General features: G+C 37.7%; 8 protein-coding genes, 4 non-coding genes and 1 pseudogene across 12 annotated transcripts; 6 read left to right on the top strand and 7 right to left on the bottom strand.

Annotated features, from left to right (window-relative positions):
- Positions 1 to 34,118: 34,118 nt before the first annotated feature.
- LOC137712278 (secreted RxLR effector protein 161-like) lies at positions 34,119 to 34,529 on the bottom strand. The gene has a single exon (XM_068451382.1). The coding sequence runs from the start codon at positions 34,527 to 34,529 to the stop codon at positions 34,119 to 34,121; it is 411 nt and encodes a 136-aa protein (XP_068307483.1).
- A 15,747-nt stretch (positions 34,530 to 50,276) lies between these two features.
- LOC137714036 (small nucleolar RNA R71) lies at positions 50,277 to 50,383 on the top strand. The gene has a single exon (XR_011065378.1). It is a non-coding gene; the product is annotated as a small nucleolar RNA R71 (small nucleolar RNA).
- Positions 50,384 to 62,258: 11,875 nt separating this feature from the next.
- On the bottom strand, positions 62,259 to 65,931 carry LOC137713555 (3-oxoacyl-[acyl-carrier-protein] synthase I, chloroplastic-like). Its single transcript, XM_068452866.1, has 8 exons — positions 65,347 to 65,931; positions 64,322 to 64,680; positions 63,791 to 64,222; positions 63,510 to 63,683; positions 63,285 to 63,398; positions 63,015 to 63,116; positions 62,840 to 62,906; positions 62,259 to 62,730 (listed from the first exon to the last, which is right to left on the bottom strand). The coding sequence occupies exons 1-8, from the start codon at positions 65,510 to 65,512 to the stop codon at positions 62,663 to 62,665; spliced, it is 1,482 nt and encodes a 493-aa protein (XP_068308967.1). The 5' UTR covers positions 65,513 to 65,931; the 3' UTR covers positions 62,259 to 62,662.
- Positions 65,932 to 70,412: 4,481 nt separating this feature from the next.
- On the top strand, positions 70,413 to 70,486 carry TRNAV-AAC (transfer RNA valine (anticodon AAC)). Its single transcript has one exon. It is a non-coding gene; the product is annotated as a tRNA-Val (tRNA).
- A 6,113-nt stretch (positions 70,487 to 76,599) lies between these two features.
- Positions 76,600 to 78,647, top strand: LOC137712630 (DCD domain-containing protein NRP-B-like). Its single transcript, XM_068451743.1, has 4 exons — positions 76,600 to 77,553; positions 77,697 to 77,797; positions 78,011 to 78,205; positions 78,387 to 78,647. The coding sequence occupies exons 1-4, from the start codon at positions 76,734 to 76,736 to the stop codon at positions 78,426 to 78,428; spliced, it is 1,158 nt and encodes a 385-aa protein (XP_068307844.1). The 5' UTR covers positions 76,600 to 76,733; the 3' UTR covers positions 78,429 to 78,647.
- A 1,814-nt stretch (positions 78,648 to 80,461) lies between these two features.
- TRNAC-GCA (transfer RNA cysteine (anticodon GCA)) lies at positions 80,462 to 80,533 on the top strand. Its single transcript has one exon. It is a non-coding gene; the product is annotated as a tRNA-Cys (tRNA).
- Positions 80,534 to 85,505: 4,972 nt separating this feature from the next.
- LOC137712277 (uncharacterized) lies at positions 85,506 to 86,249 on the top strand. The gene has a single exon (XM_068451381.1). It carries the CDS (start codon positions 85,506 to 85,508, stop codon positions 86,247 to 86,249), a length of 744 nt encoding a protein of 247 aa, XP_068307482.1.
- A 423-nt stretch (positions 86,250 to 86,672) lies between these two features.
- Positions 86,673 to 88,026, bottom strand: LOC137713092 (RNA polymerase II transcriptional coactivator KELP-like). Its single transcript, XM_068452347.1, has 3 exons — positions 87,625 to 88,026; positions 87,391 to 87,496; positions 86,673 to 86,894 (listed from the first exon to the last, which is right to left on the bottom strand). The coding sequence occupies exons 1-3, from the start codon at positions 87,910 to 87,912 to the stop codon at positions 86,803 to 86,805; spliced, it is 486 nt and encodes a 161-aa protein (XP_068308448.1). The 5' UTR covers positions 87,913 to 88,026; the 3' UTR covers positions 86,673 to 86,802.
- A 5,066-nt stretch (positions 88,027 to 93,092) lies between these two features.
- LOC137712276 (CBS domain-containing protein CBSCBSPB3-like) lies at positions 93,093 to 95,263 on the top strand (annotated as a pseudogene).
- Positions 95,264 to 100,902: 5,639 nt separating this feature from the next.
- TRNAQ-CUG (transfer RNA glutamine (anticodon CUG)) lies at positions 100,903 to 100,974 on the bottom strand. The gene has a single exon. It is a non-coding gene; the product is annotated as a tRNA-Gln (tRNA).
- A 799-nt stretch (positions 100,975 to 101,773) lies between these two features.
- Positions 101,774 to 104,092, bottom strand: LOC137713519 (F-box protein SKIP8-like). The gene is made up of 3 exons (XM_068452825.1): positions 103,400 to 104,092; positions 102,558 to 102,754; positions 101,774 to 102,322 (listed from the first exon to the last, which is right to left on the bottom strand). The coding sequence occupies exons 1-3, from the start codon at positions 103,865 to 103,867 to the stop codon at positions 102,070 to 102,072; spliced, it is 918 nt and encodes a 305-aa protein (XP_068308926.1). The 5' UTR covers positions 103,868 to 104,092; the 3' UTR covers positions 101,774 to 102,069.
- Positions 104,093 to 114,033: 9,941 nt separating this feature from the next.
- Positions 114,034 to 117,326, bottom strand: LOC137713962 (SUN domain-containing protein 5-like). Its single transcript, XM_068453322.1, has 4 exons — positions 116,965 to 117,326; positions 114,791 to 116,130; positions 114,595 to 114,680; positions 114,034 to 114,474 (listed from the first exon to the last, which is right to left on the bottom strand). The coding sequence occupies exons 1-4, from the start codon at positions 117,206 to 117,208 to the stop codon at positions 114,219 to 114,221; spliced, it is 1,926 nt and encodes a 641-aa protein (XP_068309423.1). The 5' UTR covers positions 117,209 to 117,326; the 3' UTR covers positions 114,034 to 114,218.
- A 606-nt stretch (positions 117,327 to 117,932) lies between these two features.
- LOC137713613 (probable inactive ATP-dependent zinc metalloprotease FTSHI 1, chloroplastic) lies at positions 117,933 to 123,779 on the bottom strand. Its single transcript, XM_068452934.1, has 15 exons — positions 122,970 to 123,779; positions 122,792 to 122,876; positions 121,883 to 122,317; positions 121,743 to 121,796; positions 121,580 to 121,645; positions 121,346 to 121,441; positions 121,087 to 121,215; positions 120,669 to 120,721; positions 120,323 to 120,518; positions 119,908 to 120,022; positions 119,562 to 119,836; positions 119,140 to 119,223; positions 118,947 to 119,059; positions 118,603 to 118,852; positions 117,933 to 118,463 (listed from the first exon to the last, which is right to left on the bottom strand). The coding sequence occupies exons 1-15, from the start codon at positions 123,662 to 123,664 to the stop codon at positions 118,251 to 118,253; spliced, it is 2,859 nt and encodes a 952-aa protein (XP_068309035.1). The 5' UTR covers positions 123,665 to 123,779; the 3' UTR covers positions 117,933 to 118,250.
- Positions 123,780 to 135,610: the final 11,831 nt, after the last annotated feature.

Below are 135,610 nucleotides of genomic sequence, written 5' to 3'. Positions count from 1 at the left end.
AATATCGGTAAATTGTAATACTAAATAAAATAAGAATTAAGTACTATAAACCCATACCTTTCAGTGTTATTCTAAATTGGTCTCAACATTTTTAAACATTACAAACAAGTACACAACCTATTGAAAATTTCACATTCGTTAAGCCCCAATTAAATTTCTGTTAAATTAAGTAGGGTTTACATTGTCTCCTACATAAATACAAGGTCAAGGAGAATGAGTTCTACTAAATAACGGTCACCATCTTCATTTTTATTTTCCATTTTATTGTGAAATTTGTTTATTTTATTTTTTAACTTTTCATCTTCATATTTTTTTAAGTTATTATTATTATCTTAGTGTTCAAGTAAGCAAATAAGTGTGACCTATTCTTGCCACATGTACATTTAATGAAAAAATTAATTGGATGTTTGAAATGTTTAAAAATGTTGAGACAAAGTTGAAATGACACTAATAAGTTTGGGGATTTTTTTAAACAATGATATTATCTACACTATGGGAAAGAGGGTGGGCTTTGCCTCACAATGGGCTAACAATAATATGGTTCAAATTCGTCTTTGACGAGAATCGAACCTAACCTCTCACTTACAATTGAAGAGGAATATCATTAGACCGTAGTACTAAGTAGCAAAAAAATTTGGGGATTTAGGTACTTAATAAATAGTGAATTTTCATTATCAATGATTCATGTGATGTGAAGGGCGCTTCGCGATGCGTGTGGTTTGGGATATTGGAGAGATGTTAAGTCGGGTGTGTCATTCCATTTGTCGTCATCCCTTTTGTTGTCTGCTCTGAAGCAGGCAACAGGGTTGGCTCGAGTTAACCCGTGGAGCTAAATTTTTATTTATTTAATTTATTTTTCGTTAATTTAATTTTTGGCTTGATAATTACATTACATGCCACTAGGTAATGAGGGTGGGACCCCCGAAACACGTGGTGACTGTTTGGGTCTTGATTGGGTTTTAATCATCTTTTCTTTTTCCCCAGACAATATGTGAGCGCTTTAGGGTTCCATGGCGACATGTAATTTACCCTTCTTATTTTAACTCCCACTTAATCTTTTTCCTGTCTGACTATGATGATGTGGCAACATTTTCATTTAGGCCTAATTGGATTGTTAGTTCATGTGGTGATAAGATAGTTGCAAGATAGCTCATGTGGTTACAAAATTAGGATTTAAGCTTTTGTGGTGAAGTCTGTTAGGATTTAAGCCCAAAATTGAAAATTTCATCAACTCTCCGTTAATTATTAGCACATAAGGTTCACATGTGAGACTAAAAAGATAAAGTTAGTCTCACATGTAAGCCCCACGTGCTAACAATTAATGGAGAGTTTCGTTTTAGCTTAATATATATGGCTCACGTGCTAATAATTAACAGAGAGTTGACGGAATTTTTAATTTAGGAATAAATCCTAACAAACTTCACCATGGGGGCATAAATCCTATTTTTTTATCACATGGACTATCTTCCAACTACCCTATCACCACGGGACTATTAATCCAATTAAACCTTTCGTTTACAATTTTGAATGCAAAACTACATTTCAATTGATCAAATAAAAAAAACTACTACATTTTACCGTGAAGTTAAAATTGGAATATACAACAGGTTGCATTAGGATGACAATTCTACGAGTTAAACTTCATAACCGTGAATAGCCATTCGAATGGGGTGAATTTGGGATGAAATTCGACTATTTTTCGGACATGAGAAAAAAACTTGAATGTTATTTGATTAGGGTTTCATATATGGTTATAGAAGTCCCCCTATTCGTATCCGTCCCTAAATATGCCCCCGATATACAATATATTAAAATATAATATGTATTTGTATTCACAATTATTGAAATTATTTGATAATTTGTTTCATCTTTCTCCCATGGTGGCTATTGTATTTGCTTTTGTCATCTCTTTTATTCTTTCATTGGACCAATTTGTTTTAATTTGCTATCATATTTGACTTATCATAAACACCTCCAGAATGTATTGTTATGTTTTGATGATTTGGGTGTGGATATTAATGACGAAATTAGTATTTAATAAATTATAATGTATCAGTTGAACGAATAATTTTTTTGCATTGACGAAAATGGATATAACCGTTAATCGATGAAGAATCTGGTACTCAGTGGGTATGATTATAGATAATCTCCAATGGTTAATTTGCGGTTATGAATTGGTTAGTTTTCGTAGTTATTGGGATAGATATGACATTTCCGTCTCAAACCAAACCGTTATCATCCCTAGATTTCACATTTGAACTTGAGAAAATTTATGTGGAGGGATCAATGTGACGACCCATCCCTAAATTTCTAGGTAATTTCTCCCCGAGTGTATAAATTGACATTTCTGCCCTGGTTGGCAATGTGACGTGGATGTAGCATTCAGCGTTTATTTTATTTTCCTAGTAGCGTAATTAAATAGTGTCCATCGTATGAACGTGTGTGCGCGAGTTAGACTCAAATCGGAGTTATAACGAAAAAATTACGCTCAGTCAAAGTACATTAACAGCGGGTAGAATTATACACGCGTGCGTGTTAATTTTTCAATGCTAGAAACATTGTTTTTGATAAGGGGATAGATTTCATAATCTGAAAGATGTACAAACCTTATCATTTTCTTCTTTTAAAAATTGTCCTGTGTGCCCTCAAATCCCTCACATTCACTCATTTTTCCCTAAAACCCTCACAACCAATCAGAACCTCTCCTTACACCTCTCCCTCAATTAGAAACTACTCTATCACTCTCTCTTTTCTCCTTCTCTCTCTCTCCCACACCCGTGACTCTCTCCCTTCTGCAATACACACACACCATCATCAAAACTTACAGATTGAACTCAAAAACACCATTATTGTACTCATCTCAAACCCGCAAACCCAGCCGTACCAGCCAATGGTGAAATGCTCAAGTCTCAGGCTGAGTTACAAGGTTTTAAGACGTAAGGAAGCTTCTACATAACTCCCTAGGGTCCCTAGACTAGGTTTCGAGTCGAGTTGACATCGAAACAAGCAAGTTCAAGGAGTTGAGTTTTAGGCCGAGACTTTCAAGGCATTTTCAGGCCATTTCCTATCCATTTTTTGGACTTTTGAAAGGTACAATCTTGTTCTACTCTTCATAAGCTTCATTTCCTTATAAAGTACATCAAAAATGGTTCAGAAATGAAGAAGATATGAAGTTTTGAAAATTTTCCCAATTTCCAGCGAAAATTTCCAGTTTCCTCCGAAACCAGACGGCGGTGGACGGCAGCGACCTGCGAAAGCTCACCGAAGAAGACGAAGAATTCTATCAAAGTTGACGGAATATTCTAACGGCATTAAGTAACTCCGTTACTATTTAATCGAATATTCCGTCAATTTTGACGGAATATTTCTAACGTCCGTCAGTTTCTGTCAGGTGTGTGGCCTGCGCGTGGGACTACGTGTAGCTTTGGGCTAGGAGGCACGTGAAGGCATGTCCGGCCTCTGGCCGATGAGTGCTTGACATATACGGGTCCATGATTTCGTGTAGATCATTTTCGATATTCAAACCTTCTGTTTGAGCGAAGTATGAAAAATTTACCTAGCCCTTTTGAATATATCCTATTTACTTTATTAGTTTAGTTATTTCACATATAGGTGAAAATTATCCCAAAGACGTACAAGTCAAGCGAGGCTAGGTTACGATCCGACCACGTACCAGTGAGTGGGCATTTTCTTTTCATATATATATATATATAAACCTTATAGTTTCCACAAATGCTTTTGAATTGATTTATGCATATCATGCCATTATTGTTTTTGGATTGATATTACGCCTATTATGCCATCATTAAAGACGTTATAAGAAATGTTATAATGCTATGGAACGCTAAAACAATCCTACGGGATGCACAGGTAAGTTTGCATTGTTGACTAGAATTATTGAATAGGTATGGCATGTTTATATTTATGTAGTCTGCTCATCTTTGCTGCACCTCGGTGTTAATGCTCACCCGGGGCCAGTGCTAGTCTTTCACGTGTATGTTCACCTCTGCACAACACGCTCGCCTTAGATCCAAGTAGGTGTCAGTCATGTCGTACAGGTTGCATTAGGCAACTCCGACTCGTAGGTGACCGCGATTATCGCTAGTCTTCACATGATTGTAGCACTAGAGCGTACTTATACATTACACCACATTCATGTTCATGTCAGAAACTATCTACATGAATTCATGTGCTAGCATAGATTGATAAGCAACCTGTTTTCATTATGCTATTGTTGAGATATTGTAGTTTGGCATATTTCTAGCATCATTGTTATTTACAGTTGTTTTCATACTTATACGTAGTATGATTTTCTAGAAACTATCATGATATACAGCGAGGGGTTAGTATGTTCAAAAAATAAATGTGTTTTATAAACCTTTGTTTTTCTGCCCACTTACCCTTCTGTTCTTCGCCCTCTGGGTCTTAGACATCCAAATTCTCTATGGCATACAAGGAAACTCCGGCAGGTTCTGACATATCTAAATAAATGTAGGGAGCCTTTCTTGGTTGTGTATTAAGCACTACATTTAGTTCTGATTGCACTCTTTTGTTACCTGTGCTCTGAATATTTGTATTTTATGGGTTTTACCCACTATTGCGCACTCACTTTATTAGCTAAATAAGTTCTAGCTTTGGTTTTAAATTATTCACATTCTTTCATCACTTATAGTTTTGATTACGTCACCCTCGAGTGACGGCCAGCATGCCTCAACTTTGGTCAGGGTGTGTCAATCAATGTCAGGAGAAAAATACCAATAAAGCAGTATAAGCACGTGGTTAGTTATCCCACTCTTGTAGGGATGGCAATTCAAACCATTAAACTCGATAACCATGGATAACCCATTAAACTCGATAATCATGGATAACCACCCGAATGAAATGGATTTGGGGATGAAAATTCAGTTTTATTTCGGATATGGTGAAAACCTGAAAATATCATTCGGTTATGGTTATAGGAGTCTCTGATTTGTATCCGTCCGCAAAACCGCTCCGAATAATACATATTATATATATGTATATATACAATATTTTACATATAATAAATATATTATTGTACAATACATATGTATATTCACCAAACCCATTACTTCGAGAATTACAAAAGTTGCATTTTGTGAGAAAGTTCAAAAGTTTTGAATCAAAACCAATAAGAATCCAATGATGCTTATGGGAGAGATCAAACATAAGCCAACATCATCAATGTATCTATTATATTAAATGGACAAAATTAGTATCTATTATATTATAATACCTCAATTGAACTAATATATTTTTAGTATTGACGAAGATGAATATAACCGTTAACCGATGGAGAATTCATTACCCGGTGGGTATGGTTATGGATAATCTCTTATGGTTAATTTGTGGTTATGGATATAGTTAATTTTCGGGATTATGTGGGATGGATACAACATTTCCGTCCCCTAACCGAACCGTTGCCATCTCTACACTCTTCCAATAGATGAGCTATTTTGTTTGAAAACATTTAATTGGATTAACAAATTAATTAGATAATACTAGAGACACCAAATTCATGCATCAAATTGATACACTAAATAATATGATACATTCCATACTTTACAAATTTTTAGTACAATTATTATCAACTTCCAATTTGAACTAAAGCATAAATTTAATTAGTATCACGTTATTTGGTGTGCGTATGATTATTGATTTATCTTAATTATGACGGGACAACAATTTGGTTTTTAATTTTAAAAGGGGCTACATCTAAGTTAGTATCATTTCGCTCAAGAAAAGCTTGATGGTGTGCCCCATATAATGTTTAGTAAGTGTTGTTCAGTTAAAACATGTCAGGTTTTAAAAAAATTAAATTATAAATAAAAATTTGTTATTACGTGTTATGTTTTAATAGGATAGTACATGTGACTCAATATTTCATATGTATATATATTATAGCGAACGTGCACTACATGTCACCCAATGTAACAAGAGTGATTCCCACCAAAAATAATTTTTCCTTTTTATTTTAACGATCTTATTAGGGAGAAGATAATAAGAATCAAAGTTTGACAATCAAATGACTTGTATCCTCCTTTGAGTTGGTGGAATGAAATCATGTTTTTAGAGAAACAAATTTTACAGCAAATGATATTTGCTTCTTTAAGGCATAATATTAGTAGCATGTGTGTTTGGGATGGCTTATTCCCTCCAAGCCAAAAACACTCTTCAGTTTGATTCCAGAGATCTTGGATATTTCCGAGGCTTATTTTTAATTTAATTCCTTTTCTTGCTTCAAAAAAGATTAATAATCATAGTAAACTGTAAAAAGGATGATGAGAAAGCATGCATGTTACGTCAGATTAGGGTTTGGTTTTCCTCTCCCCTCTCTATGAAGAACAACGAAATGGAAGAAAAAATGCCCACCTTTGACTTATTTAAACAAGTTAATTACTAGTCTTAAGTAGTCTTCCTCTCCCTACTTTGCATCTTTTAACAACTTAAGCAACTCTCCGTCCCCCTTACCAGAATATATCTTATCATATATGAATATTTTGAATTATGATTTTAATCAAATTAATATCCAAGATGCCTTTTACACACACTTTATATGCTCTCTCTTAATCATCAATTAGTTTATTAATCCAATCTTTTTGAACGTCATACATAATCTTCTTTCTTCTTTGTGGGTAAGATTTGTTATTGATCATACCATATATAAGTATTACGTGCATTTTGTCAAATAAAAAAGGAAAAAAGTATTATGTACATGGGCACAAACTTATTGTATAACATGTCATCATTTTATGGTCAAATATGCGCCTAGGATGTCATTACAACATATATGACCATCAGATAATGATAGTATTATACATTTATAAGTATCTTAATCAAATCCAAAACTATAACCATAAGTTGATTGATATGTATATAATGATTGATTGTAAATGTTTTTCTTTTCCTTTCAAATTTTGGGTCCTTGACTTGTTGCAATTACTACCATCAATTTATCTTCATACATCTTGTCACTTTGAGCGGGTTCTTCAATGTACACCAAGCCTCGGGGTCACCATGACTATCCATTAGCAGTGTGGAAAACGCAGTTATTAATAATATTCTGTAGTAAATCAGATATGTTATTTATTTTACTTCATACATTTGAAACAAAGAAATGAAAATGAAAATACTCATCCTTTTCCTCCCACTCCTCCATAGGCCAAGTTAGTTTTTAGTGTGATCGCATTACAGTGTAATCTTATAATTTTACTCGAATTATAACGTGTATCTATTTTTTAATACCACAACCACTCTTCATAACATATCAACAATATTGTCCTTTTGTATAATAAATTTGAATTAGAAAGGCGTCACCACTCACAAATTTATCTCATCGGCCACCATGCATAGCCCCCTTCTCAGTGTTTCGCCGTGGCCTTGTGCCGTTGCTTGGCCTGCAAGATTTGGATATATCATTGTCAAATCGATCGATAAGGGTCATCTACGTACTCAATTAAATAAAAGGAAAAACAAAAGTTATTTCAAGTTTGAAGTTAAACATGTGTGGGCGACTGAAAGTTAAATGTAGCAATAAGGAAGTGGGTGCGTAATCGTGTCATTGTGCGCATATCCGACAGAGAGATTAAGAAATCCCTACAAATAATGGGGTTTCTAAGTGCGAGAGAAAATAATTAATTACACTATACTCTTTTTGGCAAAGGTCACATATTAAAAAAGGATTATATATATATATATATATATATATATATCTCAATCAAACAGTGTAAGAAGAAAAGAGACCAACGTTGTGCTTCACTCTTGTATTAAACAACCCTAACCATGATCATTGTTAACGTGAATTGCTTTGGTGAATAGAGTATTATTTATTAGGGCAAATGATTGTTTACTACTCTTATATTTCGTGGTTTTTAATATTTAGTACATCAAGTTTTTTTCGTCCCAGAGTCATACCTAAAGTGTAAATTTTGAGACAGTCTCATACATTCGTTAGTCAAACTGTTAAATCTCCCGTTAACTGTGACTTGGTGCCCATATGGACAATGACTGGACGCCACATGCCATCCACGTGGAAATTAAAAATGAATTATTTTATAAAATAAAATAAAATATGTATATAATAATAAAATAAAAAATAAAAAAACCTTCATCTTCCCCAAATCCCACCCGTGCCCACCCTCCCATCACCCACCTCTTCGACTTCCCTAAATCCCACCCTCATTCGCACTTAGCGAGCCTCAATCAAACCCCCTAAAATGTCCAATCTGCAACTAAAGACTTCATTCACCCTCCCTGCCACCCTCACTTCCCAACCCCCTCCCTCATTCTCTTCCCTGCACCTACCTCCCCGCCGAAGTCCCAACAGAGCAGCACCTCCAGGTCCCACTCCGCTAACTCCTCTTGCCAGAAACCGACCTCGACCCACGTCGCCGCCGCTTCTTCGCGCTAGCTCCTTCACTATGCTTTTGGAACTTCCACCGACCCATACTTCTCCACCTATCGCCAGAACCCGACCCCCCAACCCATAGTCATTTTTATCCCTCCTTATAGTGTTTTGCTTTGCTTTTTGGGTTTTGGACTTTCAAAACCATCAAATACCCAAAAAACGACCAAATTTTGAATACAACACGCAAATTCAATCCTAGCTTATCCTCAAATCAAAACCCACCAAATTCTTCAAGATTTCGACCAAACGAGTTGCGCGCCCAGCACAATGACGCTACCACCTCTCTGAGCACCCCCACATTGTCGAAATCTGCGGTCACCATTTGGTTTGGATTTCAGCCGCCACGGCGAGAAATCGAAGTCGAAGCCGAATAGGTCGAAAATATTTTAGGGATTAGGGTTTTTCATGCTGGGTTTGCTTAATTTTTCTAAAAATTGAAATTTTTTGGGGATTAGGGTTTTTGAAAAGGTCGGAATAGTGGGGAAAGAGAAAAGAGGGGAGGTGAAGAAGGTGGAGATGGAGTAGGTTGGGTACAGAGGGATCAGGGGAAGGAGATGTGTCGAGAAAGTCGAAAATCAGTAGTGGAAAGGAGCACTGGAGAAATATTTTAGCCGTGGGTTATGGTTTTGGCCGTGGGTTATCGTTTCAGGAGTGAGCTTAGATCTGAGGGAAGAAGGAAAGAAGGGTGCGGGTTGGGGGAGATTGGTTTTGGTGGTGAAGGAAGGTTGGGGGAGAAGGTACGGGAAGTAGGAAGGTTGGGGGAGACTGGTTTTGGTGGTTGGAGTGAGCTTGGGGGAGGTTTTGGGGGAGGTGCGGGTTACAGAGGGAAGAAGGAAGGGAGGGGGTTAGGGGAGGTAAAAGATAGGTGGGTGATGGGAGGTGGGCACGGGTGGGATTTGGGGAAGATGAAGGTTTTTTTTAATTTTATTAATATTATTATTATTAATATTATTTTTTTTTATATAAAATAATTTTTTTAAATTTCCACGTGGATGACACGTGGCACCCAATGATTGTCCACATGGGCGCCACGTCACATTTAACGGGAGACTTAACAGTTTGACTAATGGATGTATGAGACTTTCCCAAAATTTACAGTTTAGGTATGACTCTGGGATGAAAAAAAATTGATATACTAAATGTTGAAAACCACAAAACTTCAGGGTAGTAAACATAGTTTAACCCTATTTTCACACTCTATTCATCTACTCGCTGCACATCATGTTCAAACCGTTTTTGTCTTAAATGCTATTTAGAATAATAATATCGATTTTAATAAAAAAAAAATTAAATTATTTGTCGTTTTATACCTTTGGTGTTAGCTGCATGTCAATGCTTGACAACATTTTGGTGAAAGCAAAGTGAATTCTGGTGAGCATTTTGGTTTTGTTTAATACTAATAAAACAACGATTTGGATAAGCATAGGAGCAATGTGAATTAGGGTCTAATTACTTTTGTTAATAATTTTTAATTGGAGAAGGTGGATGAGAGTAAGGACAAACCAATCAGAGTTTGGTTATGTGTGTGTTTGGCTGTACCTATTCAATTCTCTAATCTATGGCTTTGCATAATTAGGCCCTAAACACTTGGATTTTCTTATACATAACTTTATCGTCCGACACCTGTCCTTTTATGATGATAATTGTACTTTCTTTGTTCTAATACAGAAAGAAGGCCTTCAGGAAAACTGTATAATGCTAGCATAAAAATTGAATTGACAAAATAGATTTTAAAGAGAATAATAAAAGTAATTTCTTGGGTGGTCTAACAAAAAACCAACTCTTGTTGTAGGTCTAAAAGGAAGCTTTACTGATAAAAACAGAACAATGAAGTCAAGAACAAATACATCTATACACAGTGACCTGCTTTAATCACACTTAAAATACTTTAGGAGTATTCTGCCGTCTTTGAATTTAACAAAGTTAGATTAATGATCAAAGCCACGCGTCCAAAGGGGGGGTTTGGTCAATAAACCTCTAATGCCTAAGTCAAAAACTCTGTAGAAAGAGTGAGTGGTATAGGGTTGAATTGCATAGAATTAACTTACCAAAGAATGAAATGGTGATCAGATATTTATAAAAGCTAGGGCCGGCCGCATTGGGGGGGGGGGGGAACTCATGCCATGTGTTGGTGTCTAATTGGTCAGATTGCGTCATCCGTAGGATGAAGTAGGAAAGTATCTTTAAGATGTTGAGATATCTTAAAGATGCTTGAGAATAATCTTTACATATATAATTAAACAATAATAATATCTAAGAATTATCTTTGGAGAATGCTTGATTGAATTTAATTGGGTTTCCTTGAATAAAGCAATATGCCTTCAACTAGGAAAGCTTAAAGGTAAGACTTAGCTATTAACTCTACCATTAATTTTCTTGCCTTATCTCCTTGCCATGGGCAAAAGAGCTTGGAGAGAAATTATAGTCAGTAGCTCAGGTGTTCTTCGTTTGTTGAATTGTGTGTGGAACAAATGTGGGTCTCCCTAATTTAATGATGGCATTCTCATCAACAGTGAATAAAAGTCTACGTGTCAGCTCTAGGATATTCTGAATTATCTTTTGCTCCATAAATGCCTCCACACCTGATGTACTGGGCGTAGAAGGTGCATAAGGTGTAGAAATCTCAAGTTGAGTAGGCTTGCCAAAAATAGATTTCTTGACTACCTTGAATTCAGAGCCTTGACTTATGGAGAAAATTTTCTGGGGATAGAGTCCAATTGCCTGAAGAATTTATTTTACTCTATTGTAGATACAGGATTAAATAAACTTGGTGAGCAATTCTTTTCCAACACAAGAAAGAGAGAAAGATAGTGAAAATTGTTCTTCATCCCCCAATTTTCTTATTTTGCCCCGTGAAGAGTTGTTTGTTGTCTGTGTCGTTGTTGTCACACCTCCAGAGTAAGAAATTCTTCTTTTTCTGCTTCTTCTTCTTTTCTTTTATTATGTCGTGGCTAAAAGTCATGGGATGGAGTTGGCGACGCAGCGGGTGGAAGCCCTAATCTGAATGCTGCTTTAGCTATTATACCGTCACATCGGACAATCTTAGTCTTCTCCACCGTGAACCTTTTGAAATAGTTGTGAATTGACTCCTTCAAGTCCTTCTTGATGTTGAAGAGGTGGTCAAACTTCTAAGGAAAGTTCGTTGAAGTTCAAGATTGATCATGGTGCTAAGGTGTGAAACTAGCATCACACATTACTTTGCAGAATTGTAACAAAAATCTTGCACATAAGTGCATCAATGTTCTCGTAAAGGATCATAACGTTGCAACAATGATTGAGATGTCTCTTCGGATCCTCATTTCCTTTCAATGGAGTAAAGTGAGGCATGGTGAACTTGTGAGGTGGATCCGTCTGCTTAATCTCATCAGTGAATAGTGACCTACTCACGTTGGTCACATCTCCTCAAAGTACTTCATCCTCAGCCTCAATGCGCTAGAAATCACGCAGTCGCTCAATTAATGACCTTTTGTACTTTCTCCTGGATTTGCCTTTATTGGGCCAATGGTGGCTTAGGCTACCATGTGATGGTCTACATGTTTGTGTTACTCTTCCTAGCAGTCTGCTCATTCGTGTCACATCTACAGAACACGTTGTTCATCTCTAGCTATGAGCAAGTTGCTCGTGTTTGCATTTGGTGTTAAGTGCTGTCAATTAAGTTTAACCCTGAGTTTTCTCAGGCTTTTCCATGTTCCCTATGATGTCTGCTCCAATGTGAGAAAGGAAAAGCTCCTTGTGAGCCAAATCGCAAGTAGACACTGCACACTGGGCTTAAATCTTAAATGTCCTTCAAAGCGTGGATCTAACCATGAATGTACACATGTTTCTAGGCCAAGTTGGGAATAAACACTTCTCTGCATGCCAAGGCAGAAAAGAATGTTTTCACGAGGGCCAAAGTAAGAGTTCACGTTGGTTGAACACTCGGTTCAAGGTTGGTAGAATGGCTGCTTGCTGGGATGCCTATGGAAAAATATATCATCATTAGCTTTTGTCCTACTTCAAAATACCTCGCCAAAAGCGAGCTTTGTTCCGATGTGTTCAAGTTGCTAACCAAATTGTTTTCCCACGTGAGTGTGCTTGTCAAGTCTACGACTTGCCAGATAGTTTGGATTGCCATTCAGAGTGTATGAACTAGGATGATAGGCAACTACGTGAATGGTTAAAGTGGAGTGGACAACAGACACAAAATTTGAGCCAGGCTGGGTCAAATTTGCCGAAAAAATTAGCCAAAAAAATCCTGATTCAATCACCAGTTTGTGGGTCAAGCTGGTTAGTCTAGTCCAAACCAAACCCAGTCGGAAGACCAACACTTTTTTCGGTTATAACAATTATGGGACTAGTATACTAGAGTATAACCAAATCGAACGCGCGAGCGTGAACTCCGAAGCGAATCTACCAACGTGGACTGCAAGCTGAGGAGCTTTAGCTTGCTAGGATTGCGCAACCTGGGCCTGTGCACACTGGGCTGGAGATGCTGCAGTTGGTGATGCTGCAGTGGTCTGAGCCCACACGGCTTGGGCTCCCTGATGCGAGATTTATACGCACACAAATTAAACCCTCTTTTTTTGTCAAATTGTAGTGAAGTGTATAAGTAGGGATCGTTCTGGACCGGGGATTAGGAGGGATTGTTAATCACTTGGATTTGACTTAAAAACGTAAAAACACAATATAAAACACTATTTAATGCTCGAAGAAAGCAAAACTAAAAATAAGAAAGATTAAGACTAAGACTTCAACGAAATAGGGGGGAATTGGATTTGGACGAATTTAAACTAAAATGGATACTTGGAAACAAAACAAATTGTAAATATGGATTTGACGGAAATGAATGGATGGGAAGCTAGCTAAGGGGTTCATCTCTATACATGTTATACTTGCATACAAAACGATTTCTAATTGCTTTTCAATAAACCATGAATTTTCAACGCCCCGGGTTAATTAGGTCCGCTTAAATTAACCGTCAAGTTTTCCTTAAGTTAATGAATTGGATGATTGCATACGACAATCCAAAGCATTCCTCACAAGTTCCCTACATGAATTGCATAATAGAGATACAAGCAAGAATCATTAAGCAACATGAAAACTATAAGTGTTGACGAGGCATTCGTTACTATGATTGCATGAAACTTATGCCAAGAATTTGTTTAACGCGATTGTTTATAAGCAACCTCCACTACTTGTGAATATAAGTTCATAACTATTACGTGAAACTCACTTATATTCTAGCGTCATATTCATGCATGAAAATTAAGCGTTCATTCTTAATAAACATACATAAATAGGATATCAATCAAATAGTTAAACAAATTGAATTCACAACTTATGAAACGTAATTAAAAGTAATCAAATCATAATGCAAGCATAAACATTTATTTCGAATCACCCCCTAGCTAAAGGGGGTTTTAGTTCCTCATTACGTTGAAATCAAAGAAACACCTAAACATTCCAACAACTCAAACTTGAATTGTATGAACGTTTAGGCATTCTTCTCTTCCATTCCTCATACGTACAAAACAAAGAGAATTGAATTTAAACTTTGAAATCAAAGAAACACCTAAACATTCCAACAACTCAAACTTGAATTGTATGAACGTTTAGGCCCTCTTATCTTCCTCGTTGTTGTAGCACAAGGTCTAAGGTGAGGTTTGGGGAATTATGGAAATGGATGAGGAATGGTGGAAGGGGGACTCACGGTTTTGGATTCTAAGGGGAAGTGTTTGTGTTAGTTGTGGTGTGAGAAATGGAGAGATGGATTGGGGAGTGAATGCAAGGGTATTTATAGGAGTAATGGAGGGAACATGACAGCTAGGAGGTGGGTGGAAATGTGGCTGCAAGTTTGGTGAATGATTATGAGTGAATGCATGTGAATGTGGCTAGGTTGGAAAGCTGGAAATCTGAAAATGCAAATGGGAATGCTGAAATGCAAAGGTGGCCACGGTTTTGAGTGTGTTTTGTGTTGGAAATGCATGTGAATGCATGTGAATGTTGTTTGTGTGAAGTGTGTGTGGGTTAAAGAGTGAATGGTGGTGTAATGATGAAGTGTGATGGCTGAAAATGTCAAGGGAAATGCATGTGATTGCAAGGCAAAGAATTTCAGGATGCATGTGTGTTGGTGTGTTGTGTGATTTGTTTTGTGGTTAATGGGAATGTGGTTGAATGATTAAATGGACATGTGGGTGAATGTGAAGGGAATGCATGTGTTGATTGATTTGTGGTGCAATGATGAAAGGCAAAGTGGAAGAATGTGGCTGAAATGGTTGAGGAATTATGCACGGCAATGGGTTGATTTTTTTGATGATTTAAAATGTTGATGCATGATGAAGAGTTAATAAATAATGCATGTAGGGTTAGCTAGGTTGTGTGATGATGAGTGTATGTGACATTGTTTTGTGACAAAGAATGGATAGGGTGAATGATTATGTGGCTACATGTTTGAATAATTAAAGTGCATGTGGGTTGATTGAATGAATGCAAAGTGAATGATTAATGAAATGGGAAAGCATGACCAAGGTGGAAATGCATGTGAAATGTTGGAAAGGGATTGGGAATGCACGGCTTTGGGGAAAGAATGAATGGATGTGCAAATGTGTCTTAATTAATGAAAGTGTTTGGAGAATGAATGCAATGATGAAGAGTGAATAAAGAATGCATGTAGGGTTAGCTAGGTTGGCTTTGTTTGGGTGCATGTGTGTTAATGGTGGTTTTGCATGTGAATTGATGGATTGGTTTTGATGGAATGGATGGTTCTTTGCATGGCTATAAGGGAGAGAATAAGAGAGAATGGGCTAGGCCCTTTGTTTTATGTCCAAAGTGAATACAAGGCCTTCAAATTCGTCCATCCTTTTGGCTCTATGGATAAGCTATCCAATCCATGCCCAAAAATGCTCCAAATGGCCTCAAAATGCACTTTCTTGCTCCCTAGGCCCTTAGAACCTGAAAACACACAAAAGAAGCATAAAGGACTAAAATAACTAGAGAAACATAACGTAAATGCACGAGAACAAGCCATTTAAGTCGCATGAATATGCTCCTATCAAATACCCCCACACTTATCTTTTGCTAGTCCTCGAGCAAAACAGAAAGAAAAACAAAACAAAACCAAACGAAACAAAACAAGTAAAACACAACCTAAACCTTCCAACAACTGTCTTAGGGATTTCCAATGCACATGACACGTTAAAAATCATCATTCCCACAGATTTTAGTCATCTTTACACTTAAGTACATTCTTAATCATAGTCACCATATACTAGTTCACAATTAAGCATTTAAAACCATGTTTTGAATGTAGTAACATGCCTTAGAGAATTTGCTCAATTCCTTACAAGATATGCACTCGATTTTCACTCAGATTTTCTAACTACACACCCTAATCTAGTCATATGTGAGAAGATTGATGTAAACATGTAGACAAACACTCACATAAGTTATAACAAGGAAAGCATTTTCTGGATTTACGATAATGACATGAATATGATCTCATGAATGGAATGCTACTACTTAGAATGAGAACCAGTGATTCCATAAGCTCATATCAATTCCAAACTCCACAAATTGAAACACATAACACTCAAGAGAGAAGCATAAGGGTTGAAACGGAGCTAAAGGTGTTTGGCTAACAAAGAAGGGATATGGAAAACAAAGGTTCTTAAAGAAATAGCGAGCAAAGCATTTGAATTAACGTAGAATTCACTTTTGAATGAAAACTCAACTTTTGAACAAGGGGGAACAAGCTCTTTTTCCTTTCTTTCTTTTCTTTTCTGTTTTTCTTTTTCATATGTTTTTCACAAATTTTTTTTTTTTTTTTTTTTTTCTTTTCTTTTGACTTCTCAAAGCATACATAAACACTTAAAAACAAAACATTCTCTCCCCCACACTTATTTTCTTTCATAATGTAACTCAAAAGGAATTCAATTAAGTCATGCTCACTATCTATTAAGAACAAGGGTGGGGATTGTCCTAAACTAGGCTAGGTGAGGAAAATGTGGGTAAACAAAGAATAAAGGCTAAACAAGGCTCAACGGGGTTAAGACTTACAACATATACGAAGTATGGGAAGTAAGGCTATTTGGCTATGGTGGTGGTCACTACACAACTTCTTCTTGAATATGTGTTATGCAAATCAATAACATGCTTTGGATATAAGTTCTAGCATTTAGTTCTATCATGATACAATTGCATTCTAAGTAGCAACCAAGCAAGGAATAATGAGATCATGCAACAACTTTAGAAAACAAAGAATCACAGAAAATAACTCTCCAAAGAAGGTAATGGCTCGAGTCTCACAGGGATGTAGCGTTATTATGAGTTCCTTCCTTCAAGCATGTTACAAAAACGAATTTTTCTTTTATGATTGCATGTGAAGTCATACATTATAACCATAACTAAACATATACCAAGAGTAAATCAAACTTTCATTCATGTTTATAACTCTTTTTAACAGTCATGCAATTACAAACCAAATCCTCATCATAACGTTGGAAGGTTTCCTAAGACACAAAAACAACTCAAAACACTCTTTTTAGGCTTTTCAAAAAAATGTTTTTCAAATTTTTATGTGATTTTCGGAGTTATAAAACAAAACACGCTAAAACAGTTTAAAAACACCTTAAAAATATTTAAAACAGCAAGGAACAACACTTGAAGTTATGGGTGATAAAATTCAACGAATTTGCATCAACATACTTAGCTACCCCCCCACACTTAAATCAAACATTGTCCTCAATGTTTTAAGCATAGATTCACACAAAGCATAAGTAAATACACAAAAAGCACTTAAACATACTAAACATGGCAGAATGTAATTAACAAAGAGAAGAGTTTAGAGACGCAAATCTGGTTATAGAGTGTAAATTCCATCTTCTCCTTGGTAATTGCATTGAGGCTTTTGATCTTTGTGATTCCACAGGCTTACTCTTGAACTGGTTTCTGCCCATCGTTGATTTTCCTTTGTGCTACTTCTTGAACTGGGCAGCATGATGGTTCATTTGGTCTCCCCCGAAGGTCTGAGCTTATCCCTTTTATCTGTTTCTTTGTTCAATCTTTCCAATTCGTATTGAAAAGGGTTGGAGGATAACTCAGCCTATGTTTGTCTCCACATGCTTCAATGTATCATTTTCACTTGCCTTACTCGCTCCCCTTTGCAGAAGTGGTCCCTTCTCCGGAAGTGTATCAACCGTTGAAGATGACTACTCGAGAGCAACGCTAGGTAAGCAATCAGGAATAGATTCCAGGCAGTTGGCTCCAGATCGGAAGATTGACTCCAAGTGCCGACTGATTGCTTCTTTTACTTTGCCATGCGAGTAAGAACAAGGACAAAGAAAAAGACAGGGAAAGAGCATGATATGAGATACTTTTGCTTTTGACCTTGATGATATGAGATACCTTTGCTTTTGAAGAAGCGGTGAATGAATCAGCACATGTATTTGTTGTGCTGTTTCCTCCTGGGTCATCTGGTATCATCTTTGGGGAAGAAGAAAGAATTGAGTATTTCGAAAGGATTTTCTGGGAGTGCGCCCTCAGAGGTGAGGGAGAGGTGGGCATTTTCTTCAGGTTTGCCCTGCCATAAAAGACGAAGGTCGACATATATAGAGATAATATCAAGTGGTGGTACTTTTTACCCTTGTCGACAAACGTTTTGATCCCGCAATTCCGGCTTTTTGAGATAGTGGCGCCTCTTCGATCTTTGAATACGCCTCTTCGATTTCCGAGCAGGCGCCCCTTCGATTTCTGAACGACGCCCCTTCGCTTTCTGAATGACACGTGGTAGTGCAGATGTGGCTCCTTTTGACAAAGCTGCACGCGTTTTCTGAAAAGCAGAGAAAGCGTCGCCGAACTTTGCGCTTGTCGGCTAAAGAGGTGTAGTTGCGATGATGGCCTCCACGTGCGTCTTCTGAAAAGCCGAGAAAACGTCGCCCAAATTACGCCGGAAAATCCGGCTCTTTGAATCGGTGGACGCGTTGCCTTGGCTTTTTATAGAGCTATCAATCACCCCAACACACACACTCTGAAGATTTCCCATTCTTGAAAATCGACTCCGGCCCTTCGAAATTTAACTCCATCCACCCCTTCTCTTTGAACACTTTTGAAAGAAAATGGCAAACTCATCGAACCTTAGCTTAGATTTGAGTCTCAGCAGCGATCCGGTTGCGCCCCGTCAAGGTAATGTATGGCGCCCTTCTTTTTTATCTTCTAACGGTCCTCTTTCAGGTGAAGACTCTGTGATGCAGGACGCCACAACAGCTACAATAGTAGCTAAGAACCTCCTCACTCCAAAGGATAGTAGGCTGCTGTCAGGACGGTCCGATGAGTTGGCCGTTCAAGAGTCCCTCGCACTTAGTGTTCAGTGTGCGAGCTCTGTGTCCAACATGGGCCTACGCCTGCTTGCTCGGTCCCGCCAAGTGGAATCGTTGATGGCAGAGGTGGAAAGACTTAAGCAAGAGATCCAGCAGCTTAAGTACGAGAATAGAAGTTTGCATGTGCTTGCAAATAACTATTCGTCGGGGATGAAGAGGAAGCTTGATGAGCTGCAAGAATCTGAGGGTCGAATTCACAATGACCGTCAAAGGCTTGCGTCTTATCTCCAGAGGCACCTTTTTCCTGGGTCATCCAGCGCTTGGCCAAGTATTGAGGCCTGGAATGCTCTAGCTCCGATGCCTCCCGCTCCGATGGCTTCCGCTCCGATGCCTCCCGCTTCTATGCCTCCCGCTTCTGCGCCTTCCGCTTCTGCGCCTCGTAGTGGGGCTTCACGCAAACAACCTTTGTGAAGCTCCACCTTTCTCCATGTTTAGTATCTTTCTTTTTTTTTTTTTTTTTTTTTACATAAATAAAATCAAACGGCATGGAATTTATCTTTGAATGGGCGGTGATACTTGAAATGATCCGGTAATAGTTTAAATTCCAGATTGGGTGCCTGAATCATTAACCACATGTTAGTATAAAAGAAAATTGAAATTCGGGGAGGCGGCTTACCTGTGTGCTCCAAAATGAACTCCAGAATAAACACCCCTTCGAAAGTTATGACTTGTCCCGTGTCATAAAATCCAACTTCCTTGGGAATTGTGGTTTCAAATATGTCCTCTTTGATGCCTTCTACATCTTCTCCAGCCACTACCTTTTCTTGAATCATTCTTCTTGGTGTACAAAGTCCTTTGAAGAATTCAACACCATCTAAAACTTGCTGTGTTGCACCAAGAATTTGAATAGCATTTTGCACTTTTGGGAAGGCTTCCACGATGTCCTTTTTACTCTCTTCTTGGTTGGGAATCAAAAACCTGCTAGGAAAAGGGACATTGGGTGGAATAACATCAGAATAACATGGAATTGGGACGTCCTTACTGGTGGTGGGTGGTTTAGAGGGCTTAGGGGGCTGCGGCAAGGGTTGTTCTACCCTTGCCGTGTGCATGTCTTCTTCCTCCTCCTCAATTAGCAGCTCTTCATCCACTTCTAGGCTATGTTTGGACATTTTTAGGTCAGCTCCAACCTCCATAGCACTTCCCAAAGTGATAGCATTATGGATTTCAAAATCTTCCTTCGAGTTTTCAATAGTTGAGTTGGAAAGTTCACTTTGCTCTTGAATTTGTTTCATGAACTCCATAATCTGCCCAAATTGCTCGTCCAATTTACCCAACTTCCTGTCTTGATTTTGTTCGTCCTGCGTCAAAGAGGTTAGTAATTGAAAATTTTTATCATTATCCATGGACATACTTGAACTTGATTGGAATTGTTGTGGGGGAGGTTGTGGTGGCTGCATAGGTGTTGTATTGAACTCCTCATATGGTTGCCAATATGCTTCTTGTTGAGCCTCCTTGGCTTGATTTTGTGACCCCTGCGCCAAAGAATTTATTTCATTAAGAATTTGAATATAATCTATTGGCGAACTTGAATTTAATTGAGCATATTGCATATGAAGTTGTGGTGGCTGCATAGGTCTTGAATAGAACTCCTCATATGGTTGCCAATATGCTTCACGTTGAACTTGTTGATCTTCCCACCATATAGAGTTTGAATGATCCCTCCAATCTCTTTGTGGACATTGATTGGCTTGAAATCCTTGCCTATATGAAGCACCAAATGTAGGGACACTCTGCATTGTGGTCCTTTCGGCATACGGCGACAATTTAGAAGTAAGATTTGCCAATTGAGCTTGAATGCTAGCAAAATCCATATCTTACTTCTCTAGTACCTAAAATCAAAGAAAGAGAACTAAATCAAATATCAAAAGTAACAACAAACAAAGAAAACAACACTAAGTTTAGAAACTAAAACGAAAACAACTAAACAAAAAAAAAAGAAAAGAACCAAGGGATTAGCAAAGTTGCTAATCCCCGGCAACGGCGCCAAAATTTGATGCGAGATTTATACGCACACAAATTAAACCCTCTTTTTTTGTCAAATTGTAGTGAAGTGTATAAGTAGGGATCGTTCTGGACCGGGGATTAGGAGGGATTGTTAATCACTTGGATTTGACTTAAAAACGTAAAAACACAATATAAAACACTATTTAATGCTCGAAGAAAGCAAAACTAAAAATAAGAAAGATTAAGACTAAGACTTCAACGAAATAGGGGGGAATTGGATTTGGACGAATTTAAACTAAAATGGATACTTGGAAACAAAACAAATTGTAAATATGGATTTGACGGAAATGAATGGATGGGAAGCTAGCTAAGGGGTTCATCTCTATACATGTTATACTTGCATACAAAACGATTTCTAATTGCTTTTCAATAAACCATGAATTTTCAACGCCCCGGGTTAATTAGGTCCGCTTAAATTAACCGTCAAGTTTTCCTTAAGTTAATGAATTGGATGATTGCATACGACAATCCAAAGCATTCCTCACAAGTTCCCTACATGAATTGCATAATAGAGATACAAGCAAGAATCATTAAGCAACATGAAAACTATAAGTGTTGACGAGGCATTCGTTACTATGATTGCATGAAACTTATGCCAAGAATTTGTTTAACGCGATTGTTTATAAGCAACCTCCACTACTTGTGAATATAAGTTCATAACTATTACGTGAAACTCACTTATATTCTAGCGTCATATTCATGCATGAAAATTAAGCGTTCATTCTTAATAAACATACATAAATAGGATATCAATCAAATAGTTAAACAAATTGAATTCACAACTTATGAAACGTAATTAAAAGTAATCAAATCATAATGCAAGCATAAACATTTATTTCGAATCACCCCCTAGCTAAAGGGGGTTTTAGTTCCTCATTACGTTGAAATCAAAGAAACACCTAAACATTCCAACAACTCAAACTTGAATTGTATGAACGTTTAGGCATTCTTCTCTTCCATTCCTCATACGTACAAAACAAAGAGAATTGAATTTAAACTTTGAAATCAAAGAAACACCTAAACATTCCAACAACTCAAACTTGAATTGTATGAACGTTTAGGCCCTCTTATCTTCCTCGTTGTTGTAGCACAAGGTCTAAGGTGAGGTTTGGGGAATTATGGAAATGGATGAGGAATGGTGGAAGGGGGACTCACGGTTTTGGATTCTAAGGGGAAGTGTTTGTGTTAGTTGTGGTGTGAGAAATGGAGAGATGGATTGGGGAGTGAATGCAAGGGTATTTATAGGAGTAATGGAGGGAACATGACAGCTAGGAGGTGGGTGGAAATGTGGCTGCAAGTTTGGTGAATGATTATGAGTGAATGCATGTGAATGTGGCTAGGTTGGAAAGCTGGAAATCTGAAAATGCAAATGGGAATGCTGAAATGCAAAGGTGGCCACGGTTTTGAGTGTGTTTTGTGTTGGAAATGCATGTGAATGTTGTTTGTGTGAAGTGTGTGTGGGTTAAAGAGTGAATGGTGGTGTAATGATGAAGTGTGATGGCTGAAAATGTCAAGGGAAATGCATGTGATTGCAAGGCAAAGAATTTCAGGATGCATGTGTGTTGGTGTGTTGTGTGATTTGTTTTGTGGTTAATGGGAATGTGGTTGAATGATTAAATGGACATGTGGGTGAATGTGAAGGGAATGCATGTGTTGATTGATTTGTGGTGCAATGATGAAAGGCAAAGTGGAAGAATGTGGCTGAAATGGTTGAGGAATTATGCACGGCAATGGGTTGATTTTTTTGATGATTTAAAATGTTGATGCATGATGAAGAGTTAATAAATAATGCATGTAGGGTTAGCTAGGTTGTGTGATGATGAGTGTATGTGACATTGTTTTGTGACAAAGAATGGATAGGGTGAATGATTATGTGGCTACATGTTTGAATAATTAAAGTGCATGTGGGTTGATTGAATGAATGCAAAGTGAATGATTAATGAAATGGGAAAGCATGACCAAGGTGGAAATGCATGTGAAATGTTGGAAAGGGATTGGGAATGCACGGCTTTGGGGAAAGAATGAATGGATGTGCAAATGTGTCTTAATTAATGAAAGTGTTTGGAGAATGAATGCAATGATGAAGAGTGAATAAAGAATGCATGTAGGGTTAGCTAGGTTGGCTTTGTTTGGGTGCATGTGTGTTAATGGTGGTTTTGCATGTGAATTGATGGATTGGTTTTGATGGAATGGATGGTTCTTTGCATGGCTATAAGGGAGAGAATAAGAGAGAATGGGCTAGGCCCTTTGTTTTATGTCCAAAGTGAATACAAGGCCTTCAAATTCGTCCATCCTTTTGGCTCCATGGATAAGCTATCCAATCCATGCCCAAAAATGCTCCAAATGGCCTCAAAATGCACTTTCTTGCTCCCTAGGCCCTTAGAACCTGAAAACACACAAAAGAAGCATAAAGGACTAAAATAACTAGAGAAACATAACGTAAATGCACGAGAACAAGCCATTTAAGTCGCATGAATATGCTCCTATCACTCCCTGGGTTTGGTTCTAAGTTGTTGCCGTTACTTATGGCCAAGGTTGCTTTGCTCCGTGCTCAGTTGTGAGAACAAGCAGCGCAAGGCCAGGGTTGGGGCCATGCTGTGGTTTCCGTCGATGGATCAAACCCAAGCATGCAGGTAGTGTCATTCGTTGTGGTTTCAGAAATTCCAACCATGTTTCCATCTTCTAGGGCATATGAATCAAATTAAAATTCTGAAGATTTAGTGCACAATAAAAATTTAAAAAGGTAGAAACAGCTTATTTGAGGTTTGAATCAAGCTCTCAATGAAAGCACCAATTTATGGTAGCAAAATTTTGTTGTGTTCAAATTTGACGAAATTGTACCTACAAAACAAAAAGACACTTTAGGTTAATGACCAAAGACACACACGTAGAAGGGGAACTCTGTAGAAAGAATTAGTGGTTTAGAGTTGAATTGAGTAGAATCAACTTACCATAGAATGAACTAGTGATGGGGTATTTATAGATGCTAAGGCCGGCCACATATGTAGGGGATCACATGCCATGTGTCAGCGTCCGATTAGCCAGATTGTGTCATCCGTTGAATGTAGTAGGAAAGTATCTTTAAAAGATATTAAGATATCTTAAAGATGTTTGAGAATAATCCTTAGATATATTATTAAATAAATAATAATATCTAAGAATTATTTTTGGAGAATCCTTGATTGGATTTGATGGCGTTTTCTTGAATAATGGAATATGTCTTCAACTGGGAACCTTAAACATAGGAATTAGTTATTAATTCTACCTTTAATTCCCTTGCTTTATATCCTTGGCACGGGCAAAGCAGTTTGGAGAAATTGTAGTAAGCCACTCAGGTTTTCTTCATTGGTTGAAATGCGCCTGGAACGAATGTGGGCAAACCAATAGAGCAAGGGTTAGCTCTGTAGTTGGTCCACAGATAAGTAGGTCCATTACCGGATAAGGCATTCTCATCAATAGTGGATAAAAACCGACGTGTCAACTCTAAACTTTTCTAAATTATTTTTTTCTCCACAATTATCATTCTGCGTATAACTAAATCATCCAACATGATTAGTATTCCATGCCAACTTTATCATGGCTTGGATAAAATCTGAGAGCTCTTCCATCCAATCCTGACGACGTCCTCAGAGAAGTTGCTGCATGCTGATCCACTGTTAGGGTTTTGAAAGGAACATGCTGTGTATTTGCCCCACCACAACCCTTCAAACTGGAATGCTCTTACTACTAAAGACTACAGACAAGAATTCTTTAAAAGAAAAGAAAGAAAATAACTCGATATTAAATTAAATGTGCTTCAAACGAGAGAAAAATACATTTTTCTATATTTTACTTTTCTAAAATTTTGTCCACAAGAAAGGGAAAGTAGCAAGTTGGTGGGGTTTGTGGTATCGTATATGCACACCCCAAGTGGAGACCAATTTGGTTGGTGTTCCTTGGCTGCACTCACAGCTGCCCAAAAAAAAAAAAAAATTAATGACTTTGGTTCTGAAAAAAAAAAAAGTTAAATAAAAAAATAACAAGAAAGGAGAGAGAGAATTGAAGTGGGTTTGGATTAGGGATACCTTGTATAGAAATGTTAAGGGGTTTTTCTGAAAAATAGGACTCTTGATAGATTCTATGTCGCCTCATGTTTGTAGCACAATATTTCATAATATTGAAACAAAAACTAACGTTAAACAGAGAGTCTACACAAAATCCGATTTTTGAGAGTTCCCGTTAAACATTTCCCTACCTGAGTGTAAACTTGTTTTGGGATTGGAATCCATGTGAAGCCAATCATGGGGCAAATTGCAAGATTTTGAGTTTGTGGGTGGAGAGCAAACCCTGGAATTGCCTCCACGTAAGCTATCTTTTCTTCGAACAAAGAGTGACAGGGAAAGGTGAATAAGATTTTTGGTCCCCACAACCACAGGTTTTGAGTTTAACCTTCTAACTTTGGACCTTATTTTAGGCTAGAAACGATGTGGACCTTTTAGTCCAACATGATAAACTTGGATAAAGCGCTAAATCATGTCATTTGTTGGACACTTATCACAAAATTACAAAAAATAAAATTAAAAATAAAATCACCTTGGTGCTAGGCTAGAAGATCGATCCTGTATGGGGCACGTCGAAACTACTTCATTGAATGTGTATTCATTGTATGGAGTCATACCAATATCTACCTATCGACTCTGTACTTGCTGCCCTCTCTTTCGTGGCATGGGTCATTCCAAAGGATTTTTTGATATAGATGCCTTCATTTTGAATTTTTTAGATCAAATATTTATATCTTTTAGTGATTTGATTAAACATTTTTTGTCATAATTTTGGTGCTATATACACATTGTATTGTAACAAATTTCCTATAATCTAACATTTTGATTACACTCTCCTCCGTTAGAGATAATTGTAAAAAAAAAAAAAAAAAAAAAAGTTGGTTAGATTCAATTTATTTTCACAATAATGCTACAATTTAACAATAATTATCTATGATTGAAGATACCAAAATAGTTTAAAATATTTTTAAATCCCCCAAAATCAAACGTACCGAAATGAGTTTTTCTTTTAGTATGTTAAGAGAAAATAGGATTGAGAATAGTATAAATGTACCAATACACAATGTGTACAAAATAAAACGTACCAAAATAAAAATAATGTACCGCTATTAGCAATATGTATCAAATCAAACGTACCAAAATTGCAAATAAACGGACCAATTAATGATTTTTGTAAATTTAAACTTACCCATAGATAATATATACATAACATATTGTACCTAATAATAATTTGTCAACAACTATACTTAAAAAAACAGCTAAAAAAATTTCACAAAAAAATTGAAAAAAATTACACGGAGCTTTTATGTTGATCACCAACTATTTGAAAAAGAAAAAACTATTTGGGAAAAGAAATAATATTAAATGTTTGCATAAAAAAAAACATATTTGGAAGAAGAGAAAATATAGTTTAACTACTAAAATCTCTACTAAATAAGGAAAAGTGCATCCTGCAGATAAAAGGATAAATTCAAATTTTATTTTAATTTAAAAAAATAGAGGTGACTATTGGTCAAAGCACTTTAACCAAATTTTAAAAAGATATAGATGTTTAATCTAAATGATATAGAAAAAAAATGTAGGAGATTCTAATTTTCCCTTCCATCAAATTGTTAAACAAAATATAACTTAGAAGCTATAACGAGGTAAACGAGTGTGTATTTTCACTTGACCCTATGTTGAGTCTAATATAAGAGTTGCCTAATCAAGTAATCCTGCTGCAATTTATCTCTAATTCAAAAAGCTTGAAATTTACTGAACATTTTTATGAAGTGTTTCTTCTTTTTGGTTTTTCCTTTTCTTGGAATTTACCATTTGACACTTACAACACAGATTTGGGGACCTCACCACCCCATGAATGTGTCTCTATCAAGCAATAATCAATATTATTTAGAGATTCATGCTCTTCCCCTCGCTCTGCCTTATCTAATAGGGGATTTCTTATAACTAACATATGTCTTTTGATGCAGGTTTGAAAAACTTTTTAGATAGAAATGTTCGTTGCCGAAGGAAAAACTAATTGAGGGAAAATTTAACTTTTTAAATGCTTAAGGCAAGGAAGTCAAGGCAGGTAAGCGAGGGCAATTTGAATAGGCTAAGTTATCTAGTGAGATTTAACTTGAAGGGTAAATTATACAAAACTACCTCAATTATAGGTTGAACGATATTATCATACCACATATTTTTAAAATGACAATGTCATACATTATTTTACGAATTTGTGATAATGTTAAACCTCCGTCAGTTTTTCTGTTAATTTCTCTGTTAAATGCTGATGTGGCTAGAGACGGGGCCCATTCACTAATCCAATTGGATTAAAAAATAATTATATACATTTTTAATAATTAAATATTAAAATTTTAAAAAAAATTAAGAATAAAAAAAATAAAAAAAAAAATGGCCTAGGGGGTGCGGGCCTTCCTTTTCCTCCACCCGCACCAACCCTTTTTCTTCTTCTCTTCAACAACCACCAAACCCTTCCCCATCCCCCCAACCTTCCTCCACCAACTTCTCTCCTCTCTCTCTGTCTCTCTCTCTCTCTCTCTAGGAGTCGAAGAGGTTGCGCCAGTACTTGTCGTCGTAATTTTTTAGGACAGCCATGTCGTGCTGGACGTCGAGGAGGCCGCTGGAGTTGGATCAATAGACAGTCTTGTCAAGGGAGTAGGACTCGGTGGCGGCAAAGAGGGAGGAGGGGTCGGAGTTGAAGATGATGTAGCGAGCAAAAAAGTGGTAGGAGTGGGTGGTGTTGTGACGGTGAGCCTCGTCACGAAATTGTGGGACCCACCCCTATCCCTTACCTTTTCAAAGATCTTCGACCTAAACCCTAACCCTAATTCCCCCCAAACCCAATCCTCTAAACTCACCCAAGAATCAAAATACATAAATATACATACACAGAGAGAGAGCATACAAAGAGAAAGCAAAGAAGAGCATGAACAGATAAAGGGAAAAAGTAGGATTCAGAGGACCCAATAAAGGCGGTGGTCCATGGCGGTGTCTGGGTGGCAAAGTCGTCGTTGGTGAGCTTGGAGAAGGGGTTAATGGTGAAGAGAGAAAGAAGGGTGAAAATGCAAGAGAATAGTGAGATGAAGAAGCCGTTTGTGTTCGAGGCTGCGTCAGCGGTGGTAGCAGAAGAGGTGGTGATAACGGTAGAGGTGTGATGGTCGATGATTTCTGGGTAGCCATTGTTGCGGAGCCATGACTCGAAGAAAGGGTCAGGTATGCTGAGAGATAAGGGGTTGAAGGTGAATACCATGGTAATTCCCTCTCGAGTCCAACCTGCAACTTTTTGGTTTGGCTTTGGATTTTGGGATTTTTGTGATGATGATGTTATGTTGGTTTGTTGCATTAAGAAGATAAAAAGGGAGTGAGGAAGAGAGTGAATGAGTGAGTGTTGTTGGGGGCTGCGGGGGAGAATAACAAAGGAAAAAAAGGGAGGGGGTTCTGGAACAAAAAGAGGGACAAGGTAGGGGACGGGAAAAGGTGGGGGATGGGGGGTGGCTCCCACGATTTCTTAATATTTTTTTTAAATGATTTTCTATATTTATCAGTTTTTTATTTTTGTTGAAATATATTTATTAGTATTTAATTAATTTTTTTATTTAGTTGGTTACGGATGTGGGTCCTACGTGTGCTAGCTCATAATTTAACAGTGAAACTTAACAGAAAAACTGACGGAGGTATGACATTGAAACGAATTCGTAAGATGAGGTATGACATTGTTATTTTTCAAACATGAGGTATGAGATTGTCGTTCGACCCATAGTTGAGGTAGTTTTTTGTAATTTACCCTAACTTGAATGTCTAATACATTATTAGATGCTATTTTAGATTATTCCATTACTTAATTGGTTTTCAAAATTAAATTTCTCAAAATGTAGCAAGAGATTTGTAGTTCAGTTTGCTATATTAAATCTCTCAAAATGTGTTACAGTATAAACTTTGAAAGATTAAAATAACTCTATAACTTTAATTAATTAGAATGCAATGTCATTTTCGTTCGTGCCTAAGACAAACGTATATTTATTCATACCGAATCCAATCCATTTTCCATCAATCTCTATTTATTTTTTTCATGCACCAAAGAGACTCTAAAGTCACTTATCTTACTATTATTATTTTATCAAACTAAAATTAATCACTTCTTATTAATTTGGTTCCAAAATAAAAATGATATACAACATATGAAATGTCCTTCCCACATTAAAAAGCACAGACACGCACGCGTGTATAAAGTAGACACACCATAATTTCGTTTATGTTTAAACTAAGACATGTACTTGTTTAACTAACCACACAAGATTCCTCCTAATTTAACCGCTTCGATTATTTATCACTAAACAAGTCATACTTAGTTCTATGAGATTGGTTAACCATGATTATTTATCACTAATAAAGTCAAATTCCATGTTACTTAGATCTGATTGGTTAATCACAAGCCTATAAGCAATCAATTAAGTGCTTAAATTAGGACCCATGGACACCTACATTGCACAATATGATTAGATTAATTTAGATAAGCTTCCTAGCATTTTCCAATCCAGATAGAAGCATTTCCTTCAATTATACAATTTAAAAATCAAGCCATCCTTTTAGCATAGTCCCAAAGGGGAAAATAATTTAAAGGTTCATATCAAAATTAATCGTGTAGAAGTGTGTAGAACTCAAGCACTAATTAACTATAATGGCCTACCATGTTACAAATAAATTGTATCACACCATTCTTTTTTTCTTCTACTTTTAGTGCCATGACCAACAGAAGAAATGTCTTGGATTATGACATTTTGGATCAAATACAAAGTTGAGATCTTATGGAGATCTAGCATTAGTTTCATGATGTTAACTTAGGATCTCATAAGCATGCACATGAAGAATATTGAGAAGTGGTTTTCAGTTTTTCACACATATTTTTGTCTCACTACACATTCATGTTTATTTATGATCGTTGAATTGAATAAATGAAAGAAAAATCAAGAGACAGAAATAAATAAAGGTGTACATAACGAGAAAAAGAGAATGTGAAAAGCTTTTTGTGTTAAACGAGTTTTCTTTATACAACCGATGTTGTGAGAAGGAAAAATCAAAACAAAGCCTCAGAAACAAAGATAAAAAATTTTAACCTCTTGAGCTACAAATTGCTAGTGTAAAAAGTGAGTTATGAAAACAAAGAACTTGAGTGTAAAGTAATTAAGGCGCTAATTATAGTTTTTGTCACCTAAACATGTCCATTTGTGGCTTTGCTCTTGGAGGAAATAAGGTTAATTTTTGTTGCATATTATATTAAGGTCGAAGAATTTAATGTTAAATGTTAGCTTACTGTTTGGGCCCAAAATAATATTGTTGGGCTGAGCATACGGTTGGGCTCGGCCCAAAGCTATGTTAACTACTATGAGCTGCTTGATAGATTCTGGGCCAGTTAGCAGGGTTGGTCGAGTCCGATCCTAAGTAGGAATAATTCAAAGATCGAGGAAGTCCTGGTGCAACCAGGATTCCCGGTCAGCAAAGAATAAAGCCTCGGAAGAGGGGAAAGTTCAAAATCCTAATGGGAGTGGGTTTGTTCAAAGTAAAGTTGGAACGGGACAAGGACTCCCAATCCAGATAAGGGTGCAATTCGGTTTCAAGGAACGGGTGCTATAAATACAAGAAATCATGCAACAAAAAAGGACCTTCAATTCAGCATACAATTGCCCTGCGCAAAACCTCTCAAATACCTTGAGATTTTTTCCTTTTCTTTTTCTGCCGACACACCTTCAGTTTGGATAAACAGCACTGTGGAGGCACCCGGCGAACACCTTCAGTTTGGATAAACAGCACTGTTGCCGCAGAATCAGCCGACTGAGAAGCACCTTCAGTTTGGATAAACAGCACTGCGTCGAGGCCGACCGGTTACCTATCTAAGTCTCAGCCGAGAAGGGTTTTCGAACCCCTGTTGGTAGAGGTCACCTTGCTAGCCCTATCGGCGTAGTCAGGTGTTACGAATTGCGTTATTCGGCGTACTGGACGCCGAGTGATTTTATGATTGGATACTCACAAGCGAGTTTCAGAGTTCGGCATTCCGACGGCCGAACTACATTCACCATCAAGACATACATCATATTTGAGTACCTGTGTCCATATAGTTTGGTCTCGATTCGACGTGCTTATACTCTTACGAATATAATCACAGTGACCGAATCGGGCTCCGACGATTTGTGAACTTTGCAGAATTAGTAGCCTTGTCTTCAAGCTCTAGAACCCAGAGACCGAGAGTGTTCCTTCCTCGGTCGCAGTCGCAAGATAAAGAAGTCAACAACGCGCTCAACGCGACATCAATGAATTTTACTCCTCGGCCGAGCTCGGCCGACGAGTTGGCACGCCCCGCATTCGACCGAAGGACGTAGTTAGCTTATTAGTTACTCGGCCTGCACGCCACATAGGTTTTGTAATTTTTAGAGTCAACACTTACCTACCAACAAGTCGGTATGATCGAAGATGAAACATAATTAGTCGTTGAACCATGTGATTTAATTGTGCTGTATTTGACTAAATCCTGGTCAAAGTAAAGATTGATGACAAACATAGAACAAAGCCAACTGCTCAGTAAATAAAACACTCTGCAGGCTAATATATACATTTTTCTAAATTTTTATTCAGTGGGGTTGCTTTTTTAATTTTTATAATACCATCCATGTTTTATGTTTATGTCCCTTCATTGTTTTGTCAAGGTGAATTGTTACCCATTTATTGGAAGGATTGGAAGGGAGAGTTCCACTAATCTTTGCATTAATTTTCGTATTTGGATTCACTTATTCAAATGACACTTGTCGTTTTAGTACACAAAAAACAAAATTTTGGCTAGGAATTAATAAATAAATATAAAAAAATATATAATTTCAAAGGCATTAAAGTTCTTATTTTTTATGTAAAATATGACACATCTCATTTGAAGAAGTGAAAATATTCAAATGCAAAAGCTGATAGCGTTTCTCTTATTGAAAGCAGAGTTGTCATACTAACCTGAGGTTTAGGATGTGCTTAATTAGTTAGACTTTCTATAAGAATGATGAATTATTCACCTACTTTGACTTATCTTTCATGCAATCAAACACTTTAATGTCCTACTTAATTAGTTCTTACGCTGTTACATTCAGCGTTTATATTATTTCTTTGTTTAAAGAAGAAACTATAAAAAATAAAAATTGGTTCTCTTTATGTCTGGTTTTGTAAATTGGTTTTTGGCAGCATTTCAGATTGTGGGAAATGACTAATGGGCACATTTTCTGGGTCGTTTTATTGAATTAAAATATACAAAGGTCATCAAATAAAATTCCTTTGCCGTCAACAATGAGGTTCGTAGGGTCATCTGGCCTTACCCAGTTGGTCCTCTTCCTCCACTGTTACTATCTTAATTAGTATCATGCGCGTTTGAGCAAAAACAAAATCAAGAAAGGTCCCATGCATATTGTTTTGAATATTATTTAATATGCGACTGTGTAAATTTTAATTAGATTTAGGCTCTAAATAATTCATTATTCTAGTAATTTTTTCCTATTAGACTTTATATTACTTAGAGGATAATTTACATTTTTTTTTAATTTACTATAAATAAAGGCGCTGACATAGGAAAAATCACACAATCCCTAAGCATTCTACAATTTCTCTCCACTCTCTCTATTGCCGCACCGTCTCTCTCCCTTCCCTTTAGTAAAACAGGCCACATCAAACATATAAATTAGGATAAATTAGGTTTTCATCTCTCTTTTTGCTACTCCATTGATTAAAATCCTATTCATTTTCAATTTTTCATCAAGATCCTTAGGTACTAATAAACGTCATTAATTATTTCAATAATAAAATCATTTTTATTTCTAAATATATTCATTTAGCGTTAGAAATGTTACATTTGGTATATTTATATTTATGGCTAAATTTTTTTATCATATATTTTTATATTTAGTTTGTATCCATTTTTAATTTGCAACCCTTTTTTAATTTGTACCAATTTCCCTTTCACTTTTAATTTGTACCCATATATTAATTTCTTTTTGTGTCCATATTTTTTAAAGTTTTATTTGTATTTGTACCCATGTTTTTTAATTTATTTGTAACCATTTTTAATTTTGCTAAATGTACCCATGCTAATTATATGTATTTATTTTATGTTTTAAAATATATCAGTAGTTATTTTTTAAAAATATGTTAATAATTATGTGGGTGTTGTAGGCCTATTTGATTGAATGATCTAGGGTTTAGAGAGAGAGAGGTTCGGCAATATTGAGAGAGAAGAGAGATTGATTTAATTGTGACGTGTATTTGATTCACCCCATTGTGCCTTTATTTATAGTAGTAGGATAGGTAAAAACCTTTCCCTTTAGGATTACAACATTGAATAGGTAATCTACTCCTAATAGAAATATAAGATACAATCCCAGATTCCCTAGGATTTACACAATCACATTCCTATTCTAAATATGACTGCAACACTCCCCTTGAGTGTGTAAATACTCAACAAACCATCGCATCAGATCTTCATCAGATAAGGTAGAATAGTTGATGAAGCCATCGGCACAACGGGTGATCGCGAGTCTTAAATTTAAGTGAAGTATGCATTTGTAGTAAAACTCACAAAACCTCGCTATGGTAAAATCCAAGGCATGGGGAAAACCCATAGACTAAGGAGAAAAGTGAGAAGTATGCATAATGTCTTTAAACAAACATCAAATTGGATGAAGGTAGAGAACTCAACGGAGTATGATCATCCCAGGATAGGTGCCTCATTAAAACCTCGTTAGGTAGCAAAAACCCAGTGAGAAAAATGCTCCTAATCGTAGGAAAAATAGTACATTAAGATCATGTGAGTATGCTTCTAGATACTCTCCCTGAGTTAGACATAACTTCTAAATAAGAGAACTACAAGCGATTCAACTCAGATAATTTACGTATACCGATTCCTTGGACGAGCTTCTAAAATGTAGACTTGGGCAATGACTTAGTGAAGAGATCGGCCAAGTTATCCTGGGAACGGATTTGCTTGACTTCAATGTTCTGATGCTGCTGTTGCTAGTGTGAGTAAAAGAACTTCGGTGTTATGTGTTTGGTGTTGTCTCCCTTCATGTATCCCTTCTTCAAATGCTCAATACATGCTGCATTGTCTTCAAAGATCGTCATAGGAAGGTCAACGACTGATGTAAGACCACTAGTGCTTTGAATATGTTCCATAATTTCTCTTAGCCAAAAGCACTAACACGATGCTTCATGCAGGGCGAGAATCTCAGCATGGTTAGACGAAGTTGCAACTAGCGTTTGCTTGGTAGACCTCTAAGATATAGCGGTGTCTCTAATAGTAAAGACATAGCCCGTTTGAGAACGTGCTCTATGTGGGTCAGACAGACATTCAACATCTGCATAACTAACAAGGCGAGAATCAATCTGAAGGTAATAGGGGGCGACAACACTTGGAGATTCACGGGTATAAAACAAGCCCAAATCCGTAGTACCTTTAAGGTAGCAGAAAATGTCTTTAACACCATTCCAGTGTTTGCATGTGGGCACATTGATATATCTTGCCAAAAAATTCACAACGAAGGAGATGTCGGGTCTAGCGCACTGAGCCAAGTACAATAAAACCCCAATTGCACTTAGGTAAGGAACTTCCGGTTCCAAAATCTCTTCCTCATCCTTCTTTGGACGGAAGGGATCTCGTTTAGCATTTAGAGGCCGAACAACCATGGGTGTACTCGAAGGCTTCGCTTTATCCTCATTAAAACAATGCAACACTTTTTGGGTGTAGTCTGATTGATGTACTAGGATTCCATCCGAACAATGCTCGATCTCCAGGCTAAGACAATATTAAGTTTTCCCAAGATCCTTCATCTCAAATTCCAATTTCAAGTGTGCAGCAATTTCCTCAAGCTCTGCGGGAGTCCCAATGAGATTCATGTCATCAACATAAACTGCAACGATTGCAAATCTGGAATGTGACTTCTTTATGAACACGCATGGGCATAGTTCGTTGTTCACATAACCCTGACTTGTCAAATATTCACTCAGACAATTATACCACATCCGCCCGGATTGTTTTAACCCGTAGAGTGACATCCTCAACCTAATTGAAAGAGTGTTCCATGGTCTAGAACTATTTGAACCAGTCAATGGAAGTCCTTCTGGAACTTTCATGTAAATTTCCGCATCTATCCTTGCAGGTGTGTTTGCAGCGGGTATATGTGATCTTGTCACCTTAGCTAGATCATTAAAAGCATCCGGCATGCTTTGAGCAATGCTCTAAAGATCTATAATTCGACGCACCTCAGTTTCAGACTGGGCAGTGCGAGGATCTAAATAAGACTTAGTGGAAGCATACCACGACAATTCGCGGCGTTCTACGGGAATGTTAGCATGCTTATTTCCCTCTAACGATAGGAAGATTGTCTCATCAAAGTGAAAATCCACAAGACGTGTGGTAAAAAGATCTCCGGTCAAGGGTTCTAAGTAGTGAACAATTGATGGCGAATCATAATCGACATAGATTCCCAATTTTCTTTGAGGACCCATTTTGGTACGTAGCGGCAGCGCTATTAGCACATATATGGCGCACCTAAACACCCGTAAATGCGAGACTTCAGGCTCGTATCCAGTGACCAACTATAACGGTGAATGTGGTTGAGTAGTGGTGGGCCTCAGGAGGACCAACATAGCTGCATGCAATATTGCATAGCCCCAGGTAGATACCGGCAGTTTGGTTCGCATAACCAAAGTCCGACCTATCATTTGAAAGCGCTTTATGAAAGCTTCTACCAGGCCATTTTGGATGTGAACATGGGGCACAAGATGTTCCACATCAATCCTTACTGACATGCAATAATCGTTAAAAGTTTGTGACGTAAACTCTCCAGCGTTATCCAGTCGAATTAATCTAATTGGATAATCAGGGTGGTGAGCCCTTACATTAATGATTTGAGCTAGGAGTTTAGCAAACGTGGCGTTGCGTGTGGACAACAAGAAAACATGCGACCATCTTATCGATGCATCAACCAACACCATAAAATATTTAATTGGTCCGCAGGTTGGTTGGATTGGTCCACAAATGTCCCCTTGAATCCTATGAAGAAATTTAGGGGGGTCGTGAATAATCTTTGTATATGGGAGGGTTGAGTATTCAACTTCCCTAAACAACCCATTTTGCATGGCGGAACTCCAACATAGGGATGTAACTTATGCCCATGAGAAGATTTGAGGATACGACGCATCATGTCACGTCCAGGATGTCCCAAACAGTCATGCCAAAGCAACAAAGTGTCCTGGAACTCAGGCATAGGGCCGACCACACTGTGGGCTTCTATGCCGCGAATGGTTGTAATGTACAACCCACTCAGCAGTCGTTCCAACTTCTCATGAATATGCTTCTGGCCATATTCGTATAAAGTGATACAAAGAAATTCAAAACCATGATCTTTAGTGGTTTCAAAATGATATTTATTATCTCAAATATCTCTAAAACTCATCAACATTCTTCTAGAACGTGGAGAATAGAGTGCCTCCTTAATGGTCAAGATTGTACCATTAGACAACATGATACGTGTCTTTCCGTATCCTTCAATCAGGTTGGATGGGCCTGAGAGAGTTGTCAAATGCTCTTTCTTGGGTATTAAGTTAGTAAAATAGTGTCGTTCATGCAAGATGGTGTGCGAGGTTGCACTATCTGCCAGACAACTAACTTCCCCACTAGACATACCTAGAAATAAATTGATTGAATTGGTCACATGCATAGATATAAGTCCATTCATTCAATTAAGCAATTCGAGAAAATAATATCCATTCAAATAACAATCCATAATTCAAAACAAACCAAAACCAAACAAATTATTCCACATACATAGAAAAATTGTTCAAAATTAAACCATAAACCTAGCAAAATAAGGGGGTAGGGCTGGCCACTCCTAGTGGGTTCGGCCACTCCTAGTGGATTCGGCCACTAACGGTAAACATCCTAAAAAAGCATGTCTAATTTATTCATCCACAGGCGCTGACCCTTCCTGAAAATCCGATATCTCCATTGATGTAGTTGTATCTTCTGGATGATCCACATATGCAAAGTTAGACTCACGACGGGAATGATACTTGGTAATAGCCTCAGGGGAAGCTCGGGACACGCGTGACCAATGATCCCTTGATCCACAGCGATAGCACATGTCTAGTTCAGAAGAAGTAGCCTGAATGGGAGCTTTGCCCGTGTTCTTGAAGTTTGGGACCTTAGGGGTGAGTGGTGTAATTGAGGTTTTCATTCTTCGTGCTAGAATATGTTTAGTATAATGGCACAAGTAAGGGTGTCGAATCCACAGGGACTAATTGGACCTATATAATCACTTGTTTTGCAAGAACTTTTTACTAGAGAAATAAAACTAATCAATGTAGGCAGATTTGTTGTTGTAACTTGAAAGCATAAGGAAATGAAGTAAACACAAATAAATGAATCAACAACTAATAAAATGAGATAGTACCAATGGAGATGAAGCTAGGGATTCGATTTTACCATTGCTAACCCAAGGCCATGTTTGTTAAATCAGTTTATACTCAGTCATCTACCTATTTCTTGAGTTTGTTTCACTTAGATATGATCAACCATATGATGTGTGGATTTGATCAAATGTCTCTAATCATGAGCCTAATTGTGATGTGCAACTTTGGTTCCTAATCAAGAATATGTAGTGCACAAGAAACTTTCACAAAACCAAAGGGAACACTCAGCAGGATGTTTGCAAAACATTCCCTTCATTCATTCACATATCCACCAAGATTATGCATGATGTGTGCTTTAATCTTGGCTAAACAACCTGTGGTTAATTCAAATGATGATCAAGCATTAAAATCAACACACTAAGTCACAATTAAATCGGAGAATGAAACAAGAAATAGATAAATTAAATGAGAATTCTGAATTAACTACATGGCAATCTTGCAAGGCTACATCGAATCCCTAGTGAGAGATTAGTTACACTTCATGTTTACAAAAGGTTTGACATAAAAATATATAACATGAGTGAACATAGGATTAAGAAGAAAGAACCCTTGAAGCAAAACTGATGTTGAAATCCCTTAAGAGTTGCCTTCGGTGTTGGTGCTCCAAGTGTGTTGTAAATGAAGGTGGAGCGGCTAAGGTTGAATGGTTTCTGCAAATGGGAGAGTGTATGGAATGGAATGAAACCGAGAAGAGATTGTGTAGAAATGGAATGGGAGCTTGCGGCAAAGGGGAAGATTGGATGTGTTTGTGGTGTCTTGTGTATGAAAATGAGATGTGATTTTTGTGTATGAATGCATGGGTTTTTATAGGGGGAATGGGAGAATATGTGGGTGATTGTTTAAGAGTGAATGTGGTTGTTATGATTGAGAGTGCATGTGGATGAAATAATGATGGAAAAAGAGCTAGGTTGTTGGTGTGTGAATGCATGTGTTGAATTTGTGATGCAATGATGAAAGAGTAAATGCATGTGTGTGTGAATGGTGGTGCAATGATGAAAGAGTAAGTGCATGTGTGTGTGAATGGTGGTGCAATGATGAAATGATGAAGTAGGAAGGTGGAAATGCATGTGTTGAATTGGTGGTGCAATGATGAAAGAGTAAGTGCATGTGTGTGTGAATGGTGGTGCAATGATGAAATAGTAAGTGCATGTGTGTGTGAATGGTGGTGCAAGTGCATGTGTGTGTGAATGGTGGTGCAATGATGAAATGATGAAGTAGGAAGGTGGAAATGCATGTGGCTAAGGGTTGTTGATTGGGCTAGAGGTTTTGCATGGCTCAAAGGATTGTTTGATTGGGCTAGGCCCTTTGTTTTATGTCCAAAGTGCATACAAGGCTTTCAAATTCGTCCAACACTTTGGCTCCAAGCATATGCTATCCATTCCAAGCCCAATTTTGCTCCAAAATGCTCCAAAATGCATCTTTTTGCTTCCTTAGCCATATGAACCTAAAAACACACGAAAATGGCTTAAACTACTAAAACAACTATGAATTAACAACATAGATGCACGAAAACAAGCTAAGTAAGTCGCCTAAATATGCTCCTATCAAATTCCCCCATACTTAGCTTTTGCTAGTCCTCGAGCAAAACAAAATAATAACAAATAAACAAAACGACACTAAACAAGTAAAACACAACCTAAACCTTCCAACAACCGTCTTAGGGATTTCCAATGCACATGACAAGTTAAAAATCATTATTCTCACAGATTTTAGCCATCTTTACACTTAAGTACATTCTTAATCATAGTCACCACATACTAGTTCACAATTAAGCAATTAAAACACATTTCAAATGTAGTAACATGCTTTAGAGAATTTACTCAATTCCTTACTAGAATGCACTCTATTTTCACACAGATTTTCTGATTACACACCCTACACTAGTTATATGTGAGAGATTGATGTAAACATGAAAGACTAGTATCTCACATATGTTATAACAAAGAAAGCATTTTCTGGATTTACAATAATGACATGAATATGATCTCATGAATGGAATGCTACTACTTAGAATGAGAACCAGTGATTCCATAAGCTCATATCAAATCCAAACTCCACATTATTGAACACATAACGATCAAGATAGAAGTCAAAGGGGTGTAACGGGGCTAGGGTATTGGTTAACAATGAAAGGTGAAGGATAAACAAACATTCTTAAAGCAATAGTGAGCAAAGTATTGAATTAGGCACTTAGAATTCCCTTTAGAGCGCGGAAAACAACTTTTAGACTAATAGGGGAAATTCAAACAACTCTTATTTTTCTTTTCTTTTTCATTTTTTTTTTTTTCAATTTTTTTTTTTTTTTTTTTTTTTAGCCGTGCCTATGGCACAACAACTCTCATCAATAATCCTTCCCCCACACTTATTTTCTGCAACATATTAATCAAAAAGGAATTCATTTTCCATCATGCTTACTATGCTTTAAGAACAAAGGCATGGATGGTCCTATTCTAGGCTAGGTAAGGATAACATGGGTTAACAAAGAACATAGGCTAAACAAGGCTCAAAGGGGTTAAAACTTACAACAAATACGAAATATGGGAAGTAAGGCTATTTGGCTATGGTGGCAACTACACAACTTTATCTTGATATATGTTATGCAATTCAATGCTTTGAATGAAATGGATATAAGTTCTAGCATTTAGTTCTAGCATGATTCAATTGCATTCTAAGTAGCAACCAAGCAAGGAATAATGAGATCATGCAACAACTTTAGAAAACAAAGAATCACAGAAAATAACTCTCCAAAGAATGTTTAGGCTCAAGTCTCACAAGGTTGTAGCGTTTGTTTGAGATCCTTCCTTCAAGCATGTTACAAAAACGAATTTTTCTTTTATGATTTCATGTGAAGTCATACATTATAACCATAACCAAGCATATACCAAGAGTAAATCAAACTTTCATCCATGTTTATAACTCTTTTTAACCGTCATGCAATTACAAACCAAATCCTTATCATTGTGTTGGAAGGTACCCTAAGACACAAACACACAAAAACGACTCAAAACACTCTTTTTAGGCTTTTCAAAACATTTTTTTCAAATTTTTATGTGATTTTCGGAGTTATAAAACAAAACACACTAAAACACTCTAAATCAATTTAAAAACACCTTAAAACAGCAAGGAACAACATTTGAAGTTATGGGTGATAAAATCCCACGAATTTGCATTAACAACATTAGTTACCCCCCCCACACTTAAATCAAACATCGTCCTCAATGTTTTAAGCATAGATTCACACAAAACATAAGTAAACACACAAAAAGCACTTAAACATACTAAACATGGCAAAATGTAATTAACAAAGAGAAGAGTTTAGGGACGCAAATCTGGTTATGGAGTGTAAATTCCCTCTTCTCCTTGGTGATTGCATTGAGGCATTGATCTTGGTGATTCCACAGGCTTTCTCTTGAACTGGTTTCCGCCCATCGTTGATTTTCCTTTGTGCTACATAATCTTGAACTGGGCAGCAGGATTCTTTTGGTCTTCCCCGAAGGTCTGAGCTTACCCCTTTTATCTGTTTCTTTGTTCAATCTTTGCAGGAGTGGTCCCTTCTCTGGAAGTGTATCAACCGTTGAAGATGACTACTCGAGAGCAATGCTAGGTAAGCAATCAGGAATAGATTCCAGGCAGTTGGCTCCAGAACAGAAGACTGACTCCAAGTGCTGGCTGATTGCTTCTTTCACTTTGCCATGCGAGTAAGAACAAGGACAAAGAAAAAGACAGGGAAAGAGCATGATATGAGATACTTTTGTTTTTGACCTTGATGATATGAGATACCTTTGCTTTTGAAGAAGCGGTGAATGAATCAGCACACTTCAATCCGCCGTTTCCTCCTGGGTCATCTGTACTCCAGGCATCCGGTATCATCTTTGGGGAAGAAGAAAGAATTGAGTATTTCGAAAGGCTTTGCTGGGAGTGCGCCCTCAGAGGTGAGGGAGAGTTGGGCATTTTCTTCAGGTTTTCCTTGCCATAAAAGATGAAGGTCGACATATATAGAGATAATAACAAGTGGTGGTACCATTCTTTTACCCTTGTCGACAGACGTTTTGATCCCGCAAATCCGACTTTTTGAAATATTGGCGCCTCTTCGATTTCTGAGCAGGCGCCCCTTCGATTTCTGAACGACGCCCCTTCGCTTTCTGAATGACACGTGGTAGTGCAGATGCGGCTCCTTTTGACAAAGCTGCACGCGTCTTCTGAAAAGCAGAGAAAGCGTCGCCGGACTTTGCGCCTGTCGGCTAAAGATGTGTAGTTGTGATGATGGCCTCCACGTGTTTTCTGAAAAGAAGAAATCTTTTGACAAAGTTGAACACGTCTTCTGAAAAGCCGAGAAAACGTCGCCAAAATTACGCCGGAAATTCCGGCTTTTTGAATCGGTGGACGCGTCGCCTTGGCTTTTTATAGAGGTATCGATCACCGCCAACAAACACACACTGAAGATTTCCCATTCTTGAAAATCGACTCCGGCCCTTTGAAATTTAACTCCATCCCTTCTCTTTGAACACTTTTGAAAATGGCAAACCCATCGAACCTTAGCTTGGAATTGAGCCTTAGCAGTGATACGGGCGCGCCGCGTCAAGGTAACGTATGGCGCCCTTATTTCTTATCTTCTAACGGTCTTCTTACAGGTGAAGACTCCGTGATGCAGGACGCCACAACAGCTACAATAGTAGCTAGGAACCTCCTCACTCCAAAAGATAGTAGGCTGCTGTCAGGACGGTCCGATGAGTTGGCCGTTCAAGAGTCCCTCGCACTTAGTGTTCAGTGTGCGAGTTCTGTGTCCAACATGGGCCAACGCCTGCTTGCCCGCTCCCGTCAGGTGGAATCATTGATGGCAGAGGTGGAAAGTCTTAAACAAGAGATCCAGCAGCTTAAGTACGAGAATAGAAGTTTGCATGTGCTTGCAAATAACTATTCGTCGGGCATGAAGAGGAAGCTTGATGAGCTGCAAGAATCTGAGGGTCGAATTCACAGTGACCGTCAAAGGCTTACGGCTTATCTCCAGAGGCACCTTTTTCCTGGGTCATCCAGCGCTTGGCCAAGTATTGAGGCCTGGAATGCTCTAGCTCCGATGCCTTCCGCTCCGATGGCTTCCGCTCCGATGCCTCCCGCTTCTATGCCTCCCGCTTCTATGCCTTCCGCTCCGACGCCTCGTAGTGGGGCTTCACGTAAACAACCTTTGTGAAGCTCCATCTTTCTCCATGTTTATTTTTATTCTTTTTTTTTTTTTTTTTTTTTTTTTTTTAATCAAATCAAACGACATGGAATTGATCTTTGAATGGAGGGTGATACTTTAAATGATCCGGTAATGGTTTAAATTCTAGAATGGATGCCTGAATCATTAACAACATATTAGTATAAAAGAAAATTGAAATTCGGGGAGGCGGCTTACCTTTGTGCTCCGACATGAACTTACAAATAAACACCCCCTCGAAAGTTATGACATGTCCCGTGTCATAAAACCCTTTTTCAAAGCAACCCAATAGTTTGTCTACAAACATAGCCCTCATATACATTCGTGTAAGCAAAAACACACTTAACCACAACTAACACAAGGCAAGTAGGCAAAGAATATGGAATGGTGACAACATAAACACAAAATGAGGAAAGAACACAAACCACACTAGGTTGCCTCCTAGTAAGCGCTTTATTTAATGTCTAGGCAAGACATGGTAGCTTGTTCACGGTGTTGTAAACTCAAGAAAATCTACAACTTGATAAACTTGCTCTTCCTCCACTTTCTCCAAATATGGTTTCAATCGCTGCCCATTGACTTTAAAAGAGGTGCCATTCTTCATGTTCTCTATCTCCACAACTCCGTGGGGAAATGTTTGCAGCACCTTAAATGGTCCCACCCACCTAGACTTCAATTTACCTGGAAAAAGTCTCAAACGTGAGTCATACAACAGTACTTTCATACCTTGGTGAAACTCCTTCCGTAGGATGGCCTTGTCATGATAGAGCTTAGTTCGTTCCTTGTAGATTTTGGCATTCTCATATGCTTCATTTCTGAGTTCTTCCAACTCATTAAGTTGGAGCTTCTTTGCTATTCCAGCATCCTTGTAATCAAAGTTGAACTTCTTGATGGCCCAATATGCACGGTGTTCAAGCTCCATTGGCAAATGACAAGCTTTCCCAAACACAAGGCGATAAGGACTCATGCCAATGGGGGTCTTATATGCTGTTCTATATGCCCATAGTGCATCATTCAACCTCAGTGACCAATCCTTCCTTGTAGGGCTTACGGTCTTCATCAAAATGTTCTTGATCTCCCTATTGCTAATCTCCACTTGTCCTGAGGTTTGAGGATGGTACGGGGTTGCCACTTTGTGGTTGATGTTGTACTTCTTCATCAAGGATTCAAAGGGTTTGTTGCAGAAATGGCTGCCACCATCACTAATAATAGCTCTTGGGGTTCCAAACCTACAAAAAATCACATCTTTAAGAAAATTCAAAACAACCTTATGATCATTAGTTATTGTAGCAATGGCTTCAACCCATTTGGATACATAATCTACTGCCACTAATATGTATAAGTAACCAAAAGAGGATGGAAATGGTCCCATGAAATCGATTCCCCAAACATCAAAGAGCTCCACCACCAAAATGTTGTTCAATGGCATCTCATTTCTTCGGCTAATGTTCCCCATTTTCTGGCACCTATCACACTTAGAACAAAAATCAAAAGCATCTTTGAATAAAGTAGGCCAAAAGAAACCAGATTGTAAAACCTTTAGAGATGTCTTTTTGGCACCAAAATGTCCTCCACATGCCAATGTATGGCTGAACATTAGAATGCTTTGTTGCTCACTCTCTGGGACACACCTCCTAATGATTTGGTCAGGGCAATATTTAAACAAATATGGTTCGTCCCAAACGTAGTGCTTTACCATGGCAAGGAACTTCTTTCTTTCCTGAAAAGAAAGGTCATTTCTAATTATACCACAAACAAGATAATTAACAAAATCAGCATACCATGGTTCTTTTTCTTGAATAACAAGGAGTTGTTCATCTGGAAATGATTCATTTAGAGGCAAAGGTTGTCCAACTCCATGGTTTTCATTGAGCCGTGACAAATGGTCAGCCACAACATTATCACTTCCCTTCTTATCTCGAATTTCCAAGTCAAACTCTTGTAGTAAGAGTATCCATCTAATTAAGCGTGGCTTAGCATCATTTTTTGTCATCAAGTACCTAAGGGCTGCATGATCAGAAAACACAATAACTTTAGATCCAACAAGATATGACCGAAACTTCTCTAAGGCAAAAACAATAGCAAGCAACTCCTTTTCAGTTGTGGAATAGTTAAGTTGAGCATCATTTAGAGTCCGGCTTGCATAGTAGATCACGTGTGGGAGCTTGTTCACCCTTTGCCCTAAAACTGCACCAATAGCATAATCAGAGGCATCACACATTAGTTCAAAAGGTAAAGACCAATCTGGTGCCATAATAATAGGGGCCGAGGTTAATTCATGTTTCAAAGTATTGAATGCATCCATACAAGCTTTATCAAAATGAAATACAACATCTTTAGCTAACAGATTGCATAATGGACGAGTGATCATTGAAAAGTTCTTAATGAAACGACGATAAAAACCCGCATGTCCCAAAAAACTTCTTACTCCCTTCACGGTTGTGGGAGCTGCCATATTGGTGATGATGTCAATTTTGGCTTTGTCCACCTCCATTCCTTGGCTAGAGATTACATGCCCCAACACAATTCCTTGTTTCACCATAAATTGGCACTTTTCCCAATTGAGAACCAAATTTGTTTCCTGACATCTTTGAAGTACTAAAGAGAGATGGTTAAGACATTCATCAAAAGAGGAACCAAACACTGAAAAGTCATCCATAAATACCTCAATGAATCTTTCTACCATGTCAGAAAAGATTGCCAACATGCATCTTTGGAATGTTGCTGGAGCATTGCAAAGTCCAAAAGGCATTCTTCTATATGCAAATGTGCCAAACGGGCAAGTAAAGGTAGTTTTCTCTTGATCCTCCGGAGCAATTGCAATTTGATTGTAACCTGAGTAACCATCAAGAAAACAATAGTGTGAGTAACCTGCCAATCTCTCAAGCATTTGATCTATGAAAGGCATAGGAAAGTAATCTTTTCTAGTGCTAGAATTCAACTTCCTGTAATCGGTGCAAACACGCCAACTAGCCGTGGGTTTTGTGGGCACAAGCTCTTTGTTTTCATTCTTCATCACCGTGATTCCCACCTTCTTAGGTACCACCTGAATAGCACTCACCCATTTGCTATCAGAAATGGGATATATGATCCCCACATCTAACAACTTCAACACTTCATTCCTCACAACTTCCTTCATGTGTGGATTGAGCCTCCTTTGTGGTTCACGGGTTGACTTTGCTCCTTCTTCCAAAAGAATCCTATGCATGCACATAGTAGGGCTTATTCCCTTGATATCTGCAATAGACCAACCAATAACTGATTTGAACTCTTTTAACACCCTAATTAGTTTATCTTCTTCATTTGGGGTGAGGTCAGAAGTTATGATAACTGGAAGAGTTTCAAATTCAGCTAGATATGCATACTTTAGATGTGGTGGAAGTGGTTTAAGTTCAAGTTTTGGTGCCTTAACAGTGGAAGGGGTTAAATGTGACCTCGATGGTTCTAAAGGCTCTAAAAGAGGCAAAATATTCAAAGGATACGGTGCCAATGCTTCCAAGGCAGCTACCTCTTCCATGAGTGCATCTTCTTCATCAAACTCATCTTGAGATTGACTCAAAATAGTTTGTAATGGTTCATTAGATTGTGCCTGCAAGAACTTAGAGAAAACAAGCGAATCAAGCACATCAATGGCATAACAATCAAGAGATGAAAAAGGATGTGAAAGAGACTCAAACACTTTGAATTGAACGGTCTCTCCTAGCACTGTCATAGTGAGGAGTCCATTTTGCACATCAATGATGGTCTTGGCCGTGGCCATAAACGGTCTCCCAAGCAAAATAGGCAATTCTCGGTCATGTATAGGAGCTTCTTCCATGTCCAACACTACAAAATCCGCAGGCAAGATTAGTTTATCAATTTGAACTAGAATATCCTCTACTATACCTCTTGGATATTTCACAGATCTGTCCGCAAGTTGTAATGAGATAGTGGTGGCTTTCAATTCCCCCAAACCTAGTTGAAGGTATACGGAATAAGGCATTAAGTTGATGCTAGCACCTAAGTCAAGCATCGCCTTCTCTACCTTCTTGTCTCCTATGGTGATGTTGATAGAAAAACTTCCTGGATCCTTGAGCTTTGGTGGAAGTTTTCTTTGCAACACGGCACTTACATTCTCGGACACCACTACCTTCTCATGTGGTCCATACTTCCTTTTGTAGTTTAACTCTTTGAAGAACTTCCCATAAGCTGGCATGTTCCTAATGACATCAAGCAAAGGTAAGTTAACATTCACCTTACTTAGAATATCAAAAATCTCCTTAAATGACTTATCCTGCTTGCTCTTGGCAAGTCTTCCAGGGAATGGTATTGGTGGAGTGTAAGGTTTCTCGGCCTTGTGAAGATTTGGTGCTTCAAACGAGGGAGTAGCATGGCTTGGTGATAGGAGCTTATTTAGGCGACTTACTTTGCTTATTCTCGTGCATTTACGTTGTGTTTCTTTAGTTATTTTAGTCCTTTATGCTTCTTTTGTGTGTTTTCAGGATAATAAGACGTGTTTGACGAATTGATGCATTGTGGAGTGTTTTGGAGCACTATTGGGCTAAGGATGGATAGCTTATACTTGGAGCCCAAGTGTTGGATGAAATTGAAGGCCTTGTATGCACTTGAAGACACAAAACAATGGCCCTAACCCAATCACATAACACCTTGCCATGGGCTTAACACAAACACCATTCCTTGCCATGCAAGGAGGAGCAATTTGGGTCCATTTCATGTACTTAAACTCTAGCCCAATCCACAATCACTTCAAAGCCATGCAAAACCTTTCAACACCCTTTAATCATCCCCCTTTAAGTTATGATTTTATTTCCTAACCCTACATGCATTATTTATTAGCATCTTCACATGCATACACACATGCACATCATTCATTCTTCTTCCTAGCCGTGCATCCCCTTAGCCATTTCCAACCACATTCTTCCACTTCCCACTTCATCATTACACCACCTAATCCACATGCACTCCCATCCATTTCATCATTGCATTCATCACCAAAGAACCAACAACAAAACCGTGCATTACTCATCAATTCCAGCCACATTCCACATGTTTTCACAACCTAATTCACATGCACATTCAGCCACCTTTCTCCCAAAAACAGTGCACATGCATTCATTATTCATTCACTTTGCATTCCCTTTGCAATTACACCCCACATGTCCATTTAATCATTCAACCACATTCCCATCAACCACAAAACAAATCACACAACACACCAACACACATGCATCCTGAAATTCTTTGCCGTGCAATCACATGCATTTCCCTTGACATTTTCAGCCATCACACTTCATCATTACACCACCATTCACTCTTTAACCCACACACACTTCACACAAACAACATTCACATGCATTCACATGCATTTCCAACACAAAACACACTCAAAACCGTGGCCACCTTTGCATTTCAGCATTCCCATTTGCATTTTCAGATTTCCAGCTTTCCAACCTAGCCACATTCACATGCATTCACTCATAATCATTCACCAAACTTGCAGCCACATTTCCACCCACCTCCTAGCTGTCATGTTCCCTCCATTACTCCTATAAATACCCTTGCATTCATTCATTCAAGAATCATCTCATTTGATACACTTCACACAACACAAACACAACCCTTGTGCCGCAAATCCCCTTCCATTTCTGTGCAGTTTTTCTCCTCCATTGCAGCCACTATCCAACCACTTCCCATCCCTCCAAAACACTTCACATAATCCCCAAAGCTCACTTAGACCTTGTGCTACAACAACGAGGAAGAAAAGAGTGCCTAAACGTTCATACAATTCAAGTTTGAGTTGTTGGAATTTTTAGGTGTTTCTTTGATTTCAAAGTTTAAATTTAATTCTCTTTGTTTTGTACGTATGAGAATGGAAGAGAAGAGTGCCTAAACGTTCATACAATTCAAGTTTGAGTTGTTGGAATGTTTAGGGGTTTCTTTGATTTCAAAGTTATGAGGAACTAAACCCCCTTTAGCTAGGGAGTGATTCGAAACTATGTTTATATTTGCAATATGAATTGATTACTTTTGGTTGGAATTTCATAAGTTGTGGATTCAATTCGTTTAACTGTTTGATTGATAACTTATTTATGTATGTTCATTGAGATTGCAAGCTTAATTTTCATGCATGAATATGACGCTAGAATATAAGTGAGCTTCATCTAAACGTTACGAACTTATATTCACAAGTAGTGGAGGTTGCTTATAAACAATCGCGTTAAACGAATTCTTGGCATAAGTTTCATGCGTATTCCATAGTAACGAATGCCTCGTCAACACTTATAATTTTCATTGAACTTAATGATCTTTGTTGAATGTCTCTATCATGCGTATTCCATAGTTAGGGACTTTGATTAAGAATAATTTGGTTGTAATGCGTATTCCATTCAATCCAACGAATTTAGGGAAATCTGAAAGTTAATCTAAGCGGATCTAATTAACTTGGAGCATTGAGTTTCACAACTTATCGAAAGACCAACTGAGAATCAATTTTGTATGCAAGTGTAACATGTGTGGAGAAGAACCCCTTGGCTATTCCATCATCCATATTTTTATCACATTCATCTTTACTATCTGTTTTAAATTATAATCTGTCCGTTTAATTTAATATCGTCCAAACACAATTCCCCCCTCTATTTTGTTAAGTCTTAATCATTTGATTTGTCTTATTTTATGTTTTTAAGTATTTGGAGTCTTTTGAACTTGTTTTGAGTCTTTTAGTTTGTCTTAGTGTTTTAAAAGTTAGTTTTAAAGCCATTCTGAGTCATAGTAGTCTTGTTAAGAGTATTTTAATTTAGTTTTTATGTTTTTAAGTCAATTTAGAAGGTTTTAGCAAGCCTTCCTAATCCCCGGTCTAGAACGATCCCTCACTTATCCATTCTACTACAATTGTCAAACGAGGGTTTAATTTGAGTGTCAAGTAAAATCTCGCATCACTTGGTTCCTCATTTGGTTTCTCATTTTCTCCTTGAGTAACCCCTGCATTCACATGATCAGATTCATTAGTAACTTCATTGCCAACTCTATTATTGATAACCTTACCACTTTTAAGTGTAGTGATTGCTTTGGCTTGCTCTTGGTTCCTTTAGAGTATCACAGGTTGGCTTGGAAACTTTCCAACCTCTCTTTGGCTCAAGGCATCTGCAATCTGCCCCAATTGTGTCTCCATTTTGGTTAGAGCCGCCGAATGTTGTTGGAGAGTGCTATTGGTGGTTTGTTGGAATTGCAAGGTATTTTGGGCTAACAATTTAACCGTATCCTCAAGAGTAGGTTTTGGTTGGAAGTTTTGGAATTGATTGTTGTTCTTCCACGAAAGATTGGGATGATCTCTCCAACTTGGGTTATATGTATTGGAATACACATCATTCCTTGGCCTTTGATTGTAAGAATTCATGAGGTTCACTTGCTCTTGGACATACTCGGGGTAAGCCTCCCTAGATGGACATTGATGAGTAAGGTGGCTTGGTATGTTGCAAATGGCACACACTTCACTTGCTTTTGGCACCATGTTGAGCACGGATTCAAGCTTCTTTTCTAGGTTAGCTACGTGCAAAGAAAGATCATGATTAGAGCTTGTTTCATATACTCCAACTCTCTTACCCCTTACATCTTTGTGTTGAGCATTAGATCCCAACATCTCATAAATGTTATATGACTCTTGAGCATTCTTTTTCTTCAAAGCTCCACCTGCTGCATTATCAACAGTTGATTGACATGTTTGGGTTAGTCCATCGTAGAAAATTTGCATTTGTAAGTGAAGAGGTAACTCATGGTGTGGACATTGCAACAAAAGGCCTTTAAAGCGCTCCCAACACTCATTGAAAGGTTCTCCATCATCTTGTTTGAAGTTGAAGATTTGTCCCCTTAATGTGGCTGTCTTTTGAGTGGAAAAGAACTTTTCCAAAAACTTCTTAGCCACGGCATCCTATGTGGTGAGTGAACCAGGTACTAGAGTCATTAACCAACCCTTGGCCCTATCTTTCAAGGTGTAAGGGAACACTCTCATCCTCAGATTTGCTTCACTTACTCCCTGTAAAGGTAAACCACTCACAACATTGTAAAATTCTTTAATATGAGCTAAAGGATCTTCATTAGGTAAGCCATAAAAATAAGGAAACATATGGAAATGTGAAGATTTAAGATCATAGTTTCTAGCTTCTGTGGGTAGCAAGATGCATGAAGGTGAATTTGGTATGATTGGTTGAGCAAAATCCTCCAAAGCTCGAAGATCATCTTGGTCGCCCGCCATCTCTTCTTCTCTTTCCCAATTAAAGTGCTCCGATCCTTCACTTGTTGGACTAGACGGTTTCCCTTCCTCTTCTTCACGGACAATGGAGGAACTTGTTGGCACAAAGCTTTCCAAAGTGTTGCCCTTTAACCGTTCAATTCTTTGGCCTAATTCAGCAAGTCTATTTGACATATACTACCTGAAACAAGATAAAACAAGTTTGAATAAAAATCAGAAATCTACTTAAAATGAAAAGAACAAGGTTTAATATCAAAACAAGCAATTATAAGGGACTGAAATCAGTCCCCGGCAACGGCGCCATTTTAATTGAGGTTTTCCTTCTTCGTGCTAGAATATGTTTAGTATAATGGCACAAGTAAGGGTGTCGAATCCACAAGGACTAATTGGACCTATATAATCACTTGTTTTGCAAGAACTTTTTACTAGAGAAATAAAACTAATCAATGTAGGCAGATTTGTTGTTGTAACTTGAAAGCATAAGGAAATGAAGTAAACACAAATAAATGAATCAACAACTAATAAAATGAGATAGTACCAATGGAGATGAAGCTAGGGATTCGATTTTACCATTGCTAACCCAAGGCCATGTTTGTTAAATCAGTTTATACTCAGTCATCTACCTATTTCTTGAGTTTGTTTCACTTAGATATGATCAACCATATGATGTGTGGATTTGATCAAATGTCTCTAATCATGAGCCTAATTGTGATGTGCAACTTTGGTTCCTAATCAAGAATATGTAGTGCACAAGAAACTTTCACAAAACCAAAGGGAACACTCAGCAGGATGTTTGCAAAACATTCCCTTCATTCATTCACATATCCACCAAGATTATGCATGATGTGTGCTTTAATCTTGGCTAAACAACCTGTGGTTAATTCAAATGATGATCAAGCATTAAAATCAACACACTAAGTCACAATTAAATCGGAGAATGAAACAAGAAATAGATAAATTAAATGAGAATTCTGAATTAACTACATGGCAATCTTGCAAGGCTACATCGAATCCCTAGTGAGAGATTAGTTACACTTCATGTTTACAAAAGGTTTGACATAAAAATATATAACATGAGTGAACATAGGATTAAGAAGAAAGAACCCTTGAAGCAAAACTGATGTTGAAATCCCTTAAGAGTTGCCTTCGGTGTTGGTGCTCCAAGTGTGTTGTAAATGAAGGTGGAGCGGCTAAGGTTGAATGGTTTCTGCAAATGGGAGAGTGTATGGAATGGAATGAAACCGAGAAGAGATTGTGTAGAAATGGAATGGGAGCTTGCGGCAAAGGGGAAGATTGGATGTGTTTGTGGTGTCTTGTGTATGAAAATGAGATGTGATTTTTGTGTATGAATGCATGGGTTTTTATAGGGGGAATGGGAGAATATGTGGGTGATTGTTTAAGAGTGAATGTGGTTGTTATGATTGAGAGTGCATGTGGATGAAATAATGATGGAAAAAGAGCTAGGTTGTTGGTGTGTGAATGCATGTGTTGAATTTGTGATGCAATGATGAAAGAGTAAATGCATGTGTGTGTGAATGGTGGTGCAATGATGAAAGAGTAAGTGCATGTGTGTGTGAATGGTGGTGCAATGATGAAATGATGAAGTAGGAAGGTGGAAATGCATGTGGCTAAGGGTTGTTGATTGGGCTAGAGGTTTTGCATGGCTCAAAGGATTGTTTGATTGGGCTAGGCCCTTTGTTTTATGTCCAAAGTGCATACAAGGCTTTCAAATTCGTCCAACACTTTGGCTCCAAGCATATGTTATCCATTCCAAGCCCAATTTTGCTCCAAAATGCATCTTTTTGCTTCCTTAGCCATATGAACCTAAAAACACACGAAAATGGCTTAAACTACTAAAACAACTATGAATTAACAACATAGATGCACGAAAACAAGCTAAGTAAGTCGCCTAAATATGCTCCTATCATGGTGGACGCTGCTGGGTCACAATTCTTCCTTTAGGTGTGGCACTCTATTGACCTTAGGCCTGTAGTTAGGCTTGCCGCCCATTGCCACGGCCACGACGGTTCTTTCGTCACTTATGGCTACTAAAATAGGTCGCCTGTGCTTCAGGCGCGGCGTTCGAGCCAGTGGGTCGAACTTGATGATTCTTCATCAGAAGCTGGTTATGCTTTTCAGCAAGAAGTAAAACAGAGATCAAATCCAAAAACTTGGTGAATTTATGTGCCCTATATTGTTGCTGCAGGACAATATAATGGCATGGAAGGTCGAATAGGTCTTCTCCAGGAGATCTGATTCGGTTAGTTCCACTTTGCAGAATTTCAACAAAGAACGGATTCTACAAACTTCAGAGTTGTATTCATTCACGAACTTAAAGTCTTGGAAGTGAAGATTCTACCAGTCGTGTCTTGCTTCAGGCAAGTATATGTCTTTTTGGTGATCGAAACGATCGGCCAGAGCAAGCCAGAAGGTGCGTGGGTCCTTCTCAGCGAGATACTCTATCTACAGTGCATCATGGATGTGTCTTCGAATGAAGATCATTGCAGTAGCCTTCTGAGCTTCGCTAATAGTTTTGTTGGCAATAGGTGCCTCGATGGTGGCTCAAATGCCCTTTGCAGTTAAATGAAGCTTCACGTCTTGTACCCACTTCAGATAGTTTCTTCCAGAGACTTCTAGAGCAGAGAAATCGAGCTTATTCAAGTTTGACATGTCCCTAAAACGGAGGGAGAAAACGTGATTAGTCATATGGTAAGCCATAGACATATATCGTAGAACATACAAGTTCTATAGACATGTAGTGGTTTAATTTATGCATGAAAACTACGAGTTTCATGTGATATGTTTTGAATGAAAACTTCAGGTTTCAAAGGCACTAAATTTGAAACTACAGGTTCAATTTAATTTTTATGAACAATTAGTTCATAATGAGAGGTTCCTGCAAGAAACACAAAATGCAATATACTAATTTGGATGTAGTGGAGTTGAGGTTCTTCGGGAACTCAAGTGTGAGAGCTTTGTTACTACGAAAGTATGTGACGATTCAAAGTATAAAAATAAATTATTGAATCATTAATGTCCAAAAGTGATCTTCAGGTCAATAATTTTGGATTCATGATCAAATTAATGGATTGCATGTCACTTTTAATTAATTCAATAAATCGGACCATACGGGGTCGATTGTAGAAGCAAAATAATATTAAAATAATATTATTGGTTGAAAATATAGCCCCAAAATAATTTAGGCTTAGTGCCGTGGGTAATATGGCACGGGTTTGGGTGCCTTAAGCATAAGGCAAAGCCCAAAGGACCTCGAGTGATGGCTGCAGGCCACGAGTGAGGAAGGGAAACCCCACCCGCAGCTAGGTTTCGAAGTTGGACCGAGGGAGGGGGGCACGGGAGCAAGCTCAAAAGCTTGCGGGTTTGGCGTGTGAAGCCCAACCGCGAGGGCTGGTTGCATGGAATGCGGGCTGTGGGAAAATCCCAACTAACTGGGCTGGATTAGATGCAGGTCGGGGCAGGCAGTGAGCCCAGCAACCATAAAGGCTGCGACATGCAAGAGTGGACCCAGCCAATCTGGGCTGGCAATGTTTCGAGCTTGGTGCTTCAGGCTTTGCCAAGTTGAAATCCAGGCCGTGGCCTGGTGCTGTGTCCATAGTGATGGTGAGGTGGTATGCTGCACCATATCCCATTCCCATATAGTTTAAAAAATCCCTTAAGGTTTAGGAAACCCTAAATATGCTTCTAATTTATTTTATATATTTTGACTCACAAATTCCATATAACAATTTAATTGTACGATGCATGAAACAAATATATACATATATATATTGACAAATATATGAACATATACAATATATATATATATCAAAAGGAAAATATAAACATAGAAGGGTTCATGCATCATGGGGAATGTTTTCATGCTTCGTGGACGTTTCAAATATCTTCCTTTATTTTAAGCATACTTGATTAGCAGAAAACGAATAAGCCTTTGAATGTGGTGGATGATAGCCTCCTCCTACGATGCGTCAATTCCTCAGCTTCTGGCAAAAGCATGCTGATAACCTGTTGTAGGCCTATTTGATTGAATGATCTAGGGTTTAGAGAGAGAGGGGTTCAGCAATATTGAGAGAGGAGGAGAGATTGATTTAATTGTGAGGTGTATTTGATGCCTTTATTTACAGTAGTAGGATAGCTAAAAACCTTTCCCTTTAGGATTACAACATTGAATAGGTAATCTACTCCTAATAGAAATATAAGATACATTCTCAAATTCCCTAGGATTTACACAATCACATTCCTATTTTAAATATAACTACAACAGTGGGTACATTATTTTCTTGCTATGATTTTGTGAAGAACAATATTATTCTAATATTTATTTTTAAGTATTTATTATATTTTAAAGATATTATTTGAATTTTGTTTAAATTTCATAATTTGTGGGACATTAAATGCACAAATACATGAGTTAAATATCTTAAATGATGTGAAGATTTACCCTCAAATTCAAACATGTGGGCAATGCTATCTTGCTCTATTGTTCTAACAATTAAGTTGATTAGGGATCGTGTGACATCCCACATCGCCCAGGGGAGTGATCCTTAAATGTAAATTCCCATCCCTACCTAGCACGAGGCCTTTTGGGAGCTCACTGGCTTCGGGTTCCGTAGGAACTCCGAAGTTAAGCGAGAAGGGGGCTAGAGCAATCCCAAGATGGATGACCCACTGGGAAGTTGCTCGTGAGTTCCCAAAAACAAAACTGTGAGGGAATGGTAAGCCCAAAGCGGATAATATCGTGCTACGGTGGTGGAGCGGGCCCGGGAAGTGATCCACCCCAGGCCGGGATGTGACAAATTGGTATCAGAGCCAATCCCTGGCCGGAAATGTGCCGACGAGGACGTCGGGCCCCTAAGGGGGGTGGATTGTGACATCCCACATCGCCCAGGGGAGTGATCCTTAAATGTAAATTCCCATCCCTACCTAGCACGAGGTCTTTTGGGAGCTCACTGGCTTTGGGTTCCGTAGGAACTCCGAAGTTAAGCGAGAAGGGGGCTAGAGCAATCCCAAGATGGGTGACCCACTGGGAAGTTGCTCGTGAGTTCCCAAAAACAAAACCGTGAGGGAATGGTAAGCCCAAAGCAGACAATATCGTGCTACGGTGGTGGAGCGGGCCCGGGAAGTGATCCGTCCCGGGTCGGGATGTGACAGATCGGAACCAAAATGATCCTATAAATTATGAGAATTTATTTTATGGAAAAATACATATCAACAAATTGTATTAGAATATTTTTGATAAAATCCACAAATTTTGACGAATTCGATACTAAATTAGGTTGCCCATTGTGCGGCTTAACCGAACTTCGTCTCCCCTTAGTGTAAAAATATCGATGTACTAAAAAAAATAAAAAATAAAAAGTCCACAAATCATTTTACTATCTTTTCATGTTAAAAAACTTACCAAAGTGAGATGATGAGGTTAATTAATAGCTAAGGTTCTCATTTGTCATTTCTTTTCGGAAAATTTTATGTGAACCTATTTAACTCCTATCAATACCCAACTTAAAATTAAAACGTTAAATGTCTTTTTTACCGTATTGCACAATTACCATAAAATATAAGATGAAATTAACTATAAAAGTAACATTTACCAATAAACCGATCCTCAATAATCAAACCCTACCATCACACAATCTTTATCCTACGTTTATTCTGGCTAAACCCCTCAGACAGTCTCATAGAGAAAACAAGCTCTTTTTTGACAAATTGTATTAGAATATTTTTGATAAAATCCACAAATTTTGACGAATTCGATACTAAATTAGGTTGCCCATTGTGCGGCTTAACCGAACTTCGTCTTCCCTTAGTGTAAAAATATCGATGTACTAAAAAAAATAAAAAATAAAAAGTCCACAAATCATTTTACTATCTTTTCATGTTAAAAAACTTACCAAAGTGAGATGATGAGGTTAATTAATAGCTAAGGTTCTCATTTGTCATTTCTTTTCGGAAAATTTTATGTGAACCTATTTAACTCCTATCAATACCCAACTTAAAATTAAAACGTTAAATGTTTTTTTTACCGTATTACACAATTACCATAAAATATAAGATGAAATTAACTATAAAAGTAACATTTACCAATAAACCGATCCTCAATAATCAAACCCTACCATCACACAATCTTTATCCTACGTTTATTCTGGCTAAACCCCTTAGACAGTCTCATAGAGAAAACAAGCTCTTTTTTGACTGATGGATATTGATTTTGAAGTTTTGAATCCTCCAACAAATCGATTTATGCAAGTTTTTTTTCGTTTGATTTCAATTTTTTTAGAATTTATATGTGAATTGTCTACAAAAAGGGACTTTGTTAATCTAAGTATGTGTGCGAGACAAAAGAAAGAAAAAAATGATTTATGCCAATCAAGTTTTATTCGTTTGATTTCGAGTTTTTACAGGGTTAAGGAGTGTAAGTTGTAGCCATATGCGATTTTCCATGGACTGTGCAAATGTGCTTTTTGTAAGGTAGCCATGCGATTTTCCATGGTTGCGGTCGTGCGTTTTCGTACATGCATAATTTGTTTTCCCGATAAAATTTTAATTTTTGTTGTAAAGATGATTTCTTTTGTTTTTCCCGATAATAAGCACTTAGTACATGATTTTTTATTTTTTGAATGGGTGTAAAGGTAATTTACATATTGAATTGGTTTGTGAGAGTAGTTTAAATAGTAAATTAGGTTTAAAGAGTATTGATAATTTAAAAAAAAAAAAAAAAAAAAACTTTAACGAAAAACTTCTCGTACTGTTCACTTTAACGAAAAATCATATTTTTATACTAAAAAGTCAATCCTGATACTATTCACTTTTCCCTTTATTTTGTCTTTATCCTTAAAACTCAAAGTTTTCAAGCCATTTTCATTAGTTTTTCTTAAATAAAAAAAAAATTAAAAAAAAAAAAAAAAGTAACATGGTGGAGAGGGAAATTATGTGAGTTCAAATAAAATTTTCCTTTCTTCATGGCTATTTATCCTCTACAATTTACTATTTTTGTCAACCATAATTTTTTCAATTTCATATAATTTATGTGAAACAAATTAATTTTTAGCGTATAATTTATTATATTTGAGTCTTATATAGTGGTAATGTGGATGTGTTTAATACTGAATGTTTAGATAATGTTGATGAGTTTGATATCGAATGTATATGTAATGTGGATATATAGGTTTCGTTACCTTGGAGAGGTGATGTAGATAGGATTTGTTTACATATTGATAAGGTTTCAATTGACTATGCTCTAAGTATCCATATTTTGATGGCATTGAGTTTTTTTAATACATTCTATATTATTTATATCATGGAGTGAGAGAGTGGGTTAAATTTCACAATGAGCTTGTCATAATAATTTAGTTTGAATTCGTCTTTGACGAGAATGAATCTAAAACCTTTCACTTATGAGTGGAGAGAAATATCACTTCATCGTAGTACTAAGTTGTTTTTTATTTTTAAAATAGACATTCAATTCTCCCTCAACAATAGGATTTAGGACTAACAAATTGTTTCTTATGGTGACAATGCAAGCTTTCAAAATCCAAAAGGTATAATTTGACCAAATAATGCATTTAATAAAGATTTTAAAATTGTTTTTATATTCATCTAAAATGACAAATTCGTGAGAAACAAGCAATCGAATAGACATTAGTTACCAAAACAATTAATTTGGGATTTCCTTGGTGAGTTGAGTGGGTCTAAATCAAAATACCCCTTTATATATTATTATTTTTTTAACAAATAATATTATCCATTAAGGGGGTGTCTTACAATGGGTTAGTAATAATGTAGTTCAAATTAGCTTTTGACGAGAATCCAACCTAAGACCTCTCATTTACAAGTTAAGAGAAACACCACTAGATCATAGTACTAAGTGGCAAATGCCTATTTATTTTAAATATAGTGTTTTGAAGCAAATGTAGCAAAGTAGTGTACTGGAAGCAGCCTCTTTTCTGCTTCAAAACTCTGGCTTTTTTTTTTCTTTGCCATTTCTAAGCTCTTGGGACGTTTCGATAGAGAATTTTCAAGTATCAAGAGATTTAGGTTAAAATGGTTATAAATGTAATACAAAATATTTTAGGGAGATATTTGAAATGACTGCTCTTTTGCAAGTAGTTATTACAAATCTCTCTTGTGTTTCTAAGTCATTTCCTATCAAATGTTTTCTGGTTTCCCGATCTTCGAAACCTCAGATTTATACAAGTTCGTATATAATACGTACCTATTTGACGGAAATACTGTTTCATGTATAATTCACATCTGGTGTATGGGGAAAAGGAGACAACTTAAACAAAAATATGCAAATATACGTATATAAACACATTCCCCATACACATGTATATTTATATATATATATATGTGGCCATAAAGATTGAAAGTTAAATGAGATATATGATAGCACAGAATTGTTGAAAAAAAATGAGGATCTATTAAAGGCATATTCCTATTGTTTGTTGTTATTAAACAAAGGATTATATACTCAATTATACTAAAGCTTATGATGCTTCAGCATCAAGGGACTTTAAAAATAAAAAATAAAAAATTAAATAATTCTCTGCCTAATAACAACTAACAAGCCCTAGCTAAATATAATTATTACCAACAACCAAGTGGGTTTACTAGTTATAACTTTAATGTCGGCCTACAACATGGTTAATTAAATTAATTAATTTGGGTGCTAATATGATCCACACATTGGGCTTCAGAAGCACCTTCATCACCTGGAGAGAATTTATTTAGAGTGAATGATTAACAAGAGGTCTTAGTCTCTAGCAAGTTGCAGCAGCTAGTGGTTGGAATGACAAAAACTAAAAAGACCCAATTAATTGAAGTATCTTGGAAGGTATCTATCTCTTTCTGTTTCTAATATGAACTTCCTTTGTCTGCTTAATTATAATTAAACATTAGTTAGAGAGTGACATTCCATCTGCATAGAAAAGGCTGCAGCACATGATTAATCAATTGATTAATGATGGCTATGCACGGGAGCCGGGGGTTTTGTAGAAATGAATTTGAATGAATATATATATCAGATTGCTTAAGGGGAGGGATCCCTATTTTTTCCAAAAAAAATAGGGACACCCTCTCCACCGTTAAATTAGTTTTAATGAAATTGTGTTGTTGAGATTAAAACACAGGCCACACAATCTCAATCACACAATTTCATTAAAGTTAAATTTAACGGTGGGGAGTGTGTCCCTATTTTTTTAGAAAAATGGAGATCCCTTCCCTTAAGCAATATATATATCTTTGCTAAAATAAAGGGAAGATTCTAGGATTACATTATTCATAAAATCCTTCTACACTGACTCTTGCCTATGATTCTGGGGTCAACGATAATTCCGCTTGATCTCTTCTCTCTCTATGCTTCTCATATCTTCTAAACATCTTAGATCCTCCGGTTGTGTCTCTTTCTCTCAAACTCGGATCTGTGAGAGGCGGTTTCGTGAAATGAAGTGGTGATTTTTGTCTCTTTTATCACGTTCATGTTTGAATATGTGCATATTGTAGGAGAATTTGGGCCAGATATTTGAGTTCAAATTGGCCTAGAAAAGTTTAATTGGAAGTGGTTTGGATGTCTTAGTTTATATACAATTGAAACTAGGAATTGATCCTAAATTACTCACTTATATTAAAACTGGGAGACAATGTTGGTTTCCTACAAGGGGTTATAATTAGAGATTCATATGGATTGTTTGTCTATATAAATAGTGGTAGCTGCTCTTACCGAAGAACACGCATATTATTGGACTTAATCCTATTGTAAGTTGAGTATATTATTTCTGCAAGAGAGGGAGAAGCTTACTATTGAAATCGGCTATGACTTCGTCATCTTTGTTTGTTATAGGTTTGATTTATTTGTAAATTTCAAGCTTGTGCTTGTATACAAATGCAAAACCTAGAAGAGCTTATATAATTGATTGCTGTAGTCTTGAGGTTCCAATCCACATTAACTAATTTAGAAAGAAAAAAAAGGCAGTAGACCGTTTCAATGAACCCTTATGTATTAGAACTGCAACTGAAAAACTCCTTTAAATTTTGAGGATCCTTCTGATATTATAGTTGAGTTTATTCAACTAAAATTATCGTTTCCATTCAGCCAAAATAAAATCTAATTTTGTAATGATTTAAAATAAGATGAATCTAATTAAAAACCTTGTTTGGTGCATTTAATCAAACAAGGAATGGGAAATATATGCCTTCTTGAGATGGCTTTCTCAGTCATTAGGCCCCTCCAAGTGGACTTGCTTACACTCACTAATCACTATGCATTTTGGCCCATTTGGTAAACGTGCTGCAAGATCTGGTAGGTTTTGCGTTAGCAGAGGATGTTGAATAATTGCCAAAACCCTAGTTCTTCTCAGCAGCCAAAGCCGAAAGCTTAGGTCAGCCAAATCACGATCAGTTTGTTTGTGATTGATGGATCCCCGTCTTATTCCCTTGCATGTCACGTCATAGCATCATACTGAAATTAGGGCATAACACATGACATTACTTACAGTACGTTAATGATCTGATTAGTCTGATATGAATATGATAGCTGGACGTCAGATTTAATTTCCTTCTGGGATACATGACGACGTCATATCCTGCTCCCACGGACATTCCATTCCAGAGTCCCTTCAGCATTACACCACTTCTAAGGCGATGATCAAATTTCATTTTTGTGTGGTATAATGCATATATGCGTGTCCTATGCTGGGGTATACAACAACTGAGGTGATAAAATTGACAACCCTGATTCTTCGACAGCTAGCTATTACCCTAGCTTGATATACATTGTTAGATCATTTCTCTAATATATACCTTAAACTTTTGAGGCAATGATTTTCTAAATGGTATTAGAGCCCCCATCCCCCACATATTTTCAACTACTTACCTTGGGGTGCTACACTTGTTCCACTGTGCTACAATGCACGTGTCCGATTGTCTCTCCATCTACATCATGGTGGCTGCATAAGAGGGAGAGTGCTAATTTAATACTTTGTTGACACATTTCCTTATAGGGTTAAGCTTTTGGGCAGTTCTCTAATATATTATCTATGTTCTTTTTTTAAGATAAATGGAGCTCCTTATCAGCCTGCGGCTCAGTGCTCCCTTTCCTCAACAGCAGCCTGCTCAAGTTTCTGCTGCTACTACGACTCCGGTGGGCGGTGGCTGGGCCAAATAAGAAGATGGTTACTCCAGCTGATCCCACAACAATTCCAGTTATTTAATCCTCATTGTTTGAGTTAATCCTAAATCTGCTACATACTTTGATGAATGATGACCATTCTTATTCTTGATTTCTTAAGGAAAATTGTCCAGAAAACAATTTCTTGAGGAAAAGCTACAATATCATCGTTTGGTTTAGTTGCCTAATTGTTTCTAATATCAAATTATATGACTAATGGTCATATTTAATTTCTGGAGCTTAGCAGAATGTTAGTTCCTAATACATATTAGTTTTCTTCAAATTGGATAAACAATGGCAATTAACTTGGACAAAGAATAAGGTGAAAGAAATTTCATTCAAGTCCTTTAGTGGGCGAATTATGTTTTGAACTCCTCCATACAAAATTCACTTAAATTACAAACAGAAAAAATCGGCAAACAAGACACTGTGGGGCAAGAACAGCAAAAATAAAAAGTTGATTTCATGTTTTATTCAATGGAAAAAAAAATGTAGAAACCCTAAATCCGCTTCATGCGCGTGAAGACTCTTGACAATGCACTTCATTCTCACACTAAATCCGATCATTTGCACACGGAAAAGGGCTACATGAGCTTGAGGTGCACTTGATGCTCATACTCATCTTGTATGCTTCAGAGAAATGGAAACATCACCGAATCAATGGTTCTAAGTAGCAAAATATTAGTGTAAGATATTTCTTTTCTTCATGGCTTGAATGTTATTTAGGGACTGAAAGGGGCAAAGACAACCACGGAGTTGTGTCCGCCAAAGCCGAATGAATTTGAAATAGCTGCTAGTGGGAGATCTTTGATTAGCCAAAGGAAACTACGTATCTTGTAATACAAGGAACTTAGAAACTATATTTTGGCATATTTATGAGAGTGTGTAAAAGCACTTACCAACGTTAACCTCATGTTGCTTCTTCACATTCGGGACAGTGTCAATTGTAACAGTAGGCTCCAAGTCCTACGAACCACAAGTATTAGTAAGTGTTGAATTAAAACAGCATAATTTGATATGAAAAAAATGAAGCAAAAGCAGGGGAAAGTGAATGTAGTGGGGAAAAAGCAATACATCTTGATTAATTGTAGGATGGAGCCAGCCAGTGTTGATTGCTTTAATGGTTGCAATGGCTTCCAATCCCCCAGCAGCTCCAAGACCGTGTCCGATCATTGACTGAAACACAAAAAAAAGAAAAAGATAATTAGAATGACCTGTTTTCGTGTGATAAGTTTAGTGTAAAAATAATCCGTCTTGCCGGATTTTAGTTGGAAATAGTATGCACACTGAGTTACTAAATCATTTCTTTGAGAGTAAATATGTAAATGGAATTCGGGTTCTTGCCTTGGTCCCGTTGATCTTCATCGTGGACGTGTCCTTAAAGACCTTTTTGATTGCATTAAACTCAGCCAAATCCCCTGCTAATGTAGATGTTGCATGAGCATTCACATAGTTCACCTGTGAATCATAGTTTGTCCACACAAAAAAATCAGAATCTCGAATGGCCATAGATACATTAATTGGCGAATAAAAATTTCCTTAGTTTTGGAGAACAACAAATGCTCTTACCTCTTCAGGGGAAACTCCAGCATCTTCTAAACTCTTGGTTATGCAAGACGATACACCAAGACCATCTGACCTAGGATCAGTCATGTGATGAGCATCGCACGTCACAGCACCTCCTAAGTACTCTGCAATTATCGGTGCTCCTCTTTTCAATGCACTCTCCAAGCTCTCCATAACCTTTGCACAACGAAAAAACAAATATTCAGTAAGATCCAGGATCCATACACAATGTAATCATATGTAAAGTCACACTACAGAAGAACGATATATGATTTTTTAATTACCAGTACACCAGCACCTTCTCCCATAACGAAACCATCACGATTTTTGTCCCATGGTCTGGAAGCTCTGTGGGGTTCATCGTTTCTCTGAGACAAAGCCCGGCAAGCAATAAACCCACCAACACCAGTGGGCATGACTGCAGCCTCAGTTCCACCAACTACCATAATATCTGCTTCACCTCTTCTAATGTGATTCGCAGCCGCGTAAAAGCAGTAATTTGCGGTGGCACAAGCAGTGGAGATGGAGTAGTTGGGTCCCATTAAGCCAGTGTCAATTGCTAACAAAGCCGACCCCATGTTGGTAATGGAGTAAGGAATGAAAAATGGACTAATCTTTTTGTATCCCTTTTGAATAAGAGATTCAACTCCAGCGCTGAAAGCTGTTAAGCCTCCCATGCCAGTCCCCACAATCACTCCGATCCTTGTTCTATCCATCTGTTAAAACAAAAAATCAATGTATCAGATAAGTGTTCAACGCTATAACGGGCGAGAAAACCTGAAATGCATTTTTCAGATGGTAAGAATGTGACTGACAGTTTGGAGAACTTCAGGTCCAAGGTTGGCATCTTCAAGGGCCTTTTTGCCAGCAACAATACCGTATCTCCAGCAATCATCTAGACGGCGATCATTCTTCCCATCAATGTAGCCTTTGGAAGAGAAAGTACGTATCTGTCCAGCGAACCGAACTGAGAAGGTTGAAGCGTCAAACCTATCTATTAGAGTGATCCCACTCTCTCCCTCCAGGAGTTTGTTGTAGAATGTATCAATGTCACTTCCGAAAACTGAGACTAGACCCATTCCTGTTATTACGGTTCGTTTCTTGGGATCAGTTTCTCTTTTGGGAGCAGAAACAGTTGAAGACGCCATGGCCTTGATTATCCTGCATTTTGGTGCTGAGAATGGAGAACTAGATTAGAACTGGACACCCAATTGAGAAAAATCACTTCTCTGATCCTTAACCAAAGCACCAAACCAATACAAATGCCCCACAATAAGAAGAGGACATTCGAATTAATTAGATGAGTTGATAAGGTAAGTTCTTTTGCAATATATCTCTCGTGTTAGGTTGTAGATTGGAGCATAGGCCTCAAACTCGAACAAAAATAAACTTGATAAATAGTTCAGAACTTCAGATTGACCAGACTGAATTTCTCAAGATAAAACTTAATAGTAGTAGCAAAGGCACAAAACAGAAGAATTACAAGAAGGATGGACCAATTTAGCATATTTATAAAGTAACAAGCTTTTCAATATTGTAAATTGAGAATCAATTTAGGAACAAACTAAACTAATATCCAACCATGCTTGCATCTCAAGCCTCACTACAGCTAGGAAAGGTGTCATAGACACTGCATTTGGAAGGAATATCCTTAGCCCTTCCCTTGAAAATAGTCGTTCCTACTTAATTACCTGCTAATTGATTTTATAGTGGAACCTCACTTCCTTTAATATCATTTTTAATCTCTATCACTTATAGTAACTATAATGCCATTGCATCATAAAAACAGAAGGTAAAAAAAAAAAGGAAAATTGACAATAACAGAAGAGAGTTTATTTACCTGAGGTAAAACCCAAGCCATTTGACTTGTTACCATTTACAGGCATATGCATGGTCTCCACTTGCCTAAGCCCATCAAACTGTGCCATGGAAGCTCCATTAATGCCCCCAGCTTCTCTTGATCTAAACAGCACACCAGAAGAACAAGGACCAGCAATACCAGCCATGATTTCTTCTCTCTTCCTCTCTCTCCTCTTCCTCTTCCTCTCTCTCTCTCTCTCTCTCTCTCTCTCTCTCTCTCTCTCTAACTATTTTTCCAAAACAAGAAGAGGGTTTAATAGATAAAAGGAAACTCAGAAGGAGAGAGAGAGATATTTGGAGGAGGTAACAAAGAGAGGGTTTTGTTTTGTTTTGGCTTTAAATAATTTGGTTGGAAAATCCGCCACCTATCTAATTCGTTTAGAGAACAAAGTTTGAGGGCGATGATAGCAAAAGAATCCTTCGATTGCTTTTGGTTTTGGTTTCATGTTTTTTTTCTTTGCAGCCGCTTAACCACCACAAACAACCACTTGGGGTTCAACTTATTCAATGCAAATACCTAAAAAAATGAAGAATTCAAATATTCTACAAGAAGAATTCACGTATTCAATGAAGGAAGGACATTATTATTGTTGTGGTTCTGGGTGCCTTGCCCTTCAATGCTTACCTGTTCCTGCGGTACTTTATTACAATGTTGCCTGCCTACCTAAATGCTATGCACATCGTCTATTTGTCAATTGTTTCCACAGTATCTTTCTCCAGATAACATCACTTTCTCCTAGACCTGGTATTAGTGTCGCTTTTTCGTGTTCATGTCGTTTTCATGACATATATGATATCTTAACAGGTGGTATCGTATAATACCCGTTAAAATGAACAGATAATATGATCCGACCAAAATTGACCCGTAATATTAACAGGTAATATGACCCGACTCGTTAAAGAAGATATATTTTAATCAATAAATAATTAAATAAAAATATAATACTAAAAACATAAATGAGATCAAAGAATTCAACGGTAAGAGTTTAATCTCACATAAGTGAGATTAAATCCTATGGCTAGTGTTGTAGTAAGGTTTTCAAATAGTTTTTTTAATAATGTAGAAGTGAGAAAAAAAAATATACAATTAATAGTTCAACCAATCTACCTTTTGTAATGAAAAAATAATTGAGGTTTTACCCTGATAAAATCAATTGACAAATTGGAGGAGTAGTCAACTCTCTATAAGCACATGAAATGTCTTCTTATTTTTTGCCGATGCACTATTATTAAGAAGTTGAACTACTTTTCATTTACCATAAGAGCAGTGTGAATTTCACTTTATTTTGAATAAATGCTCAATACTTATCATACTGCTTGGAATGATTTCTATAATTCCTTGCATACTCATGTTTATTATTTTTAGTATTTAGACAAATCAAAGGAGAATAAACATAGTTAAATAGGAATGTACTTTTGATGAGTCAATATTTTGATATATATTTTACCCTAATCTTAGTATTAATTTATTAATTATTTTGTGTGAATTTTGATAATTTGAATCATATTTATAATGTAGAACATTCGACTTGCTCTTGAGCATAAAGTAATTAAACAGACTAATTTTGGAGTGATTCCGATTGGAGGATGTTCGTGAGTCTATCAAGATGATTGTGTCAAAGTTTCAGATTTTCTACCAAGTCGTTTGACCATGGCAAAGAAAAGAAGTCTCAACGCACAACTTTCCTAAATTGATGTTTTTGGACATTTTGGATATTTTGGAGGTCAAGATGGCATAATTTGAGGAAGATTCCTTCTAAGGATTCATAGGGACGTCTTCAGCTATGACAGCTCACATCGCCCAGGGGAGTGATCCTTATATGTATATTCTCATCCCTACCTAGCACGAGGCCTTTTGGGAGCTCACTGGCTTCGGGTTCCGTAGGAACTCCGAAGTTAAGCGAGAAGGGGGCTAGAGCAATCCCATGATGGGTGACCCACTGGGAAGTTGCTCGTGAGTTCCAAAAAACAAAACCGTGAGGGAATGGTAAGCCCAAAGCGGACAATATCATGCTACGGTGGTGGAGCGGGCCCGGGAAGTGATCCGCCCCGGGCCGGGATGTGACAATTTGGTATCAGAGCCTAACCCTGGTCGTGGTGTGCCAACGAGGACGTTGGGCCCCTAAGGGGGGTGGATTGTGACATCCCACATCGCCCAGGGGAGTGATCCTTATATGTATATTCTCATCCCTACCTAGCACGAGGCCTTTTGGGAGCTCACTGGCTTCGGGTTCCGTAGGAACTCCGAAGTTAAGCGAGAAAGGGGCTAGAGCAATCCTATGATGGGTGACCCACTGGGAAGTTGCTCGTGAGTTCCCAAAAACAAAACTGTGAGGGAATGGTAAGCCCAAAGCGGACAATATCGTGCTACGGTGGTGGAGCGGGCTCGAGAAGTGATCTGCCCTGGGCCGGGATGTGACATCAGCTTTCAAAAGAGACCTTTTGGGACCAAATCGGAGTTGATTTGGTCGGTCAAAGGTCTGATTTTTTTTTTAGAAGTCCGAATTTCAGTTCAAATAAGAAACATTTTATTTGCTAGTTTATTATTTTATTATGTTTCCTAGTTTTATTGTAAGACCTTTTAGGGTTTTATTTTGTAGTAGTATAAATAAGGATATTTAGCCATTAGGGTTAAGAAGGGAGACACACTACTTTAGAGAATTTCAGACTTTTTACCTACAAGGTGTTTTCTTTCCATGTTCTTAATAATATTTTATTTTATGATTGTTCGTAACTAGTTTCTTTTGTTAGGGCGAGGCCACGAGCCTTAGCAAAAATATGTAGTTTCTTTTCATTTTGCTTATGATATTATGCATGCATGTTTTAAATTATTAATCACCGGTGTAAATTATCTAATTGTCTTAGTGTTCGTGACCATTAGAATATTTAGAAAAGTAATTTGATGCAATTTTGGTCGGAAGGTTCCCTGAAATTGGCGCTGGCTTCTTGTGGTTAATAATTGTAATTTCACTTAAGATGAACACCACGTCTTAAGGGTTGCATGGTTTTTCAAAGGATTTTCACAAAGCTTAGTGAGACTTTCATGTTCATATTTAAACCAAAGGTCTAGACGGGTTACATGTTAGATATACGTTCTATGTTGGAGGTTCCACATAGGACATACTTTAGGAAAACCTAACCTTCAAAATATGCATAGGTAATTCATAAGTAATTGGAAGAACTATGTTAGGTGATGGCAAAACCCTAGTGTCTCTTTAAATTGATTTTCATTAAATTGTTTTCTAGTTGATTTATTTAATTGTTTTTATTAATTTCGTTTTTAATATTTTAAGTCACAAATCAACATTTTCCAAACTTTGTTTTAAATAGTTAATCAAGAATTAGTTTAAATACAAATTAGTCATTCAATCCCTGTGGAAACATCTTGCTTGTGCCGTTTATACTACAACTACCTTATTCTCTTAGAAGTATTTTTATGTGTTTTTATCCCTACTTTTGCAGGTAGTAAAAATCCTATCAACAAGCTCTACAACTTTTGTGAAGAGGTAAACTCCGAAATTGCCACCATAATCCCATAAACCATATATTTAAATTTAATCGTCATTGTCGTTTATGTTTACACTCTATTATTCTCACCAAATTTCGTTTTTCAGATTTTCTTTTTTGAAAACATGATCTTTTAGCGAATGCAGATAGATGAACAGTTCGGCTCGTTGACATCATGTTTAGATTTTTACGGTTGGTGAAAATATTGCTCTGAGTTTATAAAGTCTCTAGGAACTATATAACATTGACTCATATTTCAATTAACTGTGAACTTCAGAACATGACATCAAGGATCCAAACCGTTCATTTTTATGCATCCGCTAACACATCATATTTTCAAAAAGAAAATCTGAAAAACGAAATCCGGTGAGAAGAGTAGAGCATAAATGACACTCTACTGTTGAATGTAAATCTAGGGTTTATGGATTACGGTGTCAAATTTTGGAGTTAACCCCTTCACGAAAGGTGTAAAGTTTGTCATTATGAGTGATTGTATATGTTTCATTTTATATTTTTCACACTTCTACATTAATGTTAGGAATTTTGTTAATTTTTCATCCAAACAATGAACACTATCATGAGGATTTGGAAGGTTTTAAAAACCAAAATGACGATGCAGCCATAGTCTAAATGTAGAGGATGCAACCATGAGTGCTTGTATATTATTTTCACACTTTTACATGAATAATTATGAATTTTTATTTATTTTGAACTCCTCTAAGAACACTACTCACAAGGGTTTGTAGTTTTAAAAATTCGGACGATGTACCAATCGTCAAAGCGTAAAGGATGCAATCACGAGCGTTTGCATATTTTTTCACGGTTGTAAATTAATTTTATAAATTTTTTAATGTGCTTTGGAATTTTTTAATCTCACTTATGTGAGAGTAAATACTATGGCCATAATACTAAGTTTTTTAGTGATTTAAAATTATCAAACTAACTTTTTTCTTATTCGAATGAAACGGGTTACCTGTGAGTAAACTTGATTAACGGGTTCTTAGCGTGTGTCCCGATAACAACCTGATTAATTAATATGTTGATCCGACATCCTTTATTTTTGTATTATTTTAAGTCGGATTAATAAGTCGTGTAATAAATAGTTATATCTACTTTCTCTATACGTTTATTTGGGAAGAAGGGGGAAATGATACTAAAAATGTTTATGCATGAGATAAAACATATTTTGTGCCCAAAGCACATGCCATAAAAAAGCCCCGATCGACAAGAATACTAGTTAGGCACACGCAGGCTTGGCTTCGCATTACATGCAAGAGGCGTGGCCTCGGTAACTTCGCTCAGTAGATGAGACACCGCATTCGGTTACGGGCCACTTAACTAAGCATTAGGAAGAAGTCCAGCATGATATCCAATGTGACGCATTAATGTTGGTTGCATTAATTTTCCATAGGTACTGCAAGCGCTTTTGGGTGAAATCCTAACAGCCCAAGTCGCCAACTGTCTTAGGCCCAGCCCAGGGACAGGCCTCTCTACTGCCCATTTATATTATATAAAACTATTTGGCCACTGGTTAACAATGGTTTCGTGGTGTAGTTGGTTATCACGTCAGTCTAACACACTGAAGGTCTCCGGTTCGAACCCGGGCGAAGCCACATCCTATTTTGCGCTTAATCCTTCTTTTTTTTCTTCCTGTCTAGCGTATTGACTCGACTTCACCGAGCGGGGCCGGTCAAATGTAGATCCAATTCAAAATCTCAGTGGACCCTTCTTATTTCCACCTATGTAGATTTAAGGGTTTGAATGTTGTTGGCAGTTGGATCGGCTAATATTTCAATACTTTTGTTTTCAATTGCCGACTTTCTTAGTGTACAATCTTGCAACATCAACACATCGACGGACACATCATTAGATACAATCCTACTGGTGGGTTTATAGTGTAGGTCTGCATTTTTATATGTTTTGACTAAGGTTTTAAAATGTAAGGACCATCTCCAAACTCATAATTTTGAACCTAACCCTCGTATTAAGGGCTTTAAAGCTAGTTGCAGAGAATGAATTAATGAAATGAATTCATTGTTATGTGATGTCACTGACTCAATAATGTATTGCTCCATTTAAGTTTATACTCATATGACAATGCCTTTTTGGATCGAGACATCATTGTAGCAACAAACCCATTCTATAAAAGTTGCTCTCATAATTATGACCAACTCTTATGAGTAGAGTAATATTTTTTCACCTTATAATGCTTGAACCAAAATTTTCCTTTGATTTTTTCTTATTGGCTTTTATGCACGCTCGTTCGCGCTCACAAAAGGCCTTTTTTAATCACAAGAGCTAAGTGTGACTTACAGATATCCTCACAACATTTGTTCACCAGTGGTCGCCGCATAACATAAGACAAGATCAGGGTCATTTAAGACCCATTTACTCGGCAAGTAGATGCCAGAGCCAACCACCACTTGACTCACGACATTAAAGCGATCTTACGCATGAAGTGCCCTATAAAAGCCTCTACACAGAAGAAGCTTGCCCTTAAGGTGAAGGGCGCGAGGTGACAAAGATCTCAGTAGGTGCGGTTTTTTTAATTTATTATTTTTATTAATTTTTCTTTTTTATTTTTTTTTTGGTCTATTTGAGGTCAACTTTGAGATCGATATGGAAGAGTCAAGTATGTCCGAATACATAACGAGGGTGTGGACTAATCAGTTTAAGGAGTGAAAATGTGAGCTGCATAAGTACTACAAGACTTGTGCATCTGCAACTGAAGCTCTGATCGACCCACTTCAAAGTTTGTAGAAATGATGAACGGCTGACAATGACTCAATGTTCATTCCCAGAGTTAGGAATTTATGGTAAGTTTTTTCAAGTTTCATTTCATTATTTATTTATTTTTTTATTGGGATCTTTTGATATAGGCGCCTCAATTTTAAATTTTTTAGATCAAACATCCATGCCCTTTAGTGATTTTATTAAACTTTTTTTGTCATAATTTTGGTCCTATATGCACATTATATTGTAACAAATTTCCTATAATTTAGCCTTTTGATTACACTCTCATCCGTTAGAGATAATTGTCAAAAAAAAAAAAAAAAACAAAGTTGGTTAGATTCAATTTATTTTCACAATAATGCTATAATTTAGCAATATTTATCTACGATTTAAGATATTTTCTTTCCAAAATAGTTTAAAATATTTTTAAATCCCCAAAAATCAAACGTACCGAAATAAGTTTTTCTTTTACTACGTTAAGAGAAAATAGGGTTGAGAATAATATAAACGTACAAATACAAAATGTGTACAAAATAAAATGTACCAAAATAAAAACAATGTACCAATATTAATAATATGTATCAAATCAAATGTACCAAAAATTACAAATAAGCGTACCAATTAATGATTTTTGTAAATTCAAATGTATCCGCATATAATATATATGTAATGTATTGTACATAATAATAATTCATCAACAACTATACTTAAAAAAATAATAATAATTTCCCAAACAAATTAAAAAAATTACACGAAGCTTTTATGTTGATCACCAACTATTTGAAAAAAAAAAAAAAAAAACCATTTGGAAAAAGAAATAATATTAAATGTTTGCATAAAAAAATTGTGATAAAAAAAAAACATATTTGGAAGAAGAGAAAATATAGTTTAATTAATAATATCTCCACTAAATAAAGAAAATTTGTGACATCCCGAACCCAGCTCCACTTCGCCGTAGCACGATATTGTTCACTTTGGGCCTCGACCACGCCCTCACGGTTTTGTTTCTGGAAACTCACACGAGAACTTCCTAGTGGGTCACCCATCCTGGATTGCTGTCGCGCGAACTCGCTTAACTTCAGAGTTCCAATGGAATCCGAAGCCAGTGAGTTCCCAAAAGGCCTTGTACTATAGGAGGTGAGCATGTACATATAAGGCATAGAGGATCCACTCCCCTAAGTGATGTGGGATGTTACAATCCATCCATCTTAGGGGCCTGACGTCCTCGTCGGCACACCTTTGGCCAGGGATTGGCATTGATACCAAATTGTCACATCCCGGACCCGGCTCCACTCCGCCGTAGCACGATATTGTTCGATTTGGACCCCAATCACGCCCTCACGGTTTTGTTTCTGGGAACTCACACGAGAACTTTCCAGTGGGTCACCCATCTTGGGATTGCTCTCACGCAAACTCGCTTAACTTCGAAGTTCTAATGGAACCCGAAGCCAGTGAGTTCCCAAAATGCCTCATGCTATAGGAGGTGAACATGTACATACAAAACATAGATGATCCACTCTCCTGTGCGATGTGGGATGTTACAAAAATGCATCATACAGAAAAAAGGATAAATTCAAAAATTATTTTAATTTTAAACAATAGAGGTGACTATTGATCAAAACACTTTAATTAAATTTTAAAAAGGCATAGATGTTTAATCTAAATGATATAGAAAAACTGGAGGAGATTCTAAGTTTCCCTTTTTTATTTACATTGGAAATCAAGGGCAAATATGACTAACCGGTAAGCTTATGGTTGGGTGATTTTCCTCATCTAGCTCTCAGCATGCAAGGGGGACGTCTTCTAGAGAACAATGGTTGGAGATGAAGTACTTAGAGACCGTGTTCCAGCAATAATAATTTTTTTATTTAGGTTCAATATAATTGTACGAATATTTCAGTTTTAATATAATTTAAATAATTTTTATATGTGATTTCTTTTGAGATTAATATAATTAAAACTAATTAATTAAAAATTTTACCCGACCACTATCTTCGTCGAGCATGTGTTTGTATTTTTTATTTATTTTTCTTTAAATTCCTTGCCCACGACTGCTTTGTCGAGTAATTTTTTTTTTATTTCCCTAAAAATACGACTTTGCCAGACTAAATAGTGGAAAAAATTGTTGGACAAATTGTACAATTTTCGTTATTTATGATACTATTCTAGCTTACCAATGAGTTTTAGTGACCAAATGCTATCATTAGGCGTTTATATTTGTCAGGTCAAGTTGGTCATTGTACTTGGCTCGACGAAATTATCATCGGGCAAACAGTATTTGTCTGACAGGGTTTTAATATTCATCGGGTAGACATTTAGCGACGATTTTGTTCTAAAATTGACAGACGAATTTCTGTCAGGTAAAACATTAGGCGACAAAACTTTAATCCGCCCAAACTCTTTTGTCTGAGGGGTATTTTATTTAGCGCTAGATTGTCTAATCTTATTGCGGAAACCAAAAACTCAAAAATAAAATAGAGCGGGCCCTTAAATGGTACAAAACAATGGTGAAAATATTTTGCTAATTAATTGATATTTGAAAGAAAGGTACATAAAAATGGTTCAATGCATTCCACAAAACATGGAAGAGAAACAAAAGAGAAATGGACTGGAATACTACTAAATGCTCGTTTAGAAGTGCTTTTAAAATGATTGAAATATTTTAAAGAAAATATTTTTGAGTTCAAAAGTACTTTAATTGATACTTAAAATATTTTTGAGTTTAAAATGATTGAAAGATTTTAGATAAAATATTTTTGAGTTTAAAAGTACTCTAAGTGCTTTCTGCAATAAGTAACATTTATGTGATTCTTGTATGAAGCACTTCAAGTGCTCTTTCAAGATTCATTTACATTTTTATTAAAGATTGATTCAAAAAATATTTTCACAAAAACGTTTTTAACCATTTTAAAAGTACTTATAAACGAGTCATGTTACTTTTTTAACTCGCTATTTTAATTGATCTTTGTCTGAATGTTAGAAATGAAATAAAATAATAACGCAAGAAAATTCGGTTGCTACATAAAGGTTCGTGTGAAGTGACGAGGATCATTACAATTAGTTGGCCCATCAAACTTTTAATCTCATGTTTTTTTTTTTTTTTTCAAACCTTAGTGTTATGTAAATCAAACATAATTATAAGAAAAATACTAACCGTAGACAGGAGTAAATTCACTTTCGTTCTAATGTTAATGAACAATAATGTTATTCATTAGTAAAAATATAAATAAATAAAAACTCTAGTGATCCGAAGTAGGAGATATTTCGGACTTCCAAAACTGTCAAATCTTTATTTTTATATTTTTTTTACTAAAAATTGAATCGCTAAAAGCGTTAAAAAAAAATATTATACTCCAAAATATCATAAATTTTTAAAGATGTATAATGCACATAGTAACCATATGGTAAGATGACAACTAGAGCGATTCTATTAATGGATCTAGGTGGTCCTAGGACCACCTAGAAGTCCAAAGAAGCATCTGTGAGGACCTCCGAGGACCACCCAACAATTTGGGCAGGTGGTGGAAAAAGGAAGATCACAATGAAGTGTAACAGAAGTTTTGAACCAAGAAGAAAGATCTAATTTTAGACGAAGAGGAACATAGAGAAGACCACCATGACTTTGTTGTTCTTGGACCTTGGTTCCAATGAAGGACTTTCTCTTTCATTTCCCACATGACCAACTCCCTATTTTTCTTTTTCTTTTTCTTTTTCAATTGTTATCCAATCATGTTATACCACAAATAGCATTTTAATTAATAAAGGTATAGTTTGTTACTCAACCAATACTTTTATATTATATGTTTGACACTTTTTTTTTTGTCGAACACCTTTATTTTTTTTAATTACTATAAATTCATACATCTGAAAAATATTTCGTAAGATTGATATTTTTTTTTTTGTCGAACACCTTTATTTTTTTTTTTAAATTACTATAAATTCATACATCTGAAAAATATTTCATAAGATATTGCGGACTAATGGCCACTTAAGCTTTCATCTCATGTCATCAAATTCACTAAAGTACTAAAGCAAAAATTCTAATATTTTTGTATGTTACATGTAACGGTAAACCAATTATAATAACAAATTCTCAATACAAATATAGTTTTTTTAAGGCAAATAGGCACTCATTTATATGTCATAATAAATTTACTTAAACCTGTCTAGTCTGTTAGCCCTACCTAAATCATGTCTAGAGTCTAGACGCATAAGCCCTAGACAGCTAGACCTCAGTTTGATACTCGACAAGCATTTAGAGTACCTCGATTAAAACCATTCGATATTAGAATTCTCAATCCATCATCAATTCTCAATCCGTCACCAGATGACAATCCACCATATCTTAGCTCCAAATGAAGCCCTTCACGTGTAGAGTCTTGATTTAGACGTGTAAACCCCCCATGGCCAAGTCATACATTTGATGTATACGCACACTATTACGCGTCCTCCTTGTCTATTTTCCATTTTGTACAAGTCTTAGCTCCCAAGCAATGAATACAACTTCACTAGTATGAACTCTCCCAATTTCCACCGGACCTCCTACACCTTCTAGAAACCGCAACAAAATCCAACCCCACTCCGCTCTCAATTCTCAAACACTGCCCCTCTCTCTCTCTCTTCTCTCTCTCACTCCTCACTTTCTCTCTCCTCCTCTCCATCTGCCACATTAGCCCCCACTTCTCAACGCGTTTATGCTGTCATCACCTAACATCATCACCCCTACTTTTTAGTTCAAACTCAATAATCTCACGAAAATAAAAATTTCTTTTGTGATTTTCTTCCAATTTCGTTTCGAAAAAGTTAATTAAAAAATATTTGTATATGTCTGCCTTTGACAAATCAACACGCAATCTTCAAACCCCTTTAACTCTCAGAAATTTCCTCCTCGCACGATCCCAATAGTAAATAAATTATGCCCTTTATTTAGCAATCCACTCCACACTTCTCCCCTCACATTTTCTCACCTCCCCTGTTTTTCTCTCTGCTTTTCTATCTACTCAGTCTTCTCAATCTCCGTGCATACTGCATAAAATTCTAATCTTTCAATTACCCAGATCGATTTTTTCAGTTTTCTAAAAAACCCAGATCGCGATTTGTAGTTTTTAATCGAATTTTGATACAAAAATGGAGAACAACCAACAGTCGTTTTGGCAGTTCAGCGATCAGCTTCGAGTCCAAGCCTCCAATTTCGCAAATCTGAACATCAATGATTCGATTTGGAGCAATTCGTACAGCAAGAGGCCTGATGAGAGGAGAAATTTCGATATAAAGGTCGGCGGAGAAGTGAGTCCGATAGTTAATTTGACTCCGAAAGGGTCCGATTTTAACGGGTTCAACGACTCGTGGGTCGACAATCTGAAGCCGAAAGCGGCGTTTTCCGACGCGAACGGCAGTTCCAACGACGGATGGAACAGCTTCAAGCCGAAAGCTTCGGAGTTGAACAACGGATTCAACGACAACAGATGGAATAGCTTCAACCCAAAGGCTTCGGACTTCAGCGACAACAGATGGAACAGCTTCAATCCAAAAGCTTCGGACTTCAATAACGCTTTCAACGACGGGTGGAAACTCCGCGGCGCTGCCGGGTCGCAGAATAGTGCCGTTGGTCTCAATGGCGGTTTCAACAAGGGGATTTACTCCAAGCCTGCAATTCACAACAACGTTATGAATTTGAAGCCGTACAAGAACAAGGCCCACGAGGAAGATCAGATTCATGGCGGGAAAACTGGGAAGAAGAATAACAACAACAGCAATCCCGGTAAGAAGAAATCCGGCGCCGGCGCCGGCGGCGATGACAATAACAAGGATGGCAAGAGTGGCGTGGATAAGAGGTTTAAGACGCTTCCGCCGGCCGAGTCTCTGCCTAGAAATGAGACCATTGGTGGGTACATCTTTGTCTGCAACAATGATACCATGCAAGAGAATCTCAAGAGGGAGCTTTTTGGTATGCCATTCCCCTATAATTTTTATTAATTTTTTTCCCATCATATTTTTGCTCAGTTTATTTTTATTTTTCTAAATTAATATTAGGTAGGGTTTGGATCTATAAATTAGGGTTTGGATCTAAAAATTATTGTGAATTTGCAGGATTGCCTCCACGTTATCGTGATTCAGTGAGGGCGATAACTCCGGGGTTGCCCCTGTTCCTCTACAACTACTCCACCCACCAACTCCATGGTATTTTTGAGGTTTGTATTCCTCTGCAGCTGACATCTGTCCATTAGACTTTTATTTTATTTTATTTTTGAAGTAGTTAGAGTGGAATTTACTTGTTCTATTCAACTTTTGGCCATACTTCTAGACGGAAGTTTTTGTTCTTTGTTTGGAAGAAACGTCCCAACTACTAGTTTTACCTAATATTTGCTAAAACCTAACAACCTTTCTTGCGTGTTAATGTTTAGGCTGCGAGTTTTGGAGGGACCAACTTTGATCCGTCGGCCTGGGAGGACAAGAAGTGTCCCGGCGAGTCACGCTTTCCAGCTCAGGTTCGAGTTTTTACTCGGAAAGTTTGTGAGCCACTCGAAGAGGACTCGTTCAGGCCAATTCTTCACCACTACGACGGCCCTAAATTCCGACTTGAACTTAGCGTACCCGAGGTAATGCCCACATAACCAAAGCTCACTACTTGGCACATTTGTGTGATGATAACACTCTTGTTGCTAATCCTATGTGTTTGGATTAGTAACACCACGTCTCACCATATAATGTTGCACATTGATTGTCATCGGATCATATAGCGAGTTGCATGTATTAATGTATGTTTGTACAATTCTGCAGGCACTGTCTCTGTTGGATATATTTGCAGACCAAAACCCTTGAACAACAACAAAATACAAAGGCCGCACATAAAATACAAGATATGAAGTTAGTGAAGAAGAGAGAGAATAGTGAACCGTAGGGCTTACATGGCACCAAATATGGATATAGTGCGTTGAGAATCTGCGAAGAGTTTTAGAAGAATCAATCAATCAGAAGACAGTGAATATATACATATAAAAATAGTGTGTATAATAATATAGTTGTATTATCCTTTGCAAAAGAACCCATATATAATTATGCTTTTGTCCTTTTTGTTTTTCTCTTGCAATGTATAAGCAAGTCCAGATGATGAGAACCGAATCCTTATGATGGAATATGAGGTGTATATGGGGGATGGAAAGAACTTGGATTATCGAAATACTACCTCTGTTACTGCATTTTTTACTTAGCATGATCATGTTGCTTTTAATAAATTTGAATGTAATGATTTTAATCTAGACCGTCCATTACAAATGGCTTATAAGCCTCAACATTCAAACTAAGAACACTTTGCTTCAATCCGAGCTGCACTATGATGCACTTCAATCCCCTTGATCTTTATCACCAACATCCTTATGCTGGGACAGAACAATGACTACTCGTTAGTTTCGCGAGATGAGGCACCTAAAGCTTGTAGACTCATAGACACATATTATAAGCTCATAGACGCATATTAAACAAATTCGTCACTTGCCTGAGCTGCAACTTGCAACCAGTCCGAACTAGTGGCGAAGTCTGCAGTCTGCTGCAAAGCTGACAGCCTAGAAATTTTTGGAAGAAAAATGTAGCGCGGCATTACAATTCTATCTCTTGTCTTGAAATGTGCATATTCAATACACGACTTTCCGTTTGCGTTTAAGTGTATGTAATAACAAGCATTGCGGGAATATGCTAAAATAATAAGTCAGTTTACTCTATTGTGTGGTTAGTTCGCTGTATATGTTTAGGTATGGTTGTTATCGGCGACCTAGTCCTCCCTAGTTTGAGCAACATTCCGAACTTAGTATTTGTGAGTGAGTTTTTACCTTAATAATATGTTAATTAGTTTCTTTAGTTGCGTTATGATTGAAGGTATGTAATGTCATATCTTACTTAAGAAATAATAAAGGTCTTGTACCTTATCATTTTATTATTAGTTGCTTTTACAAACTATGACATGTTCATACTTGTGTTATATCTGCTCATCATGAATGTCTATAAATAAATGTTGGTCTGTCTTTAGATTACGTTAGATGATTAAAACTTGTGAAGAATTTTCAAACTTAACATGTAAACAACACAAATGAGGTGGCATGGATCATGTGTGACCATTAAACTTCATATGTAGGCCAACTTGCTTTGCTACCATGAAGGAAGTTGAAATGTGAAGAATTGCTCAACTTCTTATAAGCACTTGCATAGTTTGATCATTCACCGACATGAAACTTTTTCCTAGTATTCTCACACTCTCCCCATCTTATCCCATTTTCTTTCTCTATTCTTGAATCCTTGTTATTTCTTTAGTCGGTAACGTTAACGTTACTATGATAACGTAATTTATGAAGTATTTTGACTGGCTCTCGAGTCTAACAAAAATATTGACTCCAAAATGTGACAAAAACGGTTGAATAGGCTTGGTTATATTTATAATTGATAATCCAGATTCTAAAGTCTAAAAGGGTGCGCTACCTTGTAGATGAACGTTCAGAATGTTGATTGTTTCGCACGGGCCAGTCAATCTTTTTTTATTAAATAAAATGTTTTATCAAACATTATATTACACGAATCGGTCATTGTGTGTCATCTTATAACCCGTTAATTATCTTCCAATCATACGAATTAGTGTTGGTAAATTTTAGCATATTGAATTCGTAGGCACAACTTCATGTTTAAGACTTTAAATTTTGTCATGGATTTTTGGAACAGATTGCTACAAATTGGAAGGCTGTCCATTTCTTCGGTGTTCATGGTCGCACGCGTCACTCTCCTCTCTCTTTTTCCTCTAGTCGGAACCAACAATAGGTCAATTCGTGATTTTGGGTAAATAGAGTTAATTGGAACAGATAGATCAACAAGGGTCCATAGCTCAGTGGTAGAGCATTTGACTGCAGATCAAGAGGTCACCGGTTCGAACCCGGTTGGGCCCTCCCTTGGTTTATACCTTTTTTTTTGGTATTTAGTTTTCCTACTCTGAACTTTCTACGTACAAATCATCATCTTTCTTTAGCTGTTTTTGCCATAATTTACAAATCAATTTTACGAGAAATTGTATATTTATTAACTTCAATGCAAAACCTAAGACAACGTTAGGAGAAAAAGATAGTTTAAACTCCAACATACACAACACTATGTAGACAAGAAATTACAACGAATGTCATCATGGTTATATCTCATGCAATCACGCGTTACGCCAATAAAACTAGAAATATCAAATTGTATATAATTGACCACAACAAGAATTCCCATCGTGAGTATGCATTTCTCGTGTCAAACCATGTTAAGAATTGGAATAAGAGGACCGTCAAGCCACGTAGTGGACCAACCCATCCTCGTTACACTTGGGGGCACCTCTCCCTCTTATCTCCAGAGTAGGATTCTCTCCCATTCCTTTCCCTCCTATTTAAACGGTTTCGATTAAGCCATGTCAACATCTTGTTTTGAATTTTTTATCAAGAGAAAAACACAAAAAGGAAAGTGTGAGAACAAGAGAGGGAAGGGGAGAGAATTAGGAGGGGAGAGAATTAGGAGGGGAGAGAATCCTACTCCCTTATCCCCAACCACCACCCTATAACTCTCGCCACACTCTATACATGGCACAAACCTGGACCCACCACACCCATCACACGCTTTCCACCCCACCCTCTCTCCACACGTGACAACTTCATCATCCTCTCAAATGTGCCCGACTCATTCAACAAAACCAAAGTTAATGAATAGCCCCTATACACAACCTATCATAAACACTTCATAACCCCACATCACACCCAAATTTTCTAAAAATTCCACTTATCTCCCCAAATTTCAACTAATTTCATCAACGGACATGCATAATTAACCCTAAACACTTAACTAATTAATCAAGTTCAATGGAAGTAGCAATGTTTATTTCTAGGGTATCAAATTTCCAACTCACCAAATTTCAAATTGAGTTTGAGGAAAAAGTATGACGTCGAGTATTGTGCAAGGACTCTGAATGTGACTTGAAGGAAGCAAGCACCATGTCCTTTCAGTCAAACCGATTGGAAAAAAGTTCGAACAAACTTCGCTTGAGTTTCAACCGCATGGTGATGAAGTTGACTAAGTTTTGAACGCCGCGCTAGAGATGACAAGCACTAGACAAATTCGATTAAGTTTCGAACAGGGAGGAAGTCGACTGAAATTTTTTTGGAATCATTTTCGAGAGAGTTTTGGGCGAGGGGGACAACAACTTTAAGAATGGTAACTGCTGCTAGGGAGAGGAAGAGTTTAAGTTGAAAAAAAAAAAAAAAAAAAATTGTTGTCAGGTCCTTTTTTGGACTTAATGGTTGGTCATGTATAACCCTGTTTCACCCTAAGCTTGTTGTGATTGATTTATTTTCGGCCATTCATATTAGATTCAATGGACCAAATTTGGTTCGCACATAAGATCCGTACTTTAGAAGAGCGTGTATTTCAAAGACCTGTGGACCCGTAGGAACTAGCCCGTTTGGGTTAAGTCCGGTCCTATTTTTAAAAGGGCTGCGCTATCCACACACCCCATTTTACTTCTCACACACTCTTGATAATTTATGTCCGTTGATCTTCTTCAATTCATCTGATCGAACGGTCGAAATTTAAAAAGGTGTGTGAGAAGTAAAATGAGATGTGTGGATATCACACCCTTTTTAAAATAATACGATCCGTTCTGCCCCGCCTTGTTTTTATTTTTTTATTTTTTTTATTCCAAATGAGTCTGGTACAGTGTCTCTAAATTTGGGGCCTGCCCGTACCCACCCCTAATTGAATGCCTTCAGGTCATTGTGTTGTCGCTCCATTTACTTGGGGGGACCTCAAACTCTTTAACTCTTGTGTGCTCAAAACTCCTATAACAAATCTTATCTCTGTGCAAAAGTACTTGAAATTGAATTGGTTATTATATTAGCATTCACTTTTACATAAGTTTCAAATTTGATTCCCCATTTTAGTTAATCAAAACTCAGATCAAAACTGCACGTTAAATTATCGAAACTTCTCACTATTTTCCCTGTGATACTGATACATTGAACATATTCGTCAAATTGAAGAGCCAAACAGATGCCTATAATTTATACGGACTAAAAACCAAACACCTAACATTTGTAGGCAAATACAAATCCACGAGTCAAACTCTTATTCTATTCCTTTGCCTTGGATCAACTAAAATTTGAGCCTAAAATAAATAATTGGTCCCAATGTCCAACATTTCACATGCAACCGTTTACATATCCTGCATTGTGCTGAACAAAACTGTGGCATCCTTATTAAAGCCCTTGTAAAGTTCCGTGAAATTGCAACGGATTTTAGTTTCAACTGCCTGAACTAAATTAGGACTGATCCCAAAAGGCTTGAGGCGAAAAACTTGCATGGAAGAGCTTCATCATCCCCTTTGAGAACCATTTGTTGCCGGAAATCGTAAATGTGTTTGACATGGTCAGTCATGCCTTCAAACAGTTTGAACTTTGGTTGAGTGAATTTGCTAGGTTTTTTAGCTTTCAGAATGTCATCAATAAATGACGACTTACAAATCCCTGTCAGTGCTTCCACCGCAAGCCCGGCATGGGTCTGTGACTTATACAGTTCACTATCTTTTCGATTTGCTTCCGTAGTTCGACTTTCTTTGCATTCTTCAGTCCTTTCTCTCGGTTATCATTCTCATCCCGATCCTTCGTCGCTTTATTACGGCCATTGGAAGGTGCGTTGCTTAGCTCGGTTCACCGGTTTTTATGACATCCCCATCTAAAAGTTTATCTTGAATAATTAGGTGGCTCTTCGATATTATTTTAGGGTATTCGTTGCATATACTCAACAGGATCTACTCGCAGTAGAGGTCCTTAATTAGGATGTCCTTCAGAAACTCATCATAACTATGTCATTGAAACAAGGATGAACTATATGACATAAAACCAAATCTAAACCAATATTGTTTTATCAAAAACCCACAAGAATGTGTGTGCTCTCACAGGTAAAAAGAAAAAGAAAACAAGATTGAGATTTAAGAGAAATTATTCGGTATCATGCACCAATTAATACAAATCTAAGGTTGTGTGGTGCAAAAATTGATGTAGCATGTTCACATATACTGTCACATACAGTGGTGTGGTGCAAAAATGTGATATTCTTATCATTATCTTAAACATATCCGTTCAAAGATGTTACTACGAATTTCAAAATAAATTTTTACTTGTTTACCTAATCTGTCTGTTAATATGTAAACTTTAAGTGGCTTCCTTATATACATAAAGGGATTAAAATTACATATTGTCAAGACAGTGAGACCTGTATAAAGGTGTCCCTGGGCTCCTGGATTGGCACACAAACTGTTTGAAAATTATAGTACACCGTCAAATATTGACTTTTAAGTTCGAAATTTATCAAAATAAAGTTGAATGGCGTCGCCCATACAAGCTCAGTGCTGTGGTGATTATGATGATAATCTCTCTCTTAAGCACCAGACCTACACTAGTAGTGGACGGAAAATGTCTCGAAAGATGTCTTCGAGATTGCGGTTTGCCTCTCACTGCAGAATGCGTTGAAGAAAAGTTACAACATGAGTGGAACGGCTGAGGCCGCAACCGTTGTGGATCAGACTTTCACTTCTGCAAACTTGGTTGTTCACTTCACCACTGTGCCAAAGACAGCCCTGGTACGTATTACTATTCTCTTTGCATGCTTTACTCGTTTTTATTTTAAAACTTAAAAGGTTCCTCTCGATTCTCGTCAAAAATGAATTTGAACCACATTATTGCTAATTCATTTTACGCTATGCCCATCCACTCTCCCTTAATGTAGATAATATCATTTGTTAAAAAAAAAAAATTCCAAAACTCGAAAACATGAGCTATATATCTTTAACCTAAATTTGTCTATTTATTGTTTTACCTCTTCAGCTCCACCATATAGATGAATATGCTTATGTTCTTTCATGGTATGCAGATAAACAAAAGGAGCAATGTTTGGCTACTCAAGGATGAGTAGGAACTTCTACTCAAAATTTTTCGTGTCTGATTTACAGAACTTTGTGCTTATAATCGAAGCTGTTCATATTACTTTGTAAATATCATCTCTGCAAACAATGAATTAAAACTAAGGTTGTTAATTCAACCAACTGTAACAAATAGATAAACAATTCGTATTGTTTTTACCATTTCCATCCATTGTTTCTTATACAATTGGATGATCACTAAATGACTTTAGTTTTAATTGATTTTTTGCAGACAAGATCTTTAGAGAGTAATTTATAATATAAACTACTCTTATCATAAACACGGAGGTTTATGAATAAAAAATGAAAAGTTTTGAGTAAGATTTTCTACTCATTCTTTGAGTAGTCAAGTATTATTCAAACAAATGAAAAAGTGTGTGAATCACTACTCAAACTAATTTAATGAAAATTTAGAGCTTCTTTCGGAGATGCTAAATAGATGCACCCTTCTATTCAACCCGTGATGCTGATACATTGAACATATTTGCAAAATTGACAACCTAATTTCAAGAGATGCTATATATATTATATGTGTGTGTGTGTGTGTGTGTTTTTGTGTGTATGTACCATCAATCACCTAAAGTTTACAGGCAAATACAAATCCCCTACCGACGCAAATTTTGAATCTAGTCTCTACGAACTGTCGTATTTCCCACTATTATTTTAACTCACGACTCTACCTGTTATTCTGTTCCTTTGCCTTGGATCAACTCAAAATTTGACCCTAAAATAATTGTCCCAACGGTCCAAAATTTCACATGCATCCATTTACATATTTTGAACAAAAACACAATCTGTATCTCTTCTGACAACCCTCCAATCCAATGTTTGTCCACTAATATCTTGCCAAAAGATTCCAAAACCTTAAATATATACAGGCACTGAAATTGTGGCCCTAGGTGGGAAAAATAATTTCACAAATGGGGAATTGTTCTTCTCTCAAAGGAACCACTGGGGAGTGTCCTAAATCTATTAGGATTCTTACAGATTCTGGGGGTGTCCTAGAATTTAGAGGCCCTATACTAGCTGCTGAAATTCTCACTGGTTTTCCACGCTATGGCATTTTCCAACAAGGCAAGGCCTACTTGCCAATGTCTGACCAAGAAACCCTTACTAGTGGCCAGTACTACCTTCTTCCACTGAAGGCAGACCAGCCCATTTGTCAAAATCGGGTTGCTGAGAAACCGGTGGCTGCAGAAGCTGAGCCTGTGGAGAAGTCATTTGGTGCAGAACCTGACTTCACGGAGAATTTGGTGAACGGGTTATCAGGTGTTGGAGTTGAAGTCCTGGAGAAGGCTGCAGAAGGTGAGCCTGTGAAGATGTCATGTGGTGCAGGATCAGAAGTTGGAGTCATGGAGGCCGCTGAAGCTGAGCCAGTGAAGAAGTCATTTTGTGCAGGATCAGATTTCGTGGAGAATTTGGCAAAAGGGTCATCGGCTCTTGAGGTGCTGCCGTCTGGTGGAGACGGGGTTTGGAGGGTGAAGCTGGTGATCGAGACTAAGCAATTGGAGGAGTTATTTTCTGAAAATGGCGATGCAGGGGCGTTGATTGAGACGATGAGGATGGCTGCAGGTGGAGGCTGGGCAAGCACTCCAAAGAAGACAAAGAGCCTTTGGGGAGGAGGTGGTGGTTGGAGGAAGTCTAACTTCTCCAACTTGCTTTAAGGTGCCTCCCTGGTCCTGGAAAGTACAAAGGCTGGGTCATATGAAACATCATATTTCTCTGTCCCAGTGTATTAGTATTTTGTACATATGACGAAGGCAAGGGATTTATGAACGGTTCGATGTGTATGAGTATCGCCGTCTGTTCTTTTTTTGTTTCAAAGAACTCCTTAATCCTCGAAAAAGACAGAAAAAAGCATCCTCCATTCATGCTTTACTTATCTCCTCCTAGTTGTTCTTCTTTGTTGGAATGCTTGAATTAAACAGGGGAGATAACATATAACAATTCAACACCACCCTTTCATATTAGCTAGGAAATTCTATTTAGGGTTTCAGAGATAAACTACGAACTTTCAGTAGATAACAGAGAACACAACAGGTTGTTTTTGTAACATGAAGGGCTAATTAGAAACATGACAGCAGTACTCAAGTTCCAAACAAAATATTCTGTCATCAAGTGACCAATACGAAGCCCCAAAGCCGAAGCCAATTCATTTCACAACAAACAACGTAATATAAGGATAGACATTCGAAATTTTCAGATGATATATTCTCACTAGATTCTTGACTCCATCTTACTAATGGCTTTCTCTATTGCAGGTACATTCTTCTTGAAGACCGACCATTGCTCCTCTGTCAAGCTTATTCCTGCAGACAGATGTTTACATAAATACCACGGTAAATAAACTAAAGACCGTCACCCAGTATCCATACATCCAATGCATAAGTAAAAGAAAATCAAGAAACAAGCAAAGTAGAGCAATTAGCTTGGTAGTTTACTATGACCAGTTTGATACTCGGCCTTTTTCTTCATATTCCCTCACCGATTCTTTGCTACCAAGACAACGAGCTAACCCATAACTTAAATGTACACGAAGGAACATATTCACGAGTCAGATTGTACAAAAAGAAGCCCGAGAATGCATTCGAAGGTAATGTAAACATGAAACAAAAGCTAATCACAACCCGATTGCTCAATATGTTGCGAAATGATGGCATTGCATCATCCATCAACAAGTCCATACAAATGAAAAGTAATTAAGCTGTATAATCAGAACTTGCAGCTACAAATTGAAATCATTTCCTGATATAAATACACAGAATTAGAAGCTGGTAATAATCGGATTAAAGTTAAGTAAATCACCTTTGGCAGTAGGAAGCTCTTTCCCATCTTTAGAGTAAAACTCCCTAATCGACACCAAATTCTTCCCTCTGAATTCCTGAAGCGTCACCTTCCTCTTCGCCGAGAGCTGCATATCACAACCATAACCCAAAACCCACAAAACCCCATCAAACAAAAACACAAAAAAATCAAAACCCGACAACAGAAAATCCACTCCATTCAAATTTTCTCGGGAAACAGACAGAAAAAACTGACCCTGCAAATCACGAGATCGCCGTTATCATCGTACTCCCGTTCCTGGGCACCATCGGCTTCCGGGTTTTGATCCTTCTGCGCCGCGTCTTGTTCCTTCTGATTCTGCTCCTCGAGGAAGGACTGGACGACCTGCTTGACGAACGCCTTGTATGGGGGCTTGGAGAGGTCGAGCTCCAGCTCTTCGGACGCCTGCTTCCGAATCTTGAACTCCGTCATCTCGTCCATGTCCGATTCCTCCAGGATTCTCCGCACCGTTTCCTCGATTTTCTGCTCGGTTTCGGCTTCCATTTTTAATTTTATTTTCGATCGTGGCGCAGAAAAATCTATGAGTTTTCTTCTTTTTTGCTTAATTGGGGAGGCTCTCTGTCACCGTGCACTTATGTGTTCTTGTGTATGGAGGGATTTTTGAGTGTGACCGGCCATGTGTTATTATATAATGGTGGAATATGTATGTCAAAGTGTTAATAGCTTAAAAAATAAAAAAATTTATCACTTCTATTAAAACACGTGATGTAGCACTTGTGTTTCCGTTATAATTAAAAATTTCTCGTGTATTTGGGGGTGCCGTTTTATCCTGTGCGCAATGGAGCACAATGACTCATCCACGTTTCACTATTTTACTAGCCCGATGTGTAAAAGCATTTTACGACTTTTTGGACCATCTCTAAAAGGGAATGTCAAATTTTGAACATAAAATTTAAATTTTGACAGTTTATGTGGTACTTTAATATCTTTTAAAGTTTTGTTCTTCAACTGATATGTCAAATTAAATTATTATTTTATAATTTTATAAAATAACTTATTAAACTAATTAAAATTTAATAGAGGACATTTAAAGTTTAATCAGTAATCTGTTCACATTTCTTAATTAAAAAGAAGAAAAAAGTATGATAATTGCATCGGTCAACTCAACATTAATTCTAATAAATGATTAAACTAATTAAAAATTAATAAAGTACACTTAATAATTAATAAAAAAACATTTGAAGCTGCTGTCAAATTTGACAGCAACCTCTATTGCTGCCAATCCATATCATCACCACATAAGATTTGGCACTTCAGTTGGAGAATATTAGTTTGGTCTTTTTTTTACTGTTATAACTTATATGTACATTTTGACATCTTTTTTGAAAATGCTCTTACGCTAGAGAAAAACTTGAGTAGGGACAATTCTTCGGGTCATCAGTAACACACCCATTACAAAAACATGAAATTAGACTTTCTCCTTGTAGACATCAAAATTTCGGTGAAATGAATGTTGACCAATAATTAAAATTTCAACGCTCACGTGTCACATAAATTTTACATGTAGCGTGTGACTCAACAAAAAATCGAAATAAATTGGAAAGGTCATCAAATAGGACACGTGTCAATACCTGGCAGAAATGATTTATTTCATCTGATTATTTAAATCCAAAAATCAAGTTTTGGAATTCTATAAATAGGAAGCCAAGGCATTCATTTCAAAAGGAGAAAGAAAGGAAGAAAGAAAGAAAGAAGGGAATTTACATCACACCAAAACCTTGAAGCCTCGAAACTCTAAAGCTCTCAAGCAAATCCCGAAGGATCAAGAAAACACTCTTCGTTCTTCGTAAAATCCTCCTTCAAGGCCAAGCCCCAACGGCCCTTGAAGAACTTCAACTGACTCAAGATCAAGCCCCGACGGCCCCTTGAAGAAAGTGTTCATCATCCGTTCATCCTAAGATCAAGCCCCAACGGCCATTTGGATCAACAACCTCAACAAACCCATACACTCATTCTTCAAGATCAAGCCTAACGCCCCTTGAAGATCCGTTCATCAACTGTTCATCCTTAGACCAAGCCCTGACGGCCCTTTGGATCAACAACTCATCCACAAACCTACACCCTACGAAGATAGAATCAGAGGATCAAATTACAAAGAGATTGTAACCCCAAAATCATTAATACAAAATATATTTTGTACACGGTTTCTTGTTTCTTGTTTCAGGAACTTTTCGTGTTTACAAACTTGGCACGCTCGGTGGGACTATCTCTACCTCTCATCTCTGTCTCCGTTCAAGATATTCAAGCACACTCCATGGCTTCAAACAAAGAACAAGTCATGACCATCGACACTACCTCCATTGAAAAACAGCTGGTTCAGATGAAGGAAACAATTGCAAGGCTGATAAAGACTGCAGAGGAGAAAAACTTGCAAACCGCCGAACTCATCAACCGTCTGGAGGCGCAACATGGTGTCATAGTGAAACCAAGCTCTCTTCCAACTAAGAGAACCGAAGAAGGTTTCAACCCAAATGCCTACGAATTCATGTCAAAGGCTAGGCATGACTTTGCTTCCTCTTCAAATCTTGGAAAGAAGGTTTCAAACACCGTTAACGACAAAGATCGCGACCTCACCGAGACTCAAAAGAAGTTGAAGGAGCATGATTATGGAGTTGACAACAACAAAGCTGGACTTGGCTTCACACCAAATGCACCCGTGAAGATTTCAAGCAAAGTGAAGAAAGCTAGCGCTCAACACATCAGCGTGAGCATTGAACAAGACCAAGAAGAGCCTAAACCCTCCCCTCGGACGTCGGTCTTCGATAGGATGAGCCATTCAAGCTCCAGAACTTCAGTGCTTAATCGCATTGGTGGTCAAGACCGAACCTCTGTCTTCAAGAGGCTTAACGCGCCGACATCCCAAAGCTCTGTTTTTGAAAGGTTGTTAAAGCCTAAGAAACAAAGCAACACAGCTATCTCTCCTCTGCAACGATCAACTTCAGAAAGATTTGAAGATAATGGTAAGCCTTTTGGAAAGAGGAAGACAACACCAAAGGAAGAAAAGCTCGATGGGTTAGGAGAAAAAGACGACGCTCGAAGCTTGATTCCTTCAAGGATGGAGCGCCAAGCAATCCTAGAGGTCGACACAAAAGGACCACTGAAGGTAAGGAGGCGCATCATCGTCCACACTGGCAAATCTTCATGCCAACAAACCCAAGAGAACGGCACTGAAGAGGAGATCCAAGATGTTTTTTACATCACGGTTCAAGAAGGTAAAGAAGACGAAAGCCCGAGGAAATACTCAGAGTCCCTACTCTCCGACCCTGATCCAAGTGGCAGTACAACCATGCAAGTCATGACCACTGGAGCAACTTCAATCGAGGAGCAGCTAGCTCAGATGAATGAAGCAATCGCAAAGCTCACACGGACTGTGGAAGAGAAGGACTTGCAGATTGCCGCACTTGTCAACCAACTAGATGCGCTGCCCGACGTGAAAGTCGACCCAAATATTGGCCTATTAAAGAAAGAAGACGACGAAGAAGAGGAGCCACCAGTGGAGAAAGTTGAAGAGAAGCCGAAGCTAGACCAAGCAACGGCATTCATGGGATCTCTCTCTATCCAGCAGCTACAGGAGATGATCGCAAGCACTGTCAGGACATAGTACGAAGGAAGCTCGCATGACTCCGCACTGTACTCAAAGCCTTACTCCAAGAAGATTGATGCTTTGAAGATGCCAAGGGGTTATCAGCCCCCAAAATTCATGCAGTTCGATGGAAAAGGCAACCCGAAGCAACATGTCGCCCATTTCGTTGAAACTTGCAACAATGCTGGGACAGAGGGAGACTACCTCGTCAAACAGTTCGTGCGTTCGCTGAAAAGTAACGCTGTTGACTGGTACACTGACCTCGAACCTGAGTATATCAACAGTTGGGACCAGCTAGAAAGGGAATTCCTCAACTGTTTTTACAGCACTCGTCGTACTATAAGCATGCTAGAGCTGACCAATACGAAACAGTGGAGAGATGAACCTGTCGTCGACTACATAAATAGATGGCGTTCATTAAGCCTGGATTGCAAAGATCGGCTTTCTGAAACCTCTGCCATTGAGATGTGCGTTCAAGGCATGCAGTGGGGACTACACTACATCCTTCAAGGCATCAAACCACGAACATTTGAGGAGTTAGCCACCCGCGCCCATGATATGGAGTTAAGCATCACCCGTCATGGGAAGAAAGAACAGATCGCCAACTACAAGAATGACAAAGTTTTGGGGCCAAAGGTGGATAAGGCTACGTGGAAACCCACCAAGGAAGCAATGACGGTCAACACAACTCCAGTCAAAATCCATACACGAGGCAAGGCGATTCAAACCGAAGCTTTTTGTGATCAAGAGATACGTAAACGCACTTTGAAGGAGCTTAAGGAGAAGACTTATCCATTCCCCGACTCTGACGTGGTTGCCATGTTGAAAGACTTGCTGGACAAAAAGGTGATCGACCTACCTGAGTGCAAACGGCCAGAAGATATGAACCGTATTGACAGTCCAAGGTACTGTAAATTCCACCGCTTCATTAGTCATCCGACGGAAAAGTGCTTTGTGCTAAAAGATCTCATCATGAAGTTGGCTCAGAAAGGGATCATCGAGCTAGATCTTAATGATGTGGTGAAGTCAAACTATACCACCGTCACTTCTGGCTCTTTGAACTCAAAATCTTCACCTCAACCGCTGGGGGCATGCTCTAAAACCATGTCAGTCAGGTCAAGTGAAGTTGAAGGATGGACTTATGTCACTCCAAAGAAAATGCACAAGAAACATAGGTCTTCTCCACAAGTTCACCAATCGGAAAGGGGGCAAAGCAGCTACCGTCAACCTTCAAAGCTACATGAAAGTGTTGAGGATGATGAAGTTATGACACAAAGATCGTCCGTTGCCATTACGATGCGCGATTTCTTCCCCAAAGACTTCTTCAATCACTCAGTCAAGACTCCTTGCTATGAAGATTGCAAGGAATGCCTCTCTAAGATCGTTTGACAAATTCAAAAACGCTCCTCGTTCGCACGAGCCTAAACGGCGACAACCAAAGCTCCTTGTCCGCACGAGCATAAAAGGCGACAACAAACGCTCCTTGCCTGCATGAGCTGAAACTGCAAATGGCACCAAAAGCTCACTGTCCGCACGAGCGTAAAAGGTGACAACAAAATGCTCCTAGCCCGCAAGAGCATAAATTGTGTACGGCACCAACAAAAAAAAATATATGTATTTGAACTACATTATGACTTGATCTTTTCTTTGGAGGGGTACGTAGGCAACTCAAACATTCAATTTTCGAGTCCAGTCATATCAAAATAAAAAATTAAAGGTTTCATTAAATGCTTGACTAATAAAAGTCAATTTTATTACAGGGGAAGATACTACTTTTTATAAAATTGTTACAGTTTCTTTAAAAAAAAATATATATATATATATATATAATTTAAAAAAAAACAAAAAAAAAAAACAAAAAAAAAAAAACAAAAAAAAAACAAAAAAAACAATAAAAAAAAAACAAAAACAAAAAAATAAAGAAAGGAATTGGGTTGCTCCTTCTTCTCCACCGAAAAAAAGAGGAGCCCAAAAGCCAGGCCTCCCTCCAATTTACAGGCCCAAAAGCCTAAAGACCGGCTAATGCCATAGGCCGCGCAAGAGGCCCACTCTGCTCCTTCTTCTCCCATGTCTCTCAACCATGGCAAAGCAGACTTACATTGTGCACATGAACCAATCCTGCCAACGCCGGCGCCGACACCACCTCCACCCAAGCCCTCGGCGAATACTCCGACTCTACCACCACCATATCCCCGATGAATTCTCACTTCCCGGCCTTGACTTGCCGCGACACCTTCCGCCTCATCTTCGAGAAGCTCTTCGATTCCCGACCTCGCTCGCTCCAGCTGCGTCTGCCGAGTCTGGAACTCCGTCGCCTCCGATCAGGAGATCGTCAATAAAGCCTTCAAGTCCCCTTGGAATCTGAAGGAGGTGCTTGGAAAGCCCTCGTCTTTAAGCTTCTGGAGGGACAATTTGATCGGAAAATTCGCCATCTCCCACCGGAATGCCCGAGATCCCGACCGAGTGGCGCGGCCAGTGCGAATCTGCCCCTGATTTTGCCGCTACTATCTGCAACAAGAAGTTAATCGGAGCTCGGAGCTTCTCCAAAGGTTATCAAATGGCCTCCGGCGGAAGCAACTTGAGAAAGCTGAGCGAAGTCGTGTCTCCTCGCGACATAGACGGTCACGGCACCCACACCTCCAGCACCGCCCGCCAACGGAGGTCCGATTTGCGCGGTGGAACAACGCCAACGCCGAGAAATTCAACCAGCGCCGGAGGGCCCAGCAAGGAATCGAGGATGATATTCGCCGGGAGCGCCGATTCGAGTCTGCCAGCAGCTCCTCGGCCCAAGTCACCATCTTCTTCTCTCCTTCTGCTTTACTCTCTTCTCCATCTCCCCCTCCCGAGAATGGAACCTCTAATGGCACCACCAACAAACCCTTCTCTCCTCCTCCCCTTTCGTCTGGTGGTGGGGAGAGGACGGTGAAGAAGCTACGGTTGTCGAAAGCCCTAACTATTCCCGAGGGGACGACAGTATCCGATGCATGTCGGAGAATGGCGGCTCGCCGTGTGGATGCTGTGCTCTTAACTGATTCAAATGCGTTGCTTTCCGGAATTGTGACAGACAATGACATTTCCGCTAGAGTCATCGCCGAGGGGTTGAGACCAGAGCAGACAATTGTGTCAAAGATCATGACGCGAAATCCTATTGTTTGATAATTCTGATTCATCTGCTCTCGAAGCTCTTCAGAAGATGATCCAAGATTGGAGAAGGCAGCGGAGCAGGGGAGTGTCATTGCTGCTGCAGTTGAAAGAGTTGAACGCCAGATGGGAGGCAATTTTTCTGCTCCATATGCTTTTCTAGAAATCTTGAGGGACCAAATGTTCAAGCCTTCCTTGTCAACCATCATTGGTGAAAATACGAAGGTTACTGTTGTTTCTCCATCGGATCCTGTCTATGTTGCAGCAAAAAGGATGCAGGAGTTTCGGGTTAATTCAGTCATAATTATAACGGGCAACAAGATTCAGGGAATACTAACTTCCAAGGATATCCTTATGCGAGTTGCGGCGCAAAATGTCTCTCCTGAGTTGACTCTGGTGGAAAAGACAGAGATGGATGCATTGCTGCTTGCTTGGATGTTCTGCAGATAACTCATGCAGCAGTTTCTATGGTTGAAAGTAGCTCAGGAACGGTTAATGATATGGCAAACACAATGATGCAAAAATTCTGGGATTCAGCACTTGTTTTGGAGCCACCTGATGATTGTGATACTCAAAGTGAATTGTCTACAGTGATGGCTTCTGATGGGGCTGATGGAAAGTTTTCTTATCCTTCTCTTGGTCTTGGAGATTCATTTGCCTTCAAATTTGAAGATCTTAGGGGTCGAGTGCATCGAATTAATTGTGGCATGGAAAATTTAGATGAGCTGGTATCTGCTATCATGAAAAGAATCTGTGTGGCTAATGATCATGATCATCCTCACAGATTGTTTGAAGATGAAGATGGTGATAGTGTTCTACTTGCAACTGATGATGATCTTATTAGCGCAGTCAGCCATGCTCGAGGAATGGGACTGAAGGTTCTAAGGTTGCATCTGGACTTCTCTGATTCTAGCCACCGAAGTGTATCAGTGTCAGGAACAACGACGACCCAAAGAATGGGGTGGACGTCTTTGCACACTGGAGTTCTGGCAAGTGCTGCTGTGTTAACAGGCATTGGGGTGCTGTTCTATTTAAAGTGCACTAACCTGTAATGTTTGTCCCGATTGTGTAAAGAAAACATACTAGGATCGATTATAAAGGTACACAAGAGCCCGCTTCGCCTCGAACCCAAAGAGCGCGGAGATTGAATTCGCAAAGGATAACTTCAGCGTCTCGCCAGGCTCATCGTTCATGTCGTCGGCGATCACAGGAGATGGCAGCGTTTCGAACGGGAAGCTGGGATCGTCGATCTTCTTGTCTCCCGCTCCGGCCGTGTCCGGCACGAAGCCTCCTCTCCCAACGGCGCCGTTTAAGAAGAGGTGTCATGAGCACGACCACTCCGACGACACGTCGTGCAAGTTTTCCACCTCAAGATGGGCACACTCCCTCTTACGGAATTCAGGGTGATTCAGCTCAAGCACCTCCAGCACAAAAGCCTCCTGCAAATCTTGCAGTTTATGGGCAAACCGCTCAGTCACCTAGCACTCCAGGAGGCTATAGTCAGTCAGCACCTGTGCAGCCAGGATACCCGCATTCTCAGCCTCCGGCTTCTGCACTTCCGCCATGGCTGCTGCCTGTGAATATGATTAACAAAAACAAAGTTGATCAACTCACATCTGCTTGCCTCTGTCGTTGCCTTTGAATGTGATTGACAAAACCAAAGTTTGGCAACTCACACCCAAAGACTTTCTCCGTCTCTTACCTCCTACTACTCCAAGCTCCTCTGCATTTCCTCCCTGCACCATGTGGGGAATATATATATATAAAAAATATATCTATCTTGGTGGATCAGCACCACCGAAAGCAAAGAAAAAAAAAATATAATAAAAAAAAAAGGGATCTATCTTGGTGGATCAGCACCACCGAAAGCAAAGAAAAAAAATATATATATAAAAAAAAAACAAAAAAAAAGGGATCTATCTTGGTGGATCAGCACCACCGAAAGCAAAGAAAAAATAATAATAATAATAAAAAAAAAGGGATCTTGGTGCACCGGCACCATGTGAAAATATATATATATATATGCGCTCTATTTAGCACATTACGCTAAATAAAATAAAGTTTATTTATTGATATCTCTGATAAATTACAGATATGTGATTACATATGAAAAAAAAAAAAAAAGAAATACAAGATTGGAGCTTTCACAAAGGATGTTCACGTGAAGCCCCATTACTTGGCAAAACTCTAGGAGCGGGAGGCATCGAAGATAGATCATTCGAGGCCTCAATACTTGGTGGAACGCTGGATGACCCAGGAAAAAGTTGCCTCTGGAGATAAGCCGCAAACCTTTGACGGTCACTTTGAATCCGACCTTCAGATTCTTGCAGCTCATCAAGCTTCCTCTTCATGCCCGTCGAATAGTTATTTGCAAGCACGTGCAAACTTCTATTCTCGTACTTAAGCTGTTTGATCTCCTGCTTAAGATTTTCCACCTCTGCCATCAATGATTCAACCTGACGGGAGCGAGCAAGTAGGCGTTGGCCCATGTTGGACACAGAGCCCGCACACTGAACACTGAGAGCCAGAGACTCTTGAACGGCTAACTCATCGGACCGTCCTAAAAGCAACCTGCTATCTTTAGGAGTGAGGAGGTTCCTAGCTACTATCGTAGCTGTTGTTGCATCCGTCATCATGGAGTCTTCACCTGTAAGAGGACCATTAGAAGATAAGAAAGACGGGCACCATACCTTAGCCTGACGTGGCGTAACCGGATCACTGCTGAGACTCAAATCTAAGCAAATGTTCGATGGGTTAGCCATTTTCAAAGGCGTTAAAAGAGAAGGATGGATGGAGTTAAATCTCAAAGGGCCGGAGACGATTTTCACAAATGGGCAGTCTTCAAAGTGTGCATGTTAGAGGTGATCGATACCTCTATAAAAAAGCCAAGGCGATACGACCACCGATTCAAAAAAGCCAGAATTTCCTGCGTAAATTTCGGCGACGCTCTCTCGGCTTTTCAGAAAACGCGTTCAACTTTGTCAAAAGATATCTGACAAAGTTGAAAACACGTGGAGGCCATCATCGCAACTACACATCTTTTGCCGACAAGCGCAAAGTTCGGCGACGCTTTCTCTGCTTTTCAGAAAAACGCGTGCAACTTTGTCAAAAGTGGCGCTCGTTCAGAAATCAAAGAGGTGTCGTTCAGAAATCAAAGAGGCGTCGTTCAGATATCGAAGAGACGTTTGTCGACAAGGGTAAAAGAACAGTACCACCACTTGCTATTGGGAAATCCCTATATATGTCGACCTTCATCTTTTATGGCAAGGCAAACCAGCAAAAAAATGCCCAATTCTTCCTCACCTCTGAGGGCGCACTCCCAGCAAAGCCTCTCGAAATACTCAATTTTTTCTTCTTCCCCAAAGAAGATACCAGATGCCTGGAGTACAGATGAGGCAGGAGGAGATGGTAGATCGAAGCATGTGGAGACAAACACAACAAATATATATGCTGATTCATTCGCTGCTTCTTCAAAAGCAAAAGTATCTCATATCATCAAGGGCGAAAGCAAAGGTATCTCATATCATGCTTTTTCCCTGTCTTTTCCTTTGCCCTTGTTCTCACCTGCCAAGACAAGGACAGAGAAAGCAATATGTCGGAACCTCCACTCAAACTTGCGCTGCCGCCAAGAAGTGATGGTCCATTCAAATGCAAGGTTTGCATTCAACTCCTGCATCAGAGGACAAATACTACAAGAGAAGATGCCAAACCTGCATAAGGAAATACCACTTTTGCAAAGGGAGCAAGTAAGGCAAGTGAAAATGATACATCGAAGCATGTGGAGACAAGCACAACAAATATATGTGCTGATTCATTCGCTGCTTCTTTGAAAGCAAAGGTATCTCATATCATGCTTTTTCCTTGTCTTTTCCTTTGTCCTTGTTCTTACTCGCATGGCAAAGTGAAAGAAGTAATCAGCCGGCACTTGGAGTCAGTCTTCCGATCTAGAACTGACTGCCTGGAATCTATTCCCTGGTTGCTTACCTAGCGTTGCTCTCGAGTAGTCATCTTCAACAGTTGATACACTTCCAGAGAAAGGACCACTTCTGCAAAGGGGAGCAAGTAAGGCAAGTGAAAATGATACATTGAGGCATGTGGAGACAAGCAACAACTGCATATGCTGAGCTATCCTCTAACCCTCTTCAATACGAATTGGAGAGATTGAACAAAGAAACAGATAAAAGGAGTAAGCTCAGACCTTCGGGGAAGACCAAAAGAATCCTGCTGCCCAGTTCAAGAGTAGCACAAAGGAAAATCAACGATTGGAGGAAACCAGAAAATCTTCCATTCGAACTCAAGATCAAGCCTCGATGGCCCTTGAAGAAATCTCCAGCCCAGTTCAAGATTAAGCTTGTGGAAAATCAACGATTGGAGGAAACCAGAAAATCTTCCAGTCGAATTCAAGATCAAGCTTCGATGGCCCTTGAAGAAATTTCCAGTCGAACTCAAGATCAAGCCTCGACGGCCCTTGGGTTGACATCTACATTAAGGGACTTCAAAACGCATCTTCTACACGTGACAAGCACATGTCTACGACGCGCCTTGAAGTGGGGGCATTTGTAGACATCAAAATTTCGGTGAAATGAATGTTGACCAATAATTAAAATTTCAACGCTCACGTGTCACATAAATTTTACATGTAGCGTGTGACTCAACAAAAAATCGAAATAAATTGGAAAGGTCATCAAATAAGACACGTGTCAATACCTGGCAGAAATGATTTATTTCATCTGATTATTTAAATCCAAAAATCAAGTTTTGGAATTCTATAAATAGGAAGTCAAGGCATTCATTTCAAGAGGAGAAAGAAAGGAAGAAAGAAAGAAAGAAGGGAATTTACATCACACCAAAACCTTGAAGCCTCGAAACTCTAAAGCTCTCAAGCAAATCCCGAAGGATCAAGAAAACACTCTTCGTTCTTCGTAAAATCCTCCTTCAAGGCCAAGCCCCAACGACCCTTGAAGAACTTCAACTGACTCAAGATCAAGCCCCGACGGCCCCTTGAAGAAAGTGTTCATCATCCGTTCATCCTAAGATCAAGCCCCAACGGCCCTTTGGATCAACAACCTCAACAAACCCATACACCCATTCTTCAAGATCAAGCCCAACGCCCCTTGAAGATCCGTTCATCAACTGTTCATCCTTAGACCAAGCCCCGACGGCCCTTTGGATCAACAACTTATCCACAAACCTACACCCTACGAAGATAGAATCAGAGGATCAAATTACAAAGAGATTGTAACCCCAAAATCATTAATACAAAATATATTTTGTACACGGTTTCTTGTTTCTTGTTTCAGGAACTTTTCGTGTTTACACTCCTTTTTCACAGATGAATAGATTTCAAAGGTTCTTATAGTTACATTGGAAGGAGTTGAAATATTAACCTATCTCGTCTTCGTCACCACACAGTTACATTACAAGATTTCACACATCACGTACTGCCTGTACAAAATTTAACAATTTATACTATCACGATTCCCGTCACGAGTTTACATCATTTTTGTATGGAAATCATGCACTTTTTTCCCACAAAGTGTTAGGTATAAGCATTGGCCAGTGTTGGTTTCAGGGAATAGATAATTTGGGCCTGGGAAACATTTCAACTCGTTGTTCATAGTACCAAAACTGAGAAGTAGATACGAGTATAATACGCGAATTTACTCACTCGGTAGACAATTTATACTTGACTTGGGTACCAATCGGTTCCATTGGTTGTCATCCAAGATGCAGTTATCTCTTCATTGTCCACAGACCTTGCCTTTTCTAGCTGCACATATGACTCGAAATGATGCAAAATAAGCACAAGAATCTAACCAAGAATATGACACAGCCAATAAATCCGGCAGAACATGTCAGGCAATCGACATAACAGTAAAAACATCGGAGTTGTTATCTGGAAGAAGAATTACACATTGATAAGCAACGATCAGCGGATTACATAGGAGACCGGTAAGTTATTTGTAGCCAACTACTTTCACCAAATATTACACACGTTTTGTAATTCACAGAAAGCTCTCTCTAGTCCTCATCTTTCCTTACTGCTAAACTTTGTTTTTCTTATTTCATACCATGTTTCGTGGAGGTTACACTTTAGCGCAAACCAGATCACAAGTTCAGAATCGAAAGAAACTTCTTTTTGCACACATTTATTTGTGAAATCTATGATATGTTTCATAACACGTGCATACCAAAGTTCACAACATTTTCATAGAAAAACGTAAGGGACGTTTGATAACCATTTCGTACTAAAAACTAAAAACCTTAATGACTTTCAACCTGACCCTTAATTTGGCTCCTAAAAAAAGTATACAATCAGCAAAAAGATACATAATTTAGGAAGGAATGAAAGCTAAAATTGGTGGGTTTGTGATAAAATGAGGTGAAAGATTTGGAGTACCTGAGGGGCAGCTGTTGAGTGGGGGGTCGTGGTTGGGCAGCTATAGGGAATCATCATCTTCTGCAACTGAGGAAGGTGAACACAGAAGGATGGATGATTTAAATATGGGGAGGAGGTTTGGATGAGAGTTGTTGCTGTGGAGGGATGGAATTGCAGCCATGTCTTCGTGGTGGTGGTGTGAGGGAAGTGAGAGAGTGGGATGGGAGTGAGAGAAGGGATGTTCCCATTGTTTTCCCAGTAGAATGGGAGGAGTGAGAGGGCTGGATAATTTCCTTCCCACTCTTTCATTTTTTGTTTTCGGGCCAAAAATATATGATATTAGAGAGAGTGGGGAAAAAAAAAAGAAGGGAGGTTCCACCGAGATTTGAACTCGGGTTACTAGATTCAGAGTCTAATGTCCTAACCGCTAGACCATGGAACCTCAGATGCTTCTTTACTTCACCTTATTATATTTATTCATTTACTCTGACAACCCCTTTTGGCTTCTATTTACTCACTTTCAGAACCATGGTTAAATTCACCTAGACCTAACAAAATCACGCACAACAATACAACATGGTAACTCAACACAAGCACACATAAAAAATAATGTTTCGATCGAGCTTTAATTTATCATCCTCGTTTTAAGCTATAAAACTCGTTACTAATCAGGTCTTGACACTCAACACATATCCAGTCATGTTTTCAACATTCATAGACCATTACAAGGAATAGGCATTAGAATTGCTTAATTTTTTTAGTTCCATGCGTTTAAACACGTGTAAGAATCATTGCACCTCTTAAGTTTCATTTTAAATCCATAAGCAAATACTAACAATTAACAATCGGATCAGCTAGGGTGACTAGTTGATCCGATTCATTTTCCTTACTTTTTCTAATTCTAAATTCTCTCATCCTTTCACTAACCCATTTTTGTTAAGAAAACATCAGCTTATGGACCATCTTTCATTGAGAAAGAACAGAAAAATACTAGGATACGGGAAAATCTTGAGAAATCCTAATGTATATGCATCTCAATGTCTCTCTCACTCAAACAAATTAAAATCTTACTTTTTTCTTTTTTGTCAAGCGATAGATTCGTTAAATTAGATGTTAGATTAGAAAACCGACGGGGTTTGAACCCACGCCGTGGTGCAAAAACAATACTCCTCTCCACCGCTGTGGTAAAAGGCCACTTGCTGAAATCTTACTTTTTTTTCAAGAGACTAGAACTGAGCACCTTTGTTCATTCAAGCTTTAAATATCATTCAAACTCATTTTCATATCCAACTAATTAATTTCGCAAAAACAAATTATGAACAATTATGACAATAACAATAACAGGAACAGAAAAGGAAAGGAAATGGTAACCTCTTGACCAGAAAACAACCAAAACTGAGGTTGGAAAAATTGAAAGCATCTTTCCGGGGAAAATATAGCGAAAGTTAAATCGACTTTCTACTGCAATCGATGCCACTATTTTCTTAAAACTAGTATTATGTTATATAATCGGTATCACCGTATCTTCTTTTCTTTGTTACCCCTGCACAATCTGCTGTTCTCCCTCCCCATCCATCACAGAGCTATGATGATGCACCATGTACCATCGCCCGTTATGGAACTCATAGACGTTAGTCACACTGAATAGCCCAGTGTCGATTTCAACAAAGGTTTTCATGGTAACCCAAGCCATATCTGTCAGAACCCGGGCACACACATCTCGAATCTGAAAGTTAACCCCTTGCTCCCAATTAAATGCTAGTTGCCAACTCTGTATAACAGCATTATACCTAAATAGGAAGCAAAAACGACTTAGCTCTGGTGTCATATTAATAAGGTGCAAACGACAAACCAAAGAGACGGTATGGTATTTAAAACGACAAACCAAAGTTTCCTTCCTTGGACGAACTTAACACGAAAGAAAAAACATAATTTCCCAATCACTTGGACGAACTTAACAGAAGAAAACAGTCATAAAAGAAATGCAGTTGTTGTACAGCGTTGCACACAAACGAGGCATCTTACCCTGAAAAGAGTTCTCCAGAGGCATGAACACACTTCACATAATCTGCATTCAACCATAAACGACTCATTTCTGGAAGTGACCTTCCTCGGATATGGTTAAAGAATTCGGTATTGACATTCACAATCACTCTTGTAGCAGCGTAGTAAGCTTTCCATCCATTAACTGGTGTCACACTATCCTGTTCCAATGTGAAGTCCTGAAAGAAAATTTGAAAACTCGTAACAAGATATTCTTACAAAATGGTTTTGGTATCGGATGCCAAAAGTAAAAAACCGACATGGATTAGGGTTTCAAAGACGGACAAAATTGCTGCTTCTAAATTAAACTAAACAGGTGTCTCAACGAGCAATCTCTCGGGCTAAATCCCATGTTATCCATAAACCAAAAGGGTTGAGCATTAGGAAGTTTAAATTGAAGGAATTTCATCATTTAAAGAATCATGCATCCATAATATGGAGACTAAATCCAAGGATATCCATTAACCGAAACAGACACCAAAAGAAAATAAAATGGGTTAATCCTGTAATCTCTCAGGCACCCATAATGTACCAAAAGTGACCATACAACAGCCTAATCTCATCCCACATATCAAACCACATTCCCAAGTTAGAAAATGTATCATAAGTAACTTGCAGGAACCCAATTCCATTGTTCCAATACTATAAACACAATGGATTTTCGATTGATAGAGATGCATAAAAGGTCCCAATTTTCGCACATTTTCTCGGCAACCAAACACACTAATCCCTTAAATTGGCAACCACCTTGCCTTCAAATCAAAATCCAACAAACACCCAAATCCAAATACTTCAAATGCAATTCAAATTCAGTAAGCACATACCTTATGGTAAAGTGCCTTCCAAGCATTATCATCATTGGCGGCCTTCCGCATGAGCGAATTGGTCATCGAAAGCCTACATAGGCTCGGGTAGTCCAGATAGCTAAGGGCATGCGTCGTAATCTCCGGAACCAGCTGCTCCATCATCGACGCGCCCGTCTGCCGCTCCAGTACGGCCGCCGTCGTCGTCGGCTTCTCCGTCACGTCCGTACCCGTCCCCCCGTTCAAGTGCGGCACGCTCACGGCCCCCGAATCGGAGCCCAAAACGACCTCTTCCCGGTGACGAGCACAGCAAGTGCAGACCTTCCCGCTTCCACTCGACGACAAGGTGGCAGAGGCAGCGCCGCCCGATTTGGGTTTGTCGGGGAGTAATCGGACGGCGAGGAGGGCAAGGAAAAAGGAGAGAAAAGTGAAAATTAGGGCTACAAAGAAGGTTTGAGGAGACGAGAGAGTGAGGGAAATAATCTCCATTCATAAGACATGAAAGCTCTGCAGAACATGAAAAACCCTAGAAATCTGGTGGTGCGAGGTCCACGAAAAGGGTGTACTCCGTCTGCGGGTGGGGGCGAAACTGCGCCGGTTTGGCTCGCCGGGTTCAGGTTTGAAAAACCCTAGAATATTCCGAAGAGATTGAAGTTTTGCAGAGATGAAGCGTGGAAAGAGAGAAAGAGAGAAAGAGAGGTTGGTTGGGAGTTGGTGACTCGCGAGTCGTAACGGGCTGAGCTCTGGAGAATCAACTCGAACCGTGAGTACCGGGTCAAATATTAAAAGAAAATGGAAAATTTGCTATATTTAGCCCTGTGATGAAAATAGATTGGTAAAAATAACCCTTTTATAGTAGGCCGGCCGAAGTATTTGACTGTGATATTAATTTATTAAATTTATGAGTTTAATATATTAAATTATGATACCAATATATATAGGGAATTGTTTTTAGTATTTCAAAAATTTTATTATACATTTCAAACTTTTTATATTAAGAAAGAAAAATACATTTGTGAGGAGTATAGAATGAAATTTTTGAAGTGTTAATAACATTTCCTTATATATATATATATATATATATATATATATATATGAACAGATACTATTATATACATTAAATGAAGAAATTAAGTTTAGCCTCATAATCGACTAGTAATAATATGGATTAAATTCTAAGACCTCTTATTTATAAGTTAAAGAGAATTCCACTAGACCGTAGTACTGAGTGACCGGTACTAATATATTAAACTCGTACTAAAATAGCAGTAGTTTATAGAAATCAAACTCAAAATGCCTAATTCCTATATATAGATATCACATTCACCGAAATCACTGTAGGACGCCTTACTAACCTATCAATTAAAAATAGCATCGCTTCAAATTTATTCTCTATTGGCTCTCTTTCACCAAAATACTCCTGACTTAGAAAATCACTATTAGTGCCAACTTTCCACTATTTGAAACTAGAATATCATTGAAGGTTAAATGCCAGAGCTGAAATTTGGCGAAGAGATGCAACAAAAAATAAAACAGAAGGTTCTGCTGCGTCTCGCATCTGGTTCTCCTCCTGCCACCACAAGAACTCTTTCCCTCAATCTTACTCCAACATCGGCAACACCAACCTCCCCGCGGAGCTTTTTTCGAAATATAGCGTCGTCGAGCACGCCAAAACTGCCCACAAAATTTCCATATTCGGCTCGAATTTCCAGAATTGGGCATATGGGTTATCGTCATCGTTGTCCTTGTAGTCTATGGTGTAGGCGGCGGCAGTGTCGGATGGTGATTCGAGAGGGGTGAGGCTGGCGTTTATCTTCGTTGTGCACGCCTGAGGACGGGGCACTGAAAAATGAGGTCTTATTTGTTGTGGAGAGATAAAAACGATAAGAGAGGATCTTTGTTGGATTTTTTTGTGAGAATTTAAGGAAATTTCTAATTACATTTGTTTATCGTACATTGTATAGTTATAAATTATTGTAAATTTTTTATTTAAAATTTAATATAAACAATACTTGACAAAAACTGCTCACATGATGTACGATAAATGAATATGATTGGAGGATCAGGCGAGGATTCTCATTCTAAAACGATGGGTAAAGAGTGTCGTAGTTTCTGTGCTCGTGTTGTTTTCGTTAGATACCCCATATCTTAACAGGTCGTACCATGTAACACTCATTAAAGTAAACGGGAAATATGACCAGTCCTGAAATCAACCCCGTTAATATTATCAAATAATATGACCCTACTCGTTACCCGTTAAAAAAAATACATTTCAAATCAATAAACAATGAAAATCTAAAAAATAAAATTCGATGAGTAGAATAAAGTGTAAACGACAATGGACGACTAAATTTTAATCTAAGGTTTATGGATTATATTGTCAGATTTCGAAGTTGATTCCTTCACGAAAATTGTAAAGCTTGTCACTACGAGTGATTGTATTTTTTTTTTTTTTCACAATTTTCACAATCCTACAATAGTTATTGTTAATTTTATTAATTTTGCACTCAAATAAAAAAACCACTATTCATGAGATTTGGAGGGTTTTAAAAATCTAAATGACCATGTAACCATCGTCTAAGAGTAGAGGATGCAATCACAAGCGTTTATATATGCTTTCACATTTTCAAACTTGTATATTAATAATTATAAATTTTATTTATTTTGAACTTTCTTAAAAATATTATTCACGTGATCACGAACTTTGGCATATTTTTTCACTTTTTTCACACTTATAAATTAATTATTGTAACTTTTTAAATGTGTTTAATATTTTTAAATTACTTAATATTTTTAATATAATGGTTTTTATGATTTTTTAATCACTCTTTTCCTACCGTATATTACAACAATAAATAAATAAATAAAACTTTTTTTTTAATACAGTAATACAAGAAGTAAAATGAAAATAATACAATAATACATATTTGGGTAAATGACAAAAAATTACCTCAACTATGGGTCTCACGACATTATCATACCTCATCTTTATAATTTGGTCCAATGTTATACATTCCGTTAGTTTGGCGTGAATTTCTCAGTTAAATGCTGGCGTGGCTTAATCCGAGGCCCACTTTCTATTAAAAAAAATTAATAAAATATTATTAAAAACTATTAAAATAATAAAGGAAAAAAAACCTCAGTTCGTCTCTTTCCCCCCCTTCTCTCTCTTCTCCCCTATCTTCATCTTCTTCCCCCTTCCTACAACCCAGAAAAAAGAACTAAAATCATCAAAATATCTTTTTTCTTAACGTGTCAAAACAGGCTACCCATGTGTCACCAGCGTATAAACCTGTTAAGGACCCATTATCAACGGGTTCTTATCGTGTGATCAATAATGACCCAATTAGTTATCGTGTTGATCCGAAACTCGTTATTTTCATGTTGTTTACGTGTCGTATTAACAAGTTGTGTAAGAAATTGCTAGGTTTAGTAAAGAGGGATAGTAAAGGAGGAGTTATTGATAGAAAGATAAAAGTTGGGTATTTTGGGTATAGATTGTCAGTAGAGATTGAATGTTTAATCCAAAGATAGTAGAGATTGGCGTGTTTATGAGAGAGCCATTAAAGCCAAGGTAATGCTAAGGAAGCTAAATTTGAAAATAAAATATTATAAACTAAATGACATGAAAGTTATTTATCGCAAGTATGCTAGCAATATCCATGGCTACTCAAAACTCTTTCTTGCCGACTTCTAAGTTCCCTTTGCCAAAGAAAGACCGAAATAAGCTTACATTTATAGGCATTGGAGGCCCTTAACCCCTCTCCTTTTATTAGGTTGTATTAGTTCCATAACATGGATCATTTCAAACCCAGCTTTTCATGAATATTGAACCCATCAACTAGATTTTAGTGCGCTCAATAATTCTTCCTTGAGTACAAAAGTGGTTTTTGATATTCCTTTGTATTTCTCATCAAACGAATGGCATCTTCTTTTGGAAATCCTAGATATTCTTAGCATGATACTAGGGAATCTCATTGCTATTACTCAAACAAGTATGAAACGTATCCTTACGTATTCATCCATAGGTCAAATTGGATATGTAATTATTGGAATAATTGTTGGAGACTCAAATGATGGATATGCTTTGTTGTCGTTTTATATGTATATGATTACAAGTATCTATGTTCCCAATGTGGATATGAAGTAGCACCAGGTGGGCTGTTAGCTAGTGTGTATCCTCTTACGAGAATAGAGTATGATATAGATCAACCATAAGAGATATACATTAAAGTATTTGCCTTAAGGGGGAATCCTAGAATTTTGTTTGTTTTCTGGATGTCTTACCGTCCCCTAGGGCCGACAGAGCTATTTTCACATCCTTATCTGTCTTTGTAGGGCGGGCTTCATTTCTTTTAGGTTACCCTGATGCATACCTCTCTTTTTAACAAATTATTGACCGGTTTTCATGTCGTGAATCAGCTGTTGACGCAGAAAAGGGAATTTGAAACCTCGTTATCCTAAGATAGGTGTATTGGAACTTACCAAGAGCATTGATAAACGTGTTCATTCTTATTGGTGACAAATCATTTAGTTTGCAAATTGTCTACAAATTTAGTATCCTTAGTATTACCCTAAAGCCAATTACCCAATGAGTAATGCTAGAGAGACTAAATTCGTAGACAAATTTTGCAAACTAAATAATGTGTCACCAATAGAAATAAACACGTTTATCAACGTTTAAGTAATAACAATCATCAACTTACATGTCATTTAGTTTGCAATATTTTGTCTACAAATTGAGTCTCCCTAATATTACCCAAAGAAAAATATTAAATGTTCTTTATTCTTTATTCTTTTTTTTTAAATCTTGGGGACGAACACTTAAAGGGATGTATTCAATTGGGAATTTAAGAGATTCTAATGCATTTATGAATTCATGGATTTTTATGGGAGTAATGCTAGGGAGACTAAATTTGCAAATTAAAAAATATGTTACCAATAGAAATAAACATGTTTATCAATGTTTAAGAAACAAACTAATCATTAACTTCCATGTCCTTTAATTTTTAAAACTTTGTCTACAAATTTAGTCTCCCTTGCATTACCCTTTTTATGGAGTTTAATTGATTTATAGAGATTCCATGTAAAATTTTGATTTAATTCCTTAAAAATCTCATGGGGAGATGTGACAGCCCGTCCCTGACTTTTCGTACCGTAGGGGTGAAATGACGGTTTTGCCCCTAATGGATAATTGTTGTTTGTGTGGTTGTTTTGGGTTCTTGGTTGGTTGCATCCCAGCCACATATGTCACATCCCGGCCCGGGGCGGATCACTTCCCGGGCCCGCTCCACCACCGTAGCACGATATTGTCCTTTTTGGGCTTACCATTCCCTCACGGTTTTGTTTTTGGGAACTCACGAGCAACTTCCCAGTGGGTCACCCATCATGGGATTGCTCTAGCCCTCTTCTCGCTTAACTTCGAAGTTCCTACGGAACCCGAAGCCAGTGAGCTCCCAAAAGGCCTCGTGCTAGGTAGGGATGAGAATATACATATAAGGATCACTCCCCTGAGCGATGTGGGATGTCACAACACATCCATCATCATCCTCATCCCTCTCTCCTATTCTCCCTATCTATCCCGAGCTCTCCTTCTCTCTCTCCCTTTCCTATCTTTTTGTACAGACAACACCACAAACCCTTGAAACTTTCACAGATCGAGGAAACAAGTTACACAGTTGTGCTCGTGAGGTCCTTAGGAGTTCAACCATACCCATTTCAGGTAAGTATACCTTCGTTTTCACATCGAACTTCGAATCCCCCGATTTGGTCACTGTTCATGCACACGTTAATTCTTGTGTTTTTGGGAATTTTAAGCTTGTAGGAAGCTTGGTGAGGTCCTTAGGAGCATCAGGGTGGTTCGTTTGAAGGTTTTGGACGTTGGGATCGTGAGTTGCAGGTTTGGCCGGAGTTGGTGGTGTTTTCCCGGCGCCATTCCATTGGTTTTAGTGCTTAAAAGTGGTATGGATTTGTTCCTCTTGTTGTAAGCTTCATTTTGGTACCAATTTTGTGAAATTTGGTTGAAAAACGAAGAAAATACGAAGTTTTGAAAATTTCTCAGTTTTCCAACGCCGGCGACGACGGAATATTCCTAACGGTGTTAACGGAATCCGTTAGAGTTAACGGAATATTCCTGACGACGTTAACTGACGCCGTCAGTGTGCCAGGCACGTGCCTACACGTGGGCGGCGCGTGGAGGCGCGTGCGGCATCGGAAAATTATTTTAAAAATATGGGGATGCTCCTGAGGTTGAGTAGATCACGTTGGTATATTCATACACCCCATTTGAGCTTTGTATGAGAAGTTATTTCGTATGGTTGGTTATGTGCTTTAAAATTAACGTATTTATAGTTGCTTCGTATGGTTTGTTTATGCATTATTAGTTGCATATATATATATATATATGTGTGTGTGTGTGTGTGTTGGTGCTGTGGATGCACAGGTAAGTGTCAGGTAAGTTATGGTTTATATTTATGTTCAATAGTGATTTTAGATGCATAGAGAGCTCATAACCTACACCCTCGGTGTTAGTGCTCCCGCCCAGAGTAGGGCACAGTCCTTCACGTGATGTTCACCTCTCGCACAACACGCTCATCTTGGATCTAAGTTAGGTGCACAGTCCTGTCGTACAGACCACTTTAGGTGGTTCCGACTCGTAGGTGACCCGCGATTATTCGCCCAGTCTTCACGTGATCGTAGCACTTGAGCGTACTTATATTACACCCAGTCATGTTGTACAAACCACTTTAGGTGGTTCCGACTCGTGTGCAGGTATAATTAGTGAGTTGGAGATTTGAGCTCTAGATTCAGCTGTACAGGTCACGTTAGGTGACTCCGGCTGACAGATTACATGGCACTGTTTGGCATTACCTGAGTACTTACATTTTATTTAGAGGCATTTGATATGGCATATTTCTGAGCATGATTTATATATATATATATATATATATGTATGTATATTCTATTTCTGGGAAGTATACAGGTTTTACGGCGAGGGGTTAGAACTTTGTTTATGAAATGGTTTTTTAAAAGCTTTGTTTTTGCCCACTCACGCTTTTTGTTTTGCGCCCTTCCAGGTTCTAGTTGGCTAGCACTTTTGGTGGCTCCCCAGAGGATTTTCCCAGCATATCTGACAGATTATCACCAGTGTAGGACCACCTTTGGGTGTGGTTATGTAGTGTTGTTTCTCCCGGACTGCATTAGGTTTTCCGTGCTCTGAACTTTGTTTTTCACACTTACGCTTGCACATGTATGTTCTTACTTCGTGTATAGCTGGTTTTTATTTATTCGTACTTTTATTTTTATTTATTAGCTTCCGCACTGTGCACATGGTTACGTCACTTCCACGTGACGGCCAGCATGCCCTGATCTCGGTCGGGGTGTGTCAGGAAAGGTGAGATTTGTGGATACTTAAAATACACTACAAATTCTCTCCAATTTCCTCTAATTCCTCAATGTTTTCAAATTCTTTAAAGGAATTGTTATTAGCAGTCCAAAAATCTCATTTGGTACTTCAAACTTTCTATAATTAGAAAAAAAAAAATACATTTGTGAGAAGTGTAGAATGAAATTTTTGAATTGCTAATAACAATTCCCTTCTTTAAAATTAAATTCTAATTGAAAACACTTGAAATGTTATAAACTTCTTTAAAATCCTAATTAAATACACCCAGATTTTTAAAGATTTTAATAAACTATTTTAAAATTCTGATTGAATTTCAATAAATCACTTAAAATCCTTGTTCAAATGATTTTTTAGTGCTACTGAACTCAATTGTCCTAACTTTCCACCCACAATATAATAAAAAATTTAATGACAAAACTTATTCTCTTTGAAAACGACAATTAAGGCCTTTCATATTGTCAAATAGACCTGACATTCGTGTCGTGTTTTCAATGTTCATATCATACCCAATATCTTAACGGGTTATGTCGTGTAACACCCATTAAAATAAACGAGTAAAATGACTCGACCTGATAATATTAACAAGTAATATGACCCAACCCGTTACCCGTTAAGGAAAATATATTTTAAACCAATAAATAATCAAATGAAAAACATAATACTAAATAAGTATATACATACTATATTGTCACATCCAAAATATAAAAACACATTTTTCTTTTAAGTATATTTTCGCTTACCTAAATTGATCAAATGGTAAAATTGGAAAATATTGGAATAGAGAAGAGGTTTTTTCATCCAAAAAAAGTTCTAATAATACAAATGAAATAGAATCCAACGGTACAGATTTACTTTCATTTATCTTACGGTTATTATTTAAGTAAAGTCTTTAATAGTTTTTTAATTAATGTAGAAGTGTAAAAAATATAGAAAAAAATATATAAACGCTTGTAATGATAAGTTTTACAACTTTCATGAAAAGCTTAACTTTGAAATTCACCATTATAATCATATAAATCATAGATCAAAATTTAACCGTTAATTGTTGTTTACATTTACGCTTCATTGTTCTCATCAAATTTTGTATTTTTCAGATTTTCTTTTTTGAAAACATGATCTATTAGAAGATGCAGGAAGATGAACTGTTTGGATCGTTGATATTATATTCAGAGTTTTACAGTTAGTGAAAATATTGCTTGATGTTTATAAAGTTTCTACAAACTATATAACATCGACTCATATTTCAGTTAACTGTAAATATCGAAATGTGATATCAAAGATCTGAACCGTTCATCTTCTTGCATATACCAGATGATCATGTTTTCAAAAATGAAAATTTAAAAAATGAAATTCAGTAAGAAGAATAAAGCATAAATTACAATCGACAGTTAAATATAAATTTAAGGTTTATGGATTGTAGTGTTGGATTTTGAAGGTGACCCTTTCATGAAAGTTGTAATGGTTGTCACTATGAGTGATTGTATATATATTTTTTTTTACATTTTTTACACTTCTACAATAATTATTATTAATTTTATTAATTTTGCCCTCAAATAAAAAACATTATTCATGAGGGTTTGGAGGATTTTAAAATTTTAAACGATAATGTAAGTGTAACCATGATCTACTCGTGGGGGAATAATGATGAATCACGAGTGTTTATATATACTTTCACATTTTTCATACTTGTATGTATGTCTTCTTAGTTCTTGCCTACACAAATAGGGGTGTGATATCCACACACCCCATTTTACTTCTCACACACTTTTTTAATTTTCTGTTGTTGGATTGGATGAATTGAACAAGATCAACGAACATAAATTATCAAGGGGTGTGCGAGAAGTAAAATGAGGTGTGTGGATAGCACACCCCTACAAATACTATACTAGTTTATTTTAATTTTGGACAACAACATGTTAAGTAAAATTTATCCTAGTAATGATAATAAGGAACTCTCATAATAAAAATCAATAATGACTATTTTTTTTTTTTGAACATAATAATACAAAACTATATATTTAATATAGAATATATTGTATATATTAATATAGCTATTGTATTTTATAATATTTTAGTAATTAATCTTTAAAATTATCAAAATATTTTTTTTCTTAACGGGTTATGTCACATCCCCACCCTGGCCTCCACCACATTCCAGGCTCGACTTCATCGTAGCACAATATTGTCCACTTTAGGCCCCGACCACGCCCTCACGGTTTTGTTTCTAGGAACTCACACGAGAACTTCCCAGTGGATTATCCATCCTGGGATTGCTCTTGCAAGAACTCGCTTAACTTCGGAGTTCTGATGAAACCCGAAGCCATTGAGCTCCTAAAAGGCCTCGTGCTAGGTAGAGATGAGAATATACATATAAGGCTTACAAAGCCAATCGAGCCACCGACACGAACTTATATCTAGAACCTGGAAGGGCGGTTCTGACAAACATTCACCAGTGTAGGGTTTCTTTTATGATATGTATAATTAGTAATTAAACTTCTGGACTGCATTCTGATACATACGCTCGAGTTATGTGTGTCCTTTAATCTAAACATTTTCACTCGCACTGATATGTTAGTCTAGTGTAATTAGTTAGCAAGTTTTTATTTATCCGTATTTTCATATCACGTTCACTTCCGCACAACATACATGACTACATCACCCTCACGTGACGGCTAGCATGCCTCGATTGGAGTTGGGTTGTGTTAGGTTACCCACGTTTAACCCACGTGTGTTAAGAACCCATTATTAACAGGTTCTTAACGAATCACCCGATAATGACCCGATTAGTTATTGTGTTGACCCAAAACTCGTTATTTTCGTATCGTTTTCGTATCGTATCAAAAACTGTTAGGTTTATTGTCAAATCATATTTTGCCACGTTGGCAAACAAAATAACAGAAAAATTGAAAAAAAAAAAAAATTATAATCCGATTCCGAATCGACAGCGTCAACTTAATGTCCATTCACGACAACTCCCACAAGTCTCCCTCACAATAGCCTAAAGTGACGGCGTTAACTCATCTCCTCATTTTTTTTTTCTCTGTAACGCTTCCTCTCTCCCTTTCAGCTCAAGCCAAGGAAAGGGCCCGGACAAATCTTTTTTTATTCCTCTTCAACTTTGCTGAGCAAGTGGGATTCGAATTTGTAAGTTAGAGGCCATTGTAGTGTTCTAATCGACTGACATAACTAACGTTTGTTAATATTGTTAATTTCACAACTTTAGAACGAAAAGAAACAAAGAACCAAACTCCGGATTTTTTTCTTATTGACCACATAAATTGTGATTCATCGATAAATAGAACGACATACAAACTTCTTTCTTTTTCTACAACACCCTTTCTTTCTATTATACCAAAAAACAAATCTAGATTAAAAAGTGGCCAAAAACCTAACGCTAAAGCTGGATTTGCACTAGAAGAAAATTAAGAGGAATTTCTAACTATAGATTGAAGTGATGAATATTGTCATACTGCTGCTAATAATCATCAAAACCCAACCCCTTTTTTTCCCGCATGCATTCTCAGGCCGAGACTGAGACGACGACGAGGAGGCTCCTCTGAAAATTGTCAAAACTTCAAATGAAACTAGTATCAGAATTGCAAAGTACAAAAAGAAAAGACTGACTGCTAGAACCGCAAGCTCTTTGCTTTCGAGGCTCGCTTGATCCTTCACAACCTTTTCAGAATCTAATCTGTAGTAACGAATATCAATGTCAGTGAGTGAGTCTATAGATTGATGTGAAGCAACGAGGACGAAAAATAACTGCTGGGTTGATAAGAACAAAAGCCTAGAAGTTAGATGTATATCTAACCTTAACATGTCATTTTCCCTGGCCAATACATTCACTTGAGATGAGACAACAGCTTTCCATGATTCAAGGTCGGTAATGCTGTTTTCCTGAAGAATCAAATCATGAGAAACAATTAGGTTGATAATGCTTACTGTCCCGAAAATTATATGCATAAACATAAAATGTGCAGTAAATGTTATAAAAAACAATGGAGTACCGCAATTTCCTTCCATTGCAAGAGATCTTTAATCTCTGTTTTGCTTTCATCCAGAAGTAATGATATTCTCAACAGCTCTTTACCAACCTCCGGCAAGATAACCCCTTGTCTTCGATTTAATTCTTTGATATACTCCTCCAGCACAGCTAAGTTCAGCTCGAGTGACCTCACTTTTTGCATCAAAATCTTCAGAACTGAGTCACTAGGAATTCTTCCATTCGGCTGCTGTCTAACCTTCATAACTGGCTCTGGAATCTTGCTTGCAGTTACCGGATAGTTGGTAATGTCTACATTGACTTTTTGTGGATCTTCAACAGTTTCTGTCCCTACACTAGCTGTTTGAACCCCAGTTTGACCAACACTACTTGTTTTCCAGTCAGTTGAACCAACCTCTTCTTTTGGAGAGGATTTTACAGTTGAATTAGGTTCTGGCAATTTATTGGCTGCAGGTTCTGCAGATGCCACAATCAGATCTTCAAGCATCCGCTCAAATGCGTTAATCCCATACACCTCTAGAACACTTAATGTGCAATAAAACTCTGACCCGTAGTGACTTAGTAAATCTAACTTCAAGTATCTTACCCATTTGGGTTCAGACAGCTTAAAGGTCTGAGCATGCTTGACATTAGCAGCAACAAAGTTTCCCAATGGCGACCACGCTTCTGCTGGATAGCTTAAGCTTCCAGACAATTCAAATTCCTTGAAGTTAGAAGAGTAGTGCTCAAAGTTTGCAATCTTGACAGCATCTACCAGAGTCTCTTCTGCAAGCTCAACTATAACAAACTTTCCCCCAACGGAGCAAGGGTTTCTAAGGTACTTATCGTGATCCTTTCCCAATATGTTGCTTGCTCCTTTTGCTTCTTTATTGTGAGCCACCGCTTTTGCACCCTTGGATGCAGAGGCATAGTTGTACTCTGTTCCATCAGATTCAAGCCCGTGGGTTATGTTAACTAGCTGACTAGGGATATCCTGACCTTTTTCCTGCTTTGTTATGTTTCGAAATTCGTCAAAATTGAGATAGGAGGGATGAGAAGTTCTTCCATTCAGTTGTCCTGAATGATTTGTTTTGTGATCTTGTGCTTGATGTAGTTCACAAACCAAATCAGCATAGCCTAAAATACTCCAAACTAATCTATTCGTCTGTGGAAGTGAGTACTTGGAAATTGCATAGTTGTCACAAACTCCAGAATTGTAACAGTTTTGAGATGAAGTAAAATCTAATACCATTCCATTTGTCTGTTTTCCGCTTCCATTTTCTATAAATGAGCATGCATCGTCACCGTGCTTACCATTGTGAACACTAGGACAATGTGTAGATCTGTTATCAGGAGCTGAGTTCCCTGAAGAAAATATAGCTCATGTTAAAAGAGCAAACCTGAAAGAAATAAATAGCCAAAGGTAAAAGCTAAAATCCCATCCAAATAGCTTATCCTAAAAGCATGAATCCGAATATAGCAGAAAATGTCCTCTTGCCTCCAGATGAAGAAAAGATTTGGTAAATCACAGAAACGTTTTCATTCACGAGTCACGACGAAGAATAGAAGAGTAAGAGCAGAAGAGAATTTCCCAACATTACACTTCAGCAAAGGAACATGTTATCCAAAAGAAGAAGAAATAGAAAACCTACATGGATTTCCCCAGAATCCAGAGTCTTAAGATATGAACATTCTTTAACAAAGAAACAAAATCATTCAAAACCGAACTGCGGGTAATAAGAAACAAACCCCCTTAATGATAAAACGTGAGCATCCAACCCAAAACCAATCAGAAATGGGCGGAGAAGCCCTTGCTCTACTTCCACCTCCACCGGAGGTTGTTGAATGAAAAAGAATTTGGAACCTATTGACATTTTTTTCACACCCATTAAGGAAATTTGGAATTCATTTCACCAATAGCAGTGTCCAAAACAAATTTTTCTTCTCAACTCATTATTTTGTAACATTTGGATATCTTTTCTTTGAGAAACCTATTAGCATTCTATCCTGTCTCTCCAATCTATTGATGCAAAATACAGATTGGGGAAATGGGTTTGCTAGAAAATACAAAACTGAGAAATGGGCATCAAGGAATTAGAATTTACAGGTAAAAAGGGGCAAACTTTACAACAAAAAAAACTCAAATCCAGAAAACCAAACAAACCAAAGACAAATGAAAAAAAGATAAATTATAGATACCTCCATTGCCATGGCCGAGACCAAGCCTAGAGTAGAACAGGAAAACAAGGCACCAGAGAGAGAAGATCAAAGAGAGAGAAAGCTCGTAGAAGCTCTTGCTCTTGTTGTTGTAGCATTTCTTGCTTTTGCTTTTGCAGCTTTCTCCTCCACTGCTGCTTTTCTGAAAATGGAAGCCGTCAATGCTGGTGTGGTGGTCTCTGGTTTGGGTTTTGATATAAAAGGAGCCGTTCCGGGGCTTCTTCATCTCTCATCTGTGCAAAAATGGCCTTTGGGTTGGAGGGTTTTGGTGGGTCTTTCTGTTTCATCAAAAGCCATAGCAGAGAGAGAGAATGGGGGATTTCCTCAGGAATTGGAATCGGGAAAAGTCCTTGTCTGCTTTTTGTGGCAAATTGTTTGCGGAAAGCGCTCTTTGCCGTTGAGAGGCGCGGAAGTCGCTTTCGGATCAAGTTCGGAGTTTTAAGTTTTTGACCCGTTTCTTAACAACGGTATAATTTGGTGCCAAGTTTCAACCCGCCACTTCCCACTGCCAGACTCACCAAATTTGCTCTCTAAAGTGAACCCTAATTTGTAGAAACGAGCGTACTCAAGTTCGCTAAAGCTTTTATGCTCACTCTTATGGATCAAGTTCTTATCTTGCCCCGATAGTTTAAATTAGATCAAATTGTTGTTTGAGTAAACAAGTGAACCGAGATTTGAATAAATAAGACGTTGACAAATCATAACAAGTAAAAAATTGGTAAACAAATTGAGTGTAACTGTTCTCTACTTCATCGTTCTACAAGGAAAAGATTGACATGAAACATGGACGCCCAAGGCTATGTCCAAACTTATCACGCATTGACACATGGTGTTGCATGAGGGGTTTAGGACACTACCATCTTGACATCTTCGTTTTATGCAAGTCCTCTCAGCAGCTAAATAAAGAAAAAGATTTGTGTGACATGAGATTTTCAACACGATGAAAAAGAAGTTTATAATGAGATCATGGCATCCAACTATCTGAGTAGTAATCTCATTCATGTGTAAATGGAAAAAGAGAGTGCATATTTCTACGTTATCTATCAACAAAGCAAAAAACAAAAACAAAAAAATAAAGAAAATAAAGAAAGCCCAACAAAAAGGAAAAATGGCCTTTCTTTCGAAATACAGGAGAGACAGATTACACCAAAATTACAAGATACAATCTCATTCGCGCTCTTCATGCTCTTGATGGAACTGAAGCTTTCGATGCAGTCCTCGATCCATGCACGATACGCCAAGTCTGCAGAGAGCCCCCATTCGCTTAATCATAGGGTTTCACCTTTGGATTGAGATAGAAGGGCGTACTCTAACTGACGTTTCTGTTCCTGTTCCTGTTCCTGTTCTTGTTCTTGTGTGATAAACTTAAGGCTGCCGGGATTTTCCTCCTCTAAAAGAAGCTTTAAGGGTGTTTGTGGAGGGTACTTGTTCAAGATAAAATCAATTTCTTCACCGCTAATTTCCTTGTGTTCAAGAAGAACCTGAAATGAAAGAAAGCCAATGAATCCCACTAAGTCATTGAACCACTTCGAGGTTAAATGCAGTCAGCTCATCTACACATATGTAATCTCAATTTGCATTCAAGATATTAAGATATGAATTTGCGTTCAGACCAATTACCTTCACAGTTTTAAGCAAGGCCGTGTGATGCTTCTTAAGCAGAGACAGTGTTTTGTCATACATTTTGTGTATCAGCTCTTCAGCCCTTTTTGCAACATCATCATCTAAATTGAAGTTCACTGGTGGTTCAATCAGGTCATAGTCGTGGTACAGTGATCCCTCGAAGTCCAGCCGAGGGCCTACAAATTCAAGTTTCTTCCTCCAGGGTGGTGGCTCTCCATGTATGACCATCGGATTCTCCAAATTCCAACTGTAAGAAGAGATTAATCAAATCAGATCATTACAACCTGTCAACCACACAGAAAGCAAGGAGGTAGAAAAACAGTAGTGAATAGGGGCCTCACATGGTTAAAATTTTACGAGCAAGCCAAGATGCATCAGCAAGGTAGTCAACCGATGCCCTTGATGTGTCTCGTCCATATATGACCTCTTCAGCGGCCCTCCCACCAATTAAAACCTGCACATAAGAAAGAAAAAAACCTTCAGATAAAAGATAGGATACGGTATTAAAAGAAACTATAACAAAAAGAAGCAAACCTGAAGGCGATGCAATAATTGTGGCCGGCGTTCAAACATGTATGATTCATCATCAAGTCGATGAAATACAACTTGCGACAATGTCTGTACAAATTACTTGACAAAGTTACACCATAATTAACAAGTGATAGGAAAAGGAAATACCATAGTCAAATAATTCTATTATTGATATCAAAGTAGCCATCACATGTTACAGAACTGCGAAATTAACATGATAAGATAGTTCTGAGGCTTGAAGTAATCTAAGAAGATAGTTGGTTGTCTATAAAATCATTCAGGTTACCTAAGTATGCAACAGCACGACAAGGATGAACCACATAACAGTGACTATTTCATAAGACAGTGTCAAAAACATACAAAGCAAAGAAGAATGACAAATTAGCTTATGGAGGAAAAAGAAGATGAAGGAGCAGAACGAGCACCTGACCACGAGGGATGATTGAAATGCGATCACATCGTTCAACTTCTGCATTCTCATATTGCCTAAGCAGATGAGAAGTCATTGCCACTCCAACTTCAGCAGTGGCTCGACGACATTGACCCTGATGGCCCAACTCTATTCCAACCCGCTTTGGTCCTACAGTGAGTCTATCAACAGCATCATCCAAGTCTGACTGAAAAATTGAATCATGCCCCTTCCTCACTGCTACAAGTGCAGCCTCTTGGACCAGCTGAGCCAACTTTGCTCCCGTCCATCCTGATAAATAGAAAATTGGCCTCAGGCCTTCAGTTTGCAAATCCAGTGGAACGCCAAAGACAGATGCGTACCAGGTAAGTTCTGTGCATAGCTGGACAAATCAACAGATGGTGACATTTTCACTTTGCTTGCATGGATTTTCAAAATATCCAATCTCCCCTTCGCAGCAGGAGGACGAATTTTTATCTGCAGGATGCAACCCAAATAATAATGAGCCACTAAATTACATTCAACAAAGCTAGCATATACAATTTAATGAATTTATGGATAACCAAGCAGAAAATATCAGTTTCAGTGAATCATCTGATATCAACCTGCGCAAATCCAACCAATGATTGGAGAATGGTTGAATGGCTCATTTAGAATCAGATACAGATGTATAATATGACTGAAGTATGTCGTCTCAAGTTTAAACAGAGTCAAATTCCATGAAGCTAATGCAGTAGCCTAGCTCCAACAGTCGTTTACTTTAGAAAGAGAACAAACCTTCCGGTCAAAACGACCTGGTCGAAGAAGTGCAGGGTCTAACAAATCCCTGCGATTTGTAGCAGCTAAGAATATAACACCTTTACCGGTATCAAATCCATCAAGCTCAATTAAGAGCTGGTTCAGAGTAGTTTCTCTCTCTTGAGTGGCTGCATTATACAGGTGGTCGCTAGTTTCCTTGAAAATTCCTTGACGCCTGAGCATAGGATAGAAAACAAATACCCGTTAAGTGTATTAGCATCCAGTTCAAAGTTAAACACTAATGATATGTCATAAAGGTAACAACTGTATGTTAACAAAATTAAAACCACAAATCATTAAAGTTCACCAAGAGAAATATGCATACCTCGTAGCCAATGCATCAATCTCATCGATGAAAATAACAGATGGTTTGTTTACCTGCACCAAAAAAATAAACAAATTCATAGCATAAAAGTCCCAATAATGACTTCAAGAAAGTGAATATGTTGCTATAATTGATTAAAATACTCTCTCAGAAGTCAGACGTCAGAACCACTTTTAAAGAGGTAAGTAGATTTTAAAGTCGAAACTATGAAACTGATAGCAGAGCGTGACTTGTTTGTGTCCTCACTTCCCCTTGAGGGTGACAGTGGGATAATATGGCGAGAACCAAATTTGTTAGCCGCACAGTACCTCCAAAAATATGTCCAGGTTGAAATGTTTAGAATTAAAAATGGCGTAAATTCTAAAGGAGATCGATCAGAATTAACAGAATTCAACTACAAAATGGGAAGTATAATCACCTTGGCTCTTTTGAATAGATCCCTAATACGAGCTGAACCAACACCAACTAAGACTTCAACAAATTCAGATCCAGCCATTTGGTAAAACGGAACACCAGCCTCACCGGCTATGGCCTTTGCAACCAGGGTCTGGAAAAAGGTGAGTAAACTGAAGAGTTAGTAATGCTTAACTTAAGTATTGTACACAGAAAACTGAAAAGTTAGTAATGCTTAATTTCATGTATTGTACACAGATTGAAGATCTACACAAATAACAAACCTTGCCACATCCAGGTGGACCCTCTAAAAGAACCCCATGCGGTGGTTTTATTCCCATTTTGTCAAATAGTTCTGGGTTCTTCAAGTACCTCACCAACTAATCAGCAGAATATGAAAGATACTAATAAGTTTCCCTTAATTAGGAATGTAGCATTAAGAATTATAATAACATAAGACCACGAATGAATTACAATATATATGCAATTCATTCTCAAAGAATAGTGATAACGAATACCTCCAGGAGTTCCTCTACTGCTTCATCAATCCCTGCCACGTCACCAAACTTAACTCCAGTTGACCCCTGAACACATGCCAAGACAAAATAGAATTCTAAGAATCTTATGAACAACTTCAATGAGCTAGGAAGTAGCAAAATGAGTAACTATTAGAAAACTAACATCAACACGGGCTTCCGCTTTGGATCGTGAAAAATCAATCCCTTGCCACAGGTCCTACATATATTAAGTGCAACACATGGTAATCAAATCCATGGCATAATAATACAAGGCATGAAACTGTAGAAATGATGCAGCATTACCCACTTCCGGAAGTTCTTAGGTCTTCTTGAAAGTGTGAAGCGGACAAGAATGACCATGGTCATAAGGACAATTGTTATCGGTTTTAACATCTCAATGCTGGCAGATAGACCACCAAAAGTGTAAAATTCAGAAAATTTAGAGAAAATGCCTCCATCACTGAAAAAGTCAACAACGTTGTCCCATACTCTCTCCAAAATACCCAAGACGAGACCAAGAAAAAGTCTCAAAAATGGTTTGACTATAGGTAATACGACATATACAGTTGAAGCAAAAACGAAGCTGGTAACAGCAAATACAGCAGAAGCCAGGAATCCTCCAATAAAAACTGCTGCAGCAGCCATTACAGCTGTTACCATTCCAAGCTCCACCATCATTCTGCTAGATATGGAAGATGCCACCGGATGAGGGTACTGTGGTACCTTTCCAACCCACGACTGCAGCAAAGGAATCAAACAGTAAGGAAAGATTAACCTTCTATAGGAATAAAAAGAAAAAGATAAACCAAACGGATTTCCTGACTCTTTAAACATATGGTTCCAATTCTATGACACCAATGCTTTGTGTTCTAGGACCAAAACCTCAAGTCTAGATATATGGTACAAGATATGGCTGAAAAAAATGAAGTCTGAAGTTAATTCTTGAACCTGATTATTTTCAATGAGCCCAAATATTTTCTGATCACTGATACTACAAAGGAAGGTTAATACAGCCACCTTTACTTTTTAAGCACTCAAACCAGAACCTCCGAATAAAATGGGACTACATACCAAACACTCTAATTTTACACCATGAAATTAAGTACCACAAGATAATTCACCAATAGCTAGTTTGCATTTTCTTAAAACAAATTTCCATTTCATTCATAAGTTATGTTTAACTTAGCAGAAATGAGTTAAATGATTGATCACCGTAGTATGCCCCTCAATCATATATCTCGGGCCTGTGTAATCCTCCAAAAGAGCTTGAGCTTCACCCTCATCCAGCCTCATTGCCCTGAAAAATTGCAAAAACATATATCAATAAACTGCCAAAAACATCCACAAAAATTACTACTCCCTAAGCAACAAACTAGTTAGTCAGTTTTACCATTTGGTTCGATGCAAGCTTTTTTCACCCGGTATCTCCTTCAAATCAACAATGTAATCACAGACACCATAAGAAGTCCCTGCCACTTCCTTGGAAGTTAACAACTTAACCTTATCACTCTTCACAGCTTTCAGAAACTCCTCATAGCTCATTCTGGGCAATTCCTCCAAACTCTTCTCAAATTGCTCTTCCTCCGGCAACTTTGTCCCGAAAATCTGTTCAGGCACATAGAGCTTCCCCTTGTGCTCCCTCAAAACGTCCTTCAAATATACAGCGTCATCCTTCACTCCACCATCACTTAGCCCCTCAGTTCTCTCATTTTTCGCCTTCGAAAAATTCAGCCTTTTCGCAAAGAGTTCAGCAAAACCCACATTGGAATTCTTCCCCAAACTCTCTTTTTCTTTCAAAGTATAGAACTTGTCGCCTACCAAGTACCTGGGTTCAATCTGGCTAGGGTTCTCCTTCAAGACCCTGGTCACATAATCGTCCGGGGGGGCTTTGCTATTGTCACCGGACCTTGACGACGGCGGGGAAGACGATTGGCAAAGGAGGGTGAGTGACCGGTGGCGGATAGGCAGCTGCGGTTGAACTTTCCGAATCAAACCGAAACGCTTCGACTGAGCTGGGGATTTCAAGTGGGTGTGTGGTTTGGGAATGTAAATTTTGGGTGGATTGAGAATGTCAATGGATGCCATTGCTGGGGAAGACGAAGAAATTTGAGCAATTGGGGTTTAATTTTGGAGGGAAATGCTGCAATTTGTGCTCATAATTTTTTGGGGTTTATCTATTTTTGGGTTTAAGATTCTTCATTTTTTATTATGCAATTTTGTTGCATGAACTTTGAGTTGGAAACTGGAAAGTTTGAAACTTCGAGAATTTGAGAGAGGTTTGGGTTCTGTTTCATATTATCCGGGTCAAGTTTTTTAAGGCGGGTTCAGATTCAGGGTCCGAATTCGATCAACCTTTGGGTCTTGGTTTCTCCACCACTACAAAGTTCGATGTGTTGAAAATACTGATGAGTTAATGAATGCCTACAGTGATATTGAAAACATTGGTAGATTTTTCAATACCCACATAGTAATGTGGACTTTGAAAATAAAGGAGATCGTATTTTTCAAAAATTGTGTGCTGGAGTTGCTCTATAAATAGAGCGCTCAGTGTACTATCAAAATACAGATAGAACAAGAAAGATCAATAATATTATCTATCTCTCCCTCTTTTATTTGTCATCCCCTTGTGTTATAGTTACAATATGATATTTTGCACTTGCTTCGCTCCTGTCACTAGTAAAAGTTATCACTCTAACTTTTACCTGGTTATAACACGTTATCAGCACGACTCTCTAAAATCTAACCATTTTCTCATTTCCCTTTGCCGAATGAAAGAAAAAAAAAAAGTTTCCTCTAAGGATTTTACTGTTCATCTTCTTCCTCTGTCTCAATTGCTGGATATACCCTCGCGAAAGACTGTTTGCACCATGCCTGCTTTTAGTTCTCAACCTAACAATTACATATATTTTTGCTTTCTTATTTGGTGTAGATTTTGATTACTAACCCAGTGTTTTTTTATGTTAATTTTACTGCAATCCAAGATGGTGCGGTACAATCGCCCATCTTATGTTATGTTGTTTCAATAAGAATGGTACGGTACAATCGCCTTCCTCATTCATCTTGAAAATCTTGAGCCTGAAGTTTCGAGTGCTTATCATTTTGGCCTAAAGATCAAAATGAAAAATTTGTAAGAATCAGAAGTTCTAACACTACATACCTCCAGAATACATATTATTCCAAGTTCTTACACATCTCAGTTTTCTTTCAGAAAAAAAAAATGACGAACTTGGCAAAACTTGATTTTGTTGCCCTAGACATTATTGGGAAGAACTACCTTACTTGGGTAGTAGATACCAAGATTCATTAGGAGGCAGAGAATCTTTGAGAAACAATCAAGGAGGGGAACAGTGCATCTTCTCAAGATCAGGCGGAGACCATGATCTTTATCCGTCGCCACCTTGATGAAGGACTAAAAAGCGAGTACCTAACGGTTGAAGATCTGTTAGCACTCTAGAAGGCATTGGGAAACAAATACAATCACCAGAAAACGTTGATTCTTCCAAGAGCTCGTTATGAGTAGACTCACCTAAGAATCTAGGATTTTAAGTCAGTGGCTGAATACAATTCTGCGATGTTCAGAATTAGCTCCCAGATGAAACTCTGTGGGGAAACTATCATTGAGGATGATATGCTAGAAAAGACTTTCAGTACATTTCATGCCTCAATCGTGCTCCTGCAGCAGGAGTATAGAGAGCGAGGTTTCACTGAATACAACCAGCTGATTTCTATGCTCCTAATAGCTGAACAAAACAATGAGCTCCTAATGAAAAATCATTAGTCCCGACCTACTAGATCTGTACAATTCCCAGAAGTGAATGCTGCTTCTCTCGAAGTGAACGCCACATCTTCTGGTGGCAATAATCATAAACGAGGACGTGGCCACAGGCGAGGACGGTGGAATGGGAAAGGCAAGAATCATGGTGTCTAGTTTCACAACTAGGTTTCATGCATAATTCAGGCCCGAGCTTTAAAAATGTGAATCACCACAAAGGCAAAACTCATATGAACTCCCAGAAACTTTGAAGAAGCCTGCCATAGGTGTGGTGGCAATAGGCACTGAGCGCGGACTTGTACCCCAAAACATCTGGTGGATCTATATCAAGCCTCCATTAAAAAAAAAGGTGTCGAGACCAATTTTCTTGACCAAGCTAAACCAATGGATATACCTGATCCAATGTGTAACTTATTAGGGCAGTTGAACACAACCCATCTACATGTGTCAGATTTTATTGTGGAAAATGGAAATGAAGTATACTGGTCCGACTAAATCATTTATGTTTGATGTATTGAACTTGTAGTTCAAAACTAACATTTCAAATTCAATAAAAGTGGTGTTTAAATTTCCTGTTATAACTTGCTTTTAACTGTGATTCCTTTACTCAGAGAGCATTCATAAAAACTATGTTCATTCTCAAAACATAAGAAATGGTAGAGATATTTATCTTGCAGACTGCGCAACCACGCATACGATACTTCGAGATCGAAAGTATTTCTCAAGATTGATGCTTACAAAGTAAGGGTAACAACAATATCAGGTCATTCAGATGTAATTGAAGGCTCAGGGAAAGCCCAGATTATGTTACCAAATGGAACAATATTGTCCATACAGAATGCGTTGTACACTACTTCGATCTACTAGAAATTTTTTGAGTTTAAAAGATATACGTTTAAATGGATACCACATTGAAACGAAAAGTGCAGAAAATGTGGAGTATCTATGCATTACCTCCAATGATACTCAGAAGCGTATATTTGAGAAGTTGCATGGTTTGACAAGTAGATTGTATTATGCATATATAAAGACAGTTGAATCACATACTGTCATGAACCATAAGTTCATTGATTCAAAAGTTTACATGCTTTGGCATGACCGTCTGGGTCACCCAGGATTTATCATGATGCGTATGATCATTACCAACTCTAATGGATATCCATTATTGAGTAGACACATTGCTATCTCAAATAATAACCTTTGCAAGGCTTGTTCTCAATGGAGGTTAGTAATTAGACCATCATAACTAAAGGTTGATGTTGAATCCCCATCATTTCTGTAAAGAATTCAAGGGGATATTTGTGGTCCTATTCAGCCATCATGTAGACCATTCCGATATTTTATGGTTTTGGTTGATACATCTACTAGATGGTCACATGTTTGTCTCTTGTCTACTCAGAATGTAGCTTTTGCAAGACTTCTTGCTCAGATAATTAAGTTGCGAGCATAATTCATAGATTACCCCATTAAGTTAATCCGACTTGATAACGCTAGTGAATTTATGTCTCAAACCTTTGATGATTACTGCATGACATTGGGCATTGAAGTTGAACACCCTATTCCTCATGTCCATACTCAAAATGATTTAGCAGAAATATTAATCAAGTGGCTTCAATTAATAGCCCGCACTCTGCTCATGAAAACAAAATTGACAATCTCTTAATGGAGATATGCCATCTTACATGCTGCATCATTGGTTCAATTAAGACATATAGCCAACCACCAATACTCTTCAGTACAACTCATGTTTGGACATCAGCCAAACATTTCACATTTATGTTTTTGGTTGTGCTGTTTATGTAACTATTGCACCACCACAACGCACTAAAATGGGACCTCAGCACCGACTGGGAATTGATATGGGTTTTGATTCACCATCTATCATTAGATATTTGGAACCCTTGACAAGTGATATGTTTACAGCTCATTTTGTTGATTGTCACTTTGATGAGACAGTCTTCCTGTCGTTAGGGGAAGAAAAGATCGTTCCAAAAAAACAGCAAGAACTGATATGGGTTGTTCTCACCTTATCTCATTTTGATCCTCAAAGTATTCAATGTGAAAATGAAGTAAAAAGGATCGTTCATCTTCAAAGTATTGCCAATCAATGCCAAATGTGTTTAATGATGTTATGAAAGTGACAAAATCACATATACCAGCTGCAAATGCACCTGCAAGAATTGATGTCCTTGTTGGACAAAATAAAGTGGCAGCGAATGATTCATCTGGTGCACGCCTGAAGCGTGGTAGACCTCCAGGTTCAAAAGATTCAGCCCCTCGAAAGAGAAAGACGAGGGCACAACTAAATCCAAATGAAATCATTCAAGAAGAGAAAATGAATGACAAATCCACAATTCATGATTCTGTACTTTCAAAAAAAGAAAATGTCCTTGATGAGACATATGTACCTGAAGACACAAAGGTACATGAAAACAAATAAATCTCCATAAACTATGCTTGTAATAATGAATTGTGGGATCGGAATGAAATAATCATCAACGATATGTTCGCATTCGCTGTAGCCAATGAAATCATATTAAATGATGATCTTGAGCTCCGCTCTATTGATGAATGCAAACAGAGATAAAATTGGCCTAAGTGGAAAGATGCAATCCAGGTATAATTAAATTCCTTAGAAAGGCGAAATATTTTTGGACCAGTGATAGGAGCATATTCATGCGACTTAAATGGCTTGTTCTCGTGCATTTACGTTATGTTTCTTTAGTTATTTTAGTCCTTTATGCTTCTTTTGTGTGTTTTCAGGTTCTAAGGGCAAAGTATGCAAAAGGATGCCTTTTGGAGCCTTTTGGAGCAAATTAGAGATTGGAATGGATATCATATGCTTGGAGCCAAGAGGATGGACGAAATTGAAGGATTCCTAATCCATTGCAGCCACATGCACATTCAATCATTCACACCAAAACCTTGCACATGCTTTCCCATTTCATTATTCATTCACTTTGCAGACCATTCACTCTTTAATCCATATGCATTCATCATCATTCACCTTAGCTTTAATTCACATGCAAACACATTCATTTTCAGCACCAAACACCATCATTGACATGCACTCCCATTTTCTCCCAAAACATTGCACATGCATTCATAATCATTCACACCTTGCAGCCACTCCACATGCATTTCCAGCTTTCCACCAACCTCCTAGCTGTCATATTCCCTCTTTTTCATCTATAAATAAACATCCATTGCAGCCACATGCATTCCCCCTTTAATCCACATGCTCTCCCATTTCAGATTGCATTCCCACTCACCACAAATCAGCCACATGCATTTTGCCTTTCATCATTGCATCACAAATCAGCCACATGCACTTTTCCTTTCATCATTGCACCACAAATCAGCCACATGCACATTCACCCCTTTCTCCACCTATAAATAAGCATCCATTGCAGCCACAAAACTCATTCATTCTTCCATTTCAGAAATTCACCCATTCACACATCAAAACTGCCCTTTGGTCGTGAGTTCCCTATTAATCCAAACACCACCAGAAATTCAGCCATTCCACCACTCCCCAAACCATTCACACCATCAAACTATCCTTAGACCTTGTGCTACAACGAAGAGGAAGATAAGAGGGCCTAAACGTTCATACAATTCAAGTTTGAGTTGTTGGAATGTTTAGGTGTTTCTTTGATTTCAATGTTTAATTTCAATACTCTTTGTTTTGTACGAATGAGGAATGGAAGAGAAGAGGGCCTAAACGTTCATACAATTTAAGTTCGAGTTGTTGGAATGTTTAGGTGTTTCTTTGATTCTCTTTGTTTTGTACGTATGAGGAACTAAACCCCCCTTGGCTAGGGGGGGATTTGAAATATATGTTTATGCTTGCATTTTGAGTTGATTACTTCTAATTGCGTTTCATAAGTTGTGGATTCAATTTGTTTAACTGTTTGATTGATAACTTATTTATGTATGTTTATTGAGAGTGCACGCTTAACTTTCATGCATAAATATGACGCTAGAATATAAGTGAGTTTCACCTAATCGTTACAAACTTATATTCACAAGTAATGGAGGTTGCTTATAAACAATTGCGTTAAACGAATTCTTGGCATAAGTTTCATGCGTATTCCATAGTAACGAATGCCTCGTCGATGTTTATGATTTCCGTTGAACTTAATGATCTTTGTTGAATGTCTCTATCATGCGTATTCCATAGTTAGGGACTTTGATTAGGAATAATTTGGTTGTAATGCGTATTCCATTCAATCCAATGAATCTAGGGAAATCTGAAAGTTAATTTAAGCGGACCTAATTAATTTGGAGCATTGAGAATTCATGGTTTATTGAAATGCAATTGGAAATCGTTTTATTATGCAAGTGTAACATGTGTGGAGATGAACCCCTTAGCTATTCTATCATCCATTCATTCCATTTCATCAATTTCATATTTACATTCTGTTTTAATTGCAATTTGTTCATTTAATTTAATTTCGTATAAACCTAAATCCCCCTTTACTTTAATGTCAAATTAGTTAGAAATCAATTTAGTTTGTGTTTTTAAGAGTCTTGAGTCAAGTTACAACTTAATTTCGTCCAAATTTGTGTTTATACTCAAAACTGCCCAGAAAGTGGTTTTTAGGCAGATTTGAGTGTGTTTGTGTTGTTTTGAGTCTTTTGGTTTGTTTGAGTGTTTTAAAGTTTAGTTTTGAATTCTTTGAGTCTAGTATAGTGTTTTATATTGTGTTTTTACGTTTTTGAGTCAAATCCAAGTGATTAACAATCCCTCCTAATTCCCGGTCCAGAACGATCCCTACTTACATACTTACTACAATTTGACAAAAAGAGGGTTTAATTTGTGTGCGTATAATTCTCGCATCAACCAGTAGTCCAAACCCCGCCTGGTGTAAACCCTGTGGGTTACAAATGGGTATTCACAAGAAAAAAGTAATAAGAAAAATGAGATTGTAAGATATAAAGTATGACTTGTTGCATAAGGCTGTTCGCAAAGATCTGGAATTGATTATAAGGAGACACACTCTCCTGTAATAGACGCAATTACGTTCCGTTACTTAATAAGTTTAGTGGTTTCAAAAAAACTTAATATGCGACGTATGGATGTCATCACCGCGTATCTATATAGAGAATTAGATACTGACATATATATGAAAGTCCTAGAAGGACTTAAGTTGTCTGAAACAACTAACAAATCACGATGTATGCTCTCAATCAAATTAAGAATATCATTGTATGGGCTGAAACAATATGGACGAATGTGGTATAATCGTCTCAGTGAGTAGTATATCAACAATGTCATTTGCCCTTTTGTGTTCATTAAGAAATCCAACTCTGGATTTGCTATAGTGGTAGTATATGTTGATGATATGAACTTAATTGTAACCTCTCAAAAGCTCAATAAAACTGCTGAATATCTGAAAAACGAATTTAAAATGAAAGACCTTGGAAAAACAAAATTTTGGCTTGGCCTGCAGATCGAGCATATTGTGCTAGTGGAATTTTGGTCCACCAATCAGCTTACATTGAAAAAATTCTGAAGCGATTTGGCATAGACAAGGCTTATCCACTAAGCATGCCAAAAGAAGATGATGAACTGGTCCTTAGTCCAGAAGTACCATATTTGAGTGCAATAGGTACTTTACTGTATTTAGTACAATGTACTAGACCAGATATAGCCTTTTTAGTCAACTTGTTAGTAAGGTATAGCTATGCTCCAACAATTCGTCATTGGAAGCGAGTCAAAGATGTATTGCGATATCTTCGTGGGACAACAAACATGAGTCTCTTATACTCAGAGAAATCCACAACTGACCAGGTCATTGTTGGATATGCAAATGCTGGTTTTCTCTCATATTCGCATAAAGCCCGCTCACAAACTGGATATGTGTTCAAAAATGGAAATATAGCAATCTCATGGCGCTCAACAAAGCAAACATTAGTTGCTACATCTTCAAATCATTTAGAAATACTTGCTTTACATGAAGCAAGTCGTGAATGTTTTTGGTTAAGATCAATGATCCATCATATTCGGAATTCATGTGGTCTACCTTCAAAGACAGACACTCCAACTATCATCCATAAACACAATGCAGCATGTGTTGCCCCAATGAAAGAATGATTCATTAAGGGCGATAAAACTAAACAAATATCTCCAAAGTTTTTAAGTGCACATGAGCTTCAGAAGGCTCAAGTTATTGAAGTCAGACAAATCTGCTCCAATGAAAATCTGACAGACTTGTTTACCAAATTTTTACCAAAGTGCCGTTTCAGAAGTTAGTTCAAAGTATCGAATTACGTCGACTTACCAATCAGGTAAATTTGAAAAATACGAAATCAGGAGGAGATACATATCAGGGAAGCATCCATGATACATGCATGTTGTACTTTTTTTCCTTCGATTAGGATTTTTCCCATTGAGTTTTTCCTATTAAGGTTTTAACGAGGCAACATAAACATACTTAACACTATGTCAACAATCCAGAAAAAGTTGTACTCTTTTTCCTTCGCTATGATTTTTATCCCATTGGGTTTTTTCGAACAAGGTTTTAACTAGGCAACTGATGTTGATATGTGGGCATCCAAGGGGGAGTGTTGAAAATACTGGTGGGTTAATGAATGTCCACAGTGATATTGAAAACATTTGTAGATTTTTCAATACCCACATAGTAATGTGGACTTTGGAAATGAAGGAGATCGTATTTTTCAAAAGTTGTGTGCTAGAGTTGCTCTATAAATAGAGCGCTCTGTGTACTATCAAAATATAGATAGAACAAGAAAGATCAATAACATTATTTATCCCTCCCTCTTTTATTTGTCATCCTCTTGTGTTATAGTTACAGTGTGATATTTTACACTTGCTTCACTCTTGTCATTAGTAAATGTTATCTCTTTAACTTTTACCTATTTATAACACAGTGTTTCTTTACTTTATCTTTTTTCAAATGAATTTTTATTTTCTGCTAGTCTATTATGAGGCTAAACTCACATTCTTCTCTTTAATGTAGATAATATCGTTTGATTCACACAAAAAAAAAATGAATTTTTAGTTTCTTTATCAATTCCACTCCTAAAAAAGCTTCAGCTATAGTTAATTCCATCCACCCAAGTGAATAGTAATTGTCTAAGTGCATTTACACTTTTAATCTAAATAGCCCAAACAATTCATTTTAAAATTAGGGTTGAGCACGGTGTAGTTTAGAGTGACACCACAATCGAAATCGAGACTTTTTTGCATTGCAGTTCGATGCGGTTTTAAAGCCAAAACCGAAATGAAATCAAACCGTTTGGTTTGGTTCAGTGCAGTTTCAAACTGTTTCGGTTCGATTTTTTGAGAAGAAAAAAAAATTATAATTTTAAATTTACACCTATTTATGTATAAGACGATCTCATTTTCCTCGTACACTAATCAATGAACCTGCAACAAAACTGCAACGAAAAATAGCATCAAAAGCAAAATTGCAGCTAAAAAAGCAACAAACCTGCAACAAAAAGTTCACCAAAAATAAAAAAATGCAGCAAAGGAAGTCAAAGATAGGGAGATTTGTCTAACCATATGCAATAGTAGCACCAATCTACAACACACAAGCATTAAAGAAAGTATATATGTATACATCTTTCATACTACACATTTTGTTTAAGTTATACTAATCTTCATGCACGCGCGTCAGAGCGTGCATAAGGTATTTTTTTGAATCATGGTATGTTACACGCGACTTACATGTTTTAAATGTATTTATATGCGTAAATTGATAAAAAAAAAGTCAAATATTTAAAGTAAATGAATAATCTTAAATCATGCTAGAAGAAACACTTCATAAACCAATTAAAGCAACTAAAACATAATAAAATTGATCTTTATATAATTTACATTAAGAATAGAGAAAATAATATTTAATAAACAATTGATTGAATCACATTATTGATAGCTCATTGTGAGGTAAACCCACCCCTCCCTCTTAGTATAGATAATATCGTTTGTTAAAAAAAACAACAATCATTTGACAACTAATTTAATTACATTATTATCCGCATATGAAAAATCTTTTTTATAACCTGCATTACAAGCCTCTTAAAATATTTTGAACGTGTTTAATAATAGAGAAAATAATATTTAATAAACAATTGATTGAATCACATTTTTGCTAACCCATTGTGAGGCTAAGCCCACCTCTCCCTCTTAGTGTAAATAATATCGTTTGTTAAAAAAAATAATCATTTGACAACTAATTTAATCATATTATTATCCACGTACAAAAGATTTTTTTTTTTATAACCTACATTACATGTCTGGTAAAATGTTTTGAATGTGCTTAAAATAGAGAAAATAATATTTAATAAACAACTGATTGAATCACATTATTACTAGCCCATTGTGAGGCTAAGTCCACCCTCCTCCCCATTATTGTAGATAATATCATTTGTTAAAAAAAAGAAAAAAAAACAATCATTTGACAACTAATTTAATTACATTATTATCACCGTGCGAATGACATTTTTTATAACCGGTATTACAAGCCTCTTAAGATGTTTTGAACATGTTTACAAATAGAGAAATTGAATCACATTATTGCTAGCTTATTGTGAGGTACAAATAAAAAAATAAAAAAAACCACAAAAATATTAATTATTAAAAAAAATACTGTTAAAATGACAAAAATGCCCCTACCTTATTTGATACATTATTTTGGGATGCATTTGAAGTTTTTTGTATTGGGGGCATTTTTGTCCAAATATTTTTATTGAAGTTTGGTGACACCAAAATAACCATTCACCTTTTCCATTGCCTTTATATATAGAGATATCAAGATAAGCACTGTTATGAAGCACATTTCTCAAGCGAAAGAATGTTGCTAATTATAGGTGTGTTGCATTAATCAAGTTCAAGCTTCTAGCATATCTACGAACTCTATGCGTTATTTAGATCAAGTGAAGTGTTGTGATCAAGAATTGGAATTAGTAATTCTACTGCAATATGAGTACTATTAACTGCACAGCTTCTTGTGTGTGGCCAGATAGATGAACATGAGTTTTGAGAGAGGGAGAGATGTATGCGTGGATGCAAATTTCTTCATTCTTGTTCTTGGACGAAAATGCACCTGCAAAAACAATTAATACCTTAGGTCAAGGCCAATAGCCACAGTCGCCCACGATGAATTGGGGGGAGGGGTGGGGTTTTGGCCGAAGAACCTCTGATACCAAAGTTAGAATTTTGATAGAAAAATGTTTGGAGAATTTATAGAATTTTGTAAGAGGATTTAACTTAGGTTTTTGGAGAAAATGGGGTGGTATTTATAGGGGTGTGGCCGGCCCCTTTGGAAGAGATAGGAACTGACCACTTTAGTGGTTTTTTGGGTGTAATTTACAATTAATTAGCTAATTAATAAATTAATTGAGTAATAAATCAACTAATTAGCCAATTAATATAATTTGAAAGAAATAATTTGGGAGTTACCTAGTGGGGAGGATTTGATGAGGATTGATGAAATAGGTTTTGAATAATTACCTATTTTGATCACTTTTGACCTTGATTGAATTGTGATTATCCGCTACTTGCGCGTAGAAGCTTCGGTGTGCCTCGAGGGTAATTTTATCCTTTTCACCCTAGAATCCACGTGTCGCCTCCACATTTTTCTCCATTAGTTTTTGCTCCACAGTATGGACTCAAATAGAGGTGCAAAATTGGATGACATTCTATTCTAGTGTAGTTGAGTCCATACTCTAAAAGTATGGACTCCAATAAAGAACCAATTAGAACATAACATTCAATATATGGTGTAGCTTCGGTTTCGGTGCGGTTTTGAAAACCCAAAACCGAAACCAAACCGTTTTCTTAGTCGCGGTTCAGTTTCAAAACCGCAACCGTTTCAAAACCGCAAAACCAAATTGTTTGGTGTGGCAGCTTCGATTCGTGTTTCGGTTTCGGTTTTCGATTCCAAGTGCTCACCCCTATTTGAAATAGTATTAAATATTTTAATTAAAAAAATAAAAAATATTTTTATTTTTAATTTCGGATTGAATTTTAAGGAATCTCGTTAGGCCACAATATTAAAATGTGGTGTAAGGTGGAAGATAATGATTAGATATTTATAGAAAAAAATTATAAATTTTTTTATTTTCAATATTTTTTAATAATTTTGTATTAACTTAATTAATCTAGACCATTGGATTTGAAAAAATTGAAATCCAACAGCCCAGATTTGGACATGTGGGCAATGGTAACGTTTCTGATTTTTCATATTTTTCCTCCAGAAAACTAGCTGCTGGAAATCCAACGGCCG

This window comes from Pyrus communis, chromosome 13, assembly GCF_963583255.1.
Source record: "Pyrus communis chromosome 13, drPyrComm1.1, whole genome shotgun sequence".
NCBI classification, from domain to species: Eukaryota; Viridiplantae; Streptophyta; class Magnoliopsida; order Rosales; family Rosaceae; genus Pyrus; species Pyrus communis.
The sequence above is the reverse complement of the archived record's forward strand: the minus strand, read 5'-3'. Positions and strand labels throughout refer to the sequence as shown.

Bases quoted from the DNA above. Each gene is read 5' to 3' on its own strand.
- LOC137712278 (XM_068451382.1), bottom strand. From the start codon at position 34,529: ATGGTTGTTCGGCCTCTAAATGCTAAACGAGATCCCTTCCGTCCAAAG.
- LOC137713519 (XM_068452825.1), bottom strand. From the start codon at position 103,867: ATGGAGATTATTTCCCTCACTCTCTCGTCTCCTCAAACCTTCTTTGTA. The intron at 102,755-103,399 runs GTATGTGCTTAC...ATTTTCTTTCAG, and splicing joins GGAAGGCACTTTACCATAAG to GACTTCACATTGGAACAGGA. The intron at 102,323-102,557 runs GTAAGATGCCTC...CTTCCTATTTAG, and splicing joins TCTGGAGAACTCTTTTCAGG to GTATAATGCTGTTATACAGA.
- LOC137713555 (XM_068452866.1), bottom strand. From the start codon at position 65,512: ATGGCTGGTATTGCTGGTCCTTGTTCTTCTGGTGTGCTGTTTAGATCA. The intron at 64,223-64,321 runs GTCAGTCACATT...TTGTTTTAACAG, and splicing joins GACCTGAAGTTCTCCAAACT to ATGGATAGAACAAGGATCGG. The intron at 62,907-63,014 runs GTATTGCTTTTT...TGTGGTTCGTAG, and splicing joins ATCCTACAATTAATCAAGAT to GACTTGGAGCCTACTGTTAC.
- LOC137713613 (XM_068452934.1), bottom strand. From the start codon at position 123,664: ATGGCATCCATTGACATTCTCAATCCACCCAAAATTTACATTCCCAAA. The intron at 122,877-122,969 runs GTAAAACTGACT...GCAATTTTTCAG, and splicing joins AGCTTGCATCGAACCAAATG to GGCAATGAGGCTGGATGAGG. The intron at 121,442-121,579 runs GTATTCGTTATC...TCTGCTGATTAG, and splicing joins CAGTAGAGGAACTCCTGGAG to TTGGTGAGGTACTTGAAGAA.
- LOC137713092 (XM_068452347.1), bottom strand. From the start codon at position 87,912: ATGGAAGCCGAAACCGAGCAGAAAATCGAGGAAACGGTGCGGAGAATC. The intron at 87,497-87,624 runs GTCAGTTTTTTC...TGTGATATGCAG, and splicing joins GCGATCTCGTGATTTGCAGG to CTCTCGGCGAAGAGGAAGGT. The intron at 86,895-87,390 runs GTGATTTACTTA...ATCTGTCTGCAG, and splicing joins AGAGCTTCCTACTGCCAAAG to GAATAAGCTTGACAGAGGAG.
- LOC137712277 (XM_068451381.1), top strand. From the start codon at position 85,506: ATGGGGAATTGTTCTTCTCTCAAAGGAACCACTGGGGAGTGTCCTAAA.
- LOC137713962 (XM_068453322.1), bottom strand. From the start codon at position 117,208: ATGAAGAAGCCCCGGAACGGCTCCTTTTATATCAAAACCCAAACCAGA. The intron at 114,681-114,790 runs GTACTCCATTGT...TTGATTCTTCAG, and splicing joins TGCAATGGAAGGAAATTGCG to GAAAACAGCATTACCGACCT. The intron at 114,475-114,594 runs GTTAGATATACA...TCGTTACTACAG, and splicing joins AGGGAAAATGACATGTTAAG to ATTAGATTCTGAAAAGGTTG.
- LOC137712630 (XM_068451743.1), top strand. From the start codon at position 76,734: ATGGAGAACAACCAACAGTCGTTTTGGCAGTTCAGCGATCAGCTTCGA. The intron at 77,554-77,696 runs GTATGCCATTCC...GTGAATTTGCAG, and splicing joins TCTCAAGAGGGAGCTTTTTG to GATTGCCTCCACGTTATCGT. The intron at 77,798-78,010 runs GTTTGTATTCCT...GTTAATGTTTAG, and splicing joins AACTCCATGGTATTTTTGAG to GCTGCGAGTTTTGGAGGGAC.